The following is a 144,179-nucleotide window of genomic DNA, read 5'->3' as shown; positions in this document are numbered from 1 at the left end:
ACAACCGAAGAGCATCAATGTACGTGTCTTCAACACAACAACACCCCGCAACCGTCGGCGGGCACCAGCTGTATGTATGTATGCTGTTTGCTATTTACATTTTCAAAACATTTCTCTGGGATAGGTTCTCAACTTAGGTATACATCAATTCATTTGATAAAATAGTAAATTATTGTTATAGTACATCTTATAAACCTTTTCTACTACTAGTATCTTATAGAACTATTCTAAATAGTAGACTATTAATTTTGATTATTTCAAAAATTATTTTGAATAAGTTTCTTTTCAGTTATTTTGATTTTGTTTGACCGTGAGAAAAGTAAGACGACTTCATTTAAGTTATTTATTTTGCATGGTATAAACAAACTTATAGACAGTATCCTCGGAAAATGACCTAAATAGTTCTTAACAGCTACAGATTTCGAGTAACAGGTTGATCTATGGTTCCTAAAAAACAACTGTTCTCCATAACATGGCAAAAATAATTTGTTTTGCTCACATTTCAAATAGATAAAGGAAGATGGTATGTGAGCGCCAATGAGACAACTCTCCATCCATATATAACAATTTAAAAAAAAGTAAACCATTATAGGTCAATGTACGGCCTTCGACACGGAGCCTTGGCTCACACCGAACAACAAGCTATAAAGGGCCCCAAAATTACCAGTGTAAAACCATTCAAACGGGAAAACCAACGGTCTAATCTATATAAAAAACGAGAAACGAGAAACACGTATATATTACATAAACAAACGACAACTACTGTACATCAGATTCCTGACTTAGGACAGGTGCAAACATTTGCAGAGGGATTAAACGTTTTTAAAAAATGTCTATTTTGCATTTACAAGATAGTAGTTCACATAAAGACATGCCACACTACCATGACACAAAAATCTTTTTTTTTTTTTATCAAAGAACGCCGCGTGCATTGAAGAGGAGCAGCAGTAACTCATTTCATAAGCAACAACACACGAGCGGTTGTTTTAATTATTTTTTTTTAGTGAATCGAATAACCAAACCAAATCGATGTTTGTCCGCACCCTAATTATAAGCAGTTTTATCGTGTGATGTTTACGTATTTCATTTGATACGTTTTCAGAGCAAAAGAATTAGAGTGGCATTGAACATAGTTATATTACATGTACAGGTTTCATTATTAATATGTTTTTTTGTTTGGGTAACAGCAATTTCACGTCATTGTGAAATTGAACTTCATTTCAACATGAAAATAACACGAGCAATATACAGGTAAATAAAAGGGAACCTTGATAGACAATGTGCTTTCGTGAAGAAAAAAATGAAAAGATTCGTTTAGTTATTTTATAGGTTGTAAAATCGTTGAATATGCACACTTTTTTTTAATAAAGCACCGCTTCATACAAAATTTGGTCAACGCTTTTACATCCAAATAAATTAAAAAAAAAAAAGAATCATTAAATTTCTAAATGGATTTGAATCACTCGTGATGCAGGAGATGCATGTGTCCTTAATGTCATGTAATTTCCCTAATAAGAACATGATTTGATTCATTTATAAACGAATTACTAGATTTGAACATCAGTAAAAGATTGTTGCCTAATTGGGAATGTTATGTATGTTAGTGTGTTTGTATTGTATGTTAGTGTGTATGGTATGTATGGGGTTCGTGTTGTCTATTCTTTAGTGTTCTATGTTGTGTCATGTGTACTATTGTTTGTCTGTTTGTCTGTTTTTCTTTTTCCTTTTTAGCCATGGCGTTCTCAATTTAATTTCGATTTATGAGTTTCACTATCCCTCTCGTATCTTTCGTCCCCCTTTGTGGGCTTGAATGTAAACTATTTTGCATTATGATCTGCTTCCTTTAAAAAAGTTATCGCTTAGAGAAATTATTTTTCGGATAAACTCGTAAAAGGTTTTTTTTTATATATAATTGTATATTTTTTAACTTCTTACATTGAGTTAGTTAATACAACCAATACTAATAGTTATATCAATAAAACTACAAAAAATAATTAAATATGCAATACTGTAATTTCATTCAGAAGTTACAGGATAATATAAAATGTCTGTATCGACTGTATCGATTATATAGATATAGGAAGATGTGGTGTGAGTGCCAATGACACAAATCTCCATCCAAATAACAATTTAAAAAGTAAACCATTATAGGTTAAAGTACGGCCTTCAACACGGAGCCTTGGCTCACACCGAACAAGCTATAAAGGGCCCCAAAATTACTAGTGTAAAACCATTCAAACGGGAAAACCAACGGTCTAATCTATATAAAAAGGTTTTTTTTTTATATATAATTGTATATTTTTTAACTTCTTACATTGAGTTAGTTAATACAACCAATACTAATAGTTATATCAATAAAACTACAAAAAATAATTAAATATGCAATACTGTAATTTAATTCAGAAGTTACAGGATAATATAAAATGTCTGTATCGACTGAACGTATCAATATCCGATGATTTAGGACCGTGATAGAAACTGATACTATTTTCCAGAATATAGCAGATTTATTTTATGTTCAACCACAGCTGTCACCTACGTCATAAACTGGGCTATGAACCTTGGTTATGACTTTGGTTTGAATGATAATTACAGATCATACAATAATTTGCAAAACTATTTTATTGAAATGCCTTTCTGTCCCAATAGCATTGCTTTATGTAAAGAACTACTTTATTTCATTCATAACAACTCGATATATTATCGTGAGAGTAGTATCTGTACAAGTGTAAAAGTACTTAACGTGTGTATAAAAGCTATACAAAATTTCAAATTATACGAGAGTAGTTTGTTAATTATGAAAATCACTTGTCAGAATTATATAGTATACGTTTTTCCAAATTATTACCATCAAATCATAAATAGAAACATAACTGTCCTCATAAACAATTTTATATTTTCTTGGTGACTTATTAATGTAGGTGTTTCAAATTTAACAATTATCATTGCCGCCTCGTTATTATATAACCGGTATAACAGAACCTACCATAATCTGATTCGATTAACAGTTCTAGACGTTAAGTTTATCAAGATATCATCAATATGCTTCTGACATGTAGTGTTTTGTTTCAGCAATTTGATGTAGAAATAGATTTTTAGCCTCTCAGAATGATGTTCTCATTCATAGAATATTGTATTAGCATCTTTTGTCATATTGGTTTTATTTGGATACCTGTAGAGTTTTCGGAGCATTTAAGTTCTGTAACATCCCGAATCTAAAATCAAACTATATGCAAGTATATATTTTCCGATTATATAGATATAGGAAGATGTGGTGTGAGTGCCAATGACACAAATCTCCATCCAAATAACAATTTAAAAAGTAAACCATTATAGGTTAAAGTACGGCCTTCAACACGGAGCCTTGGCTCACACCGAACAAGCTATAAAGGGCCCCAAAATTACTAGTGTAAAACCATTCAAACGGGAAAACCAACGGTCTAATCTATATAAACAAAACGAGGAACACGTATATATTACATATACAAACGACATGCATATTAATTCATTACATCGTGAGTATCATATATGAATTTTTCGCGCGTTGTGACGAACTGAATATTGTGTTTGGTTTCACCATGACAATAAGTAATCGTAATTATTTCATATAAGTGATATTTCAGTAGGTGTTTTTTTCTATATGAATTGGACTTTGAATAAGTATACTCCCCTGAAGAAAAGTGTTATTCGCTGCGCTAAATGTCACGCGCATTTTGACATGCAACGTTATGGTAATGTTTGATGTTTATTTTTTTTTGGTAAATATTTGTCATTGAATAAATTTTCTTCTCTCGGATAATGGAATGAAACAATAACTGTCTTTAGTGATTATTTATTGACCACTGTTCCCCTATTTTTACATTTTTACCTTTTATGTCTGTTTGTTTTGTTCACACATCGTTGTCAATGCAATGGAATTGATGCAACTGTCATAAAAGTGAGGGGTTTACCTAGCTTTAAAACAGTTTTAATCCACCTTTTTCTACATTAGAAAATGCCTGTACAAGCCAGGAATATCACAGTTGGTATCCATTCGTTTGATGTGTTTGAGCCATTGATTTTGTCATTTGATTAGAGACTTTCCTTTTAAAATTTTCCTCCGAATTTAGTAATTTTGGGATTTTACTTTTTCTTGTTTCGTTAAATAGGTGTATAAATTGTTTTCGAAACAAAACTCATATATATGTAAAAACTTTGTTTCTATCATGAAAACAACTGAATTGAAGTCCCATGACATGGCATGGAGTGTGCACCCGTACTACGTAGTAAATAATCTTTGATACATATGCTGTGAATCAATTTTTCATTTCACTTAATTTTTTCGTACTCTGTGACATTTATTATCATTCTTTTTCTGACCAAACTATTTCCTTGAACTATTTATTTGTAGGAATATAACATGAAGCAGACATGTCAAATTATTTGAAGCTTAAAATTGCTTATTGGAGAGTAATTTCTTTTTCATAAAACAAATGTATGAATGTGAGCTCAAGTGCACAAACATGTCTTAATAAATGAATTTGGTTTAACAAAGTGCATTCTACATGTTCTAAGTATGGAAATATGTTAAAAATGTACTGATAACATGCCACTGATAGAGTAGATAAATAATAATTATCAACAAATTTCTAACATTTAGAAGTACATTTCGTTGCTTGTTTTATTTTTCTATGCATTGCTATTTTGAAACTGCTTTGTTTTTATTATCTTTTCAAGAATATAGTTGTAACTAACGTAAACAGAGTTTAATCCGTGCAGGTGATACATGAGCTTTCGTTTGTCGTCAAGATTTATTGTACAAATGTACGAGGTAACTAGTAATCTGAAATTTGCCGGCTCGAGTTGACCATTATAAGATGTACTAAACACTTGAAATGTTGTTGGTGTCTTGTACTATTGAAGTTATCAGATTTTAGATTTTAGAGTTTTCCTTTATTTATTTAAAACATTTGATTCTAGCATCACTGATCATTCTTTTTTCTTATTTGGAGTAATATTTCTTTCAACTTTTATTATTGTTATTTACTTTCTATAATGGTTATACGTGTTTTCTTGATATGTTCATGAAAATAAGGAGTTACAAAAATAAAAAATTCTTAAATTCTAAACGTAAAAATTTCAGTTAAAGATTTGATTGTCCTATGATAGTAAAGACTTTCACTGGTTCTTAAGGTAGCACAATACAAACATTTTATAACTCCAACTCCCAAGTTTTAAAATGCTGTAATTTTCTTCATAATGCTTGAAAATTCATAAAAGTAATATTTATGGATAGCTAATATATTGCTCCTTCAAATTAATTCAATCTTAGTATTATACATATTATGTAACCAATTATAATGTTAACTGTGTCTACAAAAATTTACAAAACATTCCACTTTCAATTGAAATTACCTTCTTCGGGGTTACTCCTAGAGGGTTGATTTTATCATATGTTTTTCCTAGAGCCATACATACAAAAGGGTGTTTCAGATTTCGGATAGAATTTATAGATCAAATGTTACACCTAATCAAACAGTGTCTACTTGTATGTTGTGAGGATGTTTACACTAATTACAGATTTATGAGAGAATTGAATAGGATAGCGATAATTTTAGACATCTTTTTGTAGCTCCGGCTGTGTTGAATAAGATTTCGTTAAACATTTCTGTGAATGAAAAAGATATGAAAGAGCTAAATTCATTCAAGTGAACTGACCAGGCTTTGCCATTAATTGTATGATTAATTAATTACATAATGATTACATACCATAAATATTGCATTAATTTGAAAAATTAATCCTTTATCTATCTATATATACCTCTTTTATTAATTTATATACAGTCTTAAAAATGTAACAGCATTTCAAATGTTGGAGATTGGAGTAAACAAATCTTTGTATTATGTTGCCTTAAATTAGCAGTGGCAAGTAAATTTTATTAACACGTTTAATATATGATGAACAAATTAGATTTTAAGTACACAACATATTTTAAAGAATTCACGGGTGCATCTTTTTTAATGTGACACAATACTTGACATGCAAATGACGCGTTTTAATTGTGGTTATGGGTCAAATAATATTGTATTAAAGACAAAATATTCAACATAACACGTGTTTTCTTGATTCAGCACAGAAAAAAACCTACTTATTTTGCCCTCATTAAAATGAATATATATCAAGTGTATTTCCCTACGCTTCAAATTAACTTGACATTCTTCAATTATATCAATTGTTGGCAATATTGAAGAAAAAAAGAAAATCATTAACTTCAAGTTCACTTATGCGACGTTTAATTTATTGCTAACATTGAAATCTGTCAATGAAACTGTTCATGCTGTCCCTGTTATAAAAAGAAAACTCCTTGTATAACTGTCACTTGTGTTAGGATAGCGACAAACTAATTAAATTGATTAAAACATAAACGTTTTTATTTTTAGTTGGTTGTATCTGTAGGTTTTGTTTAATTTGTTGTATTTTATTTTATTTAAATTATGGAACATGTTTACCTGTATTTTTCTGTAATAACATTTAACATTTAAACATGTTATGTTATGTCTGAATTATGTATAATATAATATACTTCCCTGAGAGGCACATTTTTGTAAATCACTTATCATCATGATAATCTTTAATTCAAAATAAAATAAGAATTTCACTACTGGTTCATTTACACGGCCTTTGGGCCAAAAAAACATTTGTGATTTAAAATTGATTCTTACAAATATTGTGACTTTATACAATCAGACTAACAGTAACACACCATTGATTTTTTTTAATCTAAAAAATAATAAACTCCGAGGAAAATTCATAAAGGAAATTCCCTAATCATATGGCAAAATCAAAAGCTCAAACGCATCAAACGAATGGATAACAACTGTTATATTCCTGGCTTGGTACAGGTATTAAACTCCGAGGAAAACTTAAAAAAGAAAGTCCCTAATCAAATGGCAGAATCAAAAGATCAAACATCAACGAATGAATAACAACTGTCATATTCCTGACTTGCTATAGATATTTTCTTAAGTACAAATGGTGGACTTAACCTGGTTTTAAAGCTATCCAAACCTCTCACTTGTATGACAATCGTATCAAATTTCATTATATGGGAAACGAGTTGTGAAAACAAATAAACAGACATATGTTTTCTATGTTGTGATGCTATGCTACTGTTTCAGAAAAAGGGAGAAGGTTTGGTACCATTAAAACGTTTAATCCCGCTTCAAATGTTTGCACCTGTCCTAAGTTAGGAATCTGATGTACAGTAATTGTCGTTTGTTTATGTAATTTATACTTGTTTCTCGTTTTTTTTTATATAGATTAGACCGTTGGTTTTCCCGTTTGAATGGTTTTAAACTAGTAACATAGCTTGTTGTTCGGTGTGAGCCGTGGCTCCGTGTTGAAGGCTGTACAGTGACCCAAAATGGTTTACTTTTTAAATTGTTATTTGGATGTAGAGTTGTCTCCTTGTCACTCATACCACATCTTCCTATATCTATTGAAAGGTATTATATTTAATTTTTTCAAACACAAATAGTACAATACGACTGGCCGATAGCAAAATATAAAGCCCGAACATCCATATCGAAAATTCAATATTAGAAAAGCTTCAAATTGAACAATCAAAACAAATAAGTTAAATGATACTGAAATAAATTCAATCAATGAAATATATTGCGTTAAATAATTGAGTTTATGCTAATTGTTTTCTTTACATCTGAAAGCTTACTCATTTTGTTAATTTTTATTTATAAAGCATATTAAAATGACACGTCCAATAACATTTAATAATTGATATATGAAAGAGCATTTATACATTAAATTTTATAATTGACTGTGTGAAAGTGTTTTTGTCAAAAATTATAACTTGAGGAAATTGGAGTGTCAAAAAAGTACAATTAATTATGAAAAAATAATAGGTTTATTATATTGATCATTTAAAAAAACGTGACACAACTTTGAATATTATTGTATTACCGCTTGTTCGGAAAAATTAAACGAACTGATTCTTAAATTCAAATATAAATAATTCAGGTCAATAGTTCAAAATTTTGGTTGGAAGCATAACCTTGACGTTTCAATTACCTTACATATGTTTGTAGAAAAATAGATAAACATTATAAAATAGTTTAAGAGAAGAATTATGAAAACATAAAACGTTCACCTGAAATGGATTTGTGAATAGGAAATAAGTGTAACAAATTTACAAAATATGTATTAAAATTTAGTTACTGTCATGTTGCAATATTAAGATTTTTACAGAAAAATGCAATACATTATATATAGCAAAGAAATAAAAATTGTATTATAAAAGAACAAATGGAAAAATAGTATTACAATAACTGTTATAATATGTTCGAAATGAGGACACCTAGTAGAGAAATCACTCTTCTTTGTCGTCGTAGGTAGAAAATGAGCTATGTCGAAAAATTATTTTTGTCATATATTCCAGGAACATAGATAGATCATGTAGAGTTTGGTGTATCGTATAGACACCTATTGTCGAAGATCGTGTGTTGTCTTTGATATTTATTTTTGTCATTTGTTGCGTTCGGTTGTTCGGAAATTGGATATCCTTTTGATAGCTGTTAAGGAAGAGTAAAATACTAAAAAATACTGAACTTCGAGGAAAAAACGGAATCTCAAAGACCCTAATCAAATGGCAAAATCAAAAGCTCAAACACAACAAATGAATTAATAACAACTGTTACATTCCTGACTTTGTACAGGCATTTTCTATGTTTATGCAGAAAATGATTGATTTAACCTGGAATTATAGTTAGCTAAACCTCTCACCTGCATGAAAATAGCATACGAATTATATTGTATTGACAACAATGTGTGAACAAAACAAATAGACATAAAAGGTATAAATGTCAAAATAAGGGATACAGCAGTCAACATTGTGATACAATCCTAATCAATTCAAAAACACACAAATATGTCAACAATGTAATCATTCGCATGAGTTAAGGATTAACTGGTATGGGCTGTCGAAGATCACCTCAGACTAAGGCTGTCTTGCTTAAAAATTATTAAAATAAAACTTTTCGGTGAATTAGAAAACCTGTATGTAGATTGTAGTGTTAACCATTAAGTTTCCACAGATGCTTTGTAGCTCTATAGGTCTTTTATGGTTTGTCACACATTTTGAGGTTTTCTTACAATACATGACTATAACAAGATTTCAAGTGAACTTAAATATAAATTCAAAATATCTGAATCGAAGGGTTGTCATTTGAAAATACTGTATCTTTAATAGTTATCCGCTAAGGACGCGGTGTGTCAGTGTAAGATCATCCCGATGGCCGGAGGCCAGAGGGTGATCTTACACTGACACACCAAGTCCGAATGGGATAACTATTTTACATCCCAGCTGTTTTAGATTAGACGAAAAACCATTTACAATTAATAAAATCTAGTTTACAACGCCACACAACCATTATAATATACTTTATATATTACTATATGATGTATACCCTTTTATGACCCCCTAACACAATGAGTAGATATCTAACACTGTAAACTCGCCCCCACTGGCCAATCGGCCAACACTATATCGCCACTTTATGAAAAAATCGCCCCACTCTTGTAACCGACTCGCCCAACTTTAAAAAAGTGTAAAATCAAATTGAACAAGCAGTCTGACAATTTCTTAAACGAAAAGGGTTTAAACCCCACTGAGTAAAGGTCTGCCAACTCGCCCCAGTTATAAAAATATCTTGTTTCCTTTACGTATGTTAAATTTCTTATAGTTCGTTTCCAGTCGTACTCGTTAAGTGGTGTGTGTCGTGGCTTGATATGCTAAAGGTCTTGAGTTCGAATCCCAGCATATACACTGGATTTTTTCTACGTGAATTTTGATAGATAGTCTTCTCCGTATAATGAATTATAAGTTTAATACTGGATTTGACATTCCCGCCAAAATGAAAAAACAAAGGAAAGCATGCATAACAAAGAAACTTAAACTGGGGTGATCGGGTTGGGTGATCCGGCTCAGATCACCCCTGTTAGAACAAAGGGGCTGGGATGTAATACGTGTTTATACAATTCAAACACGCGCGCGTTAGATCAGCATTCTTCGATAATTATGCGGTGTTTATTAATAATTATTAACAATTCATTGTCAGATAAAAAGGACCTCGTGTTTATTCTGGGGTTTCCTGTGAAACGATAGAATTAAATGAACACTACTTTCTTATGCAATCACTTTTTTCACGAAGTACGCCATTTATTACTGATCTATATTTGCACTACGAAGCTGTCGTTTGAAAGGAAATCTCAGTGCCCAATAAAATTTAATCCAATATTTCATCTTTAAGAATAATTAAATAAATAGAAACTGGAGAGTTAAATTGATAAGGACGAATACAATGTGCATTGTTTCGTGTGTTCATTGTGTACCATTTTTGTATTCTATATTTGATAGGTATTTGGGTATAATTAAGATATTATCATACTTTTACCAAACATGTATCTTCCTGCAAAATCATGTTGAAGCTCTTGAAGTAAACTGTTTTATGTAGATGTTTTTTATGAGACTGAAACAAGTTTGCGATGAATAAAACTAGACGCCACGGTATAATAATATGCGATAAAACATCCAAAAAAAATACAGGCATGACTATTAATATCTCGCAGCAATCAATCCTCAACAGTGGATTCATCCGACAAAAAGACTACAAGTACGGACAACACATGGTCAATATCAAAGACTACAAGTACGGACAACACATGGCCATTATCAAAGACTACAAGTACGGACAACACATGGCCATTATCAAAGACTACAAGTACGGACAACACATGGCCATTAGCAAAGACTACAAGTACGGACAACACATGGCCAATAGCAAAGACTACAAGTACGGACAACACATGGCCATTATCAAAGACTACAAGTACGGACAACACATGGCCAATATCAAAGACTACAAGTACGGACATCACATGGCCAATATCAAGACTACAAGTACGGACATCACATGGCCAATATCAAAGACTACAAGTACGGACATCACATGGCCAATATCAAAGACTACAAGTACGGACAACACATGGCCATTATCAAAGACTACAAGTACGGACAACACATGGCCAATATCAAAGACTACAAGTACGGACATCACATGGCCAATATCAAGACTACAAGTACGGACAACACATGGCCAATATCACCAGTGTCTTTACCATAAGTAACTATAAATCGTCCTGTATCTAAGCAGGTGGTGAAATCGTGTAACCAAGCTTTCCGAAGATTATCCGTCATCCTGAAATTCTTTAAAAAAACATAAATGTTTAGTTATAACTTTAAACATTCCACAATGCAAATATACTCCAGACAATGTGTCAAGTAACATACTGATGAAGTATCTTGAGTTATTAGGATAAAGGTTTCTTTTACGGAGCGTTATTTGTGGAAGGTAAATAAATATGGAAGAGGAACATTGTTATCTATTGAAATATAAGTCCAGACAAACACAGATGTAAAACAATCGGAAATAGAACCGCATGAGATATCAACGACACTCGTGGAACATCTGCAACCCCCGAGGTTTTTAGTAGGGTTTACGTTACTCAGTCTATGGTATTCTTTAATTTTTTGTTGATTGCTTTTTTACTTTTCCTAAGACCGTCGACGGTTAAAAACCCCATAATATGATGCATTTTACATCACTCAATTAAAATTCCTTAGTCAAATCCATTCTTTAGGTGATCATACGAAACCCGTATATATATACATACATGTATGTGTCAGACGGACAATAGACCACATGCACATGTAGTATCATAAGCGTAAAATAAATATTCACCACTGAGTCTAGTACAGCGATACATCGATAGATGTCATTTTTATAGCTTTTTACCTTTCACTTTAATTGCTGCACTCAGATGTTAAAATCAATTAACCTTGGCATATTAGTAATAAATTGCACTTTGAGGTGTTAGTTTAGGGCGTTGATCGTTAACTACTGCAATTACGATTCCCTCTGAATAAAATAGAAACTAACAGTTTTTGAAGAAAATCTTCACAAATAGCTATGTGTTTATACTGTTATGAACATGATTGGGTGTACATCCTTTCTTATTATTTTAGTTATTTGGAAAATGATAAAGTCTTATTGTCTTTAGAAGTATAAACATATAAACCAATTATTTTCTTGTGTATATACGATAGTTGTGCAATAAAAGAGGGGCGAAAGATACCAGAGGAACAGTCAAACTCATAAATCGAAAATAAACGTAATGGCTAAAAATGAAAAAGACAAACAGACAAGTAGTAGTACACAAGATACAATAAAACAGTACGAACAAGAAGCACATACAAAAAAATCGCTTTAAGTAAAACCGTCTCTTAAAGTAAATGTGAACAATTGATGTGTTATAATAGATATAGGCAGATGTGGTGTGAGTGTCAATGAGACAACTCTCCATCCAAATAACAATGTTTATATTTTAATGACTGTTTAATGCAGTTATCTGTATTTGAAGCTTCTGTTGATGAAGATGAAAGACGAAAACTACTCTGCGGTTTGGAACATGTCTTATAACTGTTTCAAATCAAATAGTAAAATATTCATACCATGCTTGCTAATTACAACTCGATTTTTGTACAATGAACTTAAATTAACGCTTGAATTTCTGAAATAAAATTGAGAATGGAAATGGGGAATGTATCAAAGAGACTGAAAGTCTTCATTTTAATTTTCTTTGTTGAAAATTATTCTTGCAAATATATGTAACATGTAAACATGTTTACGTATTCACAATTACTAAACAACAACTGTTTATAACTGCTTCGATTGTATTGTTATTTCTACAAACAATGTCGCTATTGGCTCCTCAAATATGTGTGTGTGGTATTCAAATAAAATTAAAATATGGTTTAATTTCCCTGATTCAATTTTGCAACGGTCATTTCATTAATGAGAAAACCTGTTAATAAAACGGATTCACTCAGTGTTAAGTACTATGATAGGTCATATAAATAGTGTGAATAAAGAAATAAATGAATATATAAATTATATATCTTTATTCTCACACACCAAATTACAAAGTGAAAATGCGAAGTGGAGCACAGTTGGTTCCAATAGGAATTCTGACTGTGGTAAGAGAAAAAAAATGTCTGTCATCCATCATAGATGCAGTTATGGTTGTTGATAAAATCACCACAGTCTTGTATATGTAAATGGTCAAACTTCTTTTGGATAGTTGGACATATAACACGGCCCTCGTAATTTGATTCGATAGATAGATAGATAAAAAGATCTAGAGTATGATATGGTAAAGACTTGCTGTCAATTAACTTGCAGTATCCTTTCGCTTAATGATTACTTTTACAGACACATCAAAATTAATTGTATTTTCATGTCTTCAGCATTTTCATAAAACAATCAATTAAAAACAATGAGACATCTCTTAGTAAATCATTTTACAGCCAAAGATTTAATGATCGATTGATGTTTCCCTCAAGCTGCATCAGCGGAAAAGCTATATTGCATGATTTTCAGCCAATGGAATTGTTATGCAATTATATTTACGTAAACTGAACTAAAAATCTAAGTTGAATGGATTCCACATGAACATGATTATATGAAACGTAGAGTCGAACAAACAAGTATTTAATTCAATGTAACGAACGAAGTTAATGTAAGTGCATGTATTCAATATTGCACCAGTCCTTATTTTACATGTTTTACCATTCAGTCATCCGAAGGTTCAAGTGAGCTATAATGTTCATCACTTTAAGTCCGTCGTCCGTTTGTGTTCGTTGTACACAAATCTCATATGAAACTACTAAACCAGTTGGAACCCAACTTGGCAACAACAATCAATGGGGAATTAAGACCTTTTAAAAATAGGCCAGATGATTCCACCTTCTAGCTGAAATAGCCGGCAGGCTGAAAGTTCTGTATTTAATCATTCTTAAAACTAGATATAGTTTGATAAATCTGACAGAAGCAATATTTTCCAGAATGTCGAGATCTACCCTTGTCCATTCTGGTTGGACTTGTTACAATTCCCTTTCTTTTATATTTTTGTCTTATTTACTAATGTTTACTGAAAACTGCCAGAGTACTGATTTAATCTTTTAGTTATATCAGTAAAATGGTAAAAGTGGCAAATTTAAAAAAAAAAAAAAAAAAAAAAAAACATACGGAAGGGATATGTAGCAAGATTAACATAGAATCAGATGATCAACACCGCTGACCAATTTTTATTTTATTTTGTAAAAATAGAGAAAGGTATCAATTTTTATCGACTGCTTAAATAGAAAACGTCTAGAATATGTTGCATTTCGTGGTCAGAATTAAGCCTATAATGACCGATGGTCAACTTGTTCTTTGTAAATAAATATTATTGTTTATACAAGGTATTTATTGATAATTGTATCAATAATAATATGCTTATTTATGATAGGTTAACTTGCTCCACTGCACTGAACACGTGTCTTTTTATTGTTACTAGAAGATAAAACGTCAAACTAAACATATCAAGTTACTTCTTATTCTCCTAGATTTGCATGTCGAGTATCTTTATTCAAAAGCACAGGATACTAAAAATTCGTAAACCAATACAAAACAAATATTTTCTTTAACTATCTGTTATTGAATGCAGAAAGTAGGTGATATTGACTTAAACGTAATCTGTTTACTTGTTTCCGAGATTATTACTACTTGTAAATATCCGGGAATTAAGTGATCAGTAGTATTTTTATACAGAAATAGACTGAAACTATCATACGGTAAGGTCATTTATTATTATTTTATAACGTAGATTAAAATTGTTTTCCAAGGTTTAATTGTCCATCACATTAATTATCCATATTGATATACCTATAATCTACATTAATAACAGACATAAAATACAATACCACAGAGTAATACTATATGCCAGTCTGAATGTAAAATATACTTCGTCTTCGAACTATGCCTGTTTATTTTCAGTGGCATTCTAAACTACCAGCCCGTACTCATATGATACCGTTTCCAAATTTAAAGTTGTTTTTTTAGGGGGAGGGGGGGGGGGGGGGTTGATATTTTTTTTAATCTCTTTATTTTCTGATGTATACATGCTAAACGGTATGGTTGTCCAAAATTGCTTATAGCCACTTCATTTGAACACTGGTGGATAGTTGTCTCATTCGCATATACAACTGTCGTTTCGGAACAGAGGGAGTCTAATTAAGAGTTAATGTATTGAAATCTTGTATGCAGAAATATTTTAGGATTGTGTCGATTTATTTATCTATCCTTTGTAATGAATTACAAATATACATCGTTTGAAGTGTTTACGATGACTGAGATATACAATTATTTCTTTTAAAAAAAAATTTAATCATTCTTATGTTTTTGACTAATAACACTTTTTTCGACTAGTACATGATGTCATAAAAATATAATTAAAGAACCTATCTAAAACTTTGAGTGCAGATTCTTCCAGAGCATCAAATTGATCACATTATTTCTATTCTTAATACACACAATTCTGGTACTTTACATTTCCCATAAAACCTACTGTTCACAGTCCAATATGTTTATAGATATAGGAAGATGTGGTATGGGTTCCAATGAGAAAACTCTCCATTGGAGTCACAATTTATGAAAGGTTAAGGTACGGTTTTTAACACGAAGTCAATGTTTGTTTTGTTTCCTGTTTTTTTAATGTTTTTAATTTATAATATTCAGTATGTTTGGATTCATCGTTTTTATGGTGTGATACTTGCCACTGGTTGTAATGATCGTTAACAAATAATCAATCAGTCAAAGAGTAAATCGTTTAATATTAAGCATTACTAGAACACACCCGTTATATCGCGGGTCCGTGACTGAATTAAAATATATAACTATGCGTATGCCTTATTTTAGTATTGGTATTGTCATCTGATAAAGTCATGCCGATTATAAGATGCACAGTTTTCTCTACTTTCAATTTTTTTCTGTTTAAACCCGTCGACCTGAAACCTATCAATTATTTATAATATTAATAATTTGGAAAACAAAAGGGCCTTGAATGGAGTATCTTTTACTCAACAGTATACAGCAAAATTATAAATACACCGTTAGGTGGTGCGCCTGTCAGGTGCGGAACGTACAGATAAGGTAATAGGTAACAGGTGAATATACTATTGGTATCGGTGTCGGATTCGATCCGGAACTTCTTAATTATTGGCAATATTAATTACATGGAAAACAAAGGGGCCTAGAGTGGTGTAATTTTTAATCAACACTAATGTACTATATTAGCTATATGTAAAATTGAATTCTTTGGTTCATCGTTTTTACGTGATGACGGCTGACAAATTGGACCTCGCAATTTTAGTATTATAGATGTCGAAAGGAGTAACAGAAATTTATGTTTTATTAACAACAAACTCAAACTAGATAACCATTATACAAGGTATTACACATCAGTGCGCTTGCTACCTTTATTTCAAAGATTTATATTGATTGATTACAAAGATTTATATTGATTAAAAAGATTTATATTGATTAATGTTATCCTGAAGATGGAGAGCAGCTAACAGACTTAAGTCCAATTATGACGCTTTGTAGACAGAAACCTGCAATCTAATGGACATTTAAGTTTTAAAGATAACAATCTGTAAATCTATTTTCATTTCTATGTTATAAAACCTTGATTAAAATTGTATAAAACAATATTAGTTTAACAATTGATTTATATTGCTAAAATGTATTCGTGAATGAAAATACTTCTACAAATCATTAAAACCATCAAAGATGCTTATTACACCAGAAGAGTTTCTGTATGTTCTGGTATTTATTTAGTTTTCTCTTTGGAATCTTCGCCGACGTGTTTATTTAAAATCATTTAAAATTAGGTCAATATTGAATGTTAATGCTCAAAATGACCGACGTTTCAGCAAGCATAACATTCATTTTTAACATAGTTTTTTTGCGATTTATATAACATTATATAACTTTATACTGACTATATAATATGCTAATGTTTTCTCAAACTTTTTTTGTACACTAACACCAGAATAGGATTGGACCAAATCAACAAGAAAGTTTGATATCAAAACTACATGTAAACTTATATATGGCTCTAGACTATTTCATTATTTAAGGAACGATTGTAATATGTAATTCTGTCTATGAAGATACATTGTATAACACTTAAAAAGTGGTGAACGCTTCGTGGGTTATGTAAAAGTGTCCCACCGTATGTTTTAGGATATTTCGAATATACAGAAAAAATAATTCCTTATAGTTGGACTCTTAATTCCATATTAAAAAGAAAATCATGGAAAACAAGAACTATCTTTAAAAAAGATATCCGACGTATTTAAATTTGAGTATATGTTTAAAACTATCATTTCGATAACCTTCAGAAGCACAATGACTTAATCAGTGATGCAGGACCTCTTTAATTAAATCTCCATCTGAATGTAACTGTTTGTGTTCAGTATTCTCAGTCCTCGTATCTTTCTGTTTACATTCACCGAATTTATAGTTTTTCACTTGTTTTCCATCACGATATAATTAACGAGACGTTTTTTCAAACACAACCAAATCACCCACCATGACAGCATTTTGTCCAATCACAGAAAGGATTTTCGAGCATGCGTATTCTGTTGTTATAGTTAAGCGTCCTTTAGTTCAAAGGGCACAAACAGAAACTATACCGACTACGTCGGAAAAAAACCGTCGGTGACTTCACAGTTACATGACACAATAAGTTATGTGAGCTTATAGGCACAAATAAAACCCCGCTTAGCCATTCAGCAACCTCCAACGATGATGTATGTACAGTCATGCTTTCAATGACACACAAGTTGAGGAAAACACTGTTTGTCTGTATCTTCTCTATGTTTTTTTCGTTGTTTTTTCACAAGAAAATAGTTTAACTTTACTTTCATGTGCTTTAAAACTAAGTTTAAAGTATCTGAGACGAAATCTAATAAAAGTACAGCCGTTCTTATTCAAGTGAAGGACGATTTAATGTCATAGCAGATTAGGTTCGTACATGCTGCTTTCAGTAACTGCGATCATTCTGTGATACTACATTGATTTGTTGGTTTTTGTATTCGTGTATTGTGTTATACAAGTATTATAATTAAGTGTTTTTATTTTCTTAGATGTAACTTTTGATATATATGTACCATTATTGATCATGATTGATATTTGAAATGGGACAGTCGAGATTAAACAGCTATAGTATACTCAAAACAGTTCGTCTTTAGGTTTTTTGTATGCTGATTGCGAAACTTGCTAGATGAATTTCTTCTTTCGAAACGAACTAGACTTATTATACTATATTTAACTTACCAATAGTCAAAATGATATCTAAGAAGAGCTGCTACCCATCGATAACCAGTTAAAAGTGCACGATACCTGTAAATTATCTTAAATCTTAATAGCAGTTTTTCTCAAATGTCTTTCTATAAAATCAAATTAAATCATAGTTCAATAAATTTTGTCTTAATATGACATCTATTGTGATTAGAGACTCTTTCGGTACTAATCGAAGGCATATGTGACATAATTAGGACCGAAATGATAAAGTAATAAATTAAATATTGGTTTGAAATACGAACTTGTCTATAATACAAAAGTCCTGTACAAAATGCTGCGTAAAATGTAAACTAACTAAAGTAGCTGTTGATTAGTTTTTTACCTCTCCAAATTACTGGACATTTTCCTCTCAAAATACCAAATTGAATGTTAACAGCTTTTTATACAATACGCTAATAGAACAATATCAGTCACATGTATTTATAGATGCAAGTGAATTGATTGTACGTAAGAATAGTTTGAAATTAAAGCAAACAAATGAATTAAATGAAATCTAACTTTTCCAAAATATTTTCTACCACTTCTCTGCATACTAGATATATTATTGTTTTATTGCTACATTGTACGTAAGACTACTAGGAACACTTTCAAAAATTTCAAGTTTATATTTGCCACTTCCAATTTCCACGTTTTCTTATGTGTAGTTCCTAGATGTTTTTTTTTTTCAATTTGATACTTCTTATTTTCAACAAGTACGTGATTGTTATTTGGGACTTGAAATTAAAACTTTCAACGACAAATGACGTTACCAGTCTTTCGGATATAACCGATGTAGTTTTTGCTTATTGGTTTAGAAGACGTCGTTTTATGAATTATGCATTTAAAAAAATATTTGATGTATCTTAACGACTCGATATGCTTACTTTAGTCTATTTGAACTACATACTAAAATAAAAGATAAGCGAAAGATACCAAAGGGACATTCAAATAAATCTTCCTTGATGATTCCTTTATGTCTGGGAATATGTCGCTCTTTTCACAATTTATAAAACCGATATCTTTCATGTATTAAAGAATAGCAGACAAATGTAACATTCATCAAGGTATACAATCTAAATGAAAGCTGAAACACGCTTATAGCAAATAAACCAGGAAATGTGTAGTCGAAAGTAATAAGTTACTATAACAAGGAAGTGATATTCAGTGTTATGTAGACGGTTGAATTCGGTTCGAAGTCGGGCTAATTCAGGTTATAAGGGTGAAAGATCGGACCCGTAATACGTTTTTTTTTAATTGTTGTAAATGTGCAAGATTAAAGTTGTGCAGTTTATGTTGTAATGACTTGTCTTATTTAGTCCTCGTCAATCAAGATTATATAACTACAATGTATAAGGAACAAAACAATGCTATTTGAGTTATGAAGCTTAAAGAAATTCTTATAACAAGGTCTCAAGAAGACTGTCGATAATACTACGTAATATATCTAGATTAATCTGTCCGCTATCATAATAATCTATTTAAGTTTTGAGTGTGGAATTACTTTAAGCTATTAGACTTCTTGCTATCTAAGACAAAAAGAGAAAAAAAGAAAAAAAAGTGGACTCTTGCTGATCTTATCAATACTATATATAAATATCCATATTTAAGCAAACGTTTTGTAAAAACTAATTTCACATGAGGTTTTATACAAAACGTTGCTGTTATACAGGTGTCTTTGCGTTTGGTGTAAAACAGTTGTTAACGTTTACCCCTAACTTAAATCTACAAGCATGTAGACGTTGAAGTCTTATCTTTGTCATGATCGTCCTTCCCAACGCCTATAGCACCGACCTGCTCAGTCGCTCCATGAATCTCGTATTACAGCTTTGAGACGAGAGGAGGCAAATGTTTGCACCTGTCCTAAGTCAGGAATCTGATGTACAGTAGTTTTCGTTTGTTTATGTAATATATACGTGTTTCTCGTTTCTCGTTTTGTTTATATATATTAGACTGTTGGCTTTCCCGTTTGAATGGTTTTACACTAGTAATTTTGGGGCCTTTTATAGCTTGTTGTTCGGTGTGAGCCAAGGCTCCGTGTTGAAGACCGTACTTTAACCTATAATGGTTTACTTTTCAAATTGTTATTTGGATGGAGAGTTGTCTCATTGGCACTCACACCACATCTCAAGTTCCTATATCTAATTACCAGAGACGTCACAAAGTCTGAGGAGAAGAAATTAGCGACGCCACAATGAGTGAGAAGACGTAAAACTGTCGTAGGGAGGAGACAAGACCAGTGATAGAACAATAAACAGAGAATCGGGTTTTCTTTGTATAGATATTGTAAAATATCAGCCGAACGAGACAATGTGAAGCTTTTCAGCTCGTTCGCTGTGCTCACTCGCCACAAAGGTTAACATTGTGGCTCGCGGCTGATATTTTACGATATCACTGTGTAAAAAACACGATAATCTATACTTATCAATAATTCCATAACTGCTTAAATATGACCATCAATTGACCCATTGTGGCCCGATCCATTGGCTGGGTAAGTTAAGGTTAATGTCCATTTGTTTACGTCCTCGTTCAATATAAAATAGTTTTTACAATGACCATTTAAACACACGGATCGTCAAAAGTATGCCTTAAACAATTAACAGTAAAAACACTACAGGAATGAATATTTTGTTTTGATTAACATTTAATATATGACGTTTAAAGTTTTGATATACAATTCATGTTGTGTTTTAATGAAAATAATTGTTATCGAAAGCCGAAGACAAAAAAAGTCAAGGTAAATGGTTCAGTACTATTAGAGCAAATACTGGTTAATTTTTCAGAACCTGTTACGTTTTATTTTTATTTTTGTGACTTGTTTAGGGGCGGCATATAAAACATAAAACATATAATAACAAATAGCTTAATTAATTAGGAGAAAATATCAGAAAACAAACCGAAAAAAGAAAATATCGCCCCGAAATCGAGAGGAAGGATTATACATCATTAGTAAGAAATTATTTTAACTCTCTGGACTAGGTAGTTGTACGGAAGCCGATAAGGGCCATTCAAAAAAACAAAATATGTCGTAATTACGACATAGCATGTCGTAATTTCGACATAACATGTCGTTATTACGACATCTCTAAGTCGTAATTTCGACATAGCATGTCGTTATAACGACATCGCTATGTCGTAATTTCGACATATCATGTCGTAATAACGACATCACTATGTCGTTATAACGACATCGCTATGTCGTAATAACGACATCGCTATATATAAAAGAATATGTATTATGATTGCCAAGAGACTAAATGACACAGATATTAACAATTATACGTCATCATAATGCCCCCAATAATTAGAAAAGCCCCCGCATAGTTAGCTTTAAAAGAGGGAGGAAAGATACCTGAGGGAGAGTCCCTGAAATGCTGTGTTGCAGACAGTGTTATTATTCAATTATTAGCTCCCTTGGTAAAACTCCAAATTTCCTATTTAATGCATGTTATTGTTAAATAATTTACATGAAGCTTAATAAGTATATATTTGTTAATTGCATAGCTTTTGCTATTTGAATTCATTGGTTAAAGATATTTATTTATATTGTAAAGTTTAATATTTGCATCATCGCAAAATCTTTGGGTACCTTCTTTGAATACCTTCAGTGAGAAACTTAGATAGCCGACCGTGCAAGGGCTGTATAGCCAGTGAAGGTTGTTTAAAACTTTTATTTGTTGTTAAAGGCTAAAAACTTAACAATTGTGAAATGGCTATACAGACAAATTAGTAATACTCTGTGATAGTGCGAGCCTAACTTGCCCGATAAGCATCCCACCTCCCTTAAAATAAGAGCATACTACATGGCTTCTTGTAAAAAGGGTGAATTTCAGTATCAATTGCCCTAATGCTACTATCTACTATCAAACGTTGGGCAAGATATTCCTACGACACGTTACACTTAAAATGTTTTTTATATTGTTGGTTGATTCTGGTTCTGTTCGTTTTGTGATGTCATTTTATCAAAAAATTACCTCGAGTTGTGGAAATCGATATGATAATGTTTACCCTTTAAGTTATTTCAACTTAAAATGCAGTACTGTCGCAAGTAATGTAAGAAGGAAAGATGGGACGGAAGTACATGTATACGGTTTTCATATTTCTGTTTTATCATAGGATGTTTAACTTTCAAGTTGCATATCATCTGTCATTGTAAAATTTCTATATCTTAATTCATCCCCAATACAAATATATCTGACTCTCTGCAAGTAAATCGAACATTTTTACCCTTGGTTAAATTTGAATAGAATTGTATTTTCCCTGACACATAAGTTTTCAAAATACACCCCTTCAATTACTTGAACCTTGACTTGAGAATTATTTCCCAAGTCATCTTCAGATATATACATTTTAAAATATAGTAATCTACTCCTGGGTCTTCCGCGAAAACGGCAAATAAAAATATAATCCCGTTTTTTTTTTTAATTCGATGAAACGGTTTTCGTTGCTGTTTAGGATTCGTCTTTCAATTACCTCCATTTCATGCACAAGTTTAAATTGACGAAAAGTTCCGGCTTCGATAGTACAGGAATTACTTTCATCACGAAATAGAAGGACAAATCGCGAAGTAAAACATTCCGTGAACTGGTAGTAATTGTTTTGATATTGGTGATTGCACCTAACTGAAGTGACGACTTTAAATGATCTATTTCGGAGTACTTCCGTAACATAAATTTCAATTTATTTTATAAAATGGGATTTTCCCCCCATTTCCAAATTCTTTTAAATAAATCGTTAAAAGATATACAATTAATAAAAATTGCAAAATTTAACCTGTGTCGAACCTATTTCCCCGGGCGGAGTCTTTAGCAACATGCACTATTTTTTTTTCCGGCAGCAATCATTTACATCTTTCTCCAATTTCATAACACGATTTGTTCTGATTATCATAAATATTTAATTGAAACTTTAGCCCATTAAACGTCGGAAATTAGCGTCTTTAGGATTTTAGACGTTTTCAGACATTTGGAAAAATTGGCTACTGTTTTGTAATGTATGGAAGCATTTTATTCCTTTAAGACCCAAATATGTAGTTAATAAGGAACGAATCTTGGCATTTTTTACTCTTCGTATATCTAACTTTTGTTTTGATCAATTATAAAAAAACTTAACTGCTTTGAAAAATGAAATATCAACTTGGACAAAATGGCTACCGTTTGAAAAACGACTATGTAGAGAAGATTTTATTGAATCAGCAATATTTGAACTCACATGAGGCAAATATTTGTACTTTTGTTAGATATTATTATTGTCTTACTATTTTTATTCATTTTCTACTATAATATGCAGTCGAGTCAAATGAAATTTGGAAAAATAACGGCTTTAACGACACAAAGAACCGACACATGTCGTTGTTCCTGTCAAGAATCAAGAAGATCAGAGAATAAGAAATAGGATCACTATACATAAGAGTTAAAACAGTTTTTCATAAATGTAACGTTGGATCGGGACATGCGTTTTTTTTACATAGCTTTCTTTTTTTAATCTTCAAATATACGAGATATTACTTAGGAGATGATCAAGAGCTGTAAAAACATAATTCAAAACATATATTGTATTTGTTTTAATATTGGTTCGTGTTTTCTAACATTTTTATTTTGTTTTGCGGATGAAATTTCGAAGATTCTGTTTTAAATCCTAGGGGTTGTAGGAACATCGCGCGTGCCCAACGTTTGAAAGTAGAAATAGAGCTATCAATACCTCAATACACCCTTATACCAAGAAGCCATAATAGTTTGCGCTTATTTAAAGGGAGATGGAAAGCTTGGCTTGACTTGGTTGTACAATTTCAGTCCTCTAATAATTCCACATTTCATTTTTCCAACATGTGTGACTGCATAGCTATTCTACGACCGGTAACTTGGTATTCTAAAAAGTAAAATCACAAAAATACTGAACTCAGAGGAAAATCAATTTGGAAAGTCCATAATCACATGGCAAACTCAAATAACAAAAACGAGTTTGTTTGAAGTTAAGCCCTAGCACAATTGGCCATGTTTATCTAAATTGGTATCTATAACATATATAAGTTTCTCACTGAAGGTATCCAAAGAAGGTAACCACAGATTTTGCGACGATGCAAATATTAAACTTTACAATATAAATAAATATCTTTAACCAATGAATTCAAATAGCAAAAGCTATGCAATTAACAAATATATACTTATTTAGCTTCATGTAAATGATTTAACAATAGAATACATTAAATATGAAATTTGGAGTTTTACCAAGGGAGCTAATAATTAAATAATAACACTGTCTGCCACACATCATTTCGGGGACTCTCCCTCTGGTAGCTTTCTTCCCTCTTTTATAGCTGACCATGCGGGGGCTTTTATAATTATCGGGGACATTATGATGACGTATAATTGTTAATTTCTTTGTCATTTAGTCACTTGCTTATCATAATACATATTCTTTTAAATATAGCGATGTCGTTATTACGACATATCTATGTCGTTAAAACGACATAGTGATGTCGTTATTACGGCATGATATGTCGAAATTACGACATAGTGATGTCGTTATTACGACATAGTGATGTCGTTATTACGACATGATATGTCGTTATTACGACATGTTATGTCGAAATTACGACATAGTGATGTCGTTATTACGACATGATATGTCGTTATAACGACATGTTATGTCGAAATTACGACATAGCGATGTCGTAATAACGACATGTTATGTCGAAATTACGACATGCTATGTCGTAATAACGACATAAATTTTTTTTTTTAATGGCCCTTATCGGCTTCCGTATAGTTGTACCTAGTACACAAAAAATAAGTCACAAGGAAAACTGAAATGATCAGACTTGCTTTTTTCTCATTCTCCCTACTTATCATGTCGTTGTTTTCGAACGGCAATTTCGTTTGGATATTTCTGAGGGGATTGAAAGTTAATTCTCATAGGTCCACTTTAAACCAGTTTACCTCTCGATTGTCGAACTGTCCTATGGGAATCTTATTTGAATGCATAAATCAGCTATGTTTCTTACATGTAAACTTGATGGACTACTCGCGTTGTTGCTCATGCTTTTGTTTTGAGTACTAAACTGCATGTTTTTATAATGAGTGCCGTTGTGTAAATATAATTGACAAAGAGACGATCGTTTCGGTAACGACAGGAAACCAGGCCAGGAAGGTGATCGATTCCCTTAAATGCAGTCTCTTTTTCAGACCTGTAACATTGTCACTATAAACTAGTGTCCACCTTATTCAACATAGGTTAACAAAAAATTAAACCACTGTGTGAAAATACGCCTACAAACCGGAATTCCGGTAAGAAAACTTCAAATACCAGTACACAATCATTTCTTAATGAGTTTATCACTCATAAATAGATCTACCCACTGATGACACTATTCACTAAATTAATATCAGTCTAACAATCCTATAACTTCAAATATATTTCAGATCACGGAAATGTTCGGCTTGCCCACAAAAAAATCAAATATTTTTAATAATTATACACTATTGTTGGACAAACGTCATCATTGTTCATGCTGAGAAATTTCCATAAGAGCGAGTAATGTATGAAACAGAAATCTGTTTAGAGTAGAAAAACTGGCAAGAGCTTCCGATGTAATTTTTTAATACAAGTTGACATTCGCAAACGAAGTTATATTTCGTAGCAAAAAGTCATATGTCTTAAGCTTAAACGATAACTGTCATTCAATTAAAACACTTCAAACAATACTTTTTTGTATTAAATCGACTGGTATTGGTAATAGAAAATGTATGATTCGATGAAAACTGTAGGTATGACATAAGCTACTTAGCCAGACAGGTTTCATCAAACAAATTGTGACGTTACGTTTGATAGGAATTCAGAAGACATACTGTGTGGATAATAGAAAAGTTGAAGCACTAAGTACAAATTAATCCCCATCTTTAGGATTTTGTCACACTTTCTGCATTTAAGCATATCTAACCTTTTACAATACCAGTTCTACGAATTAACGAATCAATATATACAAAACACATGATACTACTTTTGTGTGACTGTGGCACGTTTTTTCTGGAATAATCTTCACCAGGTCATGAACAAAACGTTTTGAAAGCTTAAAGTATAAATGTAAGAGTATACAATACAAAAGGTCCTACCAGTACATTTTTTGTTCGCAAATAGAAAAAATACAAAAACTGTTTCGAGTTGAGTTAATTTTTACAAAGGAAGTGTAAATTTATACTTCTATAGGAGCTCGAGCATAAACCACAGATTTTTTCTACCTATCAAAATTAATTTAAAATGTTTGAGTTTCCAATAGTTCCCATGCATTAGAGCTGAATAGGAAAAAAACGGAAAATACCATATTGAATACTGTAATAATATTTTATATCAATAAAACTGTTAGGTACATTTTCTATAGTTGGTAATAATACATTATTTTAATGTTACTCTTTTTTTTTTTTTTTTTTAAATATCAAGGTTAATAATAACTTATCTATAAAAACTGCGTTCTACTTATTTCAAATTTTTTAAACTCTAGATGTAAGCGCTGAGTTGAACCTGACTGTGCTTTTGTTCTCAATTTCTGTATTTTGAGTCGTTTTCCTCATCAAAGTCATACCACCTTAGAAGCTTCTAATTGTTATTTAATTTACAACTTATATATCAATTGGAATTATAACAGCTTTTAAACATGCTTTTAATCTTCTATAAATTAGATTACAGGTGCAAAAGAATGCACTGACTAACATGACTGAGTATATCTATAGCGTGTACATTTATATTTAGAGCGGAAAAAATATTGAGTACTCCATGGAATTTAAATATTGCAACAACTTTAACTGTTGTTCACCTTATTGATTGTTTCGTTAGTTTTTACGTTTAGTTTCGTTCAATTTTCAGAAAGACAACTCAATGGAAACAACTAAACCCAACAACAATAGAACTGTACAATTGCACTGTTTATTTTTTTGGTTGATATTTATGCTGACTCATATTAAAAAACAGTCTCAAATTAGAAATTTGAAGATCGCGGTACTAAATAATTTGCCCGCATATTGATTCATAATAACGTAAGTTGAAAGAAATTATTTTACTTTTTTTTTTATATAGAATAACATAATTTACCTGCTTCTCGCGATTGCATTTAGTCTGTTTTATTGTAATACTATTCTTCGATCCTGAAATATAAATTTGGTCATTCAAGAGTAGGCTAACCCAGCAAGGTTATAGTGTAGCCATCTAGCTAGGTAGTACTTATCTAGTATGCATTACAGTATAGTTTAAAATTATATGTTGTTTTGTTTTGTTCAAGTATGTTCTTAGCATGTACGCCTGCTTTGTTATTATGACTAGACTTAAAAAAAACTAAGCTGTGTTGGACTTTAGATTCGTAAATATATATATTTTTTTCAATTTGTCTCATGTTGACTTATCGGTTTGATAAATTGTTAGTTTTAAGGAGGTAGACCTCGGTTAAGGGAAATAACTCTTAAAATCATCTGTACGTTTGTGTCAACCATTTTCATCAATATATTCTAAGCTTCTAGATTACACAGATTATTTCCAATCTGTTTCATGTAAATGCTTAAAATGCATTGATTAGACTTGACTTTTACAAACGTATAACTGACTTAAAGAGTTGTCTCCCTGAACAAAGGTCTACCCCCTTAAGAGGACGCTTGGAAATCAAAGCATCAATTGTGATATTTATACTAAGTCATATAATTATACAGAAAACATTTTGTATGTAAAGAAATTAATTGGTTGTATTATCATAAATATGATGTTCATCAAATGTCCTTAGAAATTAACATTATTTTTGGATGAGTTTGGTATTTTTTTAATTTCGGGTTTTATTTGTATGTGCATCTTTGGAATTCCTAGTTATTTCAGCCTTGTACGTTGCTTATACTAAATTAATTAAAGAAACCAGAATCGAAACTAAATCATATAATTGCAAACAAACCATACACATGTAAACTGAACTGATGAATGGGAAGGTGGGGAAGACTAGAAAAAATGAGTTTCCAGCTCCACATGACATGTTCACATTCGTCTCAACTCGGCCGATTCCGTACCCTCTAAGGAGAGTAGCGGATTCTACCGAGGATTGCCGAATGGACATGTTCAGTGCTTTGTTAATGTTTATTTGCGTACTATATTCCATTTGGGTACAAAGAAAATAAAGGTTTGTTTTCAAGTGACTTAAAATAATCAAATACCCTTCAATGCTAGGACAAGTGACTGTCCACAGAAAGTAATAAACTAATTATAGTAAATAAGATGCTTATATTTAAAATACATACACACAGAATCAGTTAAGAGTGATAAATCGAATCTAGAAATAGCAAGAAAACTAACAAACAAGATGTTGACTCGAAAAATAGACAGTAAGCAACTTGAAGTTAAATAAATTGTTAACTAACAAATTTAAATAAGTTTTTTCAAACTGATTACTAGACTAGTATAAAAAAATGCGTGCAAAATTGTTCACTTTGAAACGCAAAGTACTCAATGACAGCATGCAATTTTTCGTTCATTGTGTTTTGAAAATTTCAGAGAAATAGTTTAACAAGATACATTGTTGAGCTTCTTTTTCCATCATATATTAATTAGAGAGGATGTCTAGGTTATCACGACCTTTTCTTGTGATTTTAATAGCAACTATTCTAAATAAGATCTTCCGTTAGGTCTTCTGTAACTGTAATCTTCTGCGGTATTGTAAACATATGACTAATTAAACTACACTATAATTCCAGTCTGTTTGTTGAATAACATCAAAGGATGCTATAAACCAGTTATTAAAATGTACAAAGAGTTCGGGTTAGCCGTCAAACTAAAAAGGTTGATGAATAATATAAATCACCTTAAAAACCTTCTAATCAGATATTTTGTAAAATAAGTAATTATATTTTGATATTTAATCACCAGACTTTTTTTTTTAAGTCATGCAACATATGATTAACACACGATAGTATTTTGTTTATTTTCGACATTTAATGTGGCGGAAATTTGCTCTTTGTCAAAGACCATACGGTGACCTATAATGTTTACCTTCTACGTAATTGGTCTTTGGTGGAGATTTGCCTAATCATTTGACAATCTTACCACATCTTCTTATGTTTATAGAATCTTACCACATCTTCTTATTTTTTTACAATTATTTTTTATGATTTTTGAAAATTAGAAGGTATAATTTAAAAAATAAAACAACAACCAAGGCATGATGTATGTAGAGCTACATGACTTGTTTGTTTACGACCAGTGGCAAACATGTTATGTATATTTGGAACGAGTACAAATTAACAACTATAATTCAATAAGACAGGTTCTCCAACAGACGTGTTTGTATATATTTAGTTATGCATCCAACACTGCAAAACAAACGCCCCATATTAGACAATGGCGAAAGTGAGAATAAAACGGATGACCATATGTCTATATTTCCTATTCAATCCTCGACGAAACAATGCATGTATAATAATATTGAGTAACAAAACATAAAAACAGAATACAACGGAATTAAAAAACAAAACATCATCAAATTACATTACGTATATGAAGGTATCAACGTCAGTCCATGTATTACAACTAGTTGTATTACATAATGGAATGGATTTTTATTTACAATAGCATCGTATTTCAAAGAATGAAGGTTTCTGCTTTTTGTTTATTATGCATACTGCTAGTTTGTATCACGTCAAGAGACTGTATAAATATTGCTTTCAGTATAAGAAGAATCTTAATGAAGGAAAACCTCTTGAATGACACATTCAATCTCGTAAATATAAATTGTTAATAAATCTCATTTGCATGTATACGTTTTATTAATTTTGTTGTATTACTACAAATAAATCATACATATTTTAACCTATTTCTTATCGCACTTAATAACCACTATATTTTTCCAAGTTATAAGATATCGAGTAACGAAAGCCAGAACTGTGTAAATGGGGGAAACTTTTTAGCATTCCTTATTATTAGAAAAATTTCGATTTGTTTATATCACCTTTTGCATTAGGGTTATTCTAAACTCATTGATCAGATTTAGGACTTGGCAGTTCTTAACATTTGTTGCTTTTATTTATATATCTTTTGATCAAGTAAAAAAAACACCAACAGAAGCAGCATGTGAGCTGCATTGAATAGGAATCCACCATATGGAAATCATCATCATCATACTTTATTTCCTTCTATAGGAGATTGACATAAAACAAAATGCATATATTATGTACAATCATAAAGTTTTGAAACAGCAAAATTAGAAATGTCATATTTTGAATAAGTCTTTTTAGTATTTTAGGAAGGAAACTAAATCGTTAAGGTCTTCCACAAGATGCTCTGGTGTTAAAATGTCACAGAGATCTTCTTACCAAGCAGAAGACCTGAGAAGCTCTCGTCCGATTTTGAAACCATATTGTACTCGAAATTGTCACTAGTCAATCATGTTAATCTGTTATATAGGGAAAGTCTGTGATTGAAGTTCTGTGCACATACATTTTTGATGGTTCAACATATATCTTGAACAATTTTCTACAAAATTTGCAATTTCTGCTTGTCGGGGGAGTAGTCCAGAGTTTAGCAATATGTTTCACAGTTTAAACTCTACGATTAATGTTTGCATATTGCCACAGGAAATCATAATTATTGTTCTTAGACAATCTTAGAAATCTGACAAAAGCGTTGTCCCTACGCATTCGCTCTTCCTTTTGAAGTATCTGAATTAGGTTAATAGCACTATTAACAATGTTTTCCCACTGAAACTTGGTCGGGAATGTGCCTGTAAACATATAATTAATTCGTTAAAAATTTCAAAAGGGAGTATTTTGATAACATGTCAATTACTTCTAGGATGAATACATATTGTTTCCTAAAGGTTTCTTCGAAAAACTGGTATAGTCTGTAAATGAAAACTTACTTTTGTAAGAGATTCCTGTAAATCTATTTCGGGTTGGATAAAATAAATATGCAAAGTATGTTTGTTTGTAAATAGAGTTGATATTAGAACTCTACAAAACAGACCAAAGTTAATGTTTTATTTCGTATTTGAAAGTTCCAAAAGCAATCAAAGTATTATACATACTGTGCATGTATACGTGAACTTGCATTAGGAATATAGATTTCTAACCGATGTAGCTCACATTTATAACCAAAACCTCAAAGTCTTATACATGTGCATGTATACGTGAACTTGCATTAGGAATATAGATTTCTAACCGATGTAGCTCACATTTATAACCAAAACCAATGGCCTACTTCAGAAATGTCGCTGCTGAAACAATACAGCACTGCGAGTAAAGGTCGGTATATCAATAATTCCAAGATAAAGTATCATGAATCCATTGATTCTTTTATATTCCATTAAATTCTTTGATATTGCAAATAACCTTGCTCTTGAAAACTATGTTGGTTTCTTTAGTTTTTCAAACAAAACAAAAGACAAACTTAAATGTGTAAATGTCCTTGGAATTTCTTTAAATTCAGGAAAAATTCAATGTAGTCTTTGTTTATGAAATAGGTGATTAAAGTTTGACGGTATTGAAATATAATTATGCTTACTTTGACGATTGATTCATCTCACTATACAGATCCTTGCTTTAACGGCCGTCGTCTTTATCGTTGCAATCTGTTGGTCTTATAAAAAGTCCAATTATAGACAGGACAAATTAGTTTGAACATTAAGCTATGTTTTCCTGATTAATTGGTGTCAAACGAAGGCCGAATGCTATAATAATGTGTTAAATGTGTATCCTGAATCCTCTTAATACGACAAGCTACATTTAACAGCTTGACAAGAATTGTATATAATCTGTTGAATCTTTATATTTGGCTGATGAGAGCTTGTTTTTTTTCGTGCGTCAAAGCACTTAACTTTAAGATAAATGTGTAGGAAAAGTCAGAAATTATCTAGTATATTCATATTCACAAACATGTAAGCCAGGTTTTTTTTCGTGGCTAGTAAAATAAACATTAAAATTAACAATTTATATTTACTCGGTTCGTAATGAACTCAATGGTTCTATACTTAGATGTTCCTACTCTTTAACAAACATAAATCATATGCACGTATTTATTTGTATTGTAAACACGGTTTATTTTGAAGATTTTTGAACCCACACAACACTATACTTATTTCACTAATCTTTCCCGCTAAATTTGAAAAGGTCAAGGTTGGATACACGTCTCACAAGCAAACCCAAATGATTGATATGGATTGGTTTTAATCTCGGTTTTAATGTATAATTATATTATGTTATTATATATAATGTTCAATCAATAGTAACATATTTAAATGATCAAATCATTATGTCATGGTAGTAAATTAAAGATTAATTAACAGTACATTTAGCTGTCGTACACATATTTGTAATTAACTGTATAATGGTTGTTTTGACTTATTTTATGGAGTAGGCTTGTTTCCTGGAAGACGAACGATATCAATCTGATTTACGTGAGTACATTCCCAGTAGTGTTTACTTTCCTGGAAGACGAACGATATCAATCTGATTTACGTGAGTACATTCCCAGTGGTGTTTACTTTCCAAATTAAGAAAACAAGACATAGACATATAGTTTGTATTTAACAAATTATAATGACCCTCGACAGTTCAGTGTATAATTTTGTCATTAAATAGACAGACTAATACGAATGTATTCAAAAGACAACTCAAATGAACATCCTTATCTTTATGTTTATCTTAACTGACCATAGATTCAAGACAATATTAATATAATGAATAGAGACCTTTGGCTAGATAGTAGCGTACAAATAAATGGTATAAGAGCAATTAGTTTCGTTCTGTATTTGCTTATAAATACTCGACATATACCTTTGATTTTTTTTTATTTTATCGGTCGTGATATAGCCTGTCCTATAGTCTGCATGGTATATTGTTAATACATTGTAGGTGCTCGATCTTTTGGTACGTTTCCGTTCGTCCTTTCATCTCCATTTCTCGCCACTTATATTTGATAAGTAAATTTTATATAGTTTTTCGAATATTTCAAGGAGAATATATATGGCTACATAGAACTCTTCAGTCCGGAAACTCCTACAAAGGGAGACTTCCGTTTGGCTGTTCAGATTGGTGTCTTGTCCGCCTTGAAGAGTGACGTTAAATCTGTTACCCTACTTAAGATACATTTCCTTAATAAGTCCTGTAATATCTGTAATATTCATTTGGTACTTTGCTATTCGTTTTGGTAGTTAACCATTATTAACTTTTTGGTTATTAGCTATACTTGTGTAACCGGATGTTGTTAGCTTGTCTGATGTGAACAATAAATGTGATACTTTATTGGCGTTATTAATTTTGTTAAATCCAGTAGTTTGATGACCATCAACAATCAATACATTACAAGTCCTTATTGTTGTATTTTCTGTCCTCATCATACATACGGTAGAATCTTTTTCCAGCAGTCCTCAATTATGTGCCTTTTTCCAAAGTTGACTTTAATGGACCTACCAATTTGACTTATTTGCGGATCTTTTCTAATATACCGGAATAATTGACATTGGACGTTGAACAATAAAAATAAAAATATTCAGAAATAAGAAGTATGTACATGTATAGAATACATCTGGAGAAGATGTCAATGCTTTAGAACCTGTTGTATGTTGCTTGGTTGAATTTATGTTTCTGTAACATTGCTCTAGTTTTCAAATGCAAGACCAAACTCCTCCATCATATACCACAAACGTGAAAGCCTTCAATCACTTGATGATTAATTTTGTTAATTTTGTTCTTCTCTTGAATACCAATGAAATGTAAGTGTCACTTTAATTTTTTAATACGCTAATAAGTATTAAAGAACCCCTTTTCGACTTTGAATTTGTCACTATATCATACCCATCAAAATGGATCTGGTGTAAGCTCTAATTTTATGAACCTTGAGCACGCAATTTTTCTGACAATTGATTTGTTTTTAGTTCCTTGTTATATATTCCCCACCAGTGTCTAGTATAATAAATATGAAAGGAGGACCTGTCATAAAAAGAAAAAAGGACCTGAAATTTACAATATTCATGTAAATTTCAGGTCCTTTTTTCATTTTATATGAGCGTATACATAGAACATCAACGGCATCCTTACTTTAATCTTTGTCTAAGGGGAAAATTTACCACAATATATAATAATGAAATGTTGCTTTTATGTTTGGTGTAGAAAGTGATTAAACTTAATACATATACAATTGGAATAAGTTCATAAAAGCATTCTACGTGTTACATTATCACACCTCGGTATAAAAAAAGAGTACGTCAAGTAACTTCACATCCGAATAAAATATGTAAGACATGCCCATTTGATCAATTTTGAGTTCTCTTAATTATAGAACACGATGATATCATCAGCTTGTTCATCTTATACACTTACATGAATGCTTTATCTTCATGTAGGAATTAGGATTACTCCTGGAGATTTAACAAAATAACTATCATGATTTATATTTGTATCTTAGCTTCAAAGTGGTCTTTAACTTGTTATAATAAACGTTGTTATCATATTGTAATAAATACGTGATATGCGTTTCTAGATAGATTTACAATAAATATCTTCAATACTACATACAAAAGACTATATTGTCATCGATAGGCATATATTGTTACACACCTGCAAAAAAATCTTTGAAAACTCTCAATTACAAATAACTATTAGAATGTGGCGCAGTTACAATACGTAGTTATGTAAGAATAAAGTGTTAAGGAGTCTTAATTCAAAATTATGTGTCAATAAACATTATCTACAGAAAGGAAGAAAACGTATAACGATATTATATTCATCATTATCATCATTACTGCCATAATTTACCATTTCTATGGTTTAATAAACAAACAGTGAAGCCTGGTATCTGACGAGTTTAACTAGTATACACGTGTTCAATATACGTATTTTATTTTTCTAAAATCTAATCTTTCCTGAAAGTTGGTTCACATATCTTTTATGATTTCTAGTTGAACATTTCCATGAAACATAATATAAGCAATTAGAACAGCAGCACTTAAAAGGGCACGTGTATGCATTAAGCACATCGTCGCTTTAAATTGGACAGTTACGACAACTATACTGTCAAATCTATAGGAACCCTTCAAATAGTGCTTTTTTATGTCTATTATTATGATAAATGTCACATTATAATATGCTATACAATGTCTCATGTTTGTTGCTGATATTGTCATATCTAATTATAATTGTTAAATGTAAAATGCCCGATGTTGTACTAATATTGAAATAATAAAATATTTGATTTAATTTGATTGATATAATCACATCGGCCGTCTTGACATTTTGAATTAGAATTGTCTACCTTTAAAAGTAGATAAACTAGCTTTCTTTAACCCATAGATGTAATACCCATCTAGGTATTACATCTATATGGCAAGCCAAATTTCAGATCATACGTAAAATATCTCTATAGCAACTTAAGATGCTAATGCATATTCAACAGATTAGTAAGCTATTGCGAATGCATTTGAAAGGTAGTCATAGCTCTTGCGCATGTATTTGAAAGGTGGTCATAGAAAGAACAGAAGTGTTCCGAATAACATCCGGTGTTCCGAAAGACTACATCACTCGTCCAATATATACTGCGTAAACCATGTTTGCACCTGTCCTAAGTCAGGAATCTGGGGTGGTGTTCTCGAAAGTATCCTAAGATTCGTCCTAAGTCATAGATAAGACCAATTTTAGGACGGACTTAAGATCAACTTAGGACACTCTTAAGTTGTGTCTCGAAGCTATCTCAGACGAATCTTATGTTAGGACGTCCTAAACATAACCTAAGTCGAAATTTTAAATCGTTAAAGATATTTGTTGATTATACATTTATTAATGACGAAAATATTTAATAAAATTGTTTACGAATTTTATAATAAAATGTACAGAATAAATTGCATAATTTCCAATGTAGTTATATAAAAAAAAGATTGTTATTTAAAGTCATAAAAAACGAGTGACCGGTGAAAAATAATGTTCTTCCAATTCTTGAACCAATGCATACAAACATCATAAACTTAGTCTTCTGTGCTCGAATTAATAATTTTTTCGTGTAAATTTCGTATAATTGTCATTTTTTTTTTCAATCGGTCAGTGTTGTTGTGAAAATATGGCAGGTAATTAAAGTTCGTGTTTTGAAGCCGAAGTTTAACGATTGTCACCTGTTTGTCAACAATTGAAGACAAATAAACAAAAAAGCATGGAAAGAGAGCACGTGTTTAACATGTAAATTCAGATAATAGTTTATTTTAAGGACATCCATGCGTATTGTGGTCACCGGATTTTTACGGGATGGGTCACACTGAGGTCACCTTGCATACGGAAAATATGTCGGGGGAATTGCTTGCTAGAAGGAAGCTATTCAAATAAAGTAAACTTCTTCTAAATATGAATAAATTAAAGAATTTTCTTCAGAAAAAAGTATATGTACATAAGTTTTATAATGAAAACTATCCATTGAGTTATAAAAATCATATGCATTATTTTTTTTTTGATTTGAGGTTTCTTATGACTTTAAACTGGAAAAAAATTTGTTTTGAAAAGAGAATTTAATTTTTAGTATAATCGTATCGTGAAACACGAAGTTCAAAGTTTAAAATCATGCACCTTTTCTTTATATACGAGTTAATAACCGAGGGTGTGTTTCATTTCATGTTCATTTTCACGTAAAATAATGAACAAAAAGCTAAATCCAAACTTTATTACACTAGGATGAAGACAGGATGCTCTTAAGACACCTTGTTGGGTGTCCTAAAGTAAGGACGAAAAATGAGATATATCATAAGTTAAGAGAGCTTCGAGAACACGACTTAGGACAAAGACTTGTCATAAGATAGACGTAGGACACGTCCTAATCCTAAGATAGCTTCGAGAACACCACCCCTGATGTACAGTAGTTGTCGTTTGTTTATGTTATGTACATGTATATGTGTTTCTAGTTTTTTTTTATATAGATTAGACCGTTGGTTTCCTGTTTAAATGGTTTTACACTATTAATTTTGGGTCCCTTTAATTATAGCTTGTTGTTCGGTGTGAGCCAAGGTTACGTGTTGAAGGCCGTACATTGACCTATAATGGTTTACTTTTTTTTAAATTGTTATTTGGATGGAGAGTTGTCTCATTGGCACTCACACCACATCTTCCTATATCTATTTAAGGAACAACAATTAGCAAGGCTGTGAAAGCGAACTTGAATCACAACGGAGCTTAATCTTTATTGCCGAATTATGAAAATGTCTTCACAAACTGAAGATTTAAACATTTTGACGTCAAAATCAAAAGTAATGTGACTTTTCAAATCAAAAGAATGTTTAAACAAGAATGTGTCCAAAGTACACGAATGCCCCACTCGCACTATCATTTTCCATGTTCAATGGACCGTGAAATTGGATAAAAAATATAATTAGGCATTAAAATTAGAAAGATCATATCATAAAGAACATGTGTATGAAGTTTCAAGTTGATTGGACTTCAACTTCTTCAAAAACTACCTTGACCAAAAACTTTAACTTGAAGCGGGACAGACGGACGAACAGACAGACAGACAGACAGACGGACGAACGGACGCACAGACCAGAAAACATAATGCCCCTCTACTATCGTAGGTGGGGCATAAAAAACTAAAGAAGCTTATTTAGATTCCAGCATGATACCTTGTAGCTGCTGAATAGTCTTCAACGTCAAAAATGAAATTCTATTACGAAGAAGTCTAGTCCTACAGACAGATAGATTGGTAATCTGTCAGAATAGTATATTCTTAAAGGAGGATAGTTTACCTTACCTAACAATATGACTTCACGGTTCAGCTATCAAGCTAGCTAACCAAAGATATTACCTGCAGTTATGTATACTTATTGGAATCGGCTGTAATAGAAAGGAATGGTATCTTATTGGAACTAAGCAATTATATATAAATAAAATTTTGGTTATAAAAAGTATTTTAACAAACAGGCCGGTTGCAACCAAGCCATTTGTCGATACATTAAAGTATTTATATAAGATTCTGGGTTGTTTATCTGTGTTTAACCGTGTAAAAATAATTAATCTTCTTCGTTGACTTGGTCGGTATCAAATGAAAGTAATACAAAAACAATGAAAGTTCAATTAAATATAATACTATGATAGATCTCCGATGGTAAATATTGACCGTTTCGTTACGGCTGAAGCTTAAATTTGACGAAATAATTGCTCAATACTTGAAACAATAGCGTAAATAAATGAACGAGTCATATGTTATACACGATCCCATGAAGTAAGATTATATTGAGCAAATGTTTGCACTCTAAGAATTGATTTGTTAATTATTTACAGCTTGCGTGTATAGCATTGGCCATTTATCATCCGATGTTCTTCTGAAAAGGTAACCATGCTGTGTTCGCACGATCCCGTACTAGGGACGTTTCCGAAAACTCCGTTTATCAATTCAATTTCCTGAATTTTTAATTACCAAATCCAGAAATATACAGGGGCGGATCCAGGACTTCGGTGTCTGGGGGGGCACCATGAACCAATTTTTTTTTTTTATGTATATATATATATATGCGAGTGTGAGTGGGTGCTAGCTTTGTTTTGTTTGTTTGTTTGGTTTTTTTTTGTTATTTGTTTTGTCCTTTTTTTTTGGGGGGGGGGGGGGGGGGGTCAGATATAATCGTTTCTATATTTCAATATGTTTTACGTTTTTTACTTTTTCACTTTACTGCCAATTGATCTTTATTATATTCGACCTAAACATGCATCAAATATTTGCTACTGGACGTTTAACAAACATGCAACAATCAAACAATATTTTCTTTATATTTCATCACCTCTATATGCTTTCAACTATATTTTTTGGCCTCGCTTCCAGACTTACTTTTTTACACATTATTCTAATATCTGCAAAACACCTTCATATCTTCATAAATGGTGACCTTATAGCCTCAAACGTGTACGTGGTAATTGAAACAAGAAGTCAACAAGAAAAAACAAATATAACCGCATGCCTCGTCTTTTAGAGAAATGTATAAGTCCTAGATTCTGTTACAAACTAAATTTTAACGAAAATCAAATAGCATTTTATTAATGATTATTTAATAGGAAATGTCAATTTATTTTTTCCTGGACAGGGGGAAAGCATTAGAGGAAAGGGGAGGGGAAGTAAAACAAATTGTTGATTTCCCTTGAAAATGAGAGGGGAATGAAATATGACATTCCGTTTAAAAAACATATATTTTCTTAGTTATCAAAAAATAAATAGTTTAATTTGTTGTTGAATAAATTCAAAAAAAGAAAGTTTTGGAAAAAACATACATTTAGTACAGGGAATGTTTGAACCTATTCTTCAAATACACAGATCAGAAGTTTCACCTGGTAATCGATCTTTACCGGTATTGTAACCGGGCTGAAGTACGTCCATTATTCATAGTTCATTATTCATTATTCAATAATGAATAATGAAATAGTTCATTATTCACTATTCAATATTGAAAAATGAATAATGAATAATGAAATGGTTTATGTTTCATTATTCAAATTGAACCGGTGAATAGTGAAAAAAATATAAAAAAAATTGACCGTGACACTATAGCTACATTTTGATTTGCAATGACCATAAGAGGGTTTACGGACGACCTAAATGCAACAATATGCATCAAAATGAGGAAATATAAAAAAGAAGATGTGGTATTATTGTCAATGAGACAAACATCCACAAAAGACCAAAATGACACAGACATCAACAACTATAGCTCACCGTACAGCCTACAAAAATTAGCAAAGCCCATACCGCATAGTCAGCTATAAAAGGCCCCAATAAGACAATGTAAACAACTAACGGCCTTATCTATTTTACAAAATGAACGAAAAACTAATATGTAACACATAGACAAATGACTCCTGAATTGGGACAGACACATACATAAATAATTAAGCAGGGTTAAACATGTTAGCCAATTTTGAATAATGAAATGGATATTTTGAATAATGGAATGGACTGCTGAAACCCTTTAACCCCTAATTATAGATAAACCTTATTCCTCATTCGAAAGCTTATAACGAGAGGAACAAAATGTATATAGTCAACATGTTCCGCTACGCATATTAGAGGACTTAAATGTCGAAATACGCTTGAAAGTGAAGAAATAGCCAATTTTGAATAATGAAATGGATATTTTGAATAATGGAATGGACTGCTGCGACCCTTTAGCCCCTAATTATAGCTAAACTTTATACCTCATTCGCAAGCTTATAACGAGAGGAACAAAATGTTTATAGTCAACATGTTCCGCAACGCATATTAGAGGACTTAAATGTCGAAATACGCGTTAAAGTTAAGAAATAGCCAATTTTGAATAATGAAATGGATATTTTGAATAATGGAATGGACTGCTGCGACCCTTAAGCCCCTAATTATAGATAAAATTTATACCTAATTCGAAAGCTTATAACGAGAGGAACAAAATGTTTATAGTCAACATATTCCGCAACGCATATTAGAGGACTTAAATGTCGAAATACGCGTGAAAGTTAAGAAATAGCCAATTTTGAATAATGAAATGGATATTTTGAATAATGGAATGGACTGCTGCGACCCTTTAGCCCCTAATTATAGATAAACTTTATACCTCATTCGAAAGCTTATATCGAGAGGAACAAAATGTATACAGTCAACATGTTCCGCAACGCATATTAGAGGACTTAAATGTCGAAATACGCGTGAAAATTAGGAAATCGCCAATTTTGAATAATGGAATGGATGAATAATGGAATGGACTGCTGCGATCCTTTAGCCCCTAATTATAGATAAACTTCATACCTCATTCGAAAGCTTATAACGAGAGAAACAAAATGTATATAGTCAACATGTTCCGCAACGCATATTAGAGGACTTAAATGTCGAAATACGCGTGAAAGTTAAGAAATAGCCAATTTTGAATAATGAAATGGATATTTTGAATAATGGAATGGACTGCTGCGACGCTTAAGCCCCTAATTATAGATAAAATTTATACCGAATTCGAAAGCTTATAACGAGAGGAACAATATGTATATAGTCAACATGTTCCGCCACGCATATTAGAGGACTTAAATGTCGAAATACGCGTTAAAGTTAAGAAATAGCCAATTTTGAATAATGAAATGGATATTTTGAATAATGGAATGGACTGCTGCGACCCTTAAGCCCCTAATTATAGATAAAATTTATACCTAATTCGAAAGCTTATAACGAGAGGAACAAAATGTTTATAGTCAACATATTCCGCAACGCATATTAGAGGACTTAAATGTCGAAATACGCGTGAAAGTTAAGAAATAGCCAATTTTGAATAATGAAATGGATATTTTGAATAATGGAATGGACTGCTGCGACCCTTTAGCCCCTAATTATAGATAAACTTTATACCTCATTCGAAAGCTTATATCGAGAGGAACAAAATGTATACAGTCAACATGTTCCGCAACGCATATTAGAGGACTTAAATGTCGAAATACGCGTGAAAATTAGGAAATCGCCAATTTTGAATAATGGAATGGATGAATAATGGAATGGACTGCTGCGATCCTTTAGCCCCTAATTATAGATAAACTTCATACCTCATTCGAAAGCTTATAACGAGAGAAACAAAATGTATATAGTCAACATGTTCCGCAACGCATATTAGAGGACTTAAATGTCGAAATACGCGTGAAAGTTAAGAAATAGCCAATTTTGAATAATGAAATGGATATTTTGAATAATGGAATGGACTGCTGCGACGCTTAAGCCCCTAATTATAGATAAAATTTATACCGAATTCGAAAGCTTATAACGAGAGGAACAATATGTATATAGTCAACATGTTCCGCCACGCATATGAGAGGACTTAAATGTCGAAATACGCGTGAAAATTAGGAAATCGCCAATTTTGAATAATGAAATGGATATTTTGAATAATGGAATGGACTGCTGCGATCCTTTAGCCCCTAATTATAGATAAACTTCATACCTCATTCGAAAGCTTATAACGAGAGGAACAAAATGTATATAGTCAACATATTCCGCAACGCATATTAGAGGACTTAAATGTGGAAATACGCGTGAAAGTTAAGAAATAGCCAATTTTGAATAATGAAATGGATATTTTGAATAATGGAATGGACTGCTGCGACCCTTTAGCCCCTAATTATAGATAAACCTTATACCCAATTCGAAAGCTTATAACGAGAGGAACATAATGTATATAGTCAACATGTTCCGCAACGCATATTACAGGACTTAAATGTCGAAATACGCGTGAAAGTTAAGAAATAGCCAATTTTGAATAATGAAATGGATATTTTGAATAATGGAATGGACTGCTGCGACCCTTAAGCCCCTAATTATAGATAAAATGTATACCTAATTAGAAAGCTTATAACGAGAGGAACAAAATGTTTATAGTCAACATATTCCGCAACGCATATTAGAGGACTTAAATGTCGAAATACGCGTGAAAGTTAAGAAATAGCCAATTTTGAATAATGAAATGGATATTTTGAATAATGGAATGGACTGCTGCGACCCTTTAGCCCCTAATTATAGATAAACTTCATACCTCATTCGAAAGCTTATAACGAGAGGAACAAAATGTATATAGTCAACATATTGTGCAACGCATATTAGAGGACTTAAATGTCGAAATACGCGTGAAAGTTAAGAAATAGCGAATTTTGAATAATGAAATGGATATTTTGAATAATGGAATGGACTGCTGCGACCCTTTAGCCCCTAATTATAGATAAACCTTATACCCAATTCGAAAGCTTATAACGAGAGGAACATAATGTATATAGTCAACATGTTCCGCAACGCATATTACAGGACTTAAATGTCGAAATACGCGTGAAAGTTAAGAAATAGCCAATTTTGATTAATGAAATGGATATTTTGAATAATGGAATGGACTGCTGCGACCCTTAAGCCCCTAATTATAGATAAAATTTATACCTAATTAGAAAGCTTATAACGAGAGGAACAAAATGTTTATAGTCAACATATTCCGCAACGCATATTAGAGGACTTAAATGTCGAAATACGCGTGAAAGTTAAGAAATAGCCAATTTTGAATAATGAAATGGATATTTTGAATAATGGAATGGACTGCTGCGACCCTTTAGCCCCTAATTATAGATAAACCTTATACCCAATTCGAAAGCTTATAACGAGAGGAACATAATGTATATAGTCAACATGTTCCGCAACGCATATTACAGGACTTAAATGTCGAAATACGCGTGAAAGTTAAGAAATAGCCAATTTTGAATAATGAAATGGATATTTTGAATAATGGAATGGACTGCTGCGACCCTTTAGCCCCTAATTATAAATAAACTTTATACCTCATTCGAAAGCTTATATCGAGAGGAACAAAATGTATATAGTCAACATGTTCCGCAACGCATATTAGAGGACTTAAATGTCGAAATACGCGTGAAAATTAGGAAATCGCCAATTTTGAATAATGGAATGGATGAATAATGGAATGGACTGCTGCGACCCTTTAGCCCCTAATTATAAATAAACTTTATACCTCATTCGAAAGTTTATATCGAGAGGTACAAAATGTATATAGTCAACATGTTCCGCAACGCATATTAGAGGACTTAAATGTCGAAATACGCATGAAAATTAAGAAATAGCCAATTTTGAATAATGAAATGGATATTTTGAATAATGGAATGGACTGCTGCGACCCTTTAGCCCCTAATTATAGATAAACTTTATACCTCATTCGAAAGCTTATAACGAGAGGAACAAAATGTATATAGTCAACATGTTCCGCAACGCATATTAGAGGACTTAAATGTCGAAATACGCATGAAAATTAAGAAATAGCCAATTTTGAATAATGAAATGGATATTTTGAATAATGGAATGGACTGCTGCGACCCTTTAGCCCCTAATTATAGATAAACTTCATACCTCATTCGAAAGCTTATAACGAGAGGAACAAAATGTATATAGTCAACATATTGTGCAACGCATATTAGAGGACTTAAATGTCGAAATACGCGTGAAAGTTAAGAAATAGCGAATTTTGAATAATGAAATGGATATTTTGAATAATGGAATGGACTGCTGCGACCCTTTAGCCCCTAATTATAGATAAACCTTATACCCAATTCGAAAGCTTATAACGAGAGGAACATAATGTATATAGTCAACATGTTCCGCAACGCATATTACAGGACTTAAATGTCGAAATACGCGTGAAAGTTAAGAAATAGCCAATTTTGAATAATGAAATGGATATTTTGAATAATGGAATGGACTGCTGCGACCCTTAAGCCCCTAATTATAGATAAAATTTATACCTAATTAGAAAGCTTATAACGAGAGGAACAAAATGTTTATAGTCAACATATTCCGCAACGCATATTAGAGGACTTAAATGTCGAAATACGCGTGAAAGTTAAGAAATAGCCAATTTTGAATAATGAAATGGATATTTTGAATAATGGAATGGACTGCTGCGACCCTTTAGCCCCTAATTATAGATAAACCTTATACCCAATTCGAAAGCTTATAACGAGAGGAACATAATGTATATAGTCAACATGTTCCGCAACGCATATTACAGGACTTAAATGTCGAAATACGCGTGAAAGTTAAGAAATAGCCAATTTTGAATAATGAAATGGATATTTTGAATAATGGAATGGACTGCTGCGACCCTTTAGCCCCTAATTATAAATAAACTTTATACCTCATTCGAAAGCTTATATCGAGAGGAACAAAATGTATATAGTCAACATGTTCCGCAACGCATATTAGAGGACTTAAATGTCGAAATACGCGTGAAAATTAGGAAATCGCCAATTTTGAATAATGGAATGGATGAATAATGGAATGGACTGCTGCGACCCTTTAGCCCCTAATTATAAATAAACTTTATACCTCATTCGAAAGTTTATATCGAGAGGTACAAAATGTATATAGTCAACATGTTCCGCAACGCATATTAGAGGACTTAAATGTCGAAATACGCATGAAAATTAAGAAATAGCCAATTTTGAATAATGAAATGGATATTTTGAATAATGGAATGGACTGCTGCGACCCTTTAGCCCCTAATTATAGATAAACTTTATACCTCATTCGAAAGCTTATAACGAGAGGAACAAAATGTATATAGTCAACATGTTCCGCAACGCATATTAGAGGACTTAAATGTCGAAATACGCGTGAAAGTTAAGAAATAGCCAATTTTGAATAATGAAATGGATATTTTGAATAATGGAATGGACTGCTGCGACGCTTAAGCCCCTAATTATAGATAAAATTTATACCGAATTCGAAAGCTTATAACGAGTGGAACAAAATGTATATAGTCAACATGTTCCGCCACGCATATTAGAGGACTTAAATGTCGAAATACGCGTAATAATTAGGAAATCGCCAATTTTGAATAATGGAATGGATGAATAATGGAATGGACTGCTGCGACCCTTTAGCCCCTAATTATAGATAAACTTCATACCTCATTCGAAAGCTTATAACGAGAGGAACAAAATGTATATAGTCAACATATTCCGCAACGCATATTAGAGGACTTAAATGTCGAAATACGCATGAAAATTAAGAAATAGCAAATTTTGAATAATGAAATGGATATTTTGAATAATGGAATGGACTGCTGCGACGCTTTAGCCCCTAATTATAGATAAACTGTATACCTCATTCGAAAGCTTATATCGAGAGGAACAAAATGTATATAGTCAACATGTTCCGCAACGCATATTAGAGGACTTAAAAGTCGAAATACGCGTGAAAGTTAAGAAATAGCCAATTTTGAATAATGAAATGGATATTTTAAAAATGGAATGGACTGCTGCGACGCTTAAGCCCCTAGTTATAGATAAAATTTATACCGAATTCGAAAGCTTATAACGAGAGGAACAAAATGTATATAGTCAACATGTTCCGCCACGCATATTAGAGGACTTAAATGTCGAAATACGCGTAAAAATTAGGAAATCGCCAATTTTGAATAATGGAATGGATGAATAATTAAATGGACTGCTGCGACCCTTTAGCCCCTAATTATAGATAAACTTCATACCTCATTCGAAAGCTTATAACGAGAGGAACAAAATGTATATAGTCAACATATTCCGCCACGCATATTAGAGGACTTAAATGTCGAAATACGCATGAAAATTAAGAAATAGCCAATTTTGAATAATAAAATGGATATTTTGAATAATGGAATGGACTGCTGCGACCCTTTAGCCCCTAATTATAGATAAAATTTATACCCGATTCGAAAGCTTATAACGAGAGGAACAAAATGTATATAGTCAACATGTTCCGCAACGCATATTACAGGACTTAAATGTCGAAATACGGGTGAAAGTTAAGAAATAGCCAATTTTGAATAATGAAATGGATATTTTGAATAATGGAATGGACTACTGCGACGCTTAAGCCCCTAATTATAGATAAAATTTATTCCTAATTCGAAAGCTTATAACGAGAGGAACAAAATGTATATAGTCAACATGTTCCGCAACGCATATTAGAGGACCTAAATGTCGAAATACGCGTGAAAATTAGGAAATCGCCAATTTTGAATAATGAAATGGATGAATAATGGAATGGACTGCTGCGATCCTTTAGCCCCTAATTATAGATAAACTTCATACCTCATTCGAAAGCTTATAACGAGAGGAACAAAATGTATATAGTCAACATATTCCGCCACGCATATTAGAGGACTTAAATGTCGAAATACGCGTGAAAGTTAAGAAATCGCCAATTTTGAATAATGAAATGGATATTTTGAATAATGAAATGGACTGCTGCGACCCTTTAGCCCCTAATTATAGATAAACCTTATACCCAATTCGAAAGCTTATAACGAGAGGAACATAATGTATATAGTCAACATGTTCCGCAACGCATATTACAGGACTTAAATGTCGAAATACGCGTGAAAGTTAAGAAATAGCCAATTTTGAATAATGAAATGGATATTTTGAATAATGGAATGGACTGTTGCGACCCTTTAGCCCCTAATTATAGATAAACTTTATACCTCATTCGCAAGCTTATATCAAGAGGAACAAAATGTATATAGTCAACATGTTCCGCAACGCATATTAGAGGACTTAAAATTCGAAATACGCGTGAAAGTTAAGAAATAGCCAATTTTGAATAATGAAATGGATATTTTGAATAATGGAATGGACTGCTGCGACGCTTAAGCCCCTAATTATAGATAAAATTTATACCGAATTCGAAAGCTTATAACGAGAGGAACAAAATGTATATAGTCAACATGTTCCGCCACGCATATTAGAGGACTTAAATGTCGAAATACGCGTGAAAATTAGGAAACCGCCAATTTTGAATAATGGAATGAATGAATAATGGAATGGACTGCTGCGACCCTTTAGCCCCTAATTATAGATAAACTTCATACCTCATTCGAAAGCTTATAACGAGAGGAACAAAATGTATATAGTCAACATGTTCCGCCACGCATATTAGAGGACTTAAATGTCGAAATACGCGTGAAAATTAGGAAATCGCCAATTTTGAATAATGAAATGGATATTTTGAATAATGGAATGGACTGCTGCGATCCTTTAGCCCCTAATTATAGATAAACTTCATACTTCATTCGAAAGCTTATATCAAGAGGAACAAAATGTATATAGTCAACATGTTCTGCAACGCATATTAGAGGACTTTAAATTCGAAATACGCGTGAAAGTTAAGAAATAGCCAATTTTGATTAATGAAATGGATATTTTGAATAATGGAATGGACTGCTGTGACGCTTAAGCCCCTAATTATAGATAAAATTTATACCTCATTCGAAAGCTTATAACGAGAGGAACAAAATGTATATAGTCAACATGTTCCGCCACGCATATTAGAGGACTTAAATGTCGAAATACGCGTGAAAATTAGGAAATCGCCAATTTTGAATAATGAAATGGATATTTTGAATAATGGAATGGACTGCTGCGATCCTTTAGCCCCTAATTATAGATAAACTTCATACCTCATTCGAAAGCTTATATCAAGAGGAACAAAATGTATATAGTCAACATGTTCCGCAACGCATATTAGAGGACTTAAAATTCGAAATACGCGTGAAAGTTAAGAAATAGCCAATTTTGAATAATGAAATGGATATTTTGAATAATGGAATGGACTGCTGCGACGCTTAAGCCCCTAATTATAGATAAAATTTATACCGAATTCGAAAGCTTATAACGAGAGGAACAAAATGTATATAGTCAACATGTTCCGCCACGCATATTAGAGGACTTAAATGTCGAAATACGCGTGAAAATTAGGAAATCGCCAATTTTGAATAATGGAATGGATGAATAATGGAATGGACTGCTGCGACCATTTAGCCCCTAATTATAGATAAACTTCATACCTCATTCGAAAGCTTATAACGAGAGGAACAAAATGTATATAGTCAACATGTTCCGCAACGCATATTAGAGGACTTAAATGTCGAAATACGCATGAAAATTAAGAAATAGCCAATTTTGAATAATGAAATGGATATTTTGAATAATGGAATGGACTGCTGCGATCCTTTAGCCCCTAATTATAGATAAACTTCATACCTCATTCGAAAGCTTGTAACGAGAGGAACAAAATGTATATAGTCAACATGTTCCGCAACGCATATTAGAGGACTTAAATGTCGAAATACGCGTGAAAGTTAAGAAATAGCCAATTTTGAATAATGAAATGGATATTTTGAATAATGGAATGGACTGCTGCGACCCTTAAGCCCCTAATTATAGATAAAATTTATACCTAATTCGAAAGCTTATAACGAGAGGAACAAAATGTATATAGTCAACATGTTCCGCCACGCATATTAGAGGACTTAAATGTCGAAATACGCGTGAAAATTAGAAAATCGCCAATTTTGAATAATGAAATGGATATTTTGAATAATGGAATGGACTGCTGCGATCCTTTAGCCCCTAATTATAGATAAACTTCATACCTCATTCGAAAGCTTATAACGAGAGGAACAAAATGTTTATAGTCAACATGTTCTGCAACGCATATTAGAGGACTTAAATGTCGAAATACGCGTGAAAGTTAAGAAATAGCCAATTTTGAATAATGAAATGGATATTTTGAATAATGGAATGGACTGCTGCGACCCTTAAGCCCCTAATTATAGATAAAATGTATACCCAATTCGAAAGCTTATAACGAGAGGAACAAAATGTATATAGTCAACATGTTCCGCAACGCATATTAGAGGACTTAAATGTCGAAATACGCGTGAAAGTTAAGAAATAGCCAATTTTGAATAATGAAATGGATATTTTGAATAATGGAATGGACTGCTGCGACCTTTTAGCCCCTAATTATAGATAAACCTTATACCTAATTCGAAAGCTTATTACGAGAGGAACACAATGTATATAGTCAACATGTTCCGCAACGCATATTAGAGAACTTAAATGTCGAAATACGCGTGAAAGTTAAGAAATAGCCAATTTTGAATAATAAAATGGATATTTTGAATAATGGAATGGACTGCTGCGACCCTTTAGCCTCTAATTATAGATAAACTTTATACCTTGTTCGAAAGCTTATAACGAGAGAAACAAAATGTATATAGTCAACATGATCCGCAACGCATATTAGAGGACTTAAATGTCGAAATACGCGTGAAAATTAAGAAATAGCCAATTTTGAATAATGAAATGGATATTTTGAATAATGGAATGGACTGCTGCGACCCTTTAGCCTCTAATTATAGATAAACTTTATACCTTGTTCGAAAGCTTATAACGAGAGAAACAAAATGTATATAGTCAACATGATCCGCAACGCATATTAGAGGACTTAAATGTCGAAATACGCGTGAAAATTAAGAACTAGCCAATTTTGAATAATGGTATGGACTGCTGTAACCCTTTAGCCTCTAATTATAGATAGACTTCGTACCTCATTCGAAAGCATATTTCGAGAGAAACAAAATGTTTATAGTCAACAAGTTCCGCAACGCATATTAGAGAAGTAACGAACGACCTAAATATCGAAATACGCTTGAACATTAAGAAATAGCTTATTTTGATTAATGGAATGGACTACTACAGCCCTTCAGTCCATAACAAAGGCAAATTTTATTCACCAAACTAAAGCGTATTGATAGAGGAATAACTTGAGTATAAATGATATGTGCCGCAATGACCATTAGAGGGGTTACGGAGGACCTGAATGCCAAAATATGCATGAAAATAAAAAAATAGCCAATTTTGAATAATGAAATGCATATTTTGAATTACGGAACACTTGTCTTACAGAATGGACTGTTGTGAGCCGTTGACCCCAGGCCCTTATTACCTTATACCTCAATTGAAGGCTTATTAAGAGAAGAACAGTAGCATGATTATGAGAGTTCTGCCACACACCCATTTTTATGTTAGAGTCGAGGGAAACGTTTTCTTTGTGGATGAAATAAACACACACACACAAAAATAGAAATTCACAGATATAATAAACACAATGGACTTTAAGATTACAAATATGTCTGGTCAGAGATAGTATACGGCACAAGAGGTAGAAATTCTGGAAAAAATGGTCGCTGTAAAGGCCAATCGAGAACAGCGCTGCAATGATGAGGAAATTATCAAATTGCGAACAGTAGGGCAGGACTCAACCTTGATTGTCAAAGACATTAAATACTTCGACACGAAGTAAAGGCCTGCAAAATTATAACCTTGTGCTGAAAAGCGGAAACTATTCGCACATGGTGATATGAGAGATTAAATAAGCAACTGACTACCGTCTTGGCAAAGAGAGAACCGATGGAGCTGTGCAAATTGTGAGCTATGGGATGAAAAATCATGACGCACCACGTACGTTTCTCGACTTTCTTATTTTGTATAAGGATTGTAGGATCGAATGTGTTCGAATATATATGTTTTGAAGGCCCGAAAACTGGGTCTAAAAACAGTAAATTGGGAATGGTGGTTTTGGGGTGACCTAAATTGATTTTTTGTTATGATGAAGACATTGATCCAATTGAACATGGAGTTAGTAGTTGAAAACGCCAAATACAGCCAAAATGAACCACCTTCGAGGGTAATCCCGGTTGAGAAAATATCAGTTGGTGGAGATTTGATAGAAACGAAGACTTAAAATTCATCGTCGTCCCAAACCCTACACGAGGAGGTTGTCACCCAGGCAAAACAACTTGGGTCGAAAAGGGTTAGCAGGCTGATCGACTGCTAAAGAAGGTACAGGAACAGATTTTAGAAGATAGGAAAGCCATTGCGGATAAAGTTGAGGTACATTCGCCGAAAAAAAACGTTTAAAGATTTATTTACTACCTGGAATATGACCCCGCTTATTGGCATGGATGTGCATACCACCCTTAGGGTCTCTCTGATGTCACGGATGTAAGTTAAAGGCGATTGGGCGTTTTAAGGGGCAAATCAATGTAATCATGCACTGTATGTACCTTTGTAAATATTAATCCAACAGGTAATGCGGATGATAAGAACGGGGGATACTTTCACTCGGGAAACTAGATTTTCACCGCGGCCACGGACTTTGTTGAAACTCTTGAGGAGATGGATAAAAAGATCGTAGGAGGCCGATTGGACATATGACAAAACTAGGGAAATGGTGAATACTTCCTCGGTCCAGCGGGGTGTATCCCTTCTCGAAAGTACCTTTCTGTTTCGGAAATTCGCGGTGTTTAAATGGGAGGGAAAGGTTCCAATAAAAATTGTTTTTATGCTCCTTATGACTTACGACAACAGGGGCCATCTTGATAGCGGTGTTTGTTGGTATTGTACTGGCGAACAAGATCGTCCAGGACATCGATATAGGTGCGTGTGGAGTTGGCTGAAAAGTTTCGAACGTTTGACAATACTCGAATTGTCTTCGTTCCCGCTGGAGTAGATATCGATACCTTGCTTTTACGTGTTTGTTGTAAAAATTTTGCCTTTGTCTGTCGATAGCTTTCGGGCACACCGCTTGGAATGCATTCCGCAATGTCACCCTTCTTTTTCTTGAGTGGTAGAATCCAGCCATATTTGGAAAATACATCGATAATGCTCAGGATAAATTCATTTCCCTTGTCCCTGGAAAAGTCACTCATATCAAAAAGGTCGCCCGCCCAGGTCTCATCCACACCACCCACCGCTACACAGCGTTTATGAAACTAACGTCGAACTGGTTTGTGAACCCCTCAGCTAGCTCTTCGGTCCAGCGAACATTTTTTTTTAACACCCAGAACGAATCCAACTTTGGTACTGATGATGGGTCCGACGATGCTGCAGTCCAAGTGTTAAGCGAGGCTACATTGTAGCATAGCTTCGTGAACGATGGAGTTGTGTGCGGATGAATCATTGTACTGGGCATAACAAAGATCGTGGTGATATGCTGCCTCGTCAACTTGATTAATGGGTTTTGACCAAGCCTTCAGGGTGTCGTCGGGAAGTTGTCGCTTTCTAAGTTAAGTCCCTGGCCTGGTGAAGTTGTGTCCGGGTAGATGCATTTTCATGGGTAATCGATTGATTAGATTGTTCATGAACCATGTACCGGTTGTAGAAACAAACTTAGACATCTTGGCATCGCACACCTTGTAGTTGCCAACCTTTCACCGTCGCCCGTTGCTGGTCATTACCTCGCTGGTGTTACCTGTGTCCATTTCCTACGACTTTCACACAGAAAATCATCGCTATTTTATTTTAACAAATGAACATTCAGGACATTTCATAGAGTGCTAACGCTCACACGAGGAGTAATCACTACCTCCTACTTCAATGATCGATAAGACGGTCGATCATTGGGACTGTGGTAAGACGACGCAGCTAAACAACCTATTCCTGTGCGATGGATGGCTCCGATTACAACCAATTGTTCGTCTTCGGATAATCCATTCACCAACCTATCTACCAGCTGTTGGAGCAAGCGCTGGAATAAAGCTTCCCCAAAGAAGATATCCGAGACCTCCTACAGTGCAGGGCAAGTCACCCTTCTCGTTGATCGATGTGGTCAACACCTTACTACCACCACGACACCCGAGTATCGACACTTTTTTCTTCGAGCAAGGAAGTGATGTACTAGACCCCCGAGTACTTGACCACAGCCGCAAGAACCTCATGGTGAAACTCATGGTGTTCTACGATGTTGAGAAAACAGAACACGTGTGAAGACAATGACGACTGTTTCTACCTGTACCAGAACTACTTCACACTGCCCATCCAGTCGATCCCGGATAATGCCTACTTCTCCTGCATCTCCCAGCAGAACGCTGAGAAAATCGACCACATCCGACGCAATCACTGCAACGATCTCACCAAGAAACAGTTTGACGTTCTGTGTAAGCATTTCTGGTCCAAGGCAAATGGAAAATATCGATGCAAACTAAATGAGTGCTATGCGGTATAAGATAAAGAATGGATCAGCTCGAATATTTCTTTAGGTATATAGAATATCTGGACACAGTTCGAATGGCCCTGCAAATACAATTTTGAGTGGATTCCAGTCGATATGAGGAGCATATGTTGAAAATGCGGTTGCGTGATTCTTCACCCGATCTAAAGCGGTTGAGGTGATTTCAACGCAAGAACTCCCACCATTATGGTAAGGTGGAGCAATTTTCTTAATACCAATGCCCTGCCAAGACGATTTGAGGCCATTAGTTCACATACCCATGACAGGTGAATCTATCGAAGAAAAGGGATCCGTATCAGCTGTGTAATACCTTCATGTGCAACTCATAAATTAGGGCGTTCACACAAACGCTTAGGGTCGTGCAACAGCATTCGATCTACTAGTATTAGATAAATGACGTAAGTTGCAAGACACCAAACGGAAGATTCAATCCAGTTATATACAGCATCGTCTCGACAAGTCTGAACTTAGCTGGGACCTTTAAAAGGTGACCACGCCTGTGGTTGAGGCTCAGCGAGAGGCAGCTTCACAGATCATCGAAAATATGGCAGACCTTCCTGCACCAGTGCCAGCCAGCCATCCCTTCACCACCGCCATAGTTTGCCGACCCACTACTCATTACACGACATACAGACACCGTCCTCTGAGCTCGAGCACAGCAGCATTTGCAGCTCAGTATGCCGACGTTGGTATCTTCATCGGAAGCTCACTAGTTACTTTTGACGGCGATAATGTTTTTATGGACAGAGTGAAGTAAAAAGGAACCCTTGGCTTCTGGGAAGTCATGGTAAAATAGAAACCATAATCGTTCGAGCTGGACGACCCTGACGACTATGCAGAGATCCTTAAAAGTTCCGGTACTATGTATAAAGGAAATTCCATCCTTGCAAGAACCCCGAAGGCGAATAAGAAGTACATGTGGAAGGGAATCGTGTCCCACATCTACCAGAAGTATTAGTTTGGCATTGAGCTGCAAACCATGCTTTTTTTCCACTTCAAGCAACTTATCGATCGCTTGAAACTGTGTGCTGCAGCTTACCGAGCAGGAAATAATGGTGTGCGCAACGAAATTGTATCGATTTTCCATGCTATGAAAAAAGGTAGACATATCATGAAGAATATATGGCGCTTCATCATAGCATCCTATAAGTAAAGGTTGCAAATCAAGAAAGGTTACGCCTGAAAGTACGCATACGGTGGTAGATGTCTGTTTGAAACAATCGCCAGTTTGGCTGCACACATGTTTACTTCATCTGCCACCAAAACCACAGGAGGTAAGGCCGTGAGTGCAAACACCAATGCAGCATTTAAAGGTGTTGCAAAAGGGGCCCCAAAGCCGTCGACTACGTGGTTGATAAAGTTACCCGCCCCCGAAACCGCAGAATGTCCACTCAACAGTCCAGTGTTCAACGCAGCAAACCGCAGCAAACCAAGTTGAACAACCTGATCTCCGGTTCTGGCATTGGTACCATCCACGACTTCGTGCAGCGCTTTAAATAAATACATAATGTCCAACATCCTTATAACCACCGAAGGGTTGGTCTTCGACGAAAGTCTCCAAGAATATCAGGTTCACGAATACGAATCTCAAGCTGGTGCCAACCTGAATAATCCAGTTGAGATCCGAATCAACATCGAAACCCAAGACTTGTTCCTCCATCCCGCTGAAAATGATCTCTTGGTAGAGGGGTGACTGTACAATAACGACGGTAGTGCATCTGCTTATGCAGATCTAGTGCCTCTCATTCTTAATGGGATCATGTATTTCTTTAAGACCATCAGATACAATAAATGCAAGCTCTCAAGCTAGCTGATCGAACATCCCAGTCGTTGCCATCATCATGCTGGGAATGTTGATTTATCCCAACAATTTCTCCAAATTCCAAGGATTCAACTAGCTGTGGTACAAAGAACCATCTACCAAAGCCGAGGCCGAAAACATAGGGTTTGCAGCAGGACATGGGTATATTATCAACTAGCCCGCAAACAAATGAACGTTTTCATTCACCATACATCCGAGACACATTTTCGACTTTGCAGACGATTACAACAAGATTGTGCATGGATCAAGCACGAATTGTCACTCGTACGCGACTCGGACGACAATGCTATCCTGCTACTGCCGTCAACGACGTGGCGAAAATCAACCTGAGTCAGATCTCTTGGTTTGTTCTCATGTCCTTCCTTCCTTCCGATGAAAACAAAACTGCGGTTGTACAAGACCATCCAGAGAAAGAGTAAGATCGATTGTGGTTTCCGAATACGACAGTGTGATTCTACAAGTGTTACCCCAAACTTACAGTTCCACTGGTGTTTGTCTGCCAAGAGCGGTCGGGAAAAACCGAGATACATCATCGTAGTACGATCAGACTCAAAATGAAATCGTGTTCGACCACTGCCAGTTGCGAACTATCTACGTCACTCTCATCGCAGAACGCTACCCAGCGCTAGACTTCAATGCGAGTTTCACCCTAAGAGCAACGATGACTCTCGCCAGACTCTATCAACGTTGTCAATAGCATCAACACATCTTGGGATTCAAAGGGCAGATTTACACGTTCGGTTTGATCACAAACGGCTATACAAGACGGGGAGCTCATTGTGAATATCATCAGAATCAACAGCATTCTTGGGAATAGTGATATTAGTGTGGCGGCTACACATATATTTGAGACGATTTGTACACATCCTGCTACAAGCATGACATTTGGCATAGACCATCCTCAACTATTACTCTTTCATTTCAGAAACAGAGACATCTGCAAAAAATGTCTCACTTCCGGTAAAATCAAAAATTAGGGTTATCATACTTAAATCCGCCCTTTATCGAAGGCTAATATGTGAAAATGTATTATTATCATGCTACTAACATAATATTAGGTACCAATCTTTGTTATCTACTACCTTTGGCTATATGATAGAGATTAATTATCTTCAAAAACCCTACTTCTGGTATAGTCCAACATGGCGCACATACTACTAGAAAAAGCTTATTTTTAGGGAGGGTAAATAAAATGTGTTTTAATGTATTGCTACTATCATTACATTGTGCAGCAAACCTTTCTTTTGTGTCTCTCGTGGATACAATGTATAAGACATATCTCTTTAAAAATATTACTTCCGGTAATATCCAAAATTGCGGACATAGAAATATCTATTTTCTATTTCAACATTCTACTTTTTTCAAAATAAAAAGAAAACGATCTTGTTGTGGGTTTTGTTGCTTGTCATTAAACTTTGTTTTCTAGTTTTCCACTAAATTATTCTGATCTAAATTTTTAAATAACACTTCCGGTAAAAAAAAACATATGGCGTAGATTTAAGAAATGAGTCCCCAAACCACATCTTTGATTTAAAGTTTTAGATAGATTGATTGAAACTTAAATTACTATAACACTAAAAAAAATCAATTTACTACTTTTTGGCTAAAAAACCATATTCATTCATTGTCACCACCACATGAAAACAAAGCAGTGCAGGGGAGACCCGATTTTTCACATTAACAACGACCGCGAAATCCTCTGTATTTGTATCAGTATATAAAATTGAGAATTGAAATGGAGAATGTGTCAAAGAGACAACAAACCGACCGAAAAAACAACAGCAGAAGGTCACCAACAAGTCTCCAATGTAGCGAGAAATTCCCGCACCCGGAGGCGTCCTTCAGCTGGCCCCTAAACTAGTACTAGTTCAGTGATCATTAACGCCATACTCATTTCCAAATTGTACACAAGAAACTAAAATTGAAATAATACAAGCCTAACAAAGGCCAGAGGCTCCAGCCTTGGGACAAACGCAAAAATGCGGCTGGGTTAAATATGTTTGTGAGATCCCAACCCTCCACCTATACCTCGAGCTAATGTAGAAAAGTAAACGCATAACAATACGCACATTTAAAATCAGTTCAAGAGAAATTCGAGTCTGATATCAGAAGATGTAACCAAAGAAAATGAACAAAAGGACAATAATACATAAATAACAACAGACTACTAGCAGTTAACTGACATGCCAGCTCCAGACTTCAATTAAACTGACTGAAAGATTATGATTTCATAGTATGAACATCAGGCACAATCCTTCCCGTTAGGGTTTTAGTATCATACAATCATAAAATAAATGAGAAGAACATAACCCGTGTCATGCCAACAACTGTTTTTTGATAAATGTGTTTAGTTCCGATGCAAAGACCCTATAAGTGAATCAATATTAACGCCAAAATATGCAATCTTAAATGACCTGACAACAGTATCGTAACTATATCCCTTCTTAATAAGTCTATTCAAGGGTTTTTATTTGTTTTGAGGTGAATACTGACACCTTTGTGCTTTATAAAGAATATTTCCATAAAAATGAATACATTGTCGATACCAATTCTGGATTTAATATAACGGTTTGAGAGAGCGCGCAGATATATTGACGAGCAATAAGAGCAGATTTGACGCTCTCTACGCTTGATGCAAACACTTAGTCTACAGTGTTGTGTAGCTGATTCGACACGATCACTGTCTTTTCAAAGAGTGAGTTTGAGTATTGCGGTGTTTTGCTTAGTGGAATGTCAAAACACTTAGAGTGATTCTAACTTGTTTTCCACAATATTTGTTGCGTGGTAATCTTCGAACTTATTGACAGTTATGTTTCTCTTAGGACGTGCTTTTGTATAAATTCGTCTGGTTCAATAACGGGAATCAGCCCCTGAACCACTTTGTACATAAACATCAACTTCTAACTTGTTCGTCTTGCAATTGTAAAGAGGTCTTGTAGTTCCAGTTTGGCAATCATATTGGAGACACAACCGTCCTCTCTTGACTTGTAATAGATGGTGATGAATCTTGCCGCTTGCCGTTGTATCCTTTCTAGCTTATTTGTGTTTGTTACCGTGTATGGGTCCCATACTATGGCTCCATATTCCATCGTTGATCTGACGAGCGAAATGTTTAATTTGTGGGTGGTCCATTTGAGGTCTTCCGAAATATTTAGGACTAGGAACCGGTCATGCTTGACTTGTTGAAGTATGTGTCCACTTAAACTGTAGATTGTATTGCTTTTGTTTCTGATGCTTAGGATGTAGAATCTTTTGCATTGAACCGCATTCCCCAGTACATCCACAATGTACAAGCTTCTGCCAAAATGATGAGGCATTAGAAAGAGTTATTAATAAGTGATCATATTTGTCCCTTCGCCATCCATTAGCGCCTGAACTGGGTAGCATAATAGCCAATTCCAAGCTCGTCCCCTCTAAACACCTGCCTTAGTATATTGCACGTTTTACATGCTGGAAAAGTCTAGACCAAGTTGAGGGAATACCCTCAATTAGTCTTCCCTATTGCGTAAATACTTAGTTTCTTGAATCGTTAACCATGTTTGTGTGATCTTACAGTTAAACCTCGATGATTTATACTAATCAATCATCATTCTTTACCTTAAATTCACATCTTCAAATTGCCATCAATGTAGCCCACATTTTTTTCCTTTTCAAGCAATCAGAAAACTATATCACAACCGGTAAATACATGGATCACAATAAGTGTTTGTAATCACTCATTGCCAGGTGCATTTGAAAGGTAATTGATATACTAGTATATTTATAAAAAAAACTTTTTGCCCTCCAAACCACAACCCATAGTCCGTCTACCCTTGTCACAGAATAGCGAAACAGTAATGACAGCATCATCAGTAACGACTATTCGAATCATGACTCGTGCAAGTTCGTGTTTCATCACATTAGACACATGCAACATGATTCAATCGCAGCCTCTTAATGTGAGCATGGTTATTAACTTGAAATACATCACGAGGTAGATAAGATATAATATCAGGAGCATTTTTATAAGAAGCAAGAGCTACATTTAGGGAAAAGGGGAATACACAGACGAACCCAGAGTCCAAACAAAATCCTCAAAATTGGCAAAGTGTTCTGAAAGATGACGACAATAAGTAAGAACTTTTAAGTTTTCATTCGCAACAGATTGCTCAAACTATTTTGAGGAAAAGGTAGTTGTAGCAACACTTACTCATGATGTTTTGTGTTATCCACCACATGATGATGTTTCAAGCTTAGCACCATGTTCACACGAAGAGGCTGACACTTGAATCAAGATGCATGTGTCTGATGCAGTGAAACACAGACTTCAACTGAGTCATGGCTCGAAAGGTCGATACTGATGTTGCTGTCATTGATGTCTGGCTATTCAGTGAAATAGGGGCAGACGAACTTTGGCTTGAATTTGGAAGTGAGAAAGCCAAAAATTTAGTGACCAACTAAAAAAACATTTTCTTTACATTGGGAAAAAAGTTAAATATTAAAATGAAATACAATATTTCTATGTCCATATTGGATATATCCGGAAGTATGGTTTTAAAGAAATATGTCTTATACATTGTATCCATGAAAAGCAGCAAAGAAAGGTTCCTGCTCAATATATTGAAAGTAGCAATAGTTTAAAATACATTTCAATTACCCTCCCTAAAAGTAAGCTTATTTTAGTACAATGTCCACCATGTCGGCTTTTACGGGAAGTAGGGTTTTTGAAGACGTCTAATCTATAGCATATATCTAAAGGAGTACATAACAAAGGTTTGTACCAAATTTCATGATAGTAGCATGTTCATAACGTCTATTCACATACTAGCCTTCGGTATTGGGCTAATTAAAGAATGATGTCCGCCATTTTGAATTTTACCGGAAATGAGACATTTTTTTCAAATGCCTCACTATCTGAAATAAAAGAGAAATAGTTTAGGAAGGTCTGTGCCAAACTTCATGTTTGAAGCAGGATGTGCCCAATTTTTCACAAAGCCGCCATACTATATCAACCATATAAGTTATGTAAATGGCATTACAGCAGTCTTCCATCTACAGCTTTTTTCCCCGCAGACGGTCCTGGTATAAGAATCATTCAAAAACCCAAAAAACTAGTATACTTACCAGCGATCTTGCAAACCAGCAATCGCATGCAAACATATCTCAACGACTAAGACGGTAGGCAAATCGATCGAGAGGTATGAATAAATGACTTATCACGAATCAGAATTAAGAAACCGAATGGGTCCATCAATGCCCATGCCACGTCAATCTTCAAAGACCCAAATGTTGCTAAACACCTATCCTACCTCCATGATAAATATGTTGTTGTCTCCGCAGACAAAGCCCCAAATAACATCGTTTTTGTCTGTAAAAGTCATTACATTAAATGCTTGATAAACGAATTAGGTATAGACAATTCACTTGGAAACTCAACATATACCCTCACGACACTTTCCAAAGAGGAAATCCTGGATAATCATAGGTCTGTTCTTTGTTCCTTTAGTATTTCAACCAAAGATGAAGAACTGGATCTTCCATCACTGTATTGGATACCTAAACTACATAAGTGTCCTTACAAACAACGGTATATTGCTGGGTCTTCCATGTGCTCCACGAAACCCCTTTCTAAATTATTAACATCTATTTTATCAGCAGTCAAATACGGGCTTCAAAGTTATTGTGAAACTGCCTATTCTAGAGGTGGCGTGAATCAGATGTCGATACTTTAAAATTCCAAAGATCTTTTAGCAAGAGTACATACAATCTAACCCTCTTTCATCTTGTAACAGTATTAAAACATTTGACCTTTCTACTCTTTACACAAGTATTCCACATGCCAAACTAAAAGACAAATGAAAAGAGTTGGTATTACTTTGCTTCATAAAAAAAGAATGGCCAACGTAGATACAAGTATCTTGTCTTAGGGAGGGATAAACCCTACTTTGTAAAGAATCCCTCTGATTCAAACAAAAAATTCTCCGAAACCGATATTATCAAGATGCTTGATTTTTTGATTGACAACATATTTGTTACGTTCGGAGGACGTGTTTTTCAACAGACTGTCGGCATCCCAATGGGAACAAACTGTGCCCCTCTACTTGCTGACTTGTTTCTTTATTATTATGAGGCTGACTTCATGCAGGAACTTCTTAGGAAGAAAGATAAGGAGTTAGCAATATCCTTTAACTCTACTTTTCTCTATATAGATGACGTTCTTTCACTAAACAATTCAAAATTTGGTGACTATGTGGAACGCATCTATCCTATCGAATTGGAGATAAAGGATACTACAGATACAGTTGAGTCGGCTTCATATCTTGACTTACATCTGGAAATTGTCAATGAGGGTCGGTTGAAGACAAAACTTTACGACAAAAGAGATGATTTCAGCTTTCCAATTGTGAAGTTTCCATTTCTAAGTAGCAACATTCCCGCAGCACTTGCATACGGGGTATATATCTCCCAATTGATACGATATTCCCGTGCTTGCATTTCCTATCATGATTTTCTTGATAGAGGGTTACTGCTCACAAGGAAGCTATTAAACCAAGAGTTCCAAATGGTGAAGTTGAATTCATCCCTTCGAAAATTTTACGGACGCCATCACGAGTTGGTTGACCGTTATGGAATAACCGTTTCACAAATGATATCGGATATGTTCCTTACGTCATAACTACAATCCCCTTCCCTTTCATGAATTTGACCTACCGAATTAGACTATTTACCGGATTTGTTATCACATAAGCAACACGACGGGTGCCGCATGTGGAGCACGATCTGCTTACCCTTCCGGAGCACCTGAGATCACCCCTAGTTTTTGGTGGGGTTCGTGCTGTTTATTCTTTAGTTTTCTATGTTGTGTCTTGTGTACTCTTGTTTTTCTGTTTGTCTTTTTCATTTTTAGCCATGGCGTTGTCAGTTTGTTCTAGATTTATGAGTTTGACTGTCCCTTTGGTATCTTTCGTCCCTCTTTTCTCCTACAACGGACTGTCAAGTCTGCATTCTTTTGTCCCATGCAAAGCTGGCTCACCTCTCTAAAGGTTCAAAAGATTACCAAGCCTCTCCCCAAAAGGTACTGGTGGAATGAATCGGAAGCTGAGTATCACCCAAATGAAGGTAAATGCAACAAGTAGGTGGATATCTACCCATGCTGGCAGGGCTGGGAATTAGGGCACTCCCCATGATAGCAAAAGACCATTCTACCAGCCTTGGGTGTTGGAGCCTTGAGCGGTTTGGGTGATGAAGCCTTAAGGTCTGGACTGTACCTGTAGCGTGGTGGATGCGTTTGCGCAGTGAAACCAAGTGTCAACGGTCTCTACCTCAAATCCGCAAACGCCCGGATTACCTATGGGACCGGACTTTACTTGAAGCGTGGTCAGCAATTCCACGACGGAGCTGGTCTGATCTTATATTTGGATGCTAACAGCCTCTTTAAAAACATTCCCCTCCTCGGTATGCTCCTATAAAATAGATGAACGATTTAGATTCTGGGTACCGGCGACTATAGTCGAATGTGTGTAGAATCAACTCGATACAAAAATGGAAGGTATCAAACTACATTTAACGCCTATGTACGTCTGGACAAAGCTGTATCTGTAACACTGTGTGCTTGTTCTGTGGGTAGTTTGGTGATAACCAGCAGTAACCTGGGTTCAGCTTTGACCGGCACAGGTGTCAAAGCCACCCTTCCTCTGGGATTTCTATCTTGCTTGAATGCTATCACCGTAATGGATCTCACACTATTTTCTAGGCATGTAACCAAAAAGAAAAAGAAACACCACGATACTTTGCGATTGGCCCAGTCCAAAAAGTCCTTGGTTGAACAATGTGTCAGATCGGCTTTAGCTGATGATGACCAGATCGATGATGAAGAGTTTGACTCAAAAACTACTACGACCTTAAAGATCAGATGCAGCAACGTTAACCCATGTCAAGTTTCAGCGAGGATCTGTCAAAATGCTTCTTTTAGGTTTTTCCTACCCAATTCAATGGTTTGAACCTCATTTTCAGGCCTAAACAACATATTCTCACACTTCCAATCATACCATTTTTATTAAAAATATAAAAGTCGTGGTAGTCATACCCTGTGCGCCTGTTGTTAGCTCACCTGAGTGAGCTTTTCTCACCATTTCGCGTCCGTCGTCCGTCGTCCGTCGTCCGTCGTCGTCGTTAACATTTAACATTTTGAACTTCTCCTGGAGAACCACTAAATGGAATAAAACAAAACATGGCATGAATGTTCCTTGTGAGGTTTTGACCAAGTGTTGTTACTTTGCAGCCGATTCATCATTCAAGATGGCCGCCAGCGGGGGACTTAGTTTAACATAGGACCCTATGGGAAATGCATACAAATGACTTCTTTTAGAGAACGACTGAATGGAATAAAATCAAACATGGCATGAATGTTCCTTATGAGGTGCTGACCAAGTGTTGTTACTTTGTAACTGATCCATCATCCAAGATGGCCGTCAGCGGGGGACTTAGTTTAACATAGGACCCTATGGGAAATGAATACACATTACTTCTTTTAGAGAACCACTGAATGGAATGAAACCTAACATGGCATGAGTGTTCCTTATGAGGTGATGACCAAGACAATCAGTGTTGTTACTTTGTAGCCGATCCATTATCCAAGATGGCCACCAGTGGGGGACTTGGTTTAACATAGGACCCTACGGGAAATGCATACAAATGACTTCTTTTAGTGAATCACTAAATGGACTGAAACCAAACAAGGCACTCCTTATGAGGTGCTGACCAAGTGTTGTTACTTTGTAGCCGATCCAATATATAAGATGGCCGCCAGTGAGGGACTTAGTTTAACATAGGACCCTATGGGAAATGCATACAAATGACTTATTTTAAAGAAAATTACTTCTTTTAGAGAACTACTGAATGGAATGAAACCAAACAAGGCATGAATGTTCTTTATGAGGTGCTGACCAAGTGTTGTTACTCTGTAGCCGATCCATCATCCAAGATGGCCACCAGTGGGGGACTTGGTTAAACATAGGACCCTATGAGAAATGCATACAACTGACTTCTTTTAGAGAACCACTGAATGGACTGAAACCAAACATGGCACAAATTTTCCGGAGGAGATGCTGACCAAGTGTTATTACTTTGTAGCCAATCCATCATCCAAGATGGCCGCCAGTGGGGAAATTAGTTTAACATAGGACCCTATGTGAAATGCATACACAAGTCTTCTTCTAGAGAACCACCGAATTGAATGAATCAAATATAGCCCGAATGTTCCTTTCCTTATGAGGTTGTGTTGTTAGTTTTAGCCAAATTTTATATTTGTTTATATGATTTCAAAAACCCAAGTAGAATCAGGTGAGCGATACAGGCTCTTGAGAGCCTCTAGTTTTTCATCTCATAGCTCACGATTTGCACAGCTCCATCGGTGTCTCTCTTTGTCCAGACGGTGTTCAGCTGCTTGTTAAGTCTTTCACATCCCCAAGTGCGGATATTTTTCTCTTTCCAGCACAAGGTTATAACTTTTGCGAACCAACACTTCATGTCAATATTTTAAATGTCTTTGACAGTCCAGGGTGATTCCTGACCTACTTCTCGCCATTTGAGGGTTTCCTCATCAGTATTTTCCAAAATTTCTACCCTTTGCGCCATTAACTCTCTGATCAGACATATTTGTAATCTTACAATCCATTGTGTTTATCCTATCTGTGGATTTGTTTTGGTGTATTTTCTTTTTTCCAGAAAATTACATTTTCCCACAACCCCAACACCCACTTTTCCCCTTCAAGCCCAACCAACAACGTTTTGCCCTCTTAACCTCGTCAACGAGCGTGCAAGATTTTCGGATTTTTAGGTGCAGTCCAAGCAGAAATTCCCCTCAAAATGTTCAAGCGTATTTCGATTTTTAGTCCCTTGTTACTGCGCAGAATAAATTGACTATATACCATTTGTTCCTCTTTTTATAAGCTTCCGAATGAGGTAAAAGGTAGGTCTGTAATTAGGGGCTGAAGGGTCCCAGCAGTACATTCCATTATTAAAAATATCCATTTCATTATTCAAAATATACTGTTTTTCACGCGTATTTTGGCATTTACGTCCCCAATAACCCCTCTAATGGTCATTGCAGAACATATCGTTTATACTCAGTCTATTTCTCTATAAATAAGCTTTTATTTGGTGTATCAATTTTGCCTTTATAAGGGACTGTACGGTTGCAGAAGTCCATCCTATTATTCAACATAAGCTATTTCTTATTGTTAAAGCGTATTTCGATAGTTAGGTCGTTCGTTACTTGTCTTATATGCGTTGCGGAACTTGTTGACTATATACATTTTGTTTCTCTCGTAATAAGCTTTAGAATGAGGTATAAGGTTTATCTATAATTAGGGGCTAAAAGGTCGCAACAGTCCATTCCATTATTCAAAATATCCATTTCATTATTCAAAATTGGCGATTTCCTAATTTTCACGCGTATTTCGACATTTAAGTCCTCTAATATGCGTTGCGGAATATATTGACTATAAACATTTTGTTCCTCTCGTTATAAGCTTTCGAATGAGGTATAAAGTTTATCTATAATTAGGGGCTAAAGGGTCGCAGCAGTCCATTCCATTATTCAAAATATCCATTTCATTATTCAAAATTGGCTATTTCTGAACTTTCACCCGTATTTCGACATTTAAGTCCTCTAATATGCGTTGCGGAACATGTTGACTATAAACATTATGTTCCTCTCGTTATAAGCTTTCGAATGAGGTATAAGGTTTATCTATAATTAGGGGTTAAAGGGTCGCAGCAGTCCATTCCATTATTCAAAATATCCATTTCATTATTCAAAATTGGCGATTTCCTAATTTTCACGCGTATTTCGACATTTAAGTCCTTTAATATGCGTGGCGGAACATGTTAACTATATACATTTTGTTCCTCTCGTTATAAGCTTTCGAATTAGGTATAAATTTTATCTATAATTAGGGGCTTAAGCGTCGCAGCAGTCCATTCCATTATTCAAAATATCCATTTCATTATTCAAAATTGGCTATTTCTTAACTTTCACGCGTATTTCGACATTTAAGTTCTCTAATATGCGTTGCGGAACATGTTGACTATATACATTTTGATCCTCTCGTTATAAGCTTTCGAAAGAGGTATAAATTTTATCTATAATTAGGGGCTTAAGCGTCGCAGCAGTCCATTCCATTATTCAAAATATCCATTTCATTATTCAAAATTGGCTATTTCTGAACTTTCACCCGTATTTCGACATTTAAGTCCTCTAATATGCGTTGCGGAATATATTGACTATAAACATTTTGTTCCTCTCGTTATAAGCTTTCGAATGAGGTATAAAGTTTATCTATAATTAGGGGCTAAAGGGTCGCAGCAGTCCATTCCATTATTCAAAATATCCATTTCATTATTCAAAATTGGCTATTTCTGAACTTTCACCCGTATTTCGACATTTAAGTCCTCTAATATGCGTTGCGGAACATGTTGACTATAAACATTATGTTCCTCTCGTTATAAGCTTTCGAATGAGGTATAAGGTTTATCTATAATTAGGGGTTAAAGGGTCGCAGCAGTCCATTCCATTATTCAAAATATCCATTTCATTATTCAAAATTGGCGATTTCCTAATTTTCACGCGTATTTCGACATTTAAGTCCTTTAATATGCGTGGCGGAACATGTTAACTATATACATTTTGTTCCTCTCGTTATAAGCTTTCGAATTAGGTATAAATTTTATCTATAATTAGGGGCTTAAGCGTCGCAGCAGTCCATTCCATTATTCAAAATATCCATTTCATTATTCAAAATTGGCTATTTCTTAACTTTCACGCGTATTTCGACATTTAAGTTCTCTAATATGCGTTGCGGAACATGTTGACTATATACATTTTGATCCTCTCGTTATAAGCTTTCGAAAGAGGTATAAATTTTATCTATAATTAGGGGCTTAAGCGTCGCAGCAGTCCATTCCATTATTCAAAATATCCATTTCATTATTCAAAATTGGCTATTTCTGAACTTTCACCCGTATTTCGACATTTAAGTCCTCTAATATGCGTTGCGGAATATATTGACTATAAACGTTTTGTTCCTCTCGTTATAAGCTTTCGAATGAGGTATAAAGTTTATCTATAATTAGGGGCTAAAGGGTCGCAGCAGTCCATTCCATTATTCAAAATATCCATTTCATTATTCAAAATTGGCTATTTCTGAACTTTCACCCGTATTTCGACATTTAAGTCCTCTAATATGCGTTGCGGAACATGTTGACTATAAACATTATGTTCCTCTCGTTATAAGCTTTCGAATGAGGTATAAGGTTTATCTATAATTAGGGGTTAAAGGGTCGCAGCAGTCCATTCCATTATTCAAAATATCCATTTCATTATTCAAAATTGGCGATTTCCTAATTTTCACGCGTATTTCGACATTTAAGTCCTTTAATATGCGTGGCGGAACATGTTAACTATATACATTTTGTTCCTCTCGTTATAAGCTTTCGAATTAGGTATAAATTTTATCTATAATTAGGGGCTTAAGCGTCGCAGCAGTCCATTCCATTATTCAAAATATCCATTTCATTATTCAAAATTGGCTATTTCTTAACTTTCACGCGTATTTCGACATTTAAGTTCTCTAATATGCGTTGCGGAACATGTTGACTATATACATTTTGATCCTCTCGTTATAAGCTTTCGAAAGAGGTATAAATTTTATCTATAATTAGGGGCTTAAGCGTCGCAGCAGTCCATTCCATTATTCAAAATATCCATTTCATTATTCAAAATTGGCTATTTCTTAACTTTCACGCGTATTTCGACATTTAAGTCCTCTAATATGCGTTGCGGAACATGTTGACTATATACATTATGTTCCTCTCGTTATAAGCTTTCGAATTGGGTATAAGGTTTATCTATAATTAGGGGCTAAAAGGTCGCGGCAGTCCATTCCATTATTCAAAATATCCATTTCATTATTCAAAATTGGCTATTTCTTAACTTTCACGCGTATTTCGACATTTAAGTCCTGTAATATGCGTTGCGGAACATGTTGACTATATACATTTTGTTCCTCTCGTTATAAGCTTTGGAATGAGGTATAAAGTTTATCTATAATTAGGGGCTAAAGGGTCGCAGCAGTTCATTCCATTATTCAAAATATCCATTTCATTATTCAAAATTGGCTATTTCATAACTTTCACGCGTATTTCGACATTTAAGTCCTGTAATATGCGTTGCGGAATATGTTGACTATATACATTTTGTTCCTCTCGTTTTAAGCTTTCAAATGAGGTATAAGTTTTATCTATAATTTGGGGTTGAAGGGTCGCAGCAGTCCATTCCATTATTCAAAATATCCATTTCATTATTCAAAATTGGCTATTTCTTAGCTTTCACGCGTATTTCGACATTTAAGTCCTCTAATATGCGTTGCGGAATATGTTGACTATATACATTTTGTTCCTCTCGTTATAAGCTTTCGAATTAGGTTTAAATTTTATCTATAATTAGGGGCTTAAGCGTCGCAGCAGTCCATTCCATTATTCAAAATATCCATTTCATTATTCAAAATTGGCTATTTCTTAACTTTCACGCGTATTTCGACATTTAAGTCCTGTAATATGCGTTGCGGAATATGTTGACTATATACATTTTGTTCCTCTCGTGTTAAGCTTTCAAATGAGGTATAAGTTTTATCTATAATTTGGGGTTGAAGGGTCGCAGCAGTCCATTCCATTATTCAAAATATCCATTTCATTATTCAAAATTGGCTATTTCTTAGCTTTCACGCGTATTTCGACATTTAAGTCCTCTAATATGCGTTGCGGAACATGTTGACTATATACATTTTGTTCCTATCGTTATAAGCTTTCGAATGAGGTATAAGCTTTATCTATAATTTGGGGTTGAAGGGTCGCAGCAGTCCATTCCATTATTCAAAATATCCATTTCATTATTAAAAATTGGCTATTTCTTAGCTTTCACGCGTATTTCGACATTTAAGTCCTCTAATATGCGTTGCGGAATATGTTGACTATATACATTTTGTTCCTCTCGTTATAAGCTTTCGAATGAGGTATAAGTTTTATCTATAATTTGGGGTTGAAGGGTCGCAGCAGTCCATTCCATTATTCAAAATATCCATTTACTTATTCAAAATTGGCTATTTGTTAGCTTTCACGCGTATTTCGACATTTAAGTTCTCTAATATGCGTTGCGGAACATGTTGACTATATACATTTTGTTCTTTATAAGCTTTCGAATGAGGTATAAAGTTTATCTATAATTAGGGGCTAAAGGGTCGCAGCAGTCCATTTCATTATTCAAAATATCCATTTCATTATTCAAAATTGGCTATTTCTTAGCTTTCACGCGTATTTCGACATTTAAGTCCTCTAATATGCGTTGCGGAATATGTTGACTTTATACATTTTGTGCCTCCCGTTATAAGCTTTCGAATTAGGTATAAATTTTATCTATAATTAGGAGCTTAAGCGTCGCAGCAGTCCATTCCATTATTCAAAATATCCATTTCATTATTCAAAATTGGCTATTTCTGAACTTTCACGCGTATTTCGACATTTAAGTTCTCTAATATGCGTTGCGGAACATGTTGATTATCTACATTTTGTTCCTCTCGTTATAAGCTTTCGAATGAGGTATAAATTTTATCTATAATGAGGGGCTTAAGGGTCGCAGCAGTCCATTCCATTATTCAAAATATCCATTTCATTATTCAAAATTGGCTATTTCTTTACTTTCACGCGTATTTCGACATTTAAGTCCTGTAATATGCGTTGCTGAACATGTTGACTATATACATTATGTTCCTCTCGTTATAAGCTTTCGAATTGGGTATAAGGTTTATCTATAATTAGGGGCTAAAAGGTCGCGGCAGTCCATTCCATTATTCAAAATATCCATTTCATTATTCAAAATTGGCTATTTCTGAACTTTCACGCGTATTTCGACATTTAAGTTCTCTAATATGCGTTGCGGAACATGTTGACTATCTACATTTTGTTCCTCTCGTTATAAGCATTCGAATGAGGTATGAAGTTTATCTATAATTAGGGGCTAAAGGATCGCAGCAGTCCATTCCATTATTCAAAATATCCATTTCATTATTCAAAATTGGCGATTTTCTAATTTTCACGCGTATTTCGACATTTAAGTCCTCTAATATGCGTGGCGGAACATGTTGACTATATACATTTTGTTCCTCTCGTTATAATCGTTCGAATGAGGTATGAAGTTTATTTATAATTAGGGGCTAAGGGGTCGCAGCAGTCCATTCCATTATTCAAAATATCCATTTCATTATTCAAAATTGGCTATTTCTTAACTTTCACGCGTATTTCGACATTTAAGTCCTGTAATATGCGTTGCGGAACATGTTGACTATATACATTTTGTTCCTCTCGTTATAATCGTTCGAATGAGGTATGAAGTTTATTTATAATTAGGGGCTAAGGGGTCGCAGCAGTCCATTCCATTATTCAAAATATCCATTTCATTATTCAAAATTGGCTATTTCTTAACTTTCACGCGTATTTCGACATTTAAGTCCTCTAATATGTGTTGCGGAATATGTTGACTATATATATTTTGTTCCTCTCGTTATAAGCTTTCGAATTAGGTATTAATTTTATCTATAATTAGGGGCTTAAGGGTCGCAGCAGTCCATTCCATTATTCAAAATATCCATTTCATTATTCAAAATTGGCTATTTCTTAACTTTCACGCGTATTTCGACATTTAAGTCCTGTAATATGCGTTGCGGAACATGTACACTATAAACATGTTGTTCCTCTCGTTATAAGCTTTCGAATGAGGTATAAGTTTTATCTATAATTTTGGGGTTGAAGGGTCGCAGCAGTCCATTCCATTATTCAAAATATCCATTTCATTATTCAAAATTGACTATTTCTTAGCTTTCACGCGTATTTCGACATTTAAGTCCTCTAATATGCGTTGCGGAATATGTTGACTATATACATTTTTTTACTCTCGTTATAAGCCTTCAAATAAGGTATAATGTTTATCTATAATTAGGGGCTAAATGGTCGCTGCAGTCCATTCCATTATTCAAAATATCCATTTCATTATTCAAAATTATCTATTTCTTTACTTTCACGCGTATTTCGACATTTAAGTCCTGTAATATGCGTTGCGGAACATGTTGACTATATACATTATGTTCCTCTCGTTATAAGCTTTCGAATTGGGTATAAGGTTTATCTATAATTAGGGGCTAAAAGGTCGCGGCAGTCCATTCCATTATTCAAAATATCCATTTCATTATTCAAAATTGGCTATTTCTGAACTTTCACGCGTATTTCGACATTTAAGTCCTGTAATATGCGTTGCGGAATATGTTGACTATATAGATTTTGTTCCTCTCGTTATAAGCTTTCGAATGAGGTATAAATTTTATCTATAATTTGGGGTTGAATGGTCGTAGCAGTCCATTCCATTATTCAAAATATCCATTTCATTATTCAAAATTGGCTATTTCTTAACTTTCACGCGTATTTCGACATTTAAGTCCTCAATATGCGTTACGGAATATGTTGACTATATACATTTTGTTCCTCTTGTTATAAGCTTTCGAATGAGGTATAAAGTTTATCTATAATTAGGGGCTAAAGGGTTGCAGCAGTCCATTCCATTATTCAAAATATCCATTTCATTATTCAAAATTGGCTATTTCTTAACTTTCACGCGTATTTCGACATTTAAGTCCTCTAATATGCGTTGCGGAACATGTTGACTATATACATTTTGTTCCTCTCGTTATAAGCTTTCGAATGAGGTATAAGGTTTATCTATAATTAGGGGTTAAAGGGTCGCAGCAGTCCATTTCATTATTCAAAATATCCATTTCATTATTCAAAATTGGCTAACATGTTTAACCCCGCTGAATTATTTATGTATGTGTCTGTCCCAATTCAGGAGTCTGTAATTTAGTTTTTGTCATTTGTCTATGTGTTACATATTAGTTTTCCGTTCATTTTGTAAAATAGATAAGGCCGTTAGTTGTTTACATTGTCTTATTGGGGCCTTTTATAGCTGACTATGCGGTATGGGCTTTGCTCATTGTTGTAGGCTGTACGGTGAGCTATAGTTGTTGATGTCTGTGTCATTTTGGTTTTTTGTGGATGTTTGTCTCATTGACAATAATACCACATCTTCTTTTGTATATTTCCTCATTTTTATGCATATTGTTGCATTTAGGTCGTCCGTAAACCCTCTTATGGTCATTGCAAATCAAAATGAAGCTATAGTGTCACGGTCAATTTTTTTTATATTTTTTTCACTATTCACCGGTTCAATTTGAATAATGAAACATAAACCATTTCATTATTCATTATTCATTTTTCAATATTGAATAGTGAATAATGAACTATTTCATTATTCATTATTGAATAATGAATAATGAACTATGAATAATGGACGTACTTCAGCCCGGTGGTATTGTATTATAAACCAATACAAATTTGTACAATTCCAATCAACATGTAAATATATTTTTGATACGAAAAGCTTTTGCATAGAGACATTACACACAGGTGTCAATATTTACACACCCACCGATAAGTTGTCATAAATCACGCATGGGGACGCTGGTATTAATTAACGGCCAGTTTAAGAAGTCTAATCAAGCTGTGACAATTTCCGCACTAGATAAGAAGTTAAAGTAGCAATAATATTATGTTAGAAAAAAAATTTGGTGACTTGAACTGGGGGGGCACGTGCCCCCTGTGCCCCCCCGGTAAATCCGCCACTGATATACCATCGTCCAATTATGTCTGTTTGGGTAGCTCACCTACGTTTGTCAATATTACGGAACCGTAAACAACTATCCTACAAATGAAAGGTTTAGCTAGCATTAAAACTATGAGTAGCCTATTTGAAATGCAAGTTAGTCAGGAATACAATATACAGTTGAGTCCCACTTGCTATATATATATATATATATGTAGGTTGATAAGTCAACCGTTTGATATAGTAGTTTTATCAACTCCCCCCTTTTTTTAAAATATACATTGGAATTGTTTAATTATACAAAAAACAGGGATCGACGGTAGTACGCTGACCTTTAGTTACTTACTCTCATTATTTGGTCTCTGGCGGATTGCTGTCTTATTGGCAATTATACTAAATATCCGTTTTGATATGCAAGCATTATAATCGGACATTTTTGTAACTTAGAAACGGTAAGTACCCGTACAACTTGCCTAGGACATAATATATTGTTAGTATAATAGTCACAAAACTAACCTAAACACAAATAAGTATGTAACCGATAATTATAGATCTATAATAGTATATACACATGTATAAAAAGAACCTCTAAAATACATCCAACAAAATAGATAAAATTAAACCAGAAGCTTAATTAACGAAATTATAAAAGTACGACATTTTAAAATAAAAGTTATAATTATGGAATATATTAAATAAAATTAATTAAGAGACGTACTTTTAACTTTTAGAATTTAAAAGTCAACATTCGTGAATGTATTGAACTTTTTAATTAATATTAGTTACGCATTTTGACTCATGTTACAATTATTATCAATGTTATTCATCTAACACAAGAAGATTTTTTATGTCCAATCGGTATATTATTTTAGCGATAATTGAATCGGACATACCCGTTGGCTTATTGAACGTTATTAAAAGTCTTAAATGGACAGTGATCTGAAGATTTTAAAAGTTTACCGGTTCTTATATATATGTATCCTATTGAAAAATAAAACTGGATAGCAATCTGTACGAGCCCGTGACTTACTTCTTTATTATTTTAAGATTTTGTCGATAATTGTATTTGGATTGTGATAATGAATAGAGAGACGTTGTAACTTCTAACAGTTGGTAAGCATTTTTTTGTTTCTAATGTTGGTTGGGGATTAATTATATAATTATTGAATAAAACATATTTGTTTTATGGCAATTTTCATATGCAATGTTGTGTTTTATTTCAATGGTCAACACGGAATTTTAAAACGTAATATTTTGAAGGTATTTGTTTAATTGTTTTGTATGTGACATTAATTCTAATATGTAAATTTAAGATAAAAGATTTTTGATATTTTTACATGAAAAAAGTACTTAGATTACAATTAACTTTTTGCGTCATATGGCAAAAAGTTAATGTAGAAGATGTAGATACGCAGTACCTGATTTCAGATGTTTACTTCGAAAATACATTAAAGATTGTGCTAGGTTTAGAAGTGGACTATAAGAGCCTATATCATTGAATTTGATGACTCAAAAAGAAAAAAAATCATAATATGTATATACTTATTGCTTGCTTTAGAAAAGTGCAAACAGTCATTGCATACTCAGGACGAACAAAAAAATATGTTATGATAAATGTGTAAGGCAAAGTTGCTTAAATGCCACTATAAAAAGGGGGGGGACTTTATATTCAGCTATTTTACGACATGTAATTCTATATACGATACTAAGATTACTGATTTAGATAATTATAACGTAGTCTAATTATCTTACTTCATGCATTTTACCTTTTTAAATTTATTTTTGAAAACGTTCATTAATTTACGACGATTTCCGTTTGCAAGTTTAATGAAATAAAAGTGAACTCTTCTCTGGCGAACGCAAAGCAATTCCATGTCTTTAAAAATAATAATATAAAGATACACTCAATGAAACATATTTCAAAACACTCAATGAAACATATTTCAAAACATTAGGAAATTAATAGCAAAAGATTATGCCATTAGAAGTTGTTATTTCAGCATCAATAGTTCCATTGAGAACTGCAATTTTAACAAGAAATTGAGACAAAATAAAGTAACAGCTAATTTGATATTAATGTTGGTGCCAGTTGGTAAATAAATAATTCAAATTGCATCTTACCGTGCATTTATTTTTAGAAATAATTTGGAAAACTAAGAAGTTGCTAAACTGGTTTACAAATAAACTAAATAAATATTTGTATAGTCTTGCGTTTAGATGTTCTGCCAATTGTTTGTTTATGAACATCTTTTTGTCATAGAACTTACAGTGTAAGGTTTTTCATACATCCAATTAGTTGGATATGCAGAAACAGTTGCTTGAACAGAACTCGCCAGTCGTTCAATAAATCTAGGGCTACATAAATCAGTAAAATTGGCTTTGCATATATATCTTCAACGTGTTACCCCCAAATATTATTTATGGATTGTTTTCCATCTAATTTGCTTAATATGAAAAGTTAATGTCAATCATACCTTTTCATCCGTAATTTTTATCATTATGATTTCAAAAAGTTGTCTCATGATCGCAAAGAGACAATTTAAAGCGGAGCTGTATTGAAGGCTGAAAACTGAAAACGTCATGGAAACATTGAAATACGACGAATAGGCGATTAAGTCCATAAAACCATACAGAAAAATTAAAGAAGACCCAGTAATATAAACCACACCAAAAAAGAAAAGAAAAACAAAGGCGGAGTTAGAGCAGGGAAAGAAGTTTCTGCTTGATATGCAAAATCTATCGTATTTATCATGCAAGAAGAAAGCCAATGCTAAGTAATCATCGTCGATGTCACAATTGATATCAATTTGATATAAAATGTGTTTACGACTTTCGAAATACTTTCCCAAAAAATTAACTTATATTCATATTGGTCGCTTTGATCCAATTTGTTTTTTTTTAAAGCCAGTTTATTCCTTTCCTGTTGTTCAGATTTTTTTTCATAATAAATGCAGAATGAATATCCCCGCAACGTTGGTTTCGTGCTTGACTCAAGTGCTGCAGGTTGTGGATTCGTTACAAAAAATACTTAAACATTATTATTATTGCTTCTCTCGTTAGAAACTGACATTCTAGTAAGGAATGAGAGCAAATACCGCTCTACGCAGAGTTAGAATGGTATGTCATGATCGATAAAGGGACATGTATTTTATGTAATGTTATTTTGTGAACGAGCACGTTAAAACCCAAATCAGCCTTACTGTCTATTAAATAGTATGGTTCATTTCGATATCACATTAACAGATTCTCGTTCTGATATACACTGATATTTGCCACTGAACGTCATAACACAAACCCATCTTCTGTACTGAATTTTATTTGATTTTTAAACAGTATTCCCTTTCTTTACATAAGTCGATTGGTTGATCGTTGGTGTTATTATATTGGTTTAATCGTGGTGGTCAGTTTGAATTGGTGTCGGAAGCCCATTTACCCGGTTAGAACGACCTATACCTTCGACCTTCTGCAGACTATTCTGGTGAATAAAATTCGGAGTTGGACCCAACAATCTCAGTGTCGACAGGCCAGTGTAGATAAATTGTTGAGATTACTCAACCACCGAACACCCAACCATTATCCCCACCCATACATGAAAAACATCAAATCTATTAAAACGTAAATTCTGAAAACTCGGATGCATTACCATGTAGATGTGTGAATAACATTTTTTTGCAAGACCAGCATTCCAAACCAAATACAATGAATTAAACATAATGTTATTAATATGCTGATTCCTAAAGACCTACATTGTTTTGGAATACACTAATCCCAATTAATGTGCAGGCGTTGAAAGGTGACTTATAAAATACAAGAGTTTCCAATAATGAGGATCAATATGCGTGTTTCATAGAATTGCATGTAGAAAATTTATATGGTACCTTCCCAGTATTGAAACATCATGTACAATCAACAGGGTTATTTCACACTCATCAAACCATGCATGTCTTATCATGTCAATAGTGTAAACAAAACAAAGCAATATTCTGTTTAGAGAAGCTACCAACGCCGTGTAAATCACTAACTATGATAGTTTTATCTGTAATATGTGATATGGCTAGTTTAAACTAAAATTAAATGATTGCATACGGCACGCGGGCAAATCAATGCAGCAATGATTAAGATATTTTAAATAAACATCTGTTACAATTCTATTAAAACTGTTATGTTAAAAATAGAAAAGTTGAGTAACTTAGGCAAAGAAATTGTGGCTGAGGAATTTACATCTATCAATTGGTAGGGCGGGTCAATCTTTTTGTCATTTTATTGTATATTGTAAACGTCATCTCATATCAAAAAGTGGGACAGAAGATAGCAGAATGACAATCCCAATTCATAAGAGGAAGTAAATATAGTTATAAATTTGAGAAAACTTGATATTGAGAAACACCGACGCTGGTGATCTATAAATTTTTTTACGTCACTTGTTTTTTTTTATATAAATCAAAGACATCACAGTAATGGCGGTATTCAAAACGAGCATAAGAATAAAATAATAATATAAAACAAGTGTTATTTCATTTTTGTAATAATTGTATTAATACGTTTAATTGGATTTTAAAAGACCTGCATACCAGACAATACATTTTTTGTACCTTGTGGTATTACGCATTAATTTGTTTTCGTCCTAAATATACAAAAACAACATTTGCCACTGGACGTCTCTCTTGTTATAATCAAATAACGATCTATCAATCCCGCATCTTTAATTTCTTATCAAATATTATTATCATTTTTATTTGTAACATGCATGAACTTGGTGTTCAGTGGTTGTAATTTGCTGATGTGGTTCATAAATGTTTCTCGTTTTTTAAATACAGATAAGACCGTTGGTTTTACCGTTTGTATGGTTTAACCCTTAGTCTAGTATTTTTTGGGGACCCTTTACAGCTTGCTGTTCGGTGTGAGTCAAGGCTCCGTGTTGAAGACCGTACTTTGACATTTCAATGGTTTACTTTTACCAATTGTGACTCATTAGCATTCATACCACTTCTTCTCGAACATAGTTATGAAATTCATTATCACAAGGTTTAGCGTAGCAGGTATAATTGCTAAAAATTAAAAAAAAAACCTTTCAAATTGAGTTCACCATGGAATGTTAAGTATTTTTCACGATTATGATGGTACTTGAACGTCACCGGAAATTGGCCATTATATGTGTTTAGTTGTTTTTTCAGATCTTGTTCCGTATTATGTATGACATTCATGTACGACATTTTATAGCGAGCATTGCTGAAAAAAAACCCAAACTATCTTCAGAACACAGAATAAAGCTTTGACTTCAATCCAATATATATAAATGACTGTTAACATTTTTATCCGGCTACATGTACCAAGATACATGTTTACAGTCGTTTATTTCTATTGGATTGAACGCATAAGTCTGTCCTGCCAACGTTTGTATTTTAAATATTCGGCATCGATTATCAATGAAGATAAATTAACTGTTGAAATGTACATCTAGTGCAGCAATATTGGTACTGTTAATTGTACTTCTGTTCTGTTAGTATAAATAAGTTAAAATAACACGTAGGTGCACTCAAAATCATTTCAATATGTTCTTCAAAAGCATTACATGATCTTTACAGAGATGCATATTTTATGTAGAAAAAATAAATAAGCACGATCGCCTCTTTAATCTTCAGTTTTCTTTGGAAAGGATAAACAACCTGTTTGATATAATAAACATTTTTACGTCTGATAATTTTGAAAATATCTTTGTGTTACAGACTGTTGTGTATACCCCAATCTCAATAACATATTCCTACTACAAAAAGCTTTAAATTCTGTTTACACGTATACATTATATATTTACAATAATCTAATAAATCCGCTGCTATAGCATTTATTTGTCACAATTTCAAAACAGATATAATAGTCAAAAAATGTCCGGCTTTGAGAATATTCATCGACATTCAGAGGAGGGGGATTATTCAAATTAGAAAAGGCCCGTCACTCAGCCTCATCATAATAATTTACCAGAAATGATCAGACTATGATGTTTTAAATGGAGAAATGAATATTCTATACTTGTATTGAACACACATTTTCTACAACACCAAGAGTTTGTAATCAATTGAATTTAATAAAAGCACCAATTAGCGCAGTGTATAATGTTTTCAGTAATCAACCTATTAGACTAACGCTTCCGAAAGTCTCGCATTACTATCAAAGAAGTTATCTATACTATCACAAGGAAGTAAAAAGACATTAAACCATTTGTTTAACGGTTTTTGTTGTAATTGAAATAAACCACTTTCCATGCTTTCTTTGATATCATAGCATCCGTTTTGCTGTATTTAAAAGCACTATGCAGTAATGTCCAAGTTTCAGGATATCATTGAAGTTGTCATATCAATCCTTTATGGCAGAGCTCTCTAATAACTAATAATGCAGGAAACCAGTAACCGTGCCTAGCTTATACTCCTACATCGATATCTATTATATTATGAACAATTTGTTTATGTATGTAGATTGTATCATTGAAGATACTGATTTGATTAAGATATCAACATTAATTACTGTACCACTGACTGTATATTAAGTAGCTTAATCTTTTATACTCGTAAGCCTAAATAGATGTTCAATTATTCTCAGTAGTAGTTTCTATCACAAAAAGTCAGTTATGAAAAGATATGATTTAGTGATGTTTATGTATGAGAGGTAAAGAAAAGCATATCTGAATGAATGGATAAATTGTGCCTACGCGTGAAAACCAGCATTTAATATAAAGGTTATTAATTAATATATTTATTTTATTTTTTACAGGAGTTTATATATATTATGTAAGAGGAGACAAAGACTTTCAGTGAAACAGATAATGCTCGATCGACTTTATCTTTTGTCCGCTTCTGTGCTCATATCAGTATTGGAAAAAGCACGAGGGATTGGTGTTTTACAAAATAAGTTATAAATACTGGAATACTTCTTAATCAAGTTTATTGGAACAGTAAGTTCTAAAAGTATGAGTGCCGATTCCTTTGATACGTCTCTAATGCCACTGGCAACAGACAACGGCACATTCCCGACGGAATTGCCACCAGGGCATAGTCCTCTGAAGTCACCAGCATACTTAAAGGCTATTACAATATCTATGTATTCCATTATCATTATTCTTGCTGTCGGCGGAAATAGTATCGTCTGCTACATTGTATTCCGAGCGCGAAGGATGAGAACAGTGATGAACTTCTTCATTGTTAGTTTAGCACTAAGTGATATTTTGATGGCAATATTTTGTATTCCGTTTACATTTCTTGCCAATCTTGTGTTTAATTATTGGCCATTCGGAAAAATATTGTGCCCAGTTGTGACTTATTTACAAGTAGTTTCGGTATTTTTGAGCTCATTTACTCTTGTTGCAATAAGCTTAGATAGGTATATTGCAATTATATACCCACTTCGAAGGAAACTTACGAAAAAGCAAGCTTTTATAGTTATTGCTAGCATTTGGGTTGTATCATTTTTAATTCCAATTCCAACAGCTGTGACGTCACGTTCACAAAAATATGTAAATGCATCAACAGCTCCTTCATTTTGTGAGGAAATTCTATGGGAGAATGAAGGTGCCAAACTTACATACAATGGAGTACTCTTCTTTTTACAATATATAAATCCGTTGGTAATTTTGATCGTTACCTACGGGCGGATAAGCTATGTAATGTGGGCTATTAAGACTCCTGGCGAAGCCATGTCATCAAGGGACCAGCGCATGTCTGAATCTAAACGAAAGGTAAGATATGAGCAGTCGTATTCATAAATTAGGCCGTTTTTTTTCAATTGTTTTACATTGTCATTTCGGGGACTGTTGTAGCTGACTATGCAGTATGGGTTTTGTTCATTGTTGAAGGCCGAAAAGTGACCTATAGTTGTTAATTTCTGTGTCATTTTGGTCACTTGTTGAGAGCTGTCTCATTGACAATCATACCACATCTTCTTTTTTTTTTATATATAATAATTATATGGTCGTTAAAAGCAGTCTGTAAAACACAAAATGTATCAAAAAACAAGAAGCCTTGAAGTTTCCAGTGTATTTTTTTAAGACAACTTGCAATTAAGAACTGATATACCTTTACGCATATGCATTGTTATCTTTAAATGATGATTTTTTAAATGCAATAGGTCAAAAGTCCAACAGTAAATATGTATGATTAACTAAATATCAAAGAACTAACTTAGTCTAATAGTTTTTAGATAAGATTTACAATAACTAAATATCAATAAACAATTCTGCGCCTAATAGTTTTTAGATAAGATTTACACATTCAGATGCTACTGAAATCATATTCGATAAGCAAATGTATTTGGAAGTATAATGTACCTAAAAAAGTTAATTATTTTTCTTATTCCTATAATTGAACTGAAACCATGAATCGATTAGGGGTTTAGAGATATTGTTTCGTGAATTCTTCCTACATGTATATCCTTATAAGAGATGTATAAAAATATGGTATGCCTGCCAATGGAACCAAAGAAACCAAATGATGGAGAAATTTACAAATATAGGCCAAATTACGACCTTTAACAATACGCAAAAGTAATATCATATATAGATAGAAATGTTCTGGTACCAGATGTATAAGTACATAACCACGTCCGATTCCAATTGGGATGTTGTACACTAGAGTCATTTTTTAGGGAGGTTGTCAGAATTCTACACTGAAAGAACACTTGCATCATCTTGTTTAGAGTTTCGACATTATAGGTGGCATGTTGAAGAGCATATTGTTTGCCCTGTTCTCATTTTCTAGAGTATTTATCAACCACTCACACTCTTCATATCGGTGGAACTGAAGTTATGTTATATTAGATTGATGTTTTATTTGCTCTCCTCGCCCTGAATATGCATGACATATTTCCCCTAATCATTAAGCAAGTAAAAATAGACTAACAAGTAAAAATATTAATCAGCAATACTCTTTGTGACTTCCGTTACCATTGTACGATCCCAAGGGTTGATTGTGATAATAAAACAAAATGGTCCCGTTCCTCCAGTAAAACCCTTGCTACAGTGGGTGACCGTTTTGGCTGTGTAGTGTGATAAAATCAGCCACGTGTACGTCCGGTTGGAATAGTTACGTAAAATCTGATGCACCTTTAGACAATTGTCGCGCTCGATTCATGATAAATATGCAATGCAACAAGTCGGGGTGTAACAAATAATTCAAATTTGACACTGGGGATCGTTTTGACAGAGCATATTATATATATAATACACCAGTTTTTATTGCAAATTGGTCAAAAAGATATTATTCCAAATTTCAATTTTATTTAACAACAATTGCGCATATTTACAACAAACCTGGTAACATAATATATAACCTTCAAATGTCTAGTTCTGATGCACGCTGACGAACTTACGTTGTCGCTGTTACTTAATCCATCACATAGATTTAAAGCCATATATATGTAATTGTGTAATGAAATGTTAATTAAACTGTTTATCGCCAAAGAGTTCTGTGAAAATGTATACAAAAAGTCTTATAAAATCAATACCTTGTTTAACTTCATTTTTTTTTAAAAGAAATACAAGAGTATATGATTTTCTTCAACAAAAACAAACTACGAAACACAAAATGACAAATATTACCACCATTTGGCAGGGTAATTTGGTTCCCCTTCAGACATAAAAAGGAAACAGGCAAACGCATGTGACTTTGTCAAAATACCTTTCCCCTTAAAAAAACCCACAGTGGGTGGAAATGCGATTAATGTGGTCTGAATCAAAAAGCCTCAGCTTCATTCTTGAATTTAGTCTTTTATTCCATCGATGTATTTGATTTTTTTGATGAGTTTCTGCAGATGGTTCTTTTCACCTTATATACCAGTTAAGTCTGCTTTCACCATAAACAGCATTATGTATGATAAATGGGACAACTAACTTGACGTGGACATTAATTGAATGCGCAGTTTTCATTTATAATATTCAACAATACTTAATACTTAAGTCAGTAATTGAAAGAAAAAGATTGTTTTTAGTTAAATTAACGAAAAGAAAATTAGTAGACCGTTATTTATTTGAAGCTATACTCAAGGTTAAAAATGAAATCTTAGTTTATTTTAAATCAAAACATATTTGGAATGTTTAAACAACGATAAAATTCTAAAAGCTTAAAATTTACTGCATTTCTTTTGGTATCAGCATGTTTTGTTTTTTATTTCATTCGCCAGTTGTACCTGCATTATCGAGGATTCTAAAACAGATTATTTTTTATACTTGGAGTGCATTTCTTTATAACAAAAACGTTTTGATAACAAAAACGATGCAAACGGCATATAGTGAGCACTTGTTTTGATCATTTGTTTCTAACATACGTTGCGAAGTTTACATAAACTTTGACAAACTTTATGCACTCGCTAAAAATGAGTCTACAGTTTGTCGTTCATCTTTTATAAGTACGAAGTTTAACCCTACATGTGTTTCTAACTTCAACCTTGAATTTTAGTGAAATTATAAGAAAACATTGGAACACTCTGCCAAAAAAAAAAACCCCAATGCAGTGACATCTTAACCCTAATGACTATCATAGCGTATAACCGTAATAAACAAAAAAAAAAACAAAAAAAAACCACTTACTAAATGAAGGCAATAGTTGGTCTTTTGAAAAGAGACTCATGCTTTAAAAAAAAAAACCCGAAACATTGTTAGTAATAATCTTAATTTTAGGAAACAAACTTTCATACATGTGAACTAATAAAAGCGTTGTAAAATTTTGAGGTTTATTACGTACATTGGTTGAAGGAACTGTATTTAATTATTATTGAAAGTTCAAACAGGGTCTGTAAACCCTGTTTAAACAATGTATTTGTTTCTGCTTTTGTAGCGTTTAGCAAAGTTATCGTAAACAAACGCCACATAACATTTACGAAATTTAGGTTAAAAGAAATGCACTCAGAGTTATCACTCAAGTTCGTTTCTCCATGGTCCAATAACAGATCAGATATTGTATTGAATAATGTTATACCACGATATTCACTATATAACTTAGTTTTAAGATAATCATAATCCTTTAGTTCGCTGAGCACGAGTATAACTTGTTCAATTTTAAATAATGGTTCTATTATGAAATTGAGAAAGAAGGTGGAAAGTGACTACTTTTATTATTTTCTTGTTTTTGTTTATATTTTATTATCTAATCAGTAGAGTAAATACATCAGTTCATTAAGTTTAAGGGACTTAAGATAAAAACGCTATAATATACAATATTTGTAGGCGTCGTATTTTTATTTTATTGCAGTTGCACCAATGTACATTGTCATGTCGTGATATTGTTGTCATATTCACGAATCCATTTAAAAAAAAAAAACTTTTTTAAATTAAAACGGTTGAACCGGCTTTCACTAGTGCAATTGCTATATGTTACACAGATTTATACCTGCTCAACTAGATTGCAAAATCTATTGTATTGTAATGGTTAACGAAAACGCAGAATAAAAACAGATGTACATGATAGCAAAAAAATTGTTTTGAATGTCAATCGGGAATATAATCATATAAATGTATCTGATGTATAATGATTGCTAGTAATTGGGTGTGTTAAATTAAAACATAAAAGGAAAGGTATCAGACCACTTTGTTTCTAAAATAGAGTGTCCGAGAGCGAAAATAACCTCGATATACATAGAGTTGGTACCATTCTGATGTTCCCTTCTTTAATTCTTCAAAATAAAAATTCTTTTAAAAGACTGATATAAGTTGAGAGTATTATAATTATACTTAAAGGAACTATTATGCAAAGAAAAAGTAACTCCACATGGATGAAACAAGCGGATTATGAATACAAGTATTTGACAACATATCAAAAACAAGACTAGTGAGCATTATTTGAAAAAAAACTCTTATAAGTGACCGAGTCCACTATTTCATATAAAAGTGTTTACCGGGTCTCATACAATCCAAATATATATTGGTGTTAATGTTTCTATTGAAGGCTACCCCAGAAAAGTGCTATTAATGCACGTAATTCATACAGGTTCATATTGCATAAAATGTTTTATTTATGGATATACACGTTTTTCTTATCCGCATATCTGGTTTGAATCCAGTCGGCATGGCCAAAGTTTGTATGAGTTACTATCAGTCAACCAATCATTAAAACTGAATTTGAGGTAAAATATAACACCTATGATTGCAAACTATTATCAAATTGATGAAACATATTTGTGGTTCTTAAGAATTTTCTTTTGTTTTACTTCAGTGTTTCTATTATTCTGTTGTGTCTTCTTATATCTGATGTGTTTTCCTCGATTGATGACTTATTAAACAACGGTATACTTCTGATGACTTTATCTTTTTATATGGATTTCCATTTTAAAATTGAATAAGAAAGTCCTTATCCTTTTAGTTCAATGTAATAATACTCTTAATCGACCAGCTTCACAATGTATAAACATAGTTCATAGCCAGAGAAACTGTTTAATAGTTTGTTTAAACTGGCTGAAAATTGATACGCTCCTTTCTTTGGTGTTCATGACATTGAACCTGTTTGTGCATCATTCAACCTATGCCCACAATATTTATGCTACTGCTGATGGTTGTTTCGTCCTCGAGGGTTTCACAAGCCCAGTAGTCAGCACTTCGGTGTTGACATGAATATAAATGTTATGGTCATTTTTAGAAATGTACTGTTTACAAAAGTATGAATTTTTCGAAATTCTAATGATTTTCTTATCCCAGCCATAAATTACATCAGCCGTATTTGACACACTTTATTTTTGGATTTTTGGGTCCTCAATGCTTTTCAACTTTGAACTTGATTGGCTTTATAACTACTTATATCTGAGCGTCACTGATGAGTCTTATATAGACGAAACGCGAGTCTGGTGTATCAAAAAGTAAAATCACAAAAATACTGAACTCAGAGGAAAAATCCAATCGGAAAGTCCATAATCACATGGCAAAATCAAATAAAAAAACACAGTCACCAAAATGGAATGGACAAGCACTGTTAAGTTATAAGCCTGGTACCTTTGATAACTATTTTAAACCTAAAATTTAAAAATGCTTTCACAGAATGAAATACTATCTCGAATACGCATAATAGATATGCCACTGGACATATAAACGGTAATCAATCCACTGGGATCATTTTCAAGAAAACAATTCGAATAAACGAAATCAACAAACGAAATGAAAAAAAACAACAAAAAACCAACAAATCGATATAACAATTGTATTAGCAGGATTTTTTTTATCTACAATGTAACCATTTCAACATTTTGATAATTTATTTATCAGCACCTGCTTGAATAATGACAAGAATTGGCACCAAACAAATTTCACGTATTTTCTGAAAAACCGTTATATGTTCGATATGTTTTGAAAACAGCAATAACACTTATAATTGTAAGCGATATTTTTGAAAAACTTTTTTTTTAAATGTACATGTACAACTGATATTGACTTTAAAGGAATTTAATCCAGAATTAAGCTCTTCTTTTTCATTTATAATAGAAATATGATAGCTTGAATAAATGCACAGAGTTTACTTTTTTATACATGTTTGCTCATATCACCTTGACCTCACTAAGATGATCTTCTTGATAGACTTTGGTGAACGATAAATCGTTGTTATGCATTGAAAGCTGTCTATAATGATAAACATTATCCTAAAATGATGTAAGAAATAAATTCCTGGCATGAATACATGCACTTGTGTTTGATTTCATTACTACGGAATGCTTGGTCAGAATTGATTAATGATCTGATGTATGGTTTTAGACCACGACAAATGTACGATTATACGATACCTACACAAATGCATGTGAATTCAATTGAACTGTTCTTTCTTGAAAAGGTATTTTTTCTGATTATTGCACTAGTCCCTTTAAGCAAAGTAACTAGTATATTAAATGAAAATCAAAGAAGACAGATAGAAAAGTTGAAAGTCAATCATATGATAATTTACCATACAGTATATACATAGTTTCCGTACCATAACGGTGTTCGCTACTTTTTTTTTTCAAATAACAATCCTTTTAAAAGATTTTTTATAATTGTGAGATTATTAGTATACTTAACAGAACTATTTTGCAGAGAAAAGGTGACACCACATCATAGCACATGGATTAAACAAGCTGATTCTTAATTGAAGTATTTTACAATATATAAAAAACAGGACAAGCGAGCATTCTTAAAACCCTTATGTGTGGCCCGAGTTGATAAGTTTCAGTTAACTAAGGTTGATTTCCATAAGTTTGAGTAAAATAACTTTAATTTAAAAAGTTTCGACTGAGGTAGGTGAAAGATGACATCTTCGTTTGATTTGCGATTATCCGATAATTACAATAAATTAAAAATAACTGTATACAAAATTCAGAGCTTCTTTTTTTCCAATGTTGCTTTTAGAAAGTAAATTTGCAGCAAATTGCAGTTAAAATTCAATACTGCCTATTTCAATGATGCGACTTGCATGTAAATTTGCAGCCAATTGCAGTAAAAACTTTATTCAACTTCTTATTAATGACGATTTAAAAAAAAATTATAGGTCGATTTTGTAAAGTGAACACATTATATGTTTGAATGGCAAAAGTTTAAGTCATATTCAGACAAGGGAAAAACAATAATAAAACGGTAATGCCAATGCACTACCTGTCGTACGTTACTGAATGCTTATTTATCCCAGATAGACAATCGGATGCCTGCCTTTCAGCATGGGTTCTATTTTCTGACAGAAGTCGAAATGCCATGTTTCTATACCCATAGTCAACCCTATGAATGAAATTATATTTAAATTATGTATTAATGAGAAAACGACAAAAAAGGACGGAAATCCTAGTTAAGACAAACTGTGATTAATTCTGTGTTTTTTCTGAGCGTCACTGGTAAGTCTTATGTAGACAAAACGCGCGTATGGCGTATTGTATTATAGGCTTGGTACATTTGATTACTAGTTTCATACTGTCCATTTCATAATGTTTTTTTGTATGTTAATATCTGTCTGTTTTAAAGGTTGACCTCGATATTTGTTATAAACATCCACGAACCGAATCGACGTAATTAAATGATAAACGACCACGAATGATTGTACAGATAACTACAAACGGTCATTCAATATAACCATAACATTTATCCTAATGTCAGCTTACCGGGGGATATTGAATTTTGTTGACCGACCTGTTGCACAGATTAATACGGCATTCAATAGTAATTACTTTATTGGCAAATAAATAAAAGTGTGCATTCCTAATTTTGTCTAGGTGTATATCGTGTTAGAATAATTGGCGTTAATTAGATTGATTACAGGAAGAAGCGTCAGTTTGGATGAAAATAAATATATATCCTACAGACTGAATAATTGGGGCAATTCTGGCTCATGAATAGTCGGTCAGCAATACAATGGAAAACAGAAACATGATGTGTATATGCATGCTTTCCGGTTGTTTCATTCGCCTAAACAGTTGATTATCATCAATGTTGATCATAATATATACACAGATACACTCTTTTGATGCTTGTACTAATAGAGTATAGTAAAACCGTTATCTCACCGGCTTCTTCGTCAATTTGTCGTTTTAAATAACAATCTCTTTAAATACATGTACAACAGAAAATAATCAGGTTCTCCTGACAGGTTCATTTGATCATATGACTATCACGACTAAACAACAACCATGTCTTGATATAAGCTTACATGCATATTCTTTGTGATTTTATCTACACCAATGTACTTTACTGAATCGAGAAATTTATAATTCCTTCACTAAGATAACACTGACATACAACTATAACAATATCTTTAAACGCCTTATCTTGTATGAAAAAGTATCATATCAGGTTCATTCATTCATAACACACCTGCCATTTTTGTTCATTAACCAACTGTTGTTTGTAACGCCTAGTGGCCAATATTTTATGGATTTATTTTAAAATGAAAAAAACCAACATTAATCTTATTTACATAGAAATGTTATCATTCACTAGGCCAAAGCTCATAATTTCGTAATTTAACCAGAAAAAGACGAGATAGCGATTCAAATTGCCATACAAAAGCAGTCATAAGGTATCAATTACTTGACAGAAAGTTATACGGAATTAAGATTTCATTCCAAATCATATTACAAGATCTGGTATGAGTGCCGATAATCGAGACAACTCTCCATCCTAGTCACAATTTGTAAAAGAAACTACATTAATGGTCAAAGCACGGTCTTTAAAACCTAACGTTGGCTCACACCGAACAGTAAGCTATGAGGAAATAAATCATACTTTCTGAAAGTGTTACTGCATCTGAAAACAATTGAGATAATGAATCTTTTTTATAAAACTAATTCCCATTTTAAGAACATTAGAAAAAATAGAATATGTATTTATAACTACTATGCAAAACATGTACATTTTTAATCGTCTCCTGTCAGCATGGCTGTCGTGCGGCGTTTTGCATTTGCGCCGATTTTTTCTTTCATTTGCGCCGATTTTTTTCTCATTTGCGCCGATTTTTTTATAGGTAAATAACAGGTTAATTACAGTTGAAATGATACAAAAAGATGTGGTTTGAGTGCCAATGAGACAACTCTCATCCCAGCAATGTTATTTTCATTTATCATTAAAGACCTCTTCCGTTAGCCAGTTGTACATATGTTATGAATTGTCAATCATAAAATGCATATAACTGTTGTCTCCTGTTTTAAATCAAGAAGTAAAAACCTAAGATAAAAGCACTTTCAAATTGTGTATCACTAAAATGACGAATTAAAAATATATGTACAGCATTCAAATCCATAAAAACGGAATTCATTTAAATCATAAATCTGTATTTGTCGAGTATGTATAGTAGGCAACACATCTAATATATTCCTTTCTTATGATTTCGTCTCTTCTATATTTGGCGTAATAGTCGACAAAGAAGGCCATCTTTTCTGTGTCTGGCATACAATGTACGTACTGGTGGGGGCATTTCTAGAGTTCGCATTTTCTCTCACGAGAGCTATTAAACCAAGAGTTCCACATGGTGAAGTTGAAATCATCCCTTCGTTAATTTAATGGACGCCATTACGAATTGGTTGACCGTCATGGAATGTGTACTTGTACGTTGTCTACGAATGTATGAAATTTGTCATCAGAAGGAGCGGAGCGTCAGACAATGTCAAACGTGAAGCAGTCATCGATTTCATTTAGGGAAAGGAATAGTAACCCCAAACATTGGGATAGCCATTTAACAATTGCAATGTCACTTGATTTGTCTTTATACTCTGTGCTCGGCCAATTTAAAAGTATGAACTTACCTGTAACTTACCTGTAAATCCAATGAGGAAAAAATATAAAATCGGCGCAAATGAAAAAATGAAATCGGCGCAAATGAAAGAATGAAAATTTTCAAAATCGGCGCAAATGTCATATATGAGAAGCTTACACCCAATACCACGGTGTCCAATACATAATCAGTTTCTGAAATTACATTAAATTTGCGGCCGTTGCTTGAAAAAAACTTATGACATCTGCAATTCTGTTACAAGTTATCTTATTTTAGCACACATTTCGCAAGCACTGATGAACTGATATAAACTCCCTTTGTTTAATTTCGATTATATAGGGAAAACATATGACCGCTACCTTTTTGCAATACAATCCAGAAAATATACAGATCGAATAGCAACCATGGACACATTGGTTGGACCCTGTTTCCAAAAAATGATCTATGGTAAAATACACATTTAATCCCACCATTCAAAAACTAATTCCAGTTTTAGGTATTTCGTTTGTAAGGATAATTTTCATTAGACGTTGACAAATATTTTGAAGTGTTGGAGTTCACGTTTTATTATTCTGATTTTATGGGGTATGTTTTTTTCTAAAAAAAAAACACAAGAAAGTAACATTTTGAGCCTCAAAGTCTCCCGTGTATCAATAACGGAAATCTTTCTGAAGTATACGAATAGTATAAATACGTTTCTCGTGTTTATGTCTGGCATCCAGAGTATTCATAAGACGTTACACTGTTTTTAGTGGTCTTTTTTCATGTATAGTATTTTTAATAAAAAAAAATATTAAATGGAATTTATTTTAATATTTGGCATTAGAAAGGAGATAAATCAAATGTATTGTATTTTAAGCTTGATTTCCGTAAAACCCGTTAAACTGTTGCTAATATCCGCTGAAAATGCGACAGTAAAATCCCCTAATTTGCAGAAATAATGTGTCAGTGTGAAAAGTCTTCGACAAAATAGTCATGTCTTCTGGGTTGTTTCAATTTGATTTTGCATGATTGGTCAATGAAAATATACGCTCTTACTATTAATTAGTAATTTCGTAATTTTTGAACATGGAAATTAAGGCGGGGGGGGGGGGGGGGAGAAATATGTCATTTATCATGTCAGCTTACCAAAGCATCGATTAAGGAACTGATGATACCTATGGGGACTATTAGTCCATCAGTAGTTGTATCGATTTAATGCTAGTTAAAGAAATCAACATACTTTCGTGCAACTAAATATTATAAGAACTAATGCTTTTCTTGATTACCCCAACCCAAAAATGTATTTTAGAAGTAGGGTAAAACATAACCTATTCGTTTTGAATATACAAGAGCTTAATCTATTAAATGTTTATGACTTTAAACTACTATATATAATGGTACAATGCTCTGTCATGTCGTACCAGCGGGTATATATCGTACAAGAAAAGCCATAATGTATATATTGCTGCTCACGAATGGTAACTTGAAAATCGGAAAACAAGAATATGACAGTTGTTTTACAGTCGTTCCGTTGTAGGATTCAGTCGAGCGTTTGATTTTGTTATGTTTATGAACTTTCCCTTTTTCAATTTACTTTGTAGGTCGGTGTTTTGTTTATAATTTTTTTTCATCATTGATTCAAGTCATAAGTGTTAAATCAGAGTCAATCTGAAGACACAGATTAATGTAAATGGTGAATACATTTTCTTATCGCATGCTTGAAAGATTGTTTTATTCATTGACGAAATTAAATACACACGAGTCCTTTAAAAAAGACGGTATTTGATTGCTGGTTAATATGCGTTTAAATCATTACTTTTACCTCAATTATTATAGAAATGCAACAGAGTATATCGCTTGTTACTTTTCCAATGAATGTTCTGGACCAAGTCAGAAATATGGTAGTTGTGATCAAACAGTCTGATTAAATGTATGTTGGCTTTTGTTTTTGTAGCGGTTCAGTGTTTCTGTTCTTCCGTTGTTTTCCTCTTATACAAACGAAAGTTGATGTGATTCCCTCGGTTTTGAATTTAACCCAGCTTTTCGTTTTACGAACTATATCACAAAACGAACGGTTTTGAAACTGTTGGGCTTTTTATTAAATGAAAGTCGCAAAATTATAGACAGGTAATATCCACACCAAAACTTATTGAAAAGAACAGACGACACTTTTCATATCTGATTTTAAAAATGAGAAAAGTGTCGTCATTAAACATGATATTAGAGACATGATATATTTAGATAAATAGTGTCGTCTATAGAATGTCAACATTGAAGCACACAATATCACTTTACAATCTTTAAACCGGACAAAACAAATCAAGATTTCTACTTAAAATGTTTGATGGAGAAAATAGTTTTGGCATGTAACATGAGTAATTGTCTGCTTGAGGTGCAAAATGCTTTTAAGACGAATTAAGTCTTTAATTAGTACAACATCAATCGGCACTCGTCAATATTTTAACAAATATATGTTTGTCCATTTCTGGAATTCATGATTTAATCAATTAGTTTTGTTACACTCACTAATTATTTTTTTACAAACGAGTAAAACCAATTTTTACCCTATAAGAAGACTGGTAATTATATCGTTACGTCTATAATTCATCCATTGTTCCTCGTATATCAATATGATTGTCCATTTAGCCTGTGACTTTTTATAGAGAATTATACTAAAATTTCATATAGTTTTGTTTCATTCTCCCGTCAAAATTGAATAAAAAATCGATAAAATTATAAAAGATATTTATAGTAAAGACATTACAATTACAAGTATACAAATAATACGTTTATTATTATTTCAAACGTCACTACCGACATTGATATAGCGAAAGAGTTGGAAACTGTATACATATAGAATAACCATGCAATGCCTCGAAATATACATTTGTATGGCCAAGTCTTAAAAACAGTAGAAAGCAAGGCGTTGTTGTGCAGTTCTATCCTTTTTTGAGCCGAGTATACATGTTTATTGAGATAACTTTATTATTATTTTGGTTCGAAATGATTATACTATAGAGAACAATTATCTCGACAAAATCAGATTTAAATAAGAAAACAAATGTTCGAAAGGAATTTGCTCAAGCGTATCGAATTGAAAAAAATACCCATCAAAACAAGTTATCTACCTAAAACACGCAAACAGATTTTCCCTTCAAAAAGTTTTGACATCCAAAATACGCCTATACCATATTTCGCTGTTTTTCGTATGGCAGCGTTTGAATAGACAACTGCCAAATTATTTTGTTTTAAATATCAACGTTAACTTTCTTTTTTTAAATGTCTGAGAATGCGAAAGAATCATCAATATTCATTTCCATCGTTTTCTTTATTTTTAGAAAAGGCAATATGATATAGGTTTTACGGTGAATGCCATTATTTTGCATTTATGGTGTTGTTTGCCACTTTGGGATCAGATATGACAAGAAAATAATAAAACTGACGAGAACATTATACACCTAACTTCCCTTTAGTCTATATTATATGAATCTTTTATTCCATGTGAAATTAGTTTGTCAACTTCTGTATTTGATTCTGTCCCAGTAATCACTATCATTACTGTAGAAAAGAACCGAGGATAACACATGATACAAATATGTCATTTTTAATAAAGACCTATGATTATTATTTAAGAACCGGAATATAACTAGTACCATGAGTATTTTGTACAAATAACCACTCGAGTATAATTTGACCTTGAATTGTATATGCGTTTCTGAACTTTGTATTAACTTTTATTAAAAACACTCAAGCACAAATATATACAACTAATTCCACTTGATACTTGTTGCATCAGAACGATAACGCCATTTGTTGAATGCTTCAAAGATAACAACAAGTTAAGAATATATTAACCACAAACTATCTGCCAAATTCATGTCCACTAAGTATAATCATATTTATAAAATATAAAAACGTATATCAAATGTTGTTTTAAAGCAAGCTTCATATAATCGTATCAACATTTTTTTTGGGACTGAACGCCATCGAATTGAGCATCGAAATGGCTCTTGAGAATTGCTTATAGGCATGACAATCTTCTATAAATAGCACGTGCTATTTTAGTACATTTTTTGTGCAATTGCATATCACAGAGAAAGTTTTACCTGTAATCTGTTCAGTATTTCGGGTTCAATCCTTTCATCAGCTGACATTTTTAATAAATCTTAATGATACTGAGCACATATGGAATTATCTCCACAAAAGACGATTTGAAATCATCAAAACTTTTGTCGTAAAATTTATTTCTCCACAGACCGCCTTTGTCAATTTCCTGATCGGTGTCGATATTTAATAATATTTGTTGTTATAGATAAAATACAATTTATATAACAGCGCGTAAATCTGTACATTATAAAGTGTACATCGGGTGTTAATAGACAAGAAAATTAGTACACTTTGCTCCCCTGATAATGGTAGCAGTATGTTAAACACTATGTACATTAAACGTAACAAATATGTTGACTGTACACAATTAAACATCACATAACGTTTTTGTTTCATTTAACAATGCATGATTAATTTTATCTCTCTCTGATTTTTTTTTTTGCTGTTAAACGATATTTCAAACTTATGCATGCTATTATATACTAGAATGTTATCTGTTGCAAAATTTACAATTTTTAAAACACTACCAAAAGTACTACACAATTTATGTATTCATCGATTATGTTTCCCATTTCTTTTGAAAATTTAAATCTTATCTTGTAACTATTTATCTGTAATTGTTTCTTGATGAAGCATATGTTAAGGCATCACATAAAATAACATTATTAGATTTTGAGCTGCTACATGCAATTATTGCTATTCAAAGATAAATTAAAGGTATATCAAAACTTTGCGTAGGCCATTATAATCTGTTCTGAAGTTTAGAATTAATAATACTTGTGTTACAGAACTTATAAAATTGGTATTAACACCCATTGTCATTGTTATATTATCTATAAAGCTAACGTTGCAAAATTGTTCTTCAAATCTTTAATTCATGCTAAGTTTGACTTAGGGGGTAAATGATATATGAACACTCATCAAATATATTAGATTACATTTGTGTACACCAGACGCACATTTCGACTAAAAAACAATCAGTAACTACTCTCGAACGAAACAAAAAGTTAAAAGGCCTAATGGAAGAAGATGAAGTAAACAAACTCATCATATATACCAGGATTGAAATTTTGTACTGTGTGTGTGTTTAAGTCTTGGATTTATTTTGTTGTTGTTAATGTCAATTTGCTTGTTTATATATATTCTCTGCAACAAAATGCATTATATTTTATTTTGAAATATTATTTTGTGTACCTTAAACTGATATTTTAAGCAATGATCGAATCTTATATTATATTTGAATTTTTGTATCCTTTAAAATGTATTTCGCAACGCTTGGCTTAGTTTGTTAGATACATTGAGGCGACTACCAGTCATATATTACATATCATAGATGTTCTATGGGATTCAAATTCGGCTAATGTAAGGGCCATTACAAAGCCAAAATGTTATTCTGATCTAGGAAATCCATAGTTACTATAATATTGATGTATGGGGCCGGACATGCTGAAACATCCCTCTATGTTGGTCAATTATGTTAATTTTAAGGACATTTGACTTCATAACACGAACTTTATGACGTCGAGCCGTTAAATTTCTTTTGACACAGACTAAGTTTGTTCTGAGGTTGTAGAAAACTGCTGCCCATATAACTTTCATGGCCAAAAGTACCAATTTCCTGTCCGCTCATATAAACAGGTTTTCGTCCATCACATCTACGGGGGAAATGTACTCATCGGTGAACAAAAGTTACAGTCAAAACCATTTACAAAATTACCAAACCGAAAGTTAAATGAAAACTGACACAGCAATGGGTTCGACTATATCAACCAATAGAACGATTATAAAACAACTGGCATACTCCTCACTCAATACAGGCCCTTCCCAACGAAGATGGTATGTTGAAACTGGTTGAACGTGTTGTATAGCTACATATCTGTTTCAGCGCGAATTGTCAACATTGTGTGACAACTCAAACTTATTATACCAGTAATCGACATTAGGTTTACTTTTGTGATGGCAAAACATGTTCTGAACTATCTTGGTTGAAATTTCTCGACAACCTAGGAAATCTGCATCAGTGACTGTTCGATAACGCAGATGAAAAACCCGGACTTTGCACTGGTCTCGATAGGTATTAAATTGGGATCTGGTGATTGCTGAATTGTCGATTGACCTTAATTGATAATAGTTACTTTGGATAAGGCAGACCTCAAGAAACAATTTGACAAGTTGAAAATTGCTCATATCTTTTATATTTCGAATTAATCTTTATTAATTAGTTTCATATTTTTAAATTCGTTTTATATTATTGTTTATTTAATTTCGAAAATGAGTATTGTTTGATAAAGTTAGAACTATTTCTCTTGTTTTTTTTTCTAAATTTTAATCATGTATACCTTTTTAATAGAAAACACTAAAACGTATGACGTCGCACGCACTGTTAAACTTGAAAATGAATCTGTTCAATGGTTTTCAGTAGTTGAATCGAGATAAATATTCTTGTTCTTTTCTATTATAAATGTTCACTACTATCATAGACGTTGAGGTATTTATCGTGTATAAGCTCTAAATATGTTTTTTAATGAATTTAGGATTTTGAAATATGTTGGCCTCGAGAATAAGTAAGAGACAATTATTATCAAAATGACACGTACAAATTGGTCCTGTTAATTTAATAACATGTTACTATAATTTTATGGTGATAAATTAGAAGCGAGTTTGACAATACAGTTGTCAAAAACAGTAGGATAAGCAAGTTAGTAAAAAGAAACAACCGTGTTTCGGTTCGATTGTGATTATAAACTCTAAACTAATTTTATTTTTTCGTTGTTATGCATGTCATTCTTTCAAAGAAAATGATGAAAACTACATAAATATCTTTCTTTTTGTAAAAATGGCACATATCATGACGACATTTCATCCAAAATGTTTAATATACATCATTGTAAGAATGCTCTTTACTTATGACAACATTGTAAAAGATGGAACCAAGATTGATTCGTCTTAACTGACAAAGTCTTATTATACCAACTTAAAATACAACTCTTAAAGGTGTACTTTTGAATTACTTTTTCATGTAACTGACTGATGATATATTTTCAATGTGACAATTCGACGATACACGGTTTTTCTACAAGATATCAAAGATAACGCTACACGTGTGACGTTACGACTATCGAACAAGTGAGAGGTTAAGCGCTATAAAACAAGTTCAATCCACTTTTTTCTACATTTGAAAATGTCTGTACCAAGTCAGGACTATGACAGTTGTTGTCCATTCGTTTGATGTGTTTTATCATTTGATTTGGTCATATGATTACGGACTTTCTGTTTTGAATTTTCCTCTGAGTTGAGTATTTTTGTGATTTTACTTTTTTAAAACAAATGGCTCCTTTATAAAACACTCATTAAGAACTCAGGACAGAAAGTCCTCTACCTTTTTCCATGTATAATGTTTGTTTAAGTATGTTTTGTTAAACACTAATTATGATTATGACAATAAAGATATTGAAAATAACATTAAATTCATTTAGCTCCATCTGTGTTAACATTCGTACAGCCCTAAATTAAGCAGACACGAACAGTGGTAGTAAGAGATTGACATTTGTAGGCAGTATTTAATTCATGTCTTATATTCTTGAGTTGAACTCCAGCTGAGGGGATGTTATAAGTTTGTAAGTGCAAGAACGTAGTTCTAGCATGTTAAGGATACATATTAGACATTAAGAATATTTTTTTTTATAATTTATTTATTGTTACTCGTGGGATATATGGTACGTAAATATAACTAATGACATATAAATTTCAGACTACAGACATTTCATGTTCTTATCTATCATGCATTTAGCGTGCATTAGCGGAATTTGATGAGACTGTTATTAAAGCGAGCGCTATAGAACCAGGTTTAATCCACCATTTTCTACATTTGAAAATGCCTGTACCAAGTCAGGAATATGACAGTTCTTGTCCATTCGTTTTTGATGCGTTTCGTTTTTTGATTTTGCCATGTGATTATGGACTTTCCAAATTGATTTTCCTCTGAGTTCAGTATTTTTGTGATTTTACTTTTTTTGTATGTTTGTCACGCTAAGCTCCTTAAAAAGGCATTACAAATCTTAACAAATCCCAAACAATTTATCTTATCTACAACATTAAGTTTGTATTTTGTTTTATTACTTCGAGCACTTAGACGTTCTCTATCTTAGATAGTTTTGAGCAAAATAACCCCTTCTGTCCTATTTTAGCAACATGGTTACATAAGGAAGCAGAAATAATGTTTGATTAAATGGAAAGCATTAAGGATAAATGAGATTCAACAACTAAATTTGTTCTGCGGATAAAAAAAAACTCATTTAGGATTGGATTGAAAGCTTAAAGCTACCATTTAGTAAATAATAAATCAAGCTATTGGTTTATAGTGTTTGCATCCGATTAAGATTGTTGAATAAGCGATTAGCATCCTGTTTGATATTCGTGATCTATCATTTTCAATTATAACTACATCTTGCATAACTGTTGTAAAAAAAAGTATGTCAGAATCTAAAATTCTGCTGAAGGATTGTTTTGCCACAAACTTCAAATAATTTTTATGAATATTGCTTTATTGTAGCTACTTGCCAATTAAAGTAATCTCAAATGTTTGCATTCGTCCTTTATTAGCTTATATGATTGTGTTTTCTAGAAATTGAACGACGTTACATTTATTGCTGCATAATTTATTTTCCCAATCCTACAATATAGTGTTTGATTTGCATTTTTTTAAATTTCATAATATATTTTCAGATTATAAAGATGATGATTACTGTTGTTGTGATTTATGCCATTTGTTGGCTTCCCTTGAACATTATCAACTTTGTTGGAGCCATAGACATTAGAATATATAATATTCGAGGCATGAATTATATTTGGATGGGAAGCCATTGGCTTGCAATGAGTAACTGTATGTATAACCCTTTCATTTATTGCTGGATGAACGCCAAATTCCGGAATGGCTTTTTGAGAGTTTTCAGTTGTTTTACATGCGGAGTGATAGACTGTCAAGATAGACTCGAGCTTGAACGACTGCGGCGCCAAGATACAATGCTCACATCTATGAATGGAAATAGTAATTCGTCAAGAAGATTTAATTCATCAAAACATTCATCTTCAAATTCCAAAAGATCATACTGTGACTATACTGCAATAAAAGAAAAAGGCATCCAATAATAAAACTACTTTTGTAGCGCTTATGTATGTAAATAAAAGATATATGATGTTTATGTATTGTACGTTCATAGCGATACCGTCCTGGTCTCATTGCAAGAATTGAACTATGTTCATACAACAGCAGGATAGAGAAATAAATCCAAATAAATGTTTTATTTATTCCAGATTCTCTCAGTTTTACATTTTTTTTTATTGTACGCTGTTAAAGTAAATCTATTTCGTATCCTTGAAAATTCAATTATTCATGTAAGATCGTCTCATGTTTTGATGACGCAGTAGAATGATTCTATGTGTACGCATTTTGTATGCTTCAATTTAATCTGAAATCAATTCAAGTCGTTGTAAGGGATAAACGTTAATAAAAATCCGACGATGCGCTCTTCATTTTAAGAAGAACTATGATTACAGCAATATTATTTGGTTAATCCGTATTCTTACCCTATACAATTTTAATCGTTTTTTTCTTGCTAAGACGTCATACAAATATATGTAATCTTGTAAATTGTGGCTCTACTTAGTTTACAGAGAGGACATATTAATTCAAATCAATATTCAAAGTAATTGAGTTTACCAAAGAAAGGCAAAAGATACCAACGAGATTTTCAAACTCACTACTGAAAAAAAATAATATTACAATGTCATGGCAAAAAGGAAAAACGACGAATTGACAAACGCAGTACACACAACTCAAGATAGAAAAAGACTAGGCAACACGAACCCCTACCAAAGAGCAATACTAACCCTTTTAATCAAGCATGTTTGATTGATAAACAGATAAACAGATAATCACCTTTTTTTGTATTGTTACACACATAGTATTGCTATCACACTGATATATACTCAGGAATCTGGAAAATAAACTCATCATAGAAACCAAGATTGAAATTTTATATTTACGGTCAGACGCGCGTTTCGTCTACAAAAGACTTATTAGTGACGCTCGAATAATAAAATGTTAAAAAGGCCAAATAAAGAACGTTTATTAGAACATTTAGGACAAAAATGTTCTAAAAGAGTTGCCAAATACAGCTAATTTCATATTTACGCCAGACGCTCGTTTCGTCTACAAAAAACTCATCAGTTATTGAGAACAAAATATTTCTAAACGTTACGCAAGATACAGCTAATGTAATTTATTCCTGAGGTAGACAAGAAGATCCGTTCAACACAAACAAACAGACTTTATTTCTATTTCATTTATTGAAAAGTATTTGATTATTTCGACTCGCTATTTCAATCAATATTATAACAACAAATAAATATTCAGTAATCATATGACACAAACATGCACTAAGTAGTAAATAAAGGCAACAGTAGTATACCGCTGTTCAAAACTCATAAATCCATGGACAAAAAACAAAATCGGGGCAACAAACCAAAACCGAGGGAAACGCATTAAATATAAGAGGAGAACAACGACACAACACCGAAACGCAACAGCACACAGAAACGGACCAAGCAACAGACAATACACCACGAGAATAACAAATATAACATCAAAACCAAATACATGAATATGGGATAGACAAGTAACGTGCCACGTCTTATCTCAAAAATAAGAGAAAACAGAAACGACTCAACGTTAAAATGCAACACACACACAGAAACGAACAATATTATAACAATGGCAATCTTCCTGACTTGGTACAGGACACTTTTAAAGGGGAATAAAAGTGGTGGGTTGAACCTGGTTTTAAGGCATGCCAAACCTCGCACTTTAATGGCACAGTTAAATATAACATTGAAATGAAAACAAAATATTACAGGACTACAATACAAATAAAAAGCAGAACATATTAGACAAAGAAAAGCATGATTAATATATAACAAAAAGCATCAGGTTTAAAATTCAATACGCCAAAAACGCGTCTAGTCCACACGAGACTCACCAGTGACGAAAAAAATACAAAATTGTACAGCACTGAAGATCAAAAGTTGAAAAGGTTTTGCCAAATACGGCATTGTTTGTATGCCCAGGATAAGAACATTCATATTATATAAAACAATTCACACTATTGCAAACAGTAAATTTTAACAAATTTAACAAAGAGATAAACATAATGAAACTGAAGTAAAAACTAATTAGTAAATTTAACTTATAATTGGAAAACAAAATATACCATCTAAGTTTTTCGATCTTGTATGTTCTGGAGGTAAGAGTATGCCAGCACTGTAATTGTCTGAATTCTGATTATGTGCTTTTAAGAGTGATATGTTTGTATTTGCATTGTTATCAACACTAATGTCTCCTTGGAAAAAAACATCTTTCTATCATTTGCAAGAACTTTTCGTCAATTACCAGTATTTCAAGGCAAAAGGTTAAAAACTTCATTATTGAAATGCTCGATCTTGTTAAGTCCTAGTCTTTCATGTGAAGAAGATCATTCGATTTCTTGGAGATTTTAGATACATTGTTCAACTAAAGATGAAGGATATTGGACAACTTTATATAGATTAGACCGTTGGTTTTCCCGTTTACATGGTTTTGCACTAGTAATTTTGGGGCCCTTTATAGCTTGTTGTTCGGTATGAGCCAAGGCTCCGTGTTGAAGACCGTACTTTAACCTATAATGGTTTACTTTTTAAATTGTTTTTTGGATGGAGAGTTGTCTCATTGGCACTCAAACCACATCTTCCTATATCTATTTAGTGTTAGAAGCATAATGCTCTTTGACTGAAACTATTTTCATCAGGGGTAAAGGGTTTCTTATTTGCTAGTGTTGAGGTTTTTTGTACTTCTAGCTTCATATAACTACCACTCCAGTCTCTCGTCATTAAAGTTTAATAAAGACAGCAACAGTAGTGTACCGCTGTTCAAAACTCGTCAATTCATGGACAAAAAAACAAAACAAAATCAGGGTAACAAACTAAAAACTGGCATACTGAGAACTACCTTCGCATGAAATTTCATTCTTTTACATAATTTATCTTCACCACTGATATATTCTAAACTAAAACTAAGAGTTTGAAGCTGAAAGTCACAAATGTTTTACCTTCAAAACATGCTATAATTGACCTTATAGTAGTAATTGGTGTTTTATAGAAGCTAAAACAGTACCTGCAGTAATACGAAGAATTAAAGTATAAGCATGAGCAACATTACAAAAGCAGTTAAGATTCGAAGCAGGATCTAGAGTACAAGCAGGAGTTGCAGTTGAAATATACCTGTCTGATTGTGATATGGTAATGTGAATCTTTAATGGTTCTGAAAGTAATAACTCAAAATATTGGTACCCTTTCAGAACAGTTGAATTTAACTACTTCTCCTGGTTAATGTTAGGGTTCTTGTTTCAGGTCAATAGTGTCTTCATACACCAGTTTGACTACAAAGATCTCTCTAACTAATGTTTTCAAGATGTTTACTTTTCTCAACAATCGGTAGTTTTGTATTGAAGATCAAGGTGAATATGTCATAAAGCTAAATTTATGTTTATTACTTCAACTTCAACTGTTATTTCTGGTAAATAGAAATATATAATTTCAGGAGGAATTTCTGTTTTCTTTGTATTGCCTTCAATTACCGTCGCGTCTCTTTTAGAACCTATATCATTTATCACAGTCATTTTAGTAATAAATAAGTATAAAACTTCTCGTTTATCTTCTAGAGTGATTTTTCATCTTTTTGTAACGGGCTGTAATTTATGGTTTGCTGACCAACATAAATAAATCACTTTTTTCAGAGATATAAGATTGTTAAAGCTTTTGTCTATGCTAACTCAGTTTTCGTCTGGATGTAAATCTTACTGGATAAGACCAACACGGTCAACTTTATATTATCTGTCAAGATAGAAACACCAAAGCATCCAATTAATTTCACACATTCAATTTAGTTTTATAAAATTGAACTTGAACTTATTAAACCAAGTTATTCGTAGTAACTGTTTGTATTATATCCTGACTGACTGGTGTATTCGTCTGCAAAACAGTTCATCTGTGTTTTTTTTATTAAAAAAAAAATCAAAAAGGGTACGAATTTAAATAGCTTCGATAACCCAAATTTTCGAAACATTTTGCCAAATACAGTTAAGGTAATCAGCCTGAGCCAAATACAGCTAAGGTAATCAGCCTGAGCCAAATACAGCTAAGGTAACCTATTATTTCCATATAAAAAATATTTATTTTTACACACAAAATACATATTTTTTTAACATCTTGAGAGTACAGTTTAAGCAAGTATAACGAAAATTGTAACGTAAATTACAAGTCAGCTTTATCGCTCAATTTCCTGATAGGAAAGAGAACACTTTGCAAAACAAAGAAAGAAATAAGAGACATTCTTGAATTTTCAATAACAAGTGCACTGCGACAAAAGTTTGATGATGACTTTGTCATTTATAGGTTCTGTTGACTCTTTTTGAACTTTAATATCTACCTAGGAAATATCAAACTAAACTTCAAATGATAAAAACATTTTCTAGTTACTCCCTTTTTTAACCATTTTCATGATGATCAACCCCATCGAGAAATCTAATTTTTTTTTTATAATTATCTCATTATTGAGAAATGCATTCACAAAACTTTAAAACCAAAACTATCAACAATATGACATATAGGCTATTTTAGCACTTAAATTAAATATAAAAGCTTATCAATTATAGCATTGTCCTTGTCTTTTCGACGGCTACATACTAGAGCTTGCGACACTTAAAGGTGACACTTTGAACCATTTAAGAAATTTTTTTTTTTATGTTCTGAGTGTGTTAAGCAACGAGTCGATATCTTTGCTGGTAAGCTATAAATACCCGTTGGTATCATAAGACAACTGAGTATTCTACACGTTGGTACTGAAATGATTGTAAGCAACGTTTATAAATCGGAAATTTATTTAGGAATTGAGGTTTTAATTACTTCAATTAAATTTGGCTGTGGGTGGATCTGGTTATGTTAAATGTTATATTTCATGTTTTATGTCAAACAGCTTTTAAATTGTTCCGGTTCTCAGAATCCTTTGCAATCAAATATTCCACTTTGAGCATTCCTGCTGAAGATTTACGTTTTATTTATAAAATGTTTTCATTTTTTTTTGGGTTTTTATATTACCGTTTAATTTTTGATTTTCTCTGTCTACCTCTCGATTTGTATGTCCTGAATAACCATTAATTGTTTTGGTCGTTTATGATCTTTGTATACATATAAGATTTTCATGTTCTGTGTTTCCCCTTGCAGTTTTTAATGTTCTATGTTTATGTATACATTTCGGTTTTTGTTGCTCTGTGTATACACTTAATATTTTAAATTATGTGTTAACCTTTCTGTTTCATGAAGGATATTAAAAAAAATGTTATTAAACCAACAGAAATATTTCCTAATAGGTGTTTAAATTTGAGTTTTTTTTTACATCCATTCCAGAGTATTCCAAGTGTATTGCTTTTCTGAATGTTTTAATATCATTAAGTTAACAGGTTATTTTCTTCGCTGTCATATTTTTTTGTATTTAGTAGGCAAAAACATATGAACTTTTATAGAAATATGTAGATGGTTCGTGAGTCCAAGTCACCGGTGACCAATTACAGGCCAACGTACAGCCTTCAACACGAAGCCTTAGCTTACACCGAACTACAAGCTATTAAAGGGCTCACAATAGCTAGTGATAAACAATTTTAACAGTAAAACCAACGATCTAATCCATAGAAACGATGAACACTGACTAACCATATAAATAAACGACAACTACTGGACAACATGCAGGCTCCTGACCTAGGAAAGATGTTAAACAATGTAATGTGTTTAAACGTTTAAGCAGATTCCAATCGTCACCATAACCTAAAACAGTAGAGTAACATAGAAAGACACACCCTAAACTGTCAGTTTTAATTAAATATTATAGATAAAGATTAGATAAGTATGCATATGCATTAAAACAATAGCAGGAAGCTTAATATTTTGCTTCTTTGCTTTTGATAATAATGTTTTAATGACAATCTAATAATAAATAAAATCGCGCCAAGTTCCTGAAATTTTGATTTTGTTGTTAATGAATCTTTTCATGACTGTCAACACAATTTGACTGGTTTTCATTTCAGAATTTAAAAAGGTAGGCGCAGGATAATATTCCCTCATACTATGATTTGGTAGGAATTGCGGGATATCATCAGACAACAAAATGAATACGACAGCACAGTGGTGACAAACCAATTATATTTAATAGATAACATATGAAGTATGAATAGATATCATTAAAATATTTTTACAATGTTGCAGGTATCTCGATCGGTTTATTTTTGTTTTACACTTGGTATTATACTTTGCAAACACAAAATATGTTAGAAGCGAATGATGTCCTGTAAGAAATTTAATTATTTTTAATATTTCGTTTAACTTTGCCATGGGGTTAAATCTTTTAGAACAAGCTTCCACATACAATAATGCCAGACTTTTCGTTTTATCTGCCAGAGGGATTAGTGAATATGAATTAAAGACCCATCGACATCAACATGTTAACTCGGGTCAACCATAAAATGGCCTTTTGGTTGAATGAATTTAACGTACAGCGTAATAAGAAGTAATACTATTGTCATAGAATAGTCAGATAATATGGCTACAAGATATATATCTAAAATAACACTAACACCTGGACGTTTTACATTGGTATACGACTATACATCTATTTTTACAGATAATATGAAGATTTGTACAAGGAAATTAAAAATAAGAAAGCTTCTTAGCTCACGTATTTCTTTTAATTTTTGAAAGGATTTATTGGCTTAACCATTTTTGACGATACCATTACTTTGCAAATCATGAAAAATGTATCACAGAATTTACACTTACTGTCATCAGCAATAAAAGATCAAAAGATCATAAATGATTTGTTAACATACCAATATGAGTCAACCTACTATCAAATGCTATAACATGAATGTTAATAGTAGTGTTTTGGTGTCTCAAGTAATCTTTACTTATAACTCAGATTTATCATGAGCCTGTATACTTTTCTTTTAGGAAATTATTCATGTTTTAATATATTTTGTGTCTGTCTGCCATAGATAATAACTGATATTCTTTGTGTCTGTCTGCCATAGATAATAACTGCAAGACAAATTACTTGAAAGGAACATTTTATTGCTGAAGTATGTTCCACTTTATTTAGGTAATGTTGTATATATATATAGAGATGTTCTCTTTAGGTTATTTGCCTTCAAAACTGTTAGCGACGAGCGAACTTGATGAATTTTATCCATTACCACGCAGTAGTTTATGTACGTACTAAGAGACTTAGTGGAAGTGTGACGAATATTCCTTAATATTTCACAGACTGTGAATGTTTACGCAAAATGATGGAGATTTGACGGGAATTTATATTAAATTTTGCTAATGTTAAACACAGCACGAAGAGATATGTCAAATTAATAAAATCATCCGGGATCTGAACATTAATTTGAATAACATCCTCCCATCTATCGATGAAGCTGAATTTGTGTTTAAATGTATGTTATCACGCACTTTGCATGAAAAGAGCGTTAGGTTTAATATTGGAATTACTATAAATTAATCTATTTTTTAATGCTATTAAAAGCAAACTTTGATTAAAGATTATTTGTTTTGCATGAAGACGCCAGAATGCAGTAATTGATAAAATTCATTGTAAAACGATGAAAATAAAACTATGGTAGTCATAAAAAGATGACAATAGAGGTTTCTATATTTCATAACGTAAGAAGTCACTTAGTAAATTAATCAGAGTAATATACTATCTACAAAATAGATATTGGAAGTGGTATGAGTGCTAATGTGACGACTCTCCATTCAAGTCATAATTTGAAAAGGGTAGTCGGTTAGGTGGTAACGGGTTCGGGTTACCACTTTTACCGACTACCTTTGAAAAGTAAACCATTATATGTCAAGGTACGGCTTTCAACACGGAGCCCAGGCTTATACCGAACAGTAACCTATAAAGGGCCCAAAACATTACTAGTGTAAAAAACGATTCAAACAAGAAAACCAATGGTCTAAACTATATAAAAAACGAGAAACACTTATGAACCACATAAATAGCCGACAACCACTGAACATCAGGTTTCTGATTTATATAGGGCTTACTCCTTTCTACAATTGAAAATGCTTGTACCAAGTCAGGAATATGACAGTTCTTGTCCATTCGTTTTTGATGCGTTTTGTTATTTGATTTTGCCATGTGATTATGGACTTTCCGAATAGATTTTCCTCTAAGTTCAGTATTTTTGTGATTTTACTTTTTACACAGTCGGTTAGCGTAGGAATCATGTTTCTGGTAGAATAAATCAGAGTGTACCTTAAGCTTGACATTGGTTTTATCGTTGTTGATAATAATATGAAAGATAAATCTTTCGAAGAGGCATTATGTTATCGTATTATTTAACATAAATTGTGCACATTGATCGGTTTTAGTTTTACGGCGTTGAAAGATCCCATATCGTCAATATCGTCAAGATGCCTGATAAATATGTTTAGAAAATTAGATTCAGGATTAATTTACATGTGAAAGGGAAAAAAGCCTTGAACAGAGATTAGTACGACAAAATACTACAAACTAAACTACTGTTTTCATACTTTTTTATTGTCGCCATACTCAGTATTGTACATTGTTTTGTTGTTTAATTTAATTCCGTGGTCACATTGAAGTGTAGTGGTGAAAAGCAGTTAATCTGAATAAATAAATACAACAAACTAACGAAATTTCCAAGTGGTATATGTAGATTCAGTTAAAGATATTGACTAAGTTTAGAAAAGTTCCGTATGCGGAAGCATTAATAGATTAAAGGTGGGATTTCAAGTCAGATACCAGTAACAGAACTTGTAACCAGAGATTTTGAACTTATTAAACCAGACAAGATAAAACGATTGTCTATTTTGAAATAAGGAATTTGATTGCTGACTGATATTTAGTTTCAGGAAATATATACATGTTATAAACAAACAAGTGTTCATGTTTCAACCTTTCTCTCTCCATCTGCACTAAAATGCTTGATAAAGTCAATAACCTTTAAGGGTTAAATGTTTGTTGTCAACTCGGTTTTGTTTTCTTGACATCAACGTACTTCGTTCAGGAAATATTTTCTGATGTCTCTTATTAAAGCCCCGGTCACACCTTAGCGTATAGCTCGAAGGCGATAGCTCAGATGTCAGTCAATGTCGATTTTCAAGTCAAGGAAACGCAACATTTAAAAAAAAAAGAATAGCGTTCCAATATCCCCAATAGATGCATATATTTGATTGGATCAAGGCCATTAACTTAAAGAAAATGTTTGGGTTCATTTAAAAACTTTTCATAGATATTCTACAAAAAAAGGAGGCATGAGATCGCTCACTATCTATTATTTTATCTTATAATTTTTATTTTCCAACTCCTTTCAGCAAAATTGTGTAGTGTTATGCTGATACAAACTTCTAAATTAAAGGTAACTTCATAAAATTATTACAAGAAATGCAAGTGCGAGAATGCACAATGTTCAATATAAATTATACTCTAAATAACTTTGTTATGAATTTCATTAAAGTGATTACGTTCAAATTATTCAGGTCATTTATATATCCAAGGGCATAACTCCTATAAAATAGTTGATCTGTCCAGTTTTAATGATCTTTTTTTTAATTATTATTACCTGGTATATAGACCTTTCATATAATTTCCAAAAATATATCACAATAAATATATACTCAAGAGTCCCAATAATGCCAATTCTTGTATAATTTTCATTGCCAAGCGTCAAATGTTCACTTTAAATATTTATTTTGCAATCATATTCGAACTTAATCGCGACATTGTTTTCAATCCATAACGTTTTAATAAATTCATATGAAACGTTTAATATGAGATGATTTCAAGCGACTGTAATACACCGGATAGGTTTGTCTAATTATGAAACCATGTTTAAACCACCATTTTTTTTTACATAGTGAAATGTCTTTATCAGGTAAGAAATACGACCTTCCATTTTTTTTTTTTTTTTTTTTTTTTTTTTTTTTTTTTTTTTTTTTTACTTTAAAGAGGAATTCTTTAACAATACAACTGCAGAGAGTATAATTGTCCCATCAAATTATCAATGGCTTGATATCTGGAAGACTGTGGAATTAAATCGTGTTTGTAACTAGAGGTTATCTTGGTACAGCCCATTTAAAGACTAGGACCAAGTTATTATAGTCAGTTTAGAGCAGAATATTGAGGAGAAAGGCTGCACCATCCACAATGAAATAAGATATAACTGAATTGATATGGGTCATACCAAGTTATAACTTAGAAACAAGTTAAAGGACTTAAGAGAAATTCATAAAACGATATTGCCGCTGATGATATCACTAACCTACAAACAATTACAAACCTACTACCCTGTTAACAAATCAAACTGTTTGAGCTGATCATGACCTAGATCAATGTTGATCAGTAGTGTTTGACAACGTACGCAGATTAGCACCATAACCATGAAAATAAAGATTCAATCAATAACATGTTATCACTATCACGTAAGTAAACAGGATATTCTAATGCAATTATTTTGTAACAATTGTTCTGATTGGATGACAGCAAGCGTAAAATTCTCTATCTCCTTGTCTGTAACTAGGGAAGCCGACATTTTGAGTTTCGGAATGTATTGACATGCTATTTCTTCAATAATAAACAAAAACACTCACTTGTTGCGCCTAAAAATCTCCTTTTTATCAAATTTTATTACATTTTGAAGCGGCACAGAAGCCATAAAACGCCCGGTGTTTATGTTTGACGCCGGAAGCATAACTATGACGTCACCTAGTGTAGGGACCAAAGAAGATAACATTTTTTCGCGGAATTTTCTTTAATGAAGATTTTACACTGAAATAATCATTGAAATTTAATAATGAACTTGTTTTGCATTAGAATAGAGATAACTGTATTGTATTTGAAGCTTTGCGGACGTCCATCGGTAGTTTTACTGTCGCAAATACCCGTTTACCTGTCTCCGCTCCGCGTCGCCAGGTAAACTAAATTTGCGACAGTAAAACTACCGATGGACGTCCTTAAAGCTTCAAATACAATACAGTTATCTCTTAAGTGGTCATGTACAATTGCAAAACAAAGTCTGATGTAAAAAAATCGAGGAGTACCAGACTGCACATCACGTGATATATAACCAACGTTTGCATCATACACAGAACGGATTTTAGATACTGTTCAAATTATATACCCTCTCGTTTTTAAATTATCATTCGAATGTTAATGAATATCTTCCATGTCTTTAGAGACCAGCTCATAAGCTATATACACTGCACCTACAAAGATCCGTTGTTTAGAACAATATTTTAATTTGTTAAACCATTATATTACTTCAACGGGTACCAACACTATGAATAAAGCCGTTTTACATTACTATTTTAGGTAAAAACGGTTGAAGAGTAGAATCGATTTCACCAAAAGTTATTTTATGTACTTTATATCCTTCGTACAGGATATAGGTCTCGTAACATATTTTTCTGTTCTTTATATGATTGTCAAAGGATGTCCCGTCTTGAAACATAATTGTATTGTACTTTCAATGCTTGTTACCTGATATCCCGTCTGGTAAAACAATTTTGCAGGTAACAGTAGAAGGCGATTTGACACGATATGATATATAAATAAGATACAGTAGTACATTTTGTATTAACCTTGTTGGGATGTGTAGACTATTCCCATTCGGTCCGTAAAGAGTACACAAAACTTAAAGCCTCACATACTAGACGAACTTTCAAAGATTATTTTAAAGAGGACTTACATTGCACATTACATAACAGATCATATGACGATTATGTTTTTTCTCGAGAAGAAGTTTATACTTTTGAAGCAAAGATCTCTTACATATCGAGATATCATTAATCATTCCTTCTACATTATGTCTCGTATAGAACTGTGTATGCATTAGAAGCTGTAAAATACACAAAATAACTTTTAGAAAAGTATATTCTACGTCTTCAAGACAAGATTGTGACGTGAGTATATCTCAAAAGAAATGCCGATAGTAGTATTTTACAATTTTACTCTTTTTACAAGCGATTTCCTGTACGTATTCAGATACGTATTCAATTTACTGTTGAAAATGCATCGAAAACAAGTATTCCATACGTTATTTTTTGTTATAATTATTTTTCCTATTTTCGCTGAGTGGAATAAGTGTAGTCACAAGTAGTTTTTCTCTTGACAAATCTTACTTTACAAACATACTTGTTGGATAAAAGTCAATTCAGAGTAACCAGCAAATCGTTATCAACAGCAGATGACGTCCGATACATTTATATTTATATGATTGCGTTGCTTTACAATGTCAAGTGACCTATTCATTTGGTTCTGCGTTTCCTGCCTTGAAAGGAATTAATGATGATAGCAATGTCCCTAGAATGATGATGGCAATGTCCCTAGAATCTCCCGAGAAGAGTTAAATCACATTTACGAGGTTATCACTTACCATTTCAATGAAAAGGAAATAGGGTAAATATTTATTTGGTGATAAAAAACATTCGATATATCATCGTTTCTTTAGTGAACAGCAATATAGATCGAACATATTAACTTATTTCTTCGGCACTTAATTAAAGATAAAAAAAGCATGGACGAAAAATCGATGTGGAAGTAAGATACATAAAACGTCACAGATTGCATAAAATACAAAAACAAAACTATATGCATTCTATTTGGAATATACATATAGATGCGATTATAGTAGCCTTGAAACAAGAAAGGCATAGGGTTTTATAGCTATCATAGGGTTACATAGCTATCATAGGGTTACATAGTACAATAGATAGCTAGATATATAACCATATACATTTTAACTGTCAACGACTAAGATAAATATAAGAAAATTTAGTTTCCTCGTGAAGAAGTTTTCCTGGGATGTAGGACGGGAGTCTTTTAACAAAAAACACAGACTATTCACTTTGTGCAATGTCGCAAATATATAATTATTTTTAAGACATAATTTTACCTAAAGAAGGATTTAAATCACTGAGTGATCGCACAAATTTTAGCTTTACTTAAAGAGGCACTAGCTTCGAGATATATAAAAAACATAAAAACGTGAAAGACAAATAATAATTTGCTTTAAGCAGCCAGTATGGTTAAATTTTGTCAAAATAGCTAAAAAAAACCATTGATGATGATCATTTAATAACTAATTAGACTATTTACCGGGTTTATAATATCATGAGAAACACGATGGGTGCCACATCTTGAGCATGATCTGCTGAACCTTTCGATGCATCTAAGATCACCCCCTTTTTGGTGGGTTTCGTTTTGCTAAGTCCTTAGTTTTATATGTTATGTCTTGTCTACTATTGTTTTTCTGTTAGTCTTTTTTTTCCATGACGTTGTCATTTTATATTTGATATATGAGTTTGAATGTCTCTCTTTGGAATCGATCGCCTCTTAAAAAAGTGATATTATTTTGAATTGAATAGTCGAAGGTCATTTAACTATTAATTCAAATCATACAGTCAAAACCATTAGCATTATGCTTAAATATTCCAATTCAAAACTTTACTCTGTAATATAGAGAAGAATAAATAAATAGAAGTACAAATTGCATACTAGATCAACTACTTTTTTTTCAAAAATGAACTACTATTGAATATATATTTGTAAAAGAAATATTACCACAAATAACGAACTGCAAGGTGAATTAACAAAAAAACCTGGAAGATCATTCAAATTGACAAAATCAAATGTTGGACTTCATAAACTTTTAGAAGGAATACAAAATAACTGTCAAATTCCTGGTTTGGTAAAGGTACTTTCCGATGAAACGATTGTTTAAACCTGATTGTATAGCTAGCATAAACTTGTCAAATGTTTACAAAATTGGATGAACAATCGACATGATCGAAACAGACATAATTATAGATTATCCTTGACCATCTCAACGAAAGCGAGAAAGGCAATCGAGTTGAGATGACCAAGTATAATCTGTTTATCGCTATTTTACCTATGATGACGATGTCAATTTCTTGTTAATTTTCTACGTGTCTTCTTAGTTTCTAGCGATAATTTTCTATCAAGCGAGAAGCACGATATGTAAATTTATCACTTAAAAAGATCGAGGGGAAAATGCACAAAATAACGATAATAGGTTAATGTGACAATGATGAATAATTTAATTCTTATATCTGGCAAACGGATTGATCTGTTGAACGTAATAAGACTGATAAGTTTGGAAGCTTCACATAGATTTATACTTTAAAACTGATGTCAAATAATTCATGGACACAGTTGCAAAATCATATTGTTAAAGAAAGTACACTAATAATCAGAAACACAATTTTCAGATATGAAATATAGTTAGGAAGGCATTATGCCAGATACGATTATTTTTTATCGGTTCCAAAACATAGCAGCCATGGGATTTTTGCAAATACGAACATTTAATACGTGTGACAGAATTATGGAGATCTGGTTATCGGAGACAAAGTCTAAAGATAATTTATCTCTTGCCATCTGTCATTTGTCTGGTCTACTACGGATATTGTCTGAACAATTTCAAGATTAAGTGTTTTGATATATCATGACTTACCCCGAAAATTATTCAGGTTTCTTAAAGTTAGCATGAATATATTTAGTAAGCAATTAGCATAGCTCATAGAACATCTGGTTTCTTAAAAATCTGTAATCATTATTGCCTGTACCAAGTCAGGAAGATTGTTGTTTTCCATTCGTTTGATGTGTTTGAGCTTTAAATTCGACTTTTCCATTTGATAAGACACTTTCCGATTTAAATTTTTCTTAGATTTCGGACATTTTACATAACATTTAACGTTATAATATGTGTTCTCGCTTGCCAAGATTTTTGCTTTATTGATAATAATTGTTTTTATCCGTTAAAATATAAATTGACGAAATTGAAAAAAAATATTACCGTTCGTACAGGAACTGATTTTCAGTTGAGAACTACACTTGTCTACTTATCTAAAAAAAATCAAATTAGACACAAAAATTGGCCTAAATACTTGACCATCACAAGACAACAATCCGCTGTGAGGAATGATAATGATAACATAGCACGTCGACTTCAATTCATCATCTTTATTGGTGGTGTTACTATTTCTAAACAAAAGAAACAAGAATCTGTCTAGACTTAGTGGTGAACGTAATCTTACAATCATTTGTTCTACAACAAAAATCAATTAATCTCAACAATATAACTTTTCAGGACATATTTAAATAAGGTTTAGTAAAGCTGGTAGTCTGTTGAAATACGATCTAAAAGTAAATATTTATGAAGCAATTTGGTAAATATTGGATTCAGACATTGTAAAACGTCACAAGCTTTAAGTGTCGGAGAAGAAAGTTTATCAACCAGGGGTATGTTAAAGAACGGCTCGTCTTTTTTCTAGAAAAGTTTATTGCAAGGTACCAATTTGTGTATTCTTGTCTTTCATTTTTGCTAATATGCTTTGTTTATATGCCTAGTTGTGTTCGTTGGTACATATGTGTTTGTTTTTACAGTGAATAAAATTATACACAATGTTGAATGCTGTACTCCTAGTTTTAACATGTTTACCTATTATGACTGTTTGTTTTGTTCACACATCGCTGCCAGTACAATTGAATTCATGCGACTGTCATACAAATGAGAGGCTTAACTAACTATAGTTAAGTCTACCATTTTCTACATAAGTAAATATCTGTACTAAGTCAGGAATATGACAGTTGTTGTCCATTCGTTTGAGCTTTTGATTTTGACGTATGATTTACGGACTTTGCGTTTTAAATTTTCCTCGGAGTTTGGTGTTTTTGTTACTAGAATTTTATTATTTGTTGTTTTCAACTATTATGTAAACTTTCAGAATTTGAATATCACACTACAAATTAAGCAAAGATTTTTTAATTGTTGTTTTTGAAATAACTTTAAGTCACTGCGAGTACTCTCAGATCGGTACTAAGTGTTAAAAGTAATATGTTAATTATTTTTACTGTGTTTTGTATAGATCTGATGAGACAAGTCCTCTTCAACGTTTCTATCCTACGCTATATACATGTATCTCGAAATTCAAGCTTAGGTCATAATGTTACTCCATCCATCAACCATTAAGGTCGATCAGTTAAGAAGATTAAAAAGAAAAAATGTAAATCTCCAATTGATAGTGGACTGAATATGCATTTACATTTTTTGATTTTGCAATCGTATTATCTCGGAGGCGTAATATACTAGTATAGAGGATATGTAGGACACACACCTCTATTACGTGCACGAAATTCATATACTATTGATTTGCTATCAAACGCTATCCAACAAATATACAGATCATCTAAATTGCTTTAAATAGTTTATTCAAGTGTAAGAAAGACAACTGTTTTGTCTTGAAATTCTTCGGTCCAAATATATTGATGCATAATATCATTCTAGTGAATGCTTTAATTACTGATTCCAGATAGTTACTATAAAAATTGATGAAAATTCATATGCAGATCGAATACAAAAAGACTAATTAGAGTTTATGGTCTTTATACTTTCAATGTGTGAAATATTTGCAGCAATTGAAAAGTTTATAGTACCATAAAGTAGGATACCTATTCCTACATTTTTAAAGAAAATCTTCCTACTTTGCTGTTTTTTAGTATGCCTTAAAGATTTGTCAAATAAAAAGCAATGATTATAACGCCCAGTGCAATGTATTTTACTCATATTCATTCCAAAAAAAACCCCATATCACTGTTACAATAAATGGTAAGTTCTTTATCTGAGGTCAACCGTTCAGAAATTAAGACTGCAAATTTAAGTGAAAGAGTCGGAAAAGGGCAGAGCTTGGACCTTGCACCAGGTCCTATATAGGAGTTTTTGCACAGATAATGTAAATTGCCAAGAGCGCTATGCTATTTTTTTATCACGATGCTTTAATTTGGTTTTAAAGTACCATCCAAACCATACGTGGCTAAGTATTTTGTTCATCCTTATACGCCCTGCTTTAGCATATTTTTTTTTTATGTAAGATGGGAGACGGAATGTAGAATTTGTCCTGTATCTTAATATCCCAGTTGAACGTTTTGCAACACACAATAGACATTAGAGAAAAATATATAATCTTTATTGCAAAATTACACCCATGAGGGTCAAGCAATACACGCAAACAATAATATCATACTATACAATGCAATACAATGAAATACAAGGTAATACAATGAAATACAAAATAATACAATGCAATATATAGAATAATAGAATATTAGAGTTGAATTATAAATATAGATATATTACGATGTGACGAGCCAATAAGTTTTTAAGTGCAGATCTACTATCGTTGATGTGATGATAGTTTGAATCCCATAAATGCAAATTAAAAATTATTATGCTTGATTTAAGACGAAACATCCAATGTAATGACAGTCATATTCGTAGAGTGCATTTCTTCGCATTGGTATAAAACCACGATTTCTTATGGTGGCATATTTCCAATAAACACAATTAAACACAGGGGGCATCCCTTTGGTTGCAATATCCGCATATAAAGGTACACAGAAAGGTTGGTCCAAATGAGGACTATCAGTTTTATAATCGTGTAGAGACAATTCAATGTCCCTAATTCTTTAATGAATCCTAGGGAACCTCACGTGTAAGGAACTTGTACATGGCATGTTGCATAAACAAGTTTTGTCCCTATCAAATGTTATCTATTTTCCAGTGGCCGTTCAAAATATCTTCTTTTGAACTACCACTGGATTACTTTATTTGTCCTTAGAAACTTTATTATTTTAATAACTGATCACTGATGAATCTATTGTATTTTACGTTTAACGTACAAAATTTTGATCCTGGTATCTATGATGAATTATTTCCAATTGCAGTCAAAATATCCGGTCGAACCGTATATTGCAGATCAATTCTATTTGATTGATTTTTAATTTGTTAACTTGTCATTATTTAAGTAAGCTTTGCAAATGACATAAATTTAGGTTTCTGATAAACAGAACTATATTCCCTTCGTACATACCAGAACTATAATTGGGTTGTCTCTCCTTCAATATGATATAAATTATATCTGTTTTCAAATATATAGAGCCTACTTTTAAATGTTAAATATATACTACAAAATATAAGAGCAATCAAAAGAAGTAAAATCAAATATATAATCGGTGAAATTTAAGAGGATAGATTGTTGTTTTCCGATAATTTTCTCGTCAATAAAAAACACAAAACAATAAATGTACCATAAAGCTTTACCGATCGTGAATAAAACTATTCTAAGCTTAATTTCACTTGTTTATCAAAGTTCTTAAAAACTTATCATTGTTTATTAAGAAATTACTTAAAATATTGTAACTTATATGATTATATGTTTACATTGTTTTGTATTAACCATAATAATGACTTTGTATTTTGCATCTTGTGGCATATGTAGATATGTGTCTGAGTGTTTCCAAATAAAGTATATCATTATTATAGTGTTTAAGTTGCTCTTACTTGACTGATTGCCAGGACGTCCTGCCACACATTACTTGGTAATATGCCCAAAAAATTAAACTACGAAGTCAAAAGACGGTATTATTAGGAAATTTTTCTATTGCAAAATATCTTCCGGTTCAAACTCACCCAACACACATGAATAGTGTAAGCCATCATCACATGGTGTCAGTTTTTCTGCAGCTTCTACAAAATTCTGAAACTGATTCAACAATTTGAACACAACTAAGCAACAATCTTCCTTGGTATTTAGTGTAAACAATTTGCCGTATGATTTTGACTGACTATTTATGGCTTTAAAAAAAATAGGGGGAAACCTGAAGTAACCTCCTTTTCTAAAAAACATAAAAGATAAAAGTCTGAAGGGATGAAAAACGTTGTCTATAACAAACTGAAATCGACATGGTTAAAAAAATGAATGACCAACAGTCAAGTACACAAAATACAACTAAGAAAACAAACTGAAAACTGAGCAACACGAACTCCACCAAAAATTTAGGGGATAATCTGTTATTTAAACTTTTCTATTTTATTGAAATGCGAAATCGGGTTCGGCAGTCAATATGAAAAGCATAACTAAACCTAGGGTTTTATTTACAGAAGTATACATCGGTCAAATAAACGAACTCTCCAGTAAATTACCAATGTACAATCTATGTGAATTACATAGTACTGTCCTGTAAATAGATATACGAAGATGTAAAGTTGATTTTGCCCAATTTCACATTTATGCGGAAATTATTTAAACGTTATAAATTGTAAGCAGGATCATTGTAGGCTACTTATAGAATTTATCAATGCCAAAATAGCCAGTTAACTCTTGATATGAGTAATTTCATATCATTGATATGTTTGCCAAAAGAAAATATAAAAAGCAAAAGAAAAATTGATTTGCAAAATATGTCAAAAGTCTACAAACATACAGAATGGTAGACATTGTCAATTGACCATTAATAGCAGATTTGACCTTCTTTTTTTTATCGTTTTTACAGCTATTATGTATAAATGAAACATAAAAACACATCTGTTTAGCAAAAATTATCAGTAAGAGACGTTTTGGCATACATGTTATTTGTTTTACACCAAAGTTATTTCATTACATAATTTTATATATCAGTCTTATACAAAATTGGTATGTGAGCTATACAGGATCCCTCGAGTTTATATTTCAATTGCATCTAAAGTTACAATATACAATTTAAAATAAGTCGAGACATAAAGTTTTGGTATCTGGTGCGTTCTCTACGCTTTACATTTCAATCATTCGTCATAAATTAAAAGATCGCCTACGACTTCAATAATCACTTTCGAATCAAAATGTTTGGGAAGAGAATATATTTTTTTATGCATATCTAATTTTACTGAGTAACCTGTCGGAAATCGAACAAAGTGGGGGAGCAGCAAGGAAGGTAATGACATAAAAAAAGAGTTTTACACAAGTATACATTAAATTTGAAAATTTGAGCATTTAATACAAGTTTTTAATTCATATCTATTCTTAGCGAATTTGTTATGTAAGAAGACCACTACAAATTCAAAATAAATAGTGTCCCAGTAAGTTATATTCCAACGCCAGAGAAACCACTTTTTCGATTTCAGATAGAAAAAAAAACCCATTTTTCTATCTTTTAGGTCTTGAAATATAATATAGATTTCAATTGAGACTTGTTGTATCTAATTGCTTGTTTTTTGGCACAACATTTCTTTTATTGACATACTTTCTTATAAATGTTTCCTTGATCCTTGCCTGCTATCGACAGTTCTCATTCATTGCAATAGTTGTCATAAATGCAGTTTTTGTCATTCATTATTAGAACTAATAGTTGTAGGATGTGATTTGAATTAAAAATATCGAGGATTATTCATAACTTATTTAAAACAAATTGAGTTTAAACTTGGCACAATTCGTTCAATAATTTGTAGGTCAAATAATTGAAAGAACATATCCGTCGTAACTAATTCTACATCAGCATACATGGAACTAAATTGTGAAACACTGGCAGACATTATTATAATGAGACCGCCATACTTATCTCATCGGATTTGAAGGCCTTATTATAAGTTGAGAGGCTGCCTCGCTGTCTACATGTAAAGAACTTTTAAAACAACTTAGTGAATAAGCCATATATGGTGTGTTACAAGGCAAACTTATTTTTTTCCTATTCGTCATATCATCTTTAATGATTGGCAGTATTGTGTATTTTCATTTTACGAGGTCAATCCCCTTTGCTAAAATTATCTCTTGGTTATATTGTTCTCGTTCTAAGTATTAATCACATATGAGTTACTTTATTTTTAGAAAACAATAATAAATCATAATAAAGCAATAATCAATTATCAATTATCAAAACTTAATGTATATTTCATTTATAATTCTTCGACTTTATCAGCCACTAAAATCAAGATAAGTTATTGTTTAGTTCAAATATCAATACGACTTACTGAATTCTTACTTCATAAGTAGTACCAACATATATTTATTAATAGCTCAAATTAATAATCAAATACATTTGTATAAATAAACAATTTTCTTCCGTCCATTCATTAATGTTCTGTTCAAATGTACATTGCGAAGTATATTGTTTCATGAAGCTTTTTGGGGATTACATGTTTTTTTCCCTTGTTTGCTTATCTTGTTCATTTTAATTTGTCATGGTGGAGAAGTAAAATGTTTAACACGCAATACAGTTTTCATTAACAGTAAAGGAGTTGCGTCTTCAAATGAATTCTAAACATCAGGAATTTGAAATAGATGACCGATGTTATGTCCCTGTTGTATGAAGTCGTAATATTTCTTCATTTGAATATAATCAATCTTGTGTTTTGAACAATTACGATGATAAAAATAAGTGTCAACCTTAGCATATCGATTTTGTCTAATTGGTTTTTATATGGTCTTTTCACTTTATTTGTTGACATCAAAGTCTGTATAAACAGTGTGTTGCTTCATATTAACTCTTTTTGATGTTTTGTAATTTCTGATTATAACCATATGCATATCCTTCTAACAACATATCTAATTGTTTTAAAAATGCCTTTGTATCTATTAAATAAGATGACGTGATATGTAATTTTCTTCTTATCATCTATAAATATTTTATGGTATCTGTCAAAATATCTTGAAAGAATAATGAAGCAACGACAATAGCACGAACTTATATCACTAAACATTCAATTACCCCACCATGCAAGATCCCAGTCGTGTAAAACACTATAGACTATTTAATTCCATATCTTATGAAGTTCCTCAATCATCTTTAGAAAAAACTAAAAATACATTAAATTTTAATCAATATAAGAATATACTTGGAACCTGACTTTACAGAAGGCATAAAGCTTTTTTCAGCTATCTTTAATTTACAGGATTGGTTTAAAATAATCGAGATCCTGAGTACTTTAGTTCAAATAGATGATTGCAATTCAAAGGCACCAATTGTATGTCATGCAGCAAAGAATATCTTTATTTTTAATCCCGTATGACATGTTTGGTTTATATAAGCTATCAAGGCATTTGAATAACATTAGAATGGTACGCTTAATAAATAATTGCCTGCAAAATGGAATTGTCCTTCGTTATTCTCAAACACATAGTTTGACGAGTTTAAACGATCTTCTTAATCCTGCACCTCCGATTGAGTATTCAATGTAATAAGCGTTTCAATCAAAAGATAACAACAAATATCAGCTATAGACTCATTAAAGCGAGACCTCTCCCTATCACATTTCCATCTCTGTGTAAAAAACTATTATTTGGCATACATTTTGTCATAAAAGTACGAACTTATCAACATTTGTTTTTGTGGTCACGGATCCAAAAATTTCTCCTAATACGAGAATAAAAGACTCGCAGACTGAGAAAACCTGTAGTTCGAGAAGTGGCAGACTGTTATAGTCGTATCTGCAGTGCAGGAAATGCATTTCAAATTTCAGAAAAAAAGGTAAATTTAAAATAAAAAAGTTTTTATAAAAATGCAACAGCTAAACCTTGATAAAATGACTTGCAAGAGAAGCAAAATGACAGACTACAGAACAAAGCTGAAAGTGAATGCCAATGGTTTCGTCTAGGGATTCTTCCATCCACTGTGGCCTTTTTCTTTGCTGCATTTAAGCCAGTAATTTGGAATGTCATAACTAAAAACATGGGAGTTTTAACAACACAAGACCTTCGAAATTATTCACGCTTATTTTGAACATATCCGGATGACTTAATATGAAAGCTGGGTTTTTGAACCCTTTTCTCCTTCAACACTATATTAATATTGGATCGTTCAGCCATTCCCTTCTTATCTACGTCAAAACTTCTAAATATAGATTAGTTTACATTCAATTTTTACATTAAGAAAAAAGTCAACAAGATCAGGAACATAAAATTTATATGACGATGGAGTTTCAGATTAACAAGATTATTTTCATAACTTCACAGAGAATTGTTTTCTTTCATGAAAATGGAAATGCATATGTAATGAGATTTGGAATTTCAGATCCGGAAAGAACACTTCATTGCTTTTTATGCCGCGATGTTACTTGAAAATTACAGATGTATCCTTTAAAAAAAAACTTACTCTTGTTCTTTAATATCCTGATATTGGCAGAGGCGTCCAAATCATTTCACGACTTTCATCATTTCAAATTTAATTAAATTTTAAAAGCGATGGCAAATTGTATTAGATTTCAGTCCTAGATATTCTCAATAAGTTTAAATTCATTCTAGAGATCAATAAAGCTTCATTTATTAAAACTAGGTTATTATGTGTAATACCATAACTACAAAAAGGTAATGGAACTGAACTACGTAGAAAACGTTTAATCCGAGGTTAGGGTAAAAAGTAAACCAACATAACAAAAAACGCAAACATCAAACAAAAACGTATTGAATGATAACTTTTATATGTTTTGGGAACAGTAAATCAATTTATACTGCACTCGTTCTATTTGAGCAGTCAAAATACGTTGACCGTATATTTCTATGTCATATACAGTCACTGACCTGATATCACTTTTCCTCATGAATATCTAAATAGATATTGCCGAAATTATAATTAATTATTCATACGACCTATTCAACCTGTTCTTGTTTCCAATGTAAACAACGACTCAAACTTATTTCTTTTGCAATTTTTAGAAGAAAAACATATTTCACTATAAATCATTATGTTTCATGCCTATTGTTGATATTTGATTAAGTTCAGTCTAAATCAAATTCGTTCACCATTGTCATTTGATGGCGAGTTTCAATATGCAGGTAAAATAAATGTACATTTCATTGTGTTGTATATTTCTCTGTCTGCATGATATGGGGCCCTTTTACAAAAGGGGGAAGTTTCCAATTTTTAAATCAAATCAAAACAATAACACATTAAACAACACTTGAAAATGGTTTTCTAGATTGCAGTTTAAAGACAATAATATTGCATTGACTTGACATATCAACGGTATAAGGATAAGGCCCGAAACGGGGAAAATGCTCGGCACAGTCTCGCATTTCCCCGTTTTAAGCCTCATCCTTATACCGTTGAAATGTCAAGTCAATGCACTATTATTGTCTATATATATGTTCGTAGTAAGTTATAAACAAAATTAATTTGAAGCATCGTATATGCATTTCCGAATTTTATTCGTGGTCATTGCTACTCGAAACCGACTATTTGGTTGACTGATTCCTGGTTGTGTCTACTGTTGTGTCTACCGTCTACTGACTAATATTGCACGCATGTTCAGTACGATACCAAAATATGAATAATAAAATTGAGAAAGGAAATTGTGAATGTGTCAAAGCGACAACTACCCGACCATAGAGCAGACAACAGCCGAAGGCTACCAATGGGTCTTCAATATAGCGAGAATTCCCGCACCAGTAAATAGTACAGGTATAATGGACGTCATACTAAACTCCGAATTATACACAAGAAACTAAAATAAAAAAATCATAGACCTAAAAAAGACCAGAGGCTCCTGACTTGGGACAGGCGCAAAATTGCGGCGGGGTTAAACATGTTTATGAGATCTCAATGCCTAGATAAGTAATAGGTACTTCCTGTTCAATCGGAATGAAAGGCGGAATAATTTGACTGTCTCTAAATGATAAAGGTGAATAGAATTGGGACTGTAGTGAAGCCTTGCAAGAAACCATCCATGATTCATTTTTAGTTCTGTAAGAACCAAAAAAGACATACACATTGTCGTGGGTTTTACTCCGGTTGGAAGAAGTCACAGTGCTTCGAATTTCATTCCCAAACCACCCTTAGGGTTCAGAATAATTAAAATTCAAAAATGTAACCTTAGGAAGTGTATTTCAAATAACATCTACATTACACTGAAGGCCAGCTTTGTAACATAAAACTCTTTCGGAAACGTGGAAGAACTACCATGCTAGTGAATGTAAACGCAACTTAAATTTGTAATAGAATTACTGTTTTATTGTTATAAAAACTTTTCAATAATGTTTTTTTCTTTATTTAGTGCTACCAGCATTTGGAACCCATAGCCATTATGTTTTTTTTTCTGTCTGTTTTAAATCTCATTCGCGTATGTTATATAAAAAAGAGCGAAAAATTTTGTTTCAAAGTGTTTATTGTTTGAAACAACGTCGTTGAGTAGTAATGATATTTAAAGAAATACACCTTAAAGACATTAGCTATGCTTTCAACAGTTCTTAAATCCAACACAATATAATACAAACGTAGAAAAATCTTCAATAGATCGTTCTTTTCTTTATGTCAATATCCATAAATATTATTCTAGAATGAAATCATCTCTGAATGAGTTCCTTAACATTGTATGAAGAATTAAGATTGTTCGTGGAAATTGTTTTGAAGTTTCTTACTTCTATCATCTTGCGTCATAGTTTGTCAATAAAACAAACAATAACAAATTGTGCCGTCGGTCTTATTTTTAATTGTTTTTGTTATGCTGTCTAAATGACCTTGCTTGGATATACAAGGATAGAAAACATTTGCAAACAAATTAACTGTCTAGAATACATCAAATCAGTGCAACACGATAATAAAAGTCTTAACTGGATAAAGAATTATCAAATTTGATTTTTCGAAATGTTAAAGGTTTATCTTGATAAACTGTTGTTTAGGTACCATTATGGACACATATGTTATACGCATTTTAGTTAGAAATGACAATAAGGTATGTAGTCCATCAGGACATATGAAAAGACTACTATTTTATTCGTTTAGGGATAGTTACATTTTAAACTATATGTTCGAAGTTTAGATAGAAAACGACGGATAGCAAAAATCATCTTGCACAGCAAAAAGCATATTGCACGTTTATTTAGAATATTTAAAATCCAATATACTTGTCATGTTATGAATTTCATGATATTCTTAAAAGTTTTATAAAAAAATATCTATGATCGATTAACGGAAGAAAAACAATCTTCATATACATAAGATGTTAAAAAATAAAAAAAACAACAAAAAAGGAAATGAAATATCAACTAAAAAGTAAAAACACAAAAATACTGAACTCCAAGGAAAATTCAAAAGGAAAGTCCAAAATCAAAAGTCAAAAAACATTAAACGAATGGATAACAACTGTCATATTCCTGACTTGGTACAGGCATTTTCTAATGTAGATAATGGTGGATTGAACCTGGTTTTAAAGCTAGCTAAACTTCTCACTTGTATGACAGTCGCATATAATTCAAATATTCCATTCTAATATGTTGTTATTGTCTAGGATACAATATGATATCTATACAATTTCCACAAAATGAAATGACTATTTTGATACAAATAGGGTCGGAAAATTGATAATAATACAATTATAGCCTATTTATGAGTTCAATACATAATATATCGACCCAAAGGAGGTTGACCTCGGACTTCGTCCTCAGCCAGTAGCTTCTTTCAGGTCAATATATCCTTGTATCTACCAAATACAAAGGCGATAATTGTATAATATCACTCGGTTACACAGTTCATATGTCATCATACATGATGTGGTATGATTGCCAATGAGACAACTCTCCATAAAGAGACCAATGATACAGAAATTAATAGCTATAGTTCACCGTACGACCTTCAACAGTGAGCGAAGCCCATACCGCATAGTCATCTATTAATTAAAAAGAAATCACAAATGAAAAATTATTCAAACGAGAAAACTGCATCGTGTAGTGCAAAAGTTTTTCACATATTTGTCAAAGAAAGTGAGTCAATTGATCAATGGTTGTACAATCGTCACTATTTTATCTGTGCTTTTATGTACCGGTAAATCCGCAAATGGTAAAATTGTTTATTTCGTTTACACATTTTTACGAGTTCTAATTTACAATTTCTTCTTGTAATGAATTAGGTATTAGATTGTATATGACGCCTGTACAATGTTGTATACTACATTCGTGTGATATGTAATGATCATGACTGATACTTTAATATTTAAAACTTGATTTATTTATTAGTTGTAAATGCCTTGATACTATAGTACGTTGACCAGACCCAATATTGTTAAAATTTAATCGTCAAACATACTATATGGCTTTATCATATATCATTTGAATCGGAAAAATTAGTTCTTTTTGAATATCGATGTCGTCAAAAAGAAATGTGGTAACAGTTTTGCATGAATTAAGGTCAAAGATCAACATACTGTTTTTTTTCTTTCTGTATTTTCAAAATTGAAAGATATCAGCAGCATTTTGTGTTAAATTTCAAATCAATTGGAAATAAATGATCTCGAAAATGTAACAAAAAAAGGAACTTATTACTTTGTTATCGATTAATTCTAAAAATTGGCGTTTTTCAAACACTTGTTCTATTATACAAGATCAATACAAATTCCGTTAAAGTTACAGTAGTTAGCTTGCTAGGTGACATTCAACCTCAAAGATAAATGTTGTTTTCAATTAATGCCTTCTTTTCCGAATTTTCATTTTGAAAAAAGCTCATGCATGTAATTCATTGCAAACAAAAACCACTAATTACCTCGAAGAACAGTTACAATTAAAAAATCTAATCAAAATTATCACAAAACAGATTTCATCCAGGAGTATCTTCTGATTCATCTGTCAAGGAATTTCTATATAATTCTTACCCTTGAAAGGAGCAAAGCTCCGTACAAACAAGGTTTTGTTGTGAACAAACACTTTTCACATGAGGATTTTCCCTAACACGAACACAAAAGATCCTGCAAGAATTATGCTGGCATATCCCCTTTAAAATAAACGGGATGTAATGAAATAATTAATTTTCGCTAACCATATTCTACAGGTGACGGGACAGGGGGATTCGCAATGTGTGATGCGGTCGAAATTGACGCTTCACAGAGAAGTAACCTGAATAAACCTACTTTTTACTGGTGGCAAGCTTGACGCGAATTTTATTCATATCATGATGGAATGATTTAAAAAGATCCTTCCTCAGAGCATACATATTCAAAACTATATTCTTGCACAAACAAGGGCTTAAACTTCGCCAGTACTCCCAAAGCTCTGTAACTACAGTAGTCGTGTGTGTCCTTTAAAGTCTTCGAACGAGAAAACTAAAGGCATCATTTATATAAAAATTAGATAAACGAAAAACAAATATGTAACACATAAACAAACAACAATCGCTGAATTACAGGCTCCAGACTTGGGACAGTCACATACATAAATAATGAGGCGGGGTTAAACATGTTAGCGGGATCCCAACCCTTCCTCCTAACCTGGGACAGTGGTATAACAGTACAACATAAGAACGAACTATAAAAAATCAGTTGAAAAAGCCTTAACTCATCAGATGGACAAAAATACAATTGGACGAAGCCCGGTACTTATAAGTCCAAACAACAAAACGCCACTAGGAACAGACCTGAGAGTACTCGCAGTTATCTGGCAGCTAGTTCAAAGCCACCAACAACTAATAAATCATACATCTTAGACAAAACTATTAATCCGTACACATCCAACTCCGCCTACAACTCGCATGCATGTGTCATTTGTTTTCAAAAGTTAACACACCGAACAATCACACCCGTATCAGAGGTCCTTATGATTAGTCTGTCGCTCTTTTCCATTTCTGATAATTTCATGTCAAATTATAAGTCATTAATTATCATACGAGTATTGACCCTTGGAGAGTGCTAAGTAAGTTACGACAGTCATTAACATTATTGTCTGAAATAACTTCGACAATTTCGGATTTACAAACGTTCCAGCTTTCCTTTTCAACAGACAACTTTATTGAGCTTTTCATGTCGCAGCGGTAAAAAATGTCTTCTACTGTGTGCGCTAGTGAAAAGCATTGGGTCATATTTTAAAAAAAATAGTCACCTGCAAGGTCACCATGTTTTTTGCTTTTTTGTTATCATCAATTCATGTAAGCAATGCCATAGCACCTCTCATACTGGTGTAAGTTGTGAGTGATTGGCCACAAAAGGTAGGGAAAGTACACAAGAGGCATCATAATTGAATTGGTTCACCAAATCATGTTAAAAAACGGCCCATACTCTACAACACATTGCTGACAGTTTCCATCATTAAGTCTCTCAACAGAATTTAAAAAGCAACGTTTACTTTTTACAGTAAAGGAAGTACTTCAGTACTTTTTCTCTATTACACGATACAGTTTTCAAAATTAAAAGCCATGTGTTGCCTTTGTTAACTACTAGAACCTAATCGTAAAGGTCTTCCTAAATCAAACATTTACCAGATTACTTCATGTCCAAATTCAGACTTGTTTCTTAATTTTTGAAATATACCAAAAGAAAAAAAAACATATCAAATAAACATGCGAAAATATGAAATATTTTAAAAATACATAAAAAAAAAAAAACCAACACGATAACCAACGTTAACACGAAATGGGACATTAAACTAACAAAAAAGATCGAATTGAACAAATTTTATCAATAAAAAATCGTTGTGATACAAAATATCATTGATAGATTAAAATAATAGTATCGGTCCGGTTCATTTTTTTTTACAAGTCGAATTTTAAGTGGAAAACCTGTATCTTCATTTTGTAGTGTATATTTTGTTTCAATGAACAAGTTGAAATAATGCTTCTGAGATAAATAATTTTGAAATTGTTGTTTAATAAAGGTTTGAAATATCATATAGATGTTGTTTATTTCACATTTTGCGTAAAATTAATGATGAAAATGAATTGAAACGTACTCTTTTAAATGCAAAATATTCGTAATATTCAATTTTCACAAAAACTCTTCAATAACGGATTAATTTTGCTAAACTTTGTTTGAAATTATCAAAATAATGTGTTACAACAATGTCTATAATAACAAAACGAATATCACGAATGTTCTTTTAGAATGCAGGTCAAAAATCTTTTGAAAGCATTTTTTTCTTTAAAGTAAGGGAACGAACTTCAAAGCCCATTTTTTAAAAATTGCACCGTACGATATTTTGACGACAAGTCAAACTGTGAAGTGTAACCTTTGAACCACCAATACTGTTATTTACAGTCGTATAGTCCGAATGACGATTAAACTCCTTAAATAAGCGACTTTTCCTTTATTGGTCACCGTACTACTAGCTTTCAGTAACAAAAGTTCTTATATTTTGATGCTTCTGTTTTGTCATTTTTGACTTAATTTGACTTGTTTTTGTGCATCGTACCGATTGTTTTAAGTACAGCGAATACCAATTGATTTGTACAGTTTATTCTAAATAAATGTTTAAATGTAACGCCACTGTCTAACGATGGTTGAAGAGAAAAGCGGTCACAAACATGTTCAATCCATCCACATCTGTATCTGCCTTCCAAGTTGAGGAGTGATTCAGTGCTTGTGGTTGGTTCACTCCCGTCTAAGTTGTTAATCGTATACTGTTTCGTTAAAATTCTTCCGTAAGTTTAATGAAATGAAATGTTTTTAACATTTTCATGTTTGGCCTTCTTATGCGATATCGTTTTTTTTCTCATTTTTTAAGTCCGTATAATTGCTTAAATATCTACTCAATTTGAACTTTTGTGGATCGGTGTCTCATTGGCAATCATACAATATCTCCTTTCTTTAATATACAATAAAAGTGACAGTATTGTAAGTGAAGCGTCGCCAGTAAACTGCAATTGAATCGACAAAAGACGACGGTAGCTCTTTAACTAAAGAAAAGTTATTCCTTAATTTGAAATGTATTGTATGCAACAATGTTTTCCCTGTAGTATACAAGAAATTATTAAGATGAAACAAGTTTATCTAATTGTAATAAATATTCATGATGTCATCGCCAAACTGTGGTTTATCCTTTTGATTAACCCAAATGTTGAACATCTGATGGTAAACTGTAGATTCTCCAAATTTACAAATAAAATTGACCGTAATAACTTATTAACGTAATATTCAGTCTGTGAGTTTCCATTTTAACATGCACTAGCACCAAATTCTCGTCCGAAGAGTGCATTTTTATTTTCGTTTCATAAATAAATTGTACTTTACAGTATTTCGGTCGCATTGATTGAATACAGCATTTCGGTCGCACTAAATGAACAATTCATTGAGCAATCTTAGGAAATAACGCCAATATTTACTTATACATTTCCGTCGATACTTGACGATGTCCGTACACTTCTGCTATAGTATCAAATTATAGATAAGTATTGTATTACAAAATTCTGATTCACACCCACATAAACACTAATTTAGACCATTTCTGTTCAATATTGGTTTTCCAAGTGACTTCAATGTTCAAAGTGTAGAATGTTTCAGGATGCAGTTTGGAGAATTTACACAATCCAATAAAGTAACAATGGTAACGTCGACATTGATCTGGATCACCACTTGGAAAAAAGAAATTAAAGTCGGATTAATCGGGAGTATTTGCATTTTTTTTCTCCAATGAAGTTGATTCATTTCCATTCAATTTAGACAAGGAAACATTTTTTTACAGAGATGTACATTAATATTTTTTTTATCATATTATATGTGATGCGCTTCAGATAAATTTTATTTGATCATATACTCTTGTATAGAAAACAATCTACTTGTAAAGAAAAATGACTCTTCTTTTTGACTTGTTCGATTTTTTTTTCTATTTAAAAATCTGTTTCATCTAGAATGGTTTGATTTTTTTGTGTATGATTTCAACTGTCGCAACATATGTGATAATGTTCAAAAGTTTATCTTAAATAGCAAGATTATCAGTACATGTTAATTCATTGTAATTTGCGAGTCGCCTATATTTCCTTATCATTACGATAACTATATGTCGATAGAATTATACAGTCATGACTTTGAAATTGATAAGATTATACCTTTTGGTGCGTTTTTATGAATTTAACTCTCAATCGATTTATGATAATCTTAGTTGAAAGAAACCACTAGCCGTTCAATACAAAAATATATACACTCATCAAAGAAACGAGTCGTTTAAATAAATGTTGGTGCATTTTGTCTACATAAGACTCGGAGTTGTAGGAAGGCCAAACTAGCAATGCGGTGAAAGGAACATTGCAAACCACAAATTATAAATCTTCTAAAAATTAGCTAATGCAGTGTATTCCTGAAGGTAAAACAGCCACATTGCAAAATAACTCGCTTAAAATATTTCTCATATAAATTAAACATATCATTAAAATTGACGAGAGAAAGCAACCTTTTACCATTTATTCATTTTTGGTTTTGACATTTCAGAAAACGGGGCTTTAACCTTTTCAAAAATCACACTCCAGTATTTCCCCAACGCTGTACAATACTCTTAGGCTCTTGTTATTTCCTTTTTATTCAACAGTTGGTCATTTCAAATGGGAAGACTTTTAATTGTTAAATTTAAGGCAGTTTATCACAAATCGCACATTAGCTCCAATAGTCCCTCTGTAGATCATTTCATATGAATTGAACCTGTACTAAGAGACCACGTTTTTAGCTCTCCCTCAATTTGTCTTTTAAAACAGGTTTGACTGTAGTTGGAAAGGTGGCCATAGTTATCACGCTGTTTGGTTTAAATACAAGAATTTATGACACATTTTTTTGCCATTTTATTTGCTTATTATTAAATATCTTTGGAATATCCGAGTCGATTGTTGATTCAATTTCAAGTTAAGCAATAAAGGCATATTATTAGCTCTTGAACAGCTGTTTATTATATTATGTTTTTCAAAACTATTGTGATATCTTAATTTGTAATGACCATATTGTACTTAATAGTTTGTCTTCTTATAATAAATTGCAGCTTAAGCAACTTCTATTTTCATTTCCAACTTTCTATTTTTTGCCATTCACCATGAGTACATGTATAAGAAAATGTTCGTGCACCTATTTATTGATTTAATAATTTCTGTTGACATGAACAATCAAATTTCGACGCCGAAGTATATATAATGAAATACTCTGTAATGTTCTCATAACATTAGTATTACTATTTAATGCTAAAGCTTAAAAGACCACCACATACGCTCAAATAAGTGCTAGAGGCCTCATCAATATTTTGTTTTATATTATGGTAATGTAACAGGTAATTTTAAACTATTAACAAAGCCTCGATTTGATTTGAAGTGTTATGAAATAAAAACATATTTCTTGTTTCATATTATATAGTTTCATTCAATATCTTTATGAAGTTTTGGATTTTCATATATTGCAGCCTTAAGCATCGCTGAAAATACTTTAATTTTCAAAATGCGCATCTGGTGCATAAAAATGTCTACTGTTTATGTCATCATGCTTCCTAATAAAGATAAAACATTTTTGTATTCTTGTAACAAATATACATGGTGCTTGTATTTACTTTTAATGATTACTCCAGATTCCGCAAAAATATGTTGGAATATTTATCGAAACGTCACACAGCTAACGGTTGACTTTTGATCCAAGAAGTTAATTAATAACGCTGATCATATCAATAGGGTTACCAAATCATTATTGTGTTTTGTGCACTGGCTACAAATTCTTGACCTAAACATGCGTTTTAATTTGAAATGTTTAAAAAAATAAATCATAGGCAACAGTTGGCATTTAGGATTGCTGTTCGTGGAATAAATTAACTGAGTTTCACAAATAAATTGTATTTTCCTGTATTTCGTCGCACTGATTGAACCATGCATTGCATTGATTGCGCGGACATTATTTACAAACCTATTTCCGTCGATTTTGTTTGATGTTCATACAATTCAGCAGTAGTATTAAATCAAAGATAAGTACTGTATTACAAAAACAATCTACATTTACAACCACATTACACTTTATCCAGACCTTTATTGATCTATATTACCTATTTAAAGTGACTTCATTGACTAAAGCGTATAAATTCATAAGATTCAGCTTGGAGACTTTAAAAAATAAAATAACAATATTCTGACGTCGACATTTTACTTGATCAACACGGTTTAAAAAAGGAAATAAAGACGAATACATCGGGTGTATTGGCCATTGAGATGTTTTATTTATGTAGTTGGGATTTACGTCCTTATATCAGACAATGAAACCATCTTTTATGAAGCAATACATGTATGCTGTCTTTCCAATTATATGTAATGTGCTTACGATCATTTTTATAAGATCCATTACATCTTGTATAGTAAACAATCAACTTGCAAAGAGTTTTGTTTCCTCTTATTTTGACTTGTATGACTTCTTGTAATTTAAAGTGGATTGCAGGAAACCCTGTTGATTCATGTAGTTTTAAGTTGATGTAGGAAGCCCTTCCATAGCTTTTGACATTTACGATGCTTTTTTCACAAGGTACTAAATTGACTGTGAAAAGTTCAAACGATTTTATTTAGTTTAGTTTATTGCGCATTTAAAACTCGTGTATATACGATAAGTTTTTCTTAAATGATTCATAGTTTTAACATTTTTAAGTTAGAATACAAAATACAAGATTTCGTTTTGGTTTCTAAAGCTTAAAATTAAATTGAAATGATACACTTCATGGAATATATTATGCAATTATATATTTAACAACCGGGTTTAATGAGATGGTATTCATGATTCTTTTCCCAAGAAATTTTTCTGAATTAATGATAACTCAAAATCCATAATCACCCTGTTCATTCATAAGGGCAAGGTTTTTCCATAGTGACCCTGTGTTTCCAAAATGAACCTTCATATTCATCCCTAATTTTTCGTAATGGCACTGTATAAATGGCCTCTACGTCTGTAAGAGACTAATTTTGTTTTTATTAATAAAGGGACAGTTTCAGAGGTGTAATACCATCAAATAATGGTACGTCACATCCGGTTGTATACCAAAGTAGGTCGGAAAAAGATATTCCCTTGAATTTGACATTGATAAGTAATCAATCCTACATTGTATTGCAGTAAAATCATTTCTGTGTCATAAACGTATGTCTGTGGTATTTCACAACACCATTTTTATTTATCTATGGAAAATTTTGTAATCTTGAGGTTACATAATGTCTGAACCTTGTACCCAGATTAAATATTCATATAACTTTTTTTTTATAGAACTGGACAGGATAAAACTTTACTCATGCCACGTATTTATTTATTTGAAACAAAGATAAATTCTGTATAATTTTTTGAATAGTGCAAATTTAACAAAGACTTATAGGGTAAAATCTATAGTGGTATTACACCTCCAACATAATCCACTATCCTGGTTAACAAGTGTTTTATCATGTAGCTTTCGTTATCCTCGAAAGACACGTAGAAATAATCTCATTATAGAAACCAGGATTAAATTTTGTATTTACGCCAGACGCGCGATTTGTCTACAATAAATAAACTCATCATAGATACCAGGACTAAATTTAGTATATACGCTAGACGCGCGTTTCGTCTACAAAAGACTCATCAGTGATGCTCGAATCCAAAAAGTTAAAAAGGCCAAAAAAGTAGGGAGTTGAAGAGCATTGAGGACCAAATACAGCTAAGCTAAACTACGCCTGAAGTAGAAAAGCCTTATCTTTAAAAAAAAAATGAAAAATTTGTAAACACTAAATTTATAACTATAACCATATCAATGACAATTCATGTCAGCATAAAAAGTGCTGACCACTGGGCTTACTACAAAAGACTCAGCACTGACGCTCGAATCCAAAAAAGGTTAAAAAATGCCAAATAAAATACGAAATTTAGGAGCTTCGAGGACCAAATTTCAGAAAGTTTTGTTAAATACAGCTTAGGTTATCTATTCCTAAGGTAGAAAAGCCTTAGTATTTAAAAAAAGAGGGTTGATATAAAGAAAAAAGACACCACAAGAGTAACCGCATCACATATTCTTATGCATGTCTTAGATCATCAATTTTGATAGTGGTTCGTGATACCATTGAAATCAATGAAAAAACATACAAATAATTATACTGACAAACAAATCGTTTTATTCAGCCCTTGACCTTGTACTTTCACTTGTCTTAATCTTTATTTTAACGAAATCTGCGGAGTTTCTGTAATATTTCTTCCTTCACTAAACCGTATTTATATACATAGACCAAACGCATCAATTAATACGATGTATCTAAATAGAAAGTGACAACTTTGCTTATTATGTAATTCAAAGACACATTGGGCTTTTTGATATCGCTGCCAGACAGTTTATAAAATTCTGTATAATTTTGTCAGAATTGACATTGAATGTTATAGAGTTTCTTATCTTGAATAATTGTAACATTAAAATTGTATGGTGTTGTTACAACTTCATTTATATTAGTAAAGATAAATTGACATTTGTGCTGTGACTTATCAAGGGACTTCAAATTGTTTATATTATTGAAAATGCATTTAAAAGTAATCAAGCAATTCACAAAAAACGCACATCTCTATACACTAATGGGGACATAATGTGATGTAAATGATTAATGTATTTGTTTAGTTTCTAGTTTATTAATTTTTTAACGATGTATTAAAATTAAAGTTGCAATGCGATAGTTATATCAATTTCATTCAGTATGCATTGGTTGGTCTTTACACGTGGTAAGGAACTTAAACCCATATACAGGAGTTATGTTTTCCTTTCATTGGCAATTCTAACAAATATACAATTTATTCTGATTAAAATTCTCAGCAGGCTTCTGCGATTTGGGCATAATCCTGTTATTTTTTTTCTAAAGGTACTCATTTCTATGATCAACATGTGCAGTTTTAAAACAAGCCCCTTTAATTGTGATAAAGAGATAAAAACAAACCACATCAATATAATTCTAGCCGTATGATATCAACATACTAGGTAAAACTCACATCAGCATCATCATTCCTTATTTCAGTTTAGTGCATTTGTATATTGATATCATAATGAATGTTCGCATGTAATTTACATTGTCATGCATACTAAATAGTGGAAAAGACCATACAAATATATGTGGCTGATCTTTTTGATTCGAGCGAATAAAATATGTCCTAAAACAAAACCTCAAACTTTTTCATGTTTGTTTTATTTGCTTTATATCATATGTCAGTTCGATAAAAATATTTATACAAACTGATGAAGAATCCCAGACCAAACACTTACAACGTTAAGTTGACATTTGAGATGAATACAAAGACTTTGACCAGAATAAGTGATAACGTTTCTTCAAATGGTAAAGGTCATTGATCATTAACGAAGGCAAACACACTTGTAAATTTTCCGTAGGCATGTTACATTGTACTTTTATTCGAATGATGTGTGTGCTTTTTTCACATTTTATGAGTGGTGTGAGGAAAATATTTCATTAATGAAATAACTGTTCTCATTAAGGTGATTGGTCGAAATGGAATTATGACGCTAAATTTGCATGTCTTCTTTTTAATATCCTTTTGTGACGTCATAAAACAAGACGACAATGGCTGATGACGTCACATATAAAGAAAACAATTGTCTGTCAATCTTTGAACGGGAAGGATAAAACCCATTTGAGAAAATATTCCACCAATATAACTCATGTATTACGTGATCCTCGACTCTCAACAGTAAAATATTTATTTTTTTTAAAAGTCTCAAAAATATATCGTAACACATTTTGTCGCAGTGATGGAATCTATATATCTTAACACTATGTATAACTATAACCATGATGAACTCATGAGGTAGTTTCCCTTTTTATCGGTTCGACCGCATTTCAGATGAAAACAAAATATTCGAATGCTGAGAAATCAATATAATAATTTGTAACAACCATACATGTATGCCACTAAAAACCACTGCTACTGGTTTATCAGTCCATGACCGAACTTTCAGATCAGTTCCAATGGTTTGGTACTTTGTTACTTACAGGATTTAAACAATGTATATCGGCTTTGTAGTTGCAAAATATACAGGCAGAATTGCATCACGTTTTTTTCCTGATATCTTTACATGTTATATTCGTTTTTCTTTATTTGTATGCTCTCAAACTTTTTAGATATTTGGCTTTGCAATATAACTTGAGATGACAAAGCATCTTCCAATGCACATGTGCACGAATATCTTTCTGATACGCCTCATTTAACATAAATATTTTATCAACTCTTTAACAATTACTATGTGAGAGTGTTCAACTATCGGTTCATGGTGCATGAATATACGTTGTATATTGCCAATCTTTTCTTCAAACACTGTTCTTAGATGAACTATTTGCATACGTTATTGTGACACTCGCAAACATTTGTCAATATAATGGAATTTGATGCAACTGTCATACAAACGAGTGGTTTAGCTAGCTTTTAAACCAGTTTTGATCAATCAGTTTCTTTATAAGTATTCTTGAATTTGACAATTGAAGGCAACATTTCCTACATTTCATTGCAGTAAAACATTTCAGAGGTTATAAGTCATAAACTTATACGTTGGGTTTTTCAAAGCACTATTTTTATTTGTTTGGTGTTTATATAGAAAAATGTGGAAATTTGAGGTTATATTGTTAGCTCATATACAGGGGGCAAAAGTGATGAAAATTAAATTGGTTAACCTCCTGTTAGTTTCTTGTATGGACGTGCAATACCATGTGAAATTTGTTAATAGTACAGGACAGTTTAAAACATTACTCGTGCATAGTATCTCTTTATTTGTAGCAACAATAAATTCTGAAATTGTTTTTGACAAGTGCAAATTTGACAGACTTTGCAAAAACATTTCCGTGTTAGGACGTTGTCATAGCTCCTTTAACTAGGAAGTATCCTTCAATACCAACCGGACTCTTTAATCAGAATTTTTAAAGTGTTACATTCATTTTGGGAATAAAATGTATGTCTTAAACTTAAAAGGCGTTCGATATGCGAAGTCTTAGTTATCTTTAGAAAACAAAAAATTGTATTGTTGCAATTAGAAAAGAAAATGGTACTGATTTTGAACATTTCCTTCGTATTTATTATACAAACGTCCAGTATCTAAATCTTATCTTAACCATTACGAAAAACAATAAAGTTTATAAATTGCACACTTTATTATTCTGTGTCCAATGGTCATTGATTTCAAAGTTATTTGTCTCGGAAGATATCATTATCTCTAAGATTATTGTAAGATAAATGTAAATGATGTCAGAATTCATTCTCCAGGGTGCTACACATTATTGAAGAAATATCATATTTGTTTTACTAGTATTACTAATAGTTGGATTTCTTTTCAGCAGATTGATAAGTTTTTCATGGACTTTAATCGACATGCAGTCGACCCTTATTTCATAACGTCAGATAAGTGTCTGAAGGGGAAGGAAAAAGCCAGTTCATTTGACCTTCAAAATTAAAATATATAGATCAAATATTAATCAACCCATTGTAAAAATAAATTTTAGGAAAACTTTATGGTAATATAACATATTGTGTTGCCACATGTTTCTGACTGTTTTGGAAATAAGTATGCTAATTGTCCAGATATGAAAATAACAGTATCTGGATGTCAACTTATAGAATTTAATATACCCTCGGTTTTTTAGTGACATTTTAAACTTCCCATCCAACATAACGACCACAATAAAAGGACATGGATATAGTATTGATAAGCAACTTATTATCGTCCTTAACATAGATATAATGTTTGCCACTGGAGGTACGATGAAAGGCAACGAGCAATCATTACTATCTACAATTGCCAAAAGAACAGATCTGTACAATACATTACAAATTGAACAAACAACGCTAAAAAAAAAAAAAATAGATAACAAATGACCAGTGACGAGGTTCCTGACTTGGGAAAAGACACATGATATTAACATGGAGAGATTTGTTTAAGATTGCAACTCGCTTCAACAGTTAAATGAAGTTATAGGTAACAATTGTTTACCACATTATTAATTTCAATAATTGAGAAAACATTATATCGTACAAGCAGCTTTAAAAGGGCCCAACATGATAAGAAAGTAAATAACGAAAATACCACACCCCGAGGCAAATCCAAAACAAAAGTCCTTATCAAATAGCAAAATCAACAACACAACAAACGAATGGATAACATGTGAAATTATTCAAACGAGAAAAGTAGGCGGTCTTATCGATAACAAAACAATTAACAACACAATGACAGATATGAACCAACGTTTCAGAAAAAGTAAACAATAGATTTGACGATTTTTATAGGTCCATAATTTTAGTATTAATAAATTTGAATACAAAACTTACTGTACAGTGAGAGTTTGAATTTTAAGTATAATATTTTTTCGTATTTTAAAAATTTTGTAAATATTTTGTACACAAAAGTTCAAAATTGTTCTTTCAACAGGGGACATCAACGAGTGACCTTTCTTTCAAATGTTTATTTTGATTAATGCAATGACAACACACCAAATTATTTGGACTTTTCTGTAGTTTGTTTAATGTCTCATCGTTTTACCACAAATTTTAATAAAAAGAATAGTTTTGATAACTAATTATGCACCTAAGTTAGCCATATTATGCCAGCTATTTATATTATATTATATTATATTTTGCATAAAAACACATTTTTTTTATAATACTCCGACACATCATAATTATTTTACTTAATCAGTTTGGAAGACAAATGAACAACGGTAAGTGATCTCGAGATCTCAAATGCAAACTTCAAACTTGGGCATCATGTTTCCAACTGAAGATGAAATATATAATGCACATAAACGTCTGTGTTAAATATATCAACATTGCTATGTAAATGCTTGATGATGACTATGAAGACATATATATAACAATTTTGAGAAGGAAGTTTTTAAACTACTTGTTAACACTTCATTTTAGTAGCTACAAAGTATTTGTATTGGATGGTAGTGATACATAGTTTCAGACTTTTTAAAATCCTATGAATTGACGTTAATTGAAAATGACAACCAATAATGCTGCAATCATCTTTTAACGTAATCGTTTAGAACAATATACGTTTCTCAATGTTAGATGGGATGTATATTCGTCAACATCTTTTTATGCTTTTTTAAAGACCAGGGATGATGCTAGCTGTGAGACAATATATAATCTTAGAAAATAGCAAGGCATTTTAATACTTTCAAAAAACGCCACTGCATTTTATAATGATTCTTCTGTTGCTCAGAATATATAGTGTTCAGCGGTCATGCCACAAAGCGTGATATATCATATCTTCTTGTAACACAGGATGTAAAAATGATTGATTTAGACAACGTTAACAATTATACAACCATCATACTCAATATAATAACGTTTTTAATTTGATCTCTCCAAAGTGCTCAGACGTATTTGTGGAACTGTGATAGCAATTATGGCTGTAGTTTACTTAAACACTTTTACATTGATGAATATCCCAAAAATAGTTTGACACACTTCCATTCGAACTTTGATCACAGATTACTCGAATGATATTAAATATATTTTAACCGTAGACATGTACATTAAAAAAATCTTAGATACATGTACATACATTATGACATTTCAATTGAATATTAAATCTAGTAAACAATCTGCTGTTGTCTGTTCTATGGTCGGGTTGAATTCTCTTTGACACATTCCCCATTTCCATTCTGAATTTTAATTTGTACTTTTTTTTGTCCGTCAAGAAACATAACCACCATGGAATAAAGTAGAACATATGGGTAAAAGGCACCGTTTTATATCATTTGAAGTATAATAGATAGACAAAATATGAATAGACAAAATGATCAAATAGCAAATTGCAACACGATGATGACTGCTGTACCCATATTTTGACTATTTTATTTAGTATATCTGTTTATTTCACGCATCATTGTATAAGCTATAAAACCAGGTTTAATCCACCATTTCTACATTTGAAAATGCCTGTACCAAGTCAGGAATATGACAGTTGTTGTCCATTCGTTTTCGATGTGTTTTGTCATTTGATTTTGTCATGTGATAAGGGACTTAAGCTTTCCGATTTGATTTTCCTCTGAGTTCAGTATTTTTGTGATTATACTTTTTATCTTGTTTCTGTAAGCTAACACAATAAGTTCTTATTTTTAAAAATGTTGATTTCTTTTAAAGAAAATAGAAACTACATGAAAGAAAAGAGAAATATTCTGCAAAATACCATGAAAACATGAATTCTGTATTCTGGATTATGTTGACTATTTACAGTTTTATCGTTTTTTTTTTATATAATTCTAGTTATAGGTGACAAAACATTTAAGGACCAAACCTTCCTAAGAAGTCATTCAATGGTCCGTGAATATGAACTTATTGTAGATCTTTTACTGCTGATTATATTTTTTTAAATGATAGGCAAAATCATATGGAATAGATAAAATATCGTCGTTCTTTGCACCGTCAATGTCGTCATCACATATCAACCAAAAATATAAGATGACGACATGAACGATGCAAAGAAATGTTGCTCTTAAACGACATTTCAAAATTCATGATGTCTAAAAATTTACAAGTTAACAGCCTTTTTGAAACTGATTATGTGCTGCCTTTATATAAGTATTGTATCACTTTTAAGTATATGATTAAAGCTGGTCATCAATTATAACAGCATATCCTCTTACATAATGTATGATATAAACATATATATATTTAAATGTTTTTCATTTTTAAAAATAAATGCATGCTCAGCATCTCTTTATAATTTCATTGGTCTTTTGATTTTGCAATTTGATAAGGAACGTTCTGTTTTGAATTTTGTGTTATTATATAAATTACTATAACAACAAAAAGAGACATAAACAAACATTTTGCTATGACACAATAACGCAATGACGGGATGTATAAGCACAAAGTGACGTCACATGCATGAAAGAAAGACAAAAAGACACAAAGACAAAGCGCTATTATTTAGCAAAACCAGAAGACAAGAATAAAGAAATCATCATAGAACAATAACACAATGATTGGATGTTTTAAGTACAGAGCAACGTTAAATGAAAACCTCCAAAAGAACAGAATAGAAAGTGAAAGTAATATTCATAGAGACAAATAATAAAATACAATAACACGGTATAAAGATGACAAATAACGTCATTACGTAGAATCTATACTACAAGACAATCGGGTTTAATTTGTTAATTAGATACGGAAAATTTATCAACAAGGTCTCAGTACCTCCAATGAACCCTTATTTTTTTTTAGAAAAAGGACGAGACGTTCTTTAACATACCCCTTGTTAATCAGCTTCCTGCTCAAAAAATTTGCGTAAGCGTCATAAATATTAAACAGAATGTCATTCAACTAACAATTGGTATGACAAGACGATAGAATGGTATGATTGTCAATGAGACAAATCTCCACAAAGGACCAAGAAGCACTTAAATTAACAGTATAGGTCACGGACTTTAAATTCCTTACCATGAGTAAAACACATCTTACTTTTTCATTGAGAAGCACTCCTTTTATTGACGATTTTTGTAAACTAATTTCAATGCTGATAATTTTTTCTGGATTTCGGATTATTATTACATCAAAATTAAAGGTAAACACAGGGGACGTTTTGTATTCATGAAAACGGTGTGCTGGTTTAAGATCTAGTTACTGTAAAATGAGAGTTTTTAACTATTTAAATATTTAACTATGTACACCACTGGGTCGATGCCACTGCTCGTGGACGTTTCGTCCCCGAGGGTATCACTAGTCAAGTAATCAGCACTTCGGTGTTGACATGAATATCAATTATGTGTCATTTTTATAAATGTCCTACATTGTAATACAAAACTTTGAATTTTTCGAAAAATTAAGGATTTTCATGTTCCAGGAATAGATTACCTTAGCCGTATTTAGCACAACTTTTTGGAATTTTGGATCCTCTATGCTCTTCAACTTTGTACTTGTTCGGCTTTATAACCACTTTGATATGAGCCTCACGCGTCTGGCGTACTAAATTATAATCCTGGTACCTTTGATAACTATTAAGTCTTATAAAGACGAAACGCGCGTTTTGCATACTAAATTATAATCCTGGTACTTTTGATAACTATTTTAATTATTGCGTTTAAAACTCTGTCGCATTATAAGCAATAATAAAAACCTACATAATAGTTTCTGAAATTACAGTATTTACAAGGCAAAACAACATACAATAAAATTAAAAACAATTCGCAAGTAATGTATGAAGTTACATTTTGAAATTAAATTTACACAAAATGTGTACAATTATAAAAGCACTTTTCATTTCCATTAAAATAGTTGTCCAACCTATGACATTTGACATGTTTATGTCATTTTCTTTAGTAAAATGATCTTCCATACTGTATTTTATTTATGACAAATAAATAACCTTACATTTGAAAGGGAACATGCTTGCGCTTTTTATTTTGCCATCATTCAAAATCTTGAAGATTTTTTTTTTATCGAAGTCAAAAAGTATAACCATAACTCTTGCTTTACTTATAGCACAAGGATCGTAGTTAAAAAAATGAGTCAATCATTGGTTCACTTGTTAATCGCTTTACAAAAAGTTTAGCATATAGCATCACCGAAAGACAACAATGTTAAAAAAAATGCATGTGGTTAAGTAAAATCACTTCCACTAGTAAGATATTTCTGCTATAAATCCTAGAGGGTATCCCCAGCCGAATTGACGGAAATGTGGATCTAACGTTTTATTTTTACATTTCCTCTCACAAAAGACCAACACCTACAACTGGATCGGATAATTTTCAATTGCAGTAAACCATGTGTATCCACAATTATGTTCTATTTCAAATTCTCATCTTTTTATACCAAAAACACCTTAAACATATTGAGGATTCTGGAAATCTTACAAATTGCATTTAAATGTATAAAAGTAAAACCATGGAATGATGTGTAATATTTGTAAATATCAAAGTGTTGCTTTCCATATTCTTTTTTATTTTAAGAAATGTGTATATGTATTTTAACCTTCATTCACTAACATTAAAAACCCTTCAGCACAATATTATTACTGGTAAAATTGAAATATGAGAGCTATGTCAATGGCGATGATCAGTAATGAGACTGTTAAG

General features: G+C 32.5%; 1 protein-coding gene across 3 annotated transcripts; it reads left to right on the top strand.

The window, feature by feature from the left end:
* The first annotated feature begins 32,577 nt into the window (after positions 1 to 32,577).
* LOC134724620 (RYamide receptor-like) lies at positions 32,578 to 99,713 on the top strand. 3 transcript variants are annotated; one of them, XM_063587756.1, is made up of 3 exons: positions 32,578 to 32,686; positions 79,968 to 80,928; positions 99,203 to 99,713. In XM_063587756.1, exons 2-3 carry the CDS (start codon positions 80,164 to 80,166, stop codon positions 99,623 to 99,625), a joined length of 1,188 nt encoding a protein of 395 aa, XP_063443826.1. In that variant the 5' UTR covers positions 32,578 to 32,686; positions 79,968 to 80,163; the 3' UTR covers positions 99,626 to 99,713. The 3 variants fall into 3 exon arrangements, with proteins under 3 accessions (XP_063443826.1, XP_063443825.1, XP_063443824.1); XM_063587755.1 differs by having other exon boundaries at positions 32,644 to 32,747; XM_063587754.1 differs by lacking the exon at positions 32,578 to 32,686 and adding an exon at positions 74,166 to 74,315.
* The last annotated feature ends 44,466 nt before the right edge of the window (positions 99,714 to 144,179 follow it).

The sequence above is a fragment of the Mytilus trossulus genome, chromosome 7 (genome assembly GCF_036588685.1).
Source record: "Mytilus trossulus isolate FHL-02 chromosome 7, PNRI_Mtr1.1.1.hap1, whole genome shotgun sequence".
Classification (NCBI taxonomy): Eukaryota; Metazoa; Mollusca; class Bivalvia; order Mytilida; family Mytilidae; genus Mytilus; species Mytilus trossulus.
This window is presented reverse-complemented; position numbering and strand designations above follow the sequence as displayed.

Excerpts from the sequence above, each read along its gene's own strand:
- LOC134724620 (XM_063587756.1), top strand. The coding sequence starts at position 80,164 with ATGAGTGCCGATTCCTTTGATACGTCTCTAATGCCACTGGCAACAGAC. Across the intron at positions 80,929-99,202 it reads TGTCTGAATCTAAACGAAAG|ATTATAAAGATGATGATTAC; the intron begins GTAAGATATGAG and ends ATATATTTTCAG.